Genomic DNA, 144,179 nt, shown 5'->3' with positions numbered 1-144,179 from the left:
TAAATGACACAGCTGTTATGGTGGCTGAAGGAAGTTACTTTATTAAGCTCTGTTTGTACAGAGTCTTGTAGTCCAACTCCCCACCCTTGATGAAGAAGTAAAGGGTACTTTCCTTTGGTGTGAGGGGATGTCTTTTGTCTAAGAGTGTTAGCTCTAGTTCCTAGGCAGGCAGAGAGGAGGGACAGACCATGCTGCTTCAATCTGGTGTGTAAATTCCATCAGCTCAAAATAATTCTTAGACCCAAGTGGCACATTCTGGAGCAACATCTTCTACCCTGCAGTGTTTATGTGGGTAATTCCTGGAGGAGCATCTTTCCCTGAGTTCAAAGAATAAACTCCTGAGTAAATGATACATTTCCTAACAGAGACAAGTAGATGTAGACACTGGCCATGTGTCCTAGTCACTGCTCCCAGGGGTGGGTTTGCTGACATCCAGGGATGCAAACACAAGCTCTTGTCCCCATATGAGAAGCTACTTATTCTCAGACATTTTACGGAAACAACACGGCACAGCACGGTTGTAATAGGGACAACAGACATTTGCTCCGAAGGAGCCCAGATAACCTTGGAATAAACGGATGTGTATATTGATGAAGCAATTTGAGCATGTATCGATCCCTAGTCTCCAGTATCTGATCTGGATTCTTAGCTCAGAATGGGTGATGGGGGTAACTTGTAAATAAAGCAAGAAAATGCTGCCGCCGCCCCCCCCCCCAGCAACCCTCTCGGGAGCCTGCTCATCTTTGTTTACAAGTCATGGCTGGCAAATAATACACTCTGGCTTATTGCTTTGTGGTTATTGATTTCAGGCATGACTAACAGAGTTCAGAACCTCTGCACGACCACAGAGACAAGCCTGAGCCGGGGACAAGCATGATTTCCCATTGGGGAATAATAATATAAAACAAATTCTCAGGGTACAAAGGATGCCTGTTTGAGAGGAACTACATTGACATTTTTTTAAGTGGAAGGAGGGGGCTGTAGTTTGGGTGTTTTGACTTCACTATATACTCCATCGAATGCAGAAACCAAAGGCAGGAATGCCTACGGTGTTTCTCAGACTGTGGCTATTCAGCCATCAACAGTTGTACAACACAGTATGTTTTCAAAACAGTCTTCCAGAGTCTTCTCTTTCTTCTCCATCACTGTCATGTCACGAGGAGAGCAAAGTCACAATACAGACCGTGCATGAGAACAGAATGAGCCTGCACCACCATTGGTAGATCCTAGGAAAAATGGATACTTAGCAACGTGATAGCGTGTACACATATATCACAGCATGCAGCATGTGCAAGCCCACATGCACAGGCAAACACTCACATATATGAATGTCCACGCCCACATATGTACACTGCACCCACATACGCACTCATTAAGAAGAAGATCATGGCTTCAGTGACGCCACTGTGCCTAAGGCTATTCATCACGCACACACTGCACTTCTCTAGCTTGAGAAGGTGTCACGCCAGGCTCGGTGAAGCTCGGTGAAGCCCGGTGAAGCCATGGCATGAGCAATACTTTAAGTTTCCGACTGAGTTTTCTCACGAGTTGAAAGTGATCTGGAGAGGCTTGCCCGGCTAAGCTGTGTCTGGTCTATGTTTGCTTCTCTCAGTAAGCTTCATCACTTCTGACCCATGGGCTTTCCAAGGTTGGCCACGGTCACCCGTCTTCCCTGGTACGTACTGGTAGACATCTTCATTCTGGAATACCCACCCGAGAGTGATAACGAATGGTTCAAAACGACAGAAGGTGGAAACAGGATCCCTTTCGGAGAATGTCTGCCACCTGACGGTGGTGCATGGTTTCCTCTCATCTATATTTACATTTAACCTCAACATACCGATGTAATGTAATGGGTTACTGGCTGCGATGGGGACTACTGGGTTATGTTATTGCAGCCAATAGCTGTGTCCTCAGATAACAAGAGATAGCTGTGCTTTCAGGAGGGATGGATATTTGATGGAGGAGTTTCATGGAGGAGGAGGCAGATGCTATCTAAGGAAGGCTGTCACAGAAGGCTGCCCAGAGGGAATAGGAAACAGGGAAGAGTGATGGAATGCTAATTACCCAGACACAAAGGCAAAGAGAAAAACATGTCCAGATCAGAGAGACAATGGCTGGATCCAGGGAGCTGAGATGCAGAACGTAGAGGATGACACTAGAGAAAGGCATGAGTAGGAAGGGCTTCGCTTGGGCTTGTTTAATCATGAAGTGTGGAACACGGGAAGGCTTCTAAGAACGAGCAAGTTAGCATCACGTTGGAAGTTTAGAGAAAACATTCTAGTGACACAGCAGGGAAGGGGCCTGAGGACAAAGTGCAGCTGCTGGAGGTAACAGGAACAAGGGCAGTGATGGGGGCTCTGAGTCACAACTGAGGAGACTCAGGATGTCTGTGAGTGAGCAGTATTGTTTGTTTGTTTATTATTTGGGTATGTTTTCAAGACAGTGTTTCTCTGTGTAGCCCTGGCTGTCCTGGAATTAGCTCTCCCCCTGCCTCTGCCTCTTGAACTCTAGGATAAAAGGCGTGCGCCACCACTGCCCGACAAGGGAGCCGTGCTTTTGGTAGCACTGTCGTGGATTAAGAAATCAAAATCACGTTGTATCCTTTTCACGTATCATCTATCAAAGCCAACACAGTTCCAGGCAGAGGTCTAACACATAATGAGCGGATAGATCCCGTGGCTTAGCTAACACATTTTCATCTAGGGGTTGAGTTGAACAATGAATAGGCGAATGAAGTAATGAACCTCATACCTTGTTTCTGAGTAGCCCCTTGTGGTTATTGCACTAGTCCATCTTCCATGGTTACAGTGGAGTCCCAGAGTGTGGGTGATTTATGAAGATGACAAGTGAATTTTGGCCATGCTCTGGATTCTCAGAAAACAGAAAGCTGGCACCAGCATCCACTCATCTTCTGGTGAAGCTGCCCACTGCTGGGCAAGTGGTTGTGTGTAGAGGAGATCACTCAACGGTTGGCCTTAGTGGACAGTAACCTGCTCTCGTGGTTGCTGAGTCATCCTTTAAGAACGGCACTAATTCATCCTAACCACCGATTGCCCCTAAACACACCCTCCAACACTGCCACAACGACGCCATTTCAACATGAACATTGAAGGGGCTGTCATATTCAAATGTTAGCAGTCTCTAAGCATTAAGCCTTCTCTTAACTCTCTTTCCCATCCCTTTTACACAGACAGCAAACGTCCCACCTGAAATCTGCTGGTCTCCTCCTGGTTCTACAGGCTCCGTCGTCGTCGTCGTCGTCGTCGTCGTCGTCGTCGTTGAGCCTAACATTCCACCTAGAGCCAGACTTGACGTGGGCTCGTCTGTCCTGAGCCCAGCTGAGCCTCAACTACTCAACCTTCTTCAATCATTTCTCCCTCTGCCTGACGGAGATAATGAACCGTATTTATCCACCTCACACAGATGTTGGACAGATTGATTAGTTAATGCTCAAAAATTGCCTTGAAGATGAAAAGTACCGAGTCGTATTATTATGTTGTCTAAGAGAAATTCCCCGGCTATGAAAGGGAACCTGGCCACTGACGTTTAATTTGAATGCTCTGCCGCTCACAGGTGGAATATTTATTTACCAACAAGGAAAAACTTCTCCACATACAACAGCTCCTCGGATTCTGTTCATCTTTTTTTTAAAAGATGTGACCAAATTACTATGATGGGCTGGAAAGGGGACAACATGGTTACGGCTCATGTCTAGGTTAGACGCCAGTCTCCTTTTGTCATTCAAATGACACCTCACGTGTTGCCAACGCCAATCTGAATAGTGCACGGAGGACAGGGTAATGAGCATGTAATTATTTTTCCCAGAAGACTTTGGACTTATAACCTTTAACCTTATCTGAGGGTGAATAGGGTTTCTCAAGGACAATATTTTAAAAAAATTGTGTATCTAGACAAAGGTGCCAGGTCAGAAAGTTCAGTGTTGAAAACAAAGAAAAACAGACGACAAAACCCAAGCAAACGTTTTTGAACTTTCTTCACTTCTAAGCACGGAGTTTGATGTACCTGATAGGGAAAGCTTCTAGAAAAGTCTAAACTACACTTCAACATGGTGGAAAAAGTCCTTCCTTTGACGTGGGTCCGGTCAGTGAACAAGTGATGCTGTAGCTTGGCATTCCAAGCTTGATTTATGGCTGGCTTCCTTCAGAAACTTGGGCTTTTAGCATGATTTATGCCCGAACTTTTAGAGTGAAATTTATGAACTGCATTAAGTGCTGGAGAAGAAGCATAAAATAAGCAATTTGAGGGTCTGGAGCAGCGGAGTGCTGTGTACAAATGGGATAAATGGGAGTAACAGACTAATAGATGCATCGGAGGAAAACAAATGGGTTTCTGACATCGAGAAACAGCAGCTTTGGGGGATCCTGTAATTACCTCCTAATTGGCTGGATGAGACAGCGTTGCTGAAGATGTATGAAGTCAGAGACAAAGTATCATTTTAAAGCGAGGCAAGTTTGGCAGAGATGTGGTGCGATGAACAAGACAATGAAGGTGGGGTTGGACCAAAGTTCAGAGAAGTTGCACCTTAGGGCTCTGCCCAGCAGATGGCAGGCTCGTTGCTTAGAGCCTCTGCATAGAGGCCGCCCTTCTAAAGTCGCCTGTAAATTACTGGATAGATGGATCTGACCCAGTAGGCTCTCCATGGCCCTCTTTCAGAGGTGACGAATGACCTGTGTGTGGTGAGACTAGTCCCTGATAAGCCATCAGGTCCCCAAAATTTGTTTCTCTTTCTCTCCCTGTTTCTCAAATCTCTTTTGCAGGGTACAGGGTTCCTGAGGAGAGCATATCATTGTCCCCTCCCACCACCACTCCTGTGTGTTTCCCCTTTACCAGGGAACAGTTGCTCTGTAGCTCAAAACTCTGTTTCTCTTTCTGTCCAGAAGCACTTAATAACCTGAGCAAGGGAAAGAGAAGGTGCCTGACTAGAATTTTAAAGTTTAGCCTTCTCCGAAATCCTAATTAACAGGTGTATTCGATAGAGTACATCTAGTCTACATTTAAATGCAGGGCCTGAGGCTCTCGAAGCACTCTTGGTAGATTTGCAGCATCATGGCAGGCATCTATGTCCACAGGACCCTGGGTTCCGGCCATGTGCATGAATTCATGCACCCCTTGACTTCCTGGTCATCACACAGATTCATGGCATCAGGAAAGACTTGCTACCAGAACTGTAAAGAAGGCTCAGTGGAGCAGAACCTAGGGGCTCCAGGTCAGTTCTGCTAGGCTAGAAAGATTTCCTGAGCTGGGTGGGAATAGCTAGAAGAACTGAAGTAAGGAGAGGTATGATGGTTCCCAGAGAAAGGGAGGCCCTTGAAAACAGGGATTCTATAAGTGGGTCACAACCCCTTTGGGGTCTTATACCAGATCCTGCACAATAAACAGTCACATTACAATTCATAACAGTAGTGAAATTACAGCTATGAAGTAGCAATAAAGTAACTTCATGGTTGGGGTCACCCCAACACGAGGAACTGTATCAAAGGGTCGAGGCATCAGGAAGGTTGCAGACCAATGTTCTAAAGGCTCCTCTTCCTTGAGGGCTGAAGGCAAGGAGCCAGATAATTTTGGGTGTTAATGGGAGAGCGAGTTCAAATGCAGAGCTTCTGGAGATTGCCCTTCCAAGTGGGGAGAGAGCCCGAGGACTGTGATTCTGCCTGGGCTGAGCCAGACGCAGCACGTTTGGCCGTGGGGGAACACGGAGTGGAAGGAGTCACCAGCGGATGACTATCACTAAGTAGATGACACAGTTGAAGACAGATGTAAACGTGAGTTCTTAATGGCCACTGCGAGCTCAGAGGTAAACGGCAGACTGCTAGCTGCCACTCCTGGTCCCATCTATCCTTGCAGAAACCTGACTGCGGTCATGTTTGCACCCCCTAGTAGAACAGGGGCTCACTACATGGATTAAATTAGGAGAAGTAAAGTTTGCCTGTGTTTGTGATAGATCTAAAGGAAATCTGTTCCGCCAAATCGCGTTGAGTGTTGCTCTTGCCCGGACCCCAGCGTTGCTCACCGCAACGCCAGGAATATATGTAGCATTGTCCGATCTATTATCTAGATTCCCCATATAATTCTAAAAAGCCCACCGTTCAGACTCACCTGATTTAAGGCTTGTTACACTTTCACCTCATTTCCATTCAACTTCATGAGATTTTATCAGTGCTGTTTTAAGATCAGTTAGAACCTCCCTTTAAATATCTCAGTATGTTTTTAAAAGGCACTATTAAGTAAAAATATTTTTAAACGAAGACATGATGGCGTCCCGATAAAGGTTTACCACACATTGAACCACTGAACACTAGAACTCCTTTCTTTCTTTCTTTTTTCTTTTTGGTGGTGCTGGGCCTTCCTCACGCAAGGCAAACACAGGACATCCCTCATCCATCTGGGGTGAAGCTGACACCAACTCTTCAGTGCCACATTCAGCACCAAATACAAATTTAAGTTGTGTTTATTTGCAGGGCTGGGGACGGAAGTCTGAACTAAGCACACGAGAAGTCTAGCCCTGAGTGGTGCTCTCAGCACAAAGGACACTGACATCCAAATTTTTCAGGCTGCCCCTCACTGCACAAACTAACGATGCAAAAAATATTTTCTCGCCCTTCACTTAAGAAGTCACAGGACTCAGGCTGGAGAGATGGCCCAGTGGTTAGGAGGACTGACCCTGGTTCAATTCCCAGCACCCGCATGGCAGTTCACAACTGTCTGTAACTCCTGTTCTGGGGGGTGGTCTTCTTCTTCTTCTTCTTCTTCTTCTTCTTCTTCTTCTTCTTCTTCTTCTTCTTCTTCTTCTTCTTCTTCTTCTTCTTCTTCTTCTTCTTCTTCTCCTTCTTCTTCTTCTCCTCCTCCCCTTCCTCCTCCTCCTCCTCCCCCTCCCCCTCCCCCTCCTCCTCCTCCTCCTCCTCCTCCTCCTCCTAGAAATCATAGAACTCCGTGCAGCCTGAATTTCTGGAGCCCTGAGAAGAATAGTTGGGCCTTTGGCTGTGGTCAGACAGCTTCATTGTAAGGGCAACAAGGCCATTTTATGGAAATCTATTCATCTTCCCAGCAAAAATGCTTTCCCCCCCCAAACAACAGGTGAATTTTATTTATTCACTTTAATTCAAATATCAAGTTCCTGGAGCTCAGAAAGGTGGTTTATTTGGGTATAAAACTATTTTGTAGTCAGAATCAGAATGTTTACTTGGTTTTTTAAATTAGATATATTTCTTTACTTACATTTCAAACGTTATTCCCCTTCCCAGTTTCCTGTCCATAAGCCCCCATCCCCTCCCCTGCCCCTCCCCCATACAGGTATTTCCCCTATACTTCACCCTTATTGCCCCTCATATTCTCCTGCATTGGGGGTCCAACCTTGGCAGGACCAATTGATGCCCCAACAAGGTTATTCTCTGCTACATATGCAGTTGGAGCCCTGGGTCAGTCCATGTATAGTCTTTTTGTAGTGGTTTAGTCCCTGGAAGCTCTGGTTGGTTGCCATTGTTGTTTTTATGGGGTTGCAAGCTCCTTCAACTCTTTCAATCCTTCCTCTAATTCCCCCCAAGGGGGTCCTGTTCTCAGTTTGGTGGTTTGCTGCTAGCATTGACCTCTGCGTTGGACATGCTCTGGATGTTTCTCTCAGGAGACATCTATATCCGATCCCTTTCTGCATGCATTTTCTAGCTTCATCCATCTAATCTAGTTTTGGTGACTGTTTATATATGGGCCACATGTGGGGCAGGCTCTGAATGGTCATTCCTTGAGTCGCTGCTCTAAACTTTGCTTCCATATCCCCTCCTATGGATATTTTTCCCCTTTTAAGAAGGAGTGGGAGCATCTGCATTTTGGTCATTCTTCTTCTTGAGCTTCATGTGGTTTGTGGATTGCACCTTGGGTAATTCGAGCTTTTTTGCTAATATCCACCTATCAATGAATGCATACCAAGTGTGTTTTTCTGTGATTGTGTAGCCTCACTCAGGATGTTATTTTCTAGTTCATTCCATTTGCCTATGAATTTCATGAAGTCATTGTTTTTGATAGCTGAGTAGTATTCCATTGTGTAGATGTACCACATTTTCTGTATCCATTCCTCTGTTGAAGGGCATCTGGGTTCTTTCAAGCTTCTGGCTATTATAAATAAGGCTGTTATGAACATAGTGGAACACATGTCTTTGTTATATGTTGGAGCATCTTTTGGGTATATGCCCAGGAGAGGTATAGCTGGGTCCTCAGGTAGTGAAATGTCCAATTTTCTGAGGATCCTCCAGACTGATTTCCAGAATGGTTGTACCAGTTTGCAATCCCACCAACAATGGAGGAGTGTTCCTCTTTCTCTGCATTCTCACCAGCATCTGCTGTCACCTGAGTTTTTTTTTTCTTAGTCATTCTAACTGGTGTGAGGTGGAATCTCAGGGTTGTTTTGATTTGCATTTCCCTGATGACTAAGGATGCTGAACATTTCTTTAGGTGTCTTTTGGCCATTCGATAATCCTCTGCTGAGAATGTTTTGTTTAGCTCTGTACCCCATTTCTTAATAGGGTTATTTGTCTCCCTGCAGTCTAACTTCTTGAGTTCTTTGTTTATTTTGGATATGAGCCCTCTATCAGATATAGCATTGGTAAAGATCTTTTCCCAATTTGTTGGTTGCCCTTTTGTCCTAATGACAGTGTCGTTTGGTTTACAAAAGCTTTGCAGTTTTATGAGGTTCCATTTGTCGATTCTTGATCTTAGAGCATGAACCATTGGTATTTTGTTTATGAAATTTTCCCCAGTGCCCATGTGTTTGAGACTCTTCCCCAGTTTTTCTTCTATTAGTTTGAGTGTATCTGGTTTGATGTGGAGGTCCTTGATCCACTTGGACTTAAGCTTTGTACATGGTGATAGGAATGGATTGATTTGTATTCTTCTACATGCTGACCTCCAGTTGAACCAGCACCATTTGTGGAAAGTGCTAGATTTCTTCCATTGGATGGTTTTAGCTCCTTTGTCAAAGATCAAGTGACCATAGGTGTGTGGGTTCATTTCTGGGTCTTCAATTCTATTCCATTGATCTGCCTGCCTGTCTCTGTACCAATATCATACAATTTTTATGACTACTGTTCTGTAATACTGCTTGAAGTCAGGGATGGTGATTTCCCCCAGGAGTTCTTTTATTGTTGAGTATAGTTTTCGCTATCCTGGGTTTTTGCAAAAATGCTTCTTACCATTATGGACCTGAGGCACTTTCCTGGCTAAATTTCAAGCATTTTCTCAACGGCTAATACTGTTCCTAACCCTCAGCCTGACGTTCTCTTCGTTTTATCGGCATCTCTGGCTTTCAATTTGAATTATAAGCCACATGTATAAAAAGTGAACTGAAAAGGATTCAAAGCCTTGCACGGTGTACAGAGAAGCCTGGCTCACCGGTACGCAGGCGCAACACTGGCAAAGTTCCGCTAGAGGGCGGCCTCAGACTGCATGATATCCTGCAGTTCTCCAGATCCAGACTGTATAAGGAGCAAACCTCAGCGGACAGAGCAGCATGAATGTGGATGCGTGCTCCCCCATACACATTAGCAAATAATAACTTTGTTGTTGTTTTGTGCCCCCTTCCGGATTGGCTTCAGTGAAAATCTTGCACATGTGGTAAAGAGAAATATGGAAGATTTCCTTTCGTTTCCTTTGCGAGTGAGCAGTGAACCCTCACTTACCTCTAAGGGAATTTGCTGTGTTGTATTTATAATTATCAAGAGAGGGAGGGAAATTAAAAACGTCGACTGCTTAGCTCTTCCGCAGTTGGTCTGTGGGCCCGAGGGACACTTCAGGAACTCCGTGTTCTGGCTTAGCTCTGTGGAAACCCTCAGGAATGGCCATTTGACCTCTCGCTGGGCCACCGGAGGAAATCAGCTTTGGTTAGATCAGATGCCATAATTGGCTTTGGACTCGTTAGCGCAAACTCCGGGCGAACATTCCTTGGTGTTTTGAAAGGTCCGTGTTTTACTTGGATCGGCTCAGTGTACAGGAGAGTCAGTCACAGCTTGGGTGGCTGGGTGGATTAGCATTTTGTTTCCCAAGATCTGCTCTGCTTCTGGATCTCCCCAATTGACATGGTGCCGGCTCAACCCCCAACTCCCCAGTCTGAGGTCAGAGAGAGGGATATATCTGTTGGCCTGCAAGAGTGGTTTGCAGAGAAAATGGGGTCTGGGTGAGTTGAGAGGTTTTCCGGCCTTAGGTTCTGGGATCACGAATTTGCGTTCGCTGGAGTGAGAAGAATGCAAAAGTGAATAGATTTCAACTTCGGAAGCGGTGAAACTTTGTCCTCTGCCTCCGAGTCATGACTCTGCCCAATTACTTTCCAATAACCAGCACGATCCTTTTAAAAGGAGACCTCAGCTACAAAGTGTGAAGAGAGCTGGGGGTGGGGTGGGGTATGGGAGAAGCTCGAGAGAGATAGGAGTGTGTGGGAGAAGTTGGAGAGGGAAGGGTGGGGGGATATGATCAAAATACTCTGTATCAGTTTATGAAATTTGAGGTTCTTTGGTGCCAGGTAGCAAACCGATACCTGACCTAACATGTAGACAAAGGGGAAACCTAGTTTGAGAGTGGATTTTGTATTAAGTAGCCTGATGTCAATCAATCACGGCAGCTGGACCTCTGCCAATCACAGTCTGCCAACTGATCAGACCACGTCCAGAGGGGGAGGGAGCAGAAGCCCGCTTATAGCTTCACACGCTGCTTCAACACCTCCCTCTGATGTTCTTAGCTGTATTTCCCGCCCATTTTACAAAGGGGTGCTCTCTGAAAGTCCTCTGATTTGTGCAATTTGTGCAGATTTAGTTCCTCTCTGTGGCTGGAGAGGTAGTTCCGCTGTTACGGTGCTTGCTCTGCAATGACGAGGACTAGAGGCTGGTTCCCAGAACACAAGTTAGAACCAAATCAAACTAAACTGGGAATGGCAGCACACACTCACAATTGCATCACTAGGGAGGCAGAGAGAGGCGAGCCCCAAGACTCACCAGCCAGCCTAGCCTACAGTAAGAAAATCTCTCTCTTGCTTTTTAAGTGGATAATGCCCAAGGAACAACACCCGTGGTTGTCTTCTTCTTCTACATGCATTGCACACAGTTGTGCATGTATACCACACACATCAGCATGCATGCATTCATCCATCCATCATCTACCTATCCAGCATCTATCCATCCAGCATTCATCCATCTATCTATCTATCTATCTATCTATCTATCTATCTATCTATCTATCTATCTATCTATCTACCTATCTATCATCTATCCATCTATCTATCTACCTATGTATCTATCATCTATCATCTATCTATCATCTTTTCCCAACATCTCAGTTAGGAATCAATCATTGGTAAAAGAGCTTATATCTTTTTTTTTCTTTTCTTTTTTTCGGAGCTAGGGACCGAACCCAGGGCCTTGCGCTTGCTAGGCAAGCAAGAGCTTTTACCTTAATCAGTTATGAAGAGATGCGATGCCTCCAGAGACCTGCAGGGGGAGCTATTCAGCAGTCTCACTCCCTAGGAGCACGGTGCTTTGGGGGTTATTTTCTGCAGCTGTTTCTTTTCTCTCCAATTCCTCTGCTCTCTGGGTAATTAGCCTTCTCTCACCGTGATGCCGATGTGACCTGTGACTTCTACTTACTTGATGGCATCATCATCGGCCACGGCCTGGCTCTGCCCTCTAACGTTTGTTGGATTGCATTAATGAAAATGTCTGATTAGTTGCTGACCCTCAGGAAAGACCGTTTAGGGATCTGGCCCCACAATACCCCAAAAGTGCTTAGGCGTACACTTTCCCCCTCTCAGAAAGGTGGCATAAGGAAGCAGACAGTGACATGCTATGGCTCGGACAGCCAAATTGGCGGACTTTGTAGCGATTTCCACCTTTCAGAATGCATGAGTGTTTTTTTTTTTGTTTGTTTGTTTTTTGTTTTGTTTTTTTTGTTTTTTGTTTTTTGTTTTTTTTTTGTTTTTTTGTTTTTTTTGTCTCCTCCTTGCTGCTAGAACAGGGTCTTCCCCAGATTAAGACAGACACATCCCAGCAGAATTCCAAACAGGCTTTGTAGAGAGAAATTGGGGCTTTGTGAATGATAAAAGGCACCTTTCCATTTCAAGAGCAGAGGGATGTGCTTGAATTTGCTCTCTGGACAGAGAATTTGGTTGCAAACCTCAGGGGTAGAAGCTTGGGATGTGCTGAATGGCTTCCTGTAGCTCCTGGGAGCAGGGGCAGAGATGAGGCGGAAGAAGAATGAGGAAAGTTGCTGAGCTGCAGATCCTGATTCCCCTCCTAGATGCCGGGAGAGAAAGACAACGCCCACGTAGGTGCATGTACTCCGGTGTAGGCATGGCTTTTTGCTTCTCTCTCGAGGACTGCTAGAAAAACTGCAGCCCCTTGGAGAAGCCCTTGGTTTAACACAGAGCTAGAGATTCACGGGGCCAGCCAGGGTACTTGGAACATACAAGATGCTCACAATAATCCTGTGCGGTCGGCTATTAAACAATAAAATCACCCATAAGGACTGGGAATGTCCCTTCACTTCTGAGTTGGGGTAGGGACTTTTGGAGAAGAGAAATCGCCTTAGGAACAAAGCGGTTGTTCTTCTGAGCCATTTTGGACTGTCCGTGGCAACGCTTCTCCCTACACTGAGCTCTCCACAGTGTTCTATGTGAGTTCTTCACACTGGAGCATAGTGTTCTGAACTACTTGTCTGTCTTTTCCAGAAGCCAGGGAAGGCCAAGAACGATTGCTAGCCCCTGTATTTCTAGACTGTGACATCAGTCTTACACAACACATGAGCTTAATACTTAATTTTTAAAATTCGGGTTTAATTTCTTAAAAATGGGCAGTCGAGCTAATTGTATGTAGGACTCCTTCACCACAGGTATCTGCCAGTCTGACGAAAATATCATTGCTTTTATTTTGTTTTTGTTTTTTTTTTTGTTGTTGTTATTATTATTATTATTATTATTATTACTATCATGGTGTTTTGTTTTGTTTTTGAGACAGAGTTTCTCTGTGTAGCCCTGGCTGTCCTGGAACATACTCTGTAGACCAGGCTGTCCTTGAACTCAGAAATTTGCCCACCTTTGCCTCCAAGTGCTGGGATTAAAGGTTGGTGCCACCATACCCGGCTTAATGTAATCACCAGTAAACTCTCTTTCAATCTCATAATCTAAAGGATGATTTATATAAGCATTCCGAGGGGTGCTCATCGGACCAAGGGAGGATCCCAAGTACATCCATAATGTCCCATAGAGCTTGGAGTTGCTTCTGCATGAAGAAGAAAGTTGAAGTTTTCTATCAGAAACTTTAAAAACTTACTGTTCTTATCCCTTTTGCCATTATATTTTGATTACATGCTCTATAATTAGATGTTGAAAAAGCTAATGCATATTAATCTTCAATGGATTTGATTACCTGTCCTAATTATACTTTGATCACTTTTGATAAATATATTGACTCATATTTTATTTACTTCACTATGCTCTTTGTGTAACTATGCTTCGATAATATCTGATTGCATCTTAATATTTGATTGCTTTGAATAGTTCTTATTCTAACCATCGCAAAGTGGTATCATATTCACTCTGAGGTACCTGACTTGTGGCAACGAACGTAGATTTTGCAATGAAACATGGTGGAGTTGGCTGTTCCTCAGTAGTTAGCACCTTGTGACAGTGAAGCACATTTCATGACGTCTCTGCCTTTAGTTTCCTTACGTCTAAAGCAGAGATAATGATAAAAGCTAAAATGATAAAAGTGGGAGCCAGGTGGGTTAAATGAGATATTATGTAGGCTCGCCTGGCTGGTCTTATTTACCATTTCAGATAATTCTAATGTGTAGATGGCATTGCCTGCTCCAACCTCAAATCTATTTGCATGAGCTGATAAATGGTCTTTGTTTCAGAGTGGGGGTCCAGAGAAAATAGAGTTTTGGGGTAGGATGCTAAAGACAGGGAGAAAAAAGAAGAGAAAGATGTAGGCACAGTCTACGGTAGACACCGCCGCCCCAGTCAGGCCACGAGCTCTAGTTGGTGTTCTCTGTGAAGAAGGACCTGACTAACTACACAGAAGCCCACCCACGGGCACAGGGCTTCAGTGTCATGGTGTGAGAGTGTCAGAGAAAGCACCTTGTGCACACTGCCTTCTGATCCAGCAGAAGCAGAGGCACGAGAGAATCTCCAGTATATGTGTGAAGGACACACATACAAGACTCTAGGCACAAGAGCAGAAGTCGTAGGAGCCAGGATGTCCCTGGCATTTCAGCGCCGTGTGGAAGATGTCTGATCAGCATTCTAATGCAGTTTTGAGACACTGGTGCGCATGTGACCATGATGGGATGTGGAAAGGGCTTAACTATTATCATATCTGGAAATTATGGAACACTTAGTTCCAGGTACTTTGTGCAATGCTTTTCATATATTGCCACTGCAGTCACTGGCATAACCCTAGAACTTTTATTGTCTCTATATTAGAGGCATAGAAAGAGTAAGTAAGATATTGCTCCTGGCATGATATCAAGTGGTTCATGCTAGATTAGGATTTGAATCCAGAGGGCTGGTGTCGGAACTGTTGCCTGAGCCTGCTATCCCAGAACCCACTGAAATGGCTAATCAATACCTTCAATATCAATTATCAATACCCCTCCCCTCTGACTAGACCCTAGGCAATGGTTCTCAACCCGTTGCTTGTAAACCCTTGGGGGATGCAAATTGGATATTTACATTATGATTCACAACAGCAGCAAAATTACAGTTATGAAGTAGCAGTGAAAATAATTTTATAGTTGGGGGTCAGCATTACACGAGGAACTGTATTAAAGGGTCATGGCCTCAGGAAGGCTGAGGACCACTGATAAAGGACTCTATATTTGGGATATATGCCCATTGGCTCAGGCCACCGTTGTGGTTTGCCCTGGAGTTATCTGTATTTTGATGCTAATTCCACTGCCCCAAGGACAGCTGCTTAGTCATTACTGAGGAATCAGGTGGCTTCACCAGAACCTTCTCCCAATTGAATATGTAAAATACAGATGCGGGGCAGATACAAGATAGAAGGAGGCCTGTCATTGGAGGAAAGGGAAGGATGGGTGGAGAGAAGTTTGAAGGAAGAGGAGGAGACGAGAACAGGAGGGAGAGAGATGGGGAGAAGCATGGCAGGACAATGGAGGCTGATGTAAAGATCTCGCTCTGTGTATTTACAGGTTATTATCAATGTTCTTAAGGGATAGATGGTACTGAGCTTTGTATGTTTTTTTGGGGGGGGGGTACAGCGAACTTTATTGATGATATTCAAGAGAGAAGGGAGGGCTCCCCAGGCCCCTCCTGTTATGGGGTCTGGGATGGAATTGTGAGGGAGACGCTCAGTGTTGGGGGCCGAGTTGGGATGGGGACTCCTCAGCAACTGAGGGCCTCTCTCTTGCTCTCAGTATCCTTGCTGGGCTGGGTGGTCCAGGGTTTCTTACTCCTTGGAGGCCATGTAGGCCATGAGGTCCACCACCCTGTTGCTGTAGCCGTATTCATTGTCATACCAGGAAATGAGCTTTACGAAGTTGTCATTGAGAGCAATGCCAGCCCCGGCATCAAAGGTGGAAGAGTGGGAGTTGCTGTTGAAGTCGCAGGAGACAATCTGGTCCTCAATGTAGCCCAGGATGCTCTTTAGTGGGCCCTCGGACACCTGCTTCACCACCTTCTTGATACCATCATACTTGGCAGGTTTCTCCAGGCGGCAGGTCAGATCCACAACGGATACATTGGGGGTAGGAACACAGAAGGCCATGCCAGGGAGCTTCCCGTTCAGCTCTGAGATGACCTTGCCCACAGCCTTGGCAGCACCAGTGGATGCAGGGTGATGTTCTGGGCTGCCCCACGGCCATCACGCCACAGCTTTCCAGAGGGGCCATCCACAGTCTTCTGAGTGGCAGTGATAGCATGGACTGTGGTCATGAGCCCTTCCACGATGCCAAAGTTGTCATGGATGACCTTGGCCAGGGGGGCTAAGCAGTTGGTGATGCAGGATGCATTGCTGACAATCTTGAGGGAGTTGTCATATTTCTCATGGTTCACACCCACCACAAACATGGGGGGCATCGGCTGAAGGGGCGGAGATGATGATCCTTTCGGCCCCACCCTTCAGGTGAGCCCCAGCCTTCTCCATGGTGGTAAAGACACCAGTAGACTCCATGACATACTCAGCACCAGCGTCACCCCATTTGATGTTAGCGGGATCTCGCTCCTGGAAGACGGTGATGGGCTTCCCGTTGATGACAAGTTTCCCATTCTCAGCCTTGACTGTGCCGTTGAACTTGCCATGGGAAGAGTCATACGGGAACATAGACCATGTAGTTGAGGTTAATAAAGGGGTCATTGATGGCAACAATGTCCACTTTGCCAGATGCAGAGCACAAGGCAGCCCTGGTAATCAGGCGCCCAATACGGCCAAATCCATTCACACCGACCTTCACCATCTTGTCTATGAGACGAGGCTGGCACTGCACGAGAAGATGCGGCTGTCTCTGGAACAGGGAGGAGCAGAGAGCCCAGGCTTTGTATGTTTAAGTGGGCAATTATATCTTATCAGTTAGATTTAAGATTATTGTGTTGTGTGTTCTTTTATGTGAGGGTTTGAGTGTAGGATAGTATGTGGCGGCTGGAGACACTGGGCCGCTGCGGCAAAGTTGGGATGTTTTTCCGCCAAGATATCTAGCAGAGTATCTTGGGGCACCGCGGTACTGGAGCTCTCGAGGTAAAAGACAACTATACTTTTTTTGTTTTTTATATTTTTACAACAACAGGCCACTGCCTGGCTTGGGATCCCAATGAAGCTATTTTTCATGTTCCAGGTGACTGGCCTAGCAGCTCTCTTCTTTAATCAGAGTTTTAGAGATGAAGACATGGAAACCTTCTCAATCAGAACAGTGCTCTCTGGGGCTCCTGTAAGAGTCTCTGACCCAGCCACATTCACAGTCTACACAGCAGTAGAGGGGCCTGCCTTCTCTCCATGGGTGTGGGGGAGACCCAGGAGTGTTAATGGGATGCTGGCCTTGGGCCACTGGAGAAGCTGTGCAGCCAATGGCCTTGTTGGTCACTCTCCAGATGACCCCCGAGTCCTGGGAACATGCAAAGCAATAACCAGATACAAAGAGGACATTAGGGTGACCCTGATTCGAAGAGGGCTGTTCTCCATCACCACGGGCACAGTCACATCGCAGCCAACCTCTTTCTTCCAAACTCATCCAGTCATCCTCAGCTCCATCACTGAGAGCCACTGTCCTGTTCTAGCCCGTGACTCTATTTGTCAGTGCCTTAAGTACAGTGATGCAATTTCTAATTATGTAATTTATATGTTTGGATTCTTCACACTTAAAACGTTCATTTTCCCTTTATGTCTGAAGTTAAGATTGTTTAGTCACGTGTGGATTTTTTTTAATAGGGTAATAAATAGGGTAAGGTGTTAACAAGACTGCGGGCGATGCGATTATGGGTTAGTTGAACTTTTCTCCACTTCTCAGAAAGTGTTGCGCTTACAATAAAATAAAGGAAGTGTATTCGGGCCGAGTCTCCCCTTCGGCCTAGTGTTCTCTTTCAGTTTTATTCCATTAGTGCACATCTAGTGTAACCTTTATTCTACGAAGTGCGTGCTAGCTGAGCCTTCCATGTGATCTAGCGCGCTCTGTTCCTAGAATCATCTTCTGGTTTTGCTCCCAACTTTCTTCATGACAGATTAACTCTGCCGCGGAGACAGATGAGGCTCAGTACAGGCCTAGGCAACTTCTCATCTGAGACTTGGTGGTGATGAACTTGGGCCAGGAATCTGTGGGCAAGCGCTACCAAACCCAGCGTCAGTCTTCTCATCAGCAAAGCTTGGGCTTAGGCTCTGTGGCGCCAAGGGCTCTTCCCCGTCGTGGGTCTGTGAATCCTCAGTGTCTTAGGGAGCTACTCAGCAACCGAGCTCTCAGGTCCACTGTGACAATTTACCGACTTGAAGATCATGGTGGCTCCATGGAAGTGTGAGAACAGCCATTCCTGATGCTTGAGCCCAAAGAAAGAACTCAGGTGCCCTAACCCTGGCGGGGCTTTCCCAGAACATGTGACAGACATGTGACATGCTCTGAAGGTAGTATATGGTGGGATACAGAGGAGAGAGGACGGCCTAGGATTTATGGGCAAATGTGTGGAGGGGGAAACAAGTCCACTACACGAGGATGATGGATGGGAGACAAAAAAATCAAAAGCCACAGAGGAAACCTGAAATGCCTCTCCAGCTGCTGGAGTGCATCTCGAGCGGCCATTTCTCACTCCCCGTGCCCTGCAGTAGCAATTCAATAGCGGCTGCCATATATTCAGTGACAGTTAACCCAGACATCTTGTTTTTCTTTAATTTCACTGGAAGTTTAAAGTAAATATTGATATTTTCTAAGATGTGAAACCAGTCACTCAACCACAATGCATTTCCACAAAAGCCAAACAGTTTGGTGCCCGGGCCTTGCAGAGATCTCTCTAATTGGATAAAAGGAGGAGGCCTGTGCTTTTTCATGCGCCTGATTAATTATTGCTCTGAACCCCTGGAAAACAGACACGGTCTGTGAGTGGTATCTGTTGTTTAATCGAGGACAGATGTTTCGGGGGAGACTTTTAAATAGGCTGAGAGAGTTACCAACTCTCGAGAGAAGTGAATCATTGCACTGTACGATTTAAGAGTAGCAAGCCAGCAAAAAGCAATTTTTATTAATGCTCAAAGTAGAGACACCAGAGCTGTGGTTTATCCTAAATCTCCCAGAACAGAGAAACAGAATCAAGATCACGGGGCTGAATGGCACCGACACCTACAAAGTGGTCCAGGCTAAACACCCAACATTACCCACAATGCCCTTCTGCCTTCACTTCTGTCCTGGCCAATGGCCTAAAGCTTAGTAGAGCAAAATGACAAGCCATACATTCCTTATATAGCAGAAGAAAATAAACAAAAGGGAAGTTTCCTTTTGAGATGCCTCTAATGCACCCTCACACCACTGACTCACACCACTGCCCGGGTGAAGTCACATGGTCACAGGAGGGAAGAAGAATTGGAGACAGTACTCTGGTAAGAACAGAAATGGAAGGAAGTATGGCTGTTTTAGAAAACAACTCGTGAGTGCTCACAGTGTTCAGATCTCATAGCCTCCCACGCCCATCACCTGTCTTTAGATTATAAATGCTCACTGTAGCATCAGTTCCTGCAAAGGTCCGAAGCCACTGTCTAACAAACTGTTACAAGACTAGAGGTTTAGAACGATAATTACGAGTCGTTGCTCGTACCGGACCGAGAAGCTGGCGGCTATGCCGCAGGATGCAGTGGCCATGACCATGATGCCCAGTCCAGGCCTTTGGGTTTGGTAGTGTGACTCCCCTCCATGGGGCCCACATCTTCCTCATCTGGTAGGCTGTCTCGGCCATCTTCTCATGACCCCAGTGAAGGAGCAAGCTAGGAAGTGGACATATGTGGAGTACCTTTCATCCTGGCTCAGAACTGGCCTCCTTCCTCTTCTCTTTATGTGCTGCTAGGCAAAGCAAGTCACATGACTAGTCCTAAGGCCAAGGTCCCTGTGATGAAGCCATGTGTTATGACTTAAATGTGCAGTGTCCTCCAAGGCTCACATTTTCAGTGCTTGGTTCCCAGCCAGTAATGCTATTTCTGGGAGACGTTGGGAGGTGAAGCCTAGTTGGAGAAAGTACATCACTGGGTGGTGTCTCTGAATGTTGTCTTGGCCCTCAATCCTCTTCTTTCTCTGTCTCCTGTTTGTCAAGAAGGAAAGGGCATATCCCATGGTCCTGCTGCCCTGGTGTGACCAGGGACTGAACTCTAAAAATGTGAGCCTAGATAAATAACCTTCCCGTAAGTCGTTTGTCTTGGGTCCTTGTCACAGCACTGCAAAATCAGACTGGTCACCACAGCAAAGTTGTGGGTGTAGGGAGGAATGATCGATTGGGGAATCAACTGGGAATCTTACCCCACCTAGAAATAGAAGCCTCTCCTATGCTCTGCCATAATGTTAACAACTCAAAACTGGTCCAAACTGAACCATATCTTCCCAGACCATTTCTGACATTGTCTTTCTGTTCCTTTAGATAACCAACTAGAACAAGAGCAGAAGTTGTATCATCGTTGTGCATTCAGAGCCCAGATGTGCCTGACACCTAGGCTCAATACATACCTGTTGAACAACCAGACACTTGGTAAACAAAGGAAGCAGCAGCTTGCCAGAGTGGTCTGTAGAGACCTGGAGTTAAGTGTTGATTTGATACTGTGACTGGCCATTTTCATCCTTGTGTCTCCGTAAGAAAAATAAAAGCTTACCTATTGTTTTTGCATTCCCCGATAGCAAAGCATCACTTCCCATTTGCAAGATATCATGAGTCAAAAAAAAAAAGCAATAAAAGAAAAATGATGGAGGCAAAGGGAGAATGTTGAGGGAAGAGCGGGTGAGAGAGATGCTGGGGGGGGTGGATTCTCAGGCTACCCTATTCATCACAGACTCTTCCTTTAAAGGGGATGACTGAGGGAGTTTTAAGTGGCTGTCCCCAGAGCACCCCGCCTGTCACTGACTATGTTGTAGAATGAGAGCCAAGTCTCATCTGGGGGGAGGCAGTGGGATAGGCCAGTTGCCTGGTGCAGTCTTGTCAGCTGGCTGTGTGACAGCCCTGGTGAGCCACATGGGACGGTGTGAACCCATTTGCACCTCCCTTCTGTCTGTGTTCAGTCTGGCTGCTGATAAAAGAGGCCATCTCTCTCTCTCTCTCTCTCTCTCTCTCTCTCTCTCTCTCTCTCTCTCTCTTTCTCATTCAGAGCCTGCCTCTCTGTTCCACTGTCTCAGGACTGCACTTGATTTTTGGATTCTTAAAAATTGGATGGCTCCCTCAATCTGGACATTCCTGGTTTGTAAACCCTCCTGCATCTTCCTCTTCCCTCCTGTACCCTCCTCTCCCACCCACACTCTCCCCTTCCCTCCTGCACACTCCCCTCCCACATATACCCTCCCATCCCACCCATGACCTCCCCTTCCCTTCTGACCCTCCCCTTCCCTCCTGTGCTCCTCCCTTCTCCACCCACCCTCTCCTCCTCCCCGTTTCCCTTCTCTTTCCTTACAATGGACTAGTAAATGTCATCACTTTTATATGTCTAAGCTTTAAACCCAAAGGTGATGGTGTTTGGAGGTGGGTCTTTTGGGAGCTGATTAATTCACGATTTTGGAAGGGAGAAGATAACCCTAACCCTAACCCTAACCCTAACCCTAACCCTAACCCTAACCCTAACCCTAACTCTAACCGTAACCTCAATCCTGTTCCTTCTACCATGTTGATTATGCAACAAGAAGAAAAAGTGAGCCCTTGTCAGAGTCAACTGGCGACTTTGGTTTTGGACTTTTCAGTGTCTAAGATTATGAGAAGAAAGTATTGACTGTTTAGAGGTTGTGTGCTTCTGAGTTTCTGTTACAAAGGCTTGAGTGAGTGAAGACAGTCTTCTGCAGGTGCCATACTGTTTCTTCCGTGGTAGTCTACTAACCTCTGAAACTCCAAAGGGGAAAAGGCCATTCCTTTTTGTTTCTATAGAATATTTTGTTGCAGGGATGAAAAAGGATATATATCATATATATAATATATATATATATCTTAGAACTGTCTTCATTTTTTAAATGAAGTAGCCCAGTGTGTTAAAATGCCTTCTGTCTCCAACCTTATAGACGACAGCTTCATCCAACAATTAGCAGCCACAATATCAGCCTCCTAGGGTTTATAGCAGAAAAACATGAATCTGAGTGCCCATCAAATCTTTTGATGCCATGTCTTTTAGCCATAAATCTATTCACAGTTGCAGAAGGGAGGGAGAGAACCACAACCAAATCTCTTGAGTTGCCCAACCATGCATGAGGGGATCCTTCCTCTACCTCCACCTCCTCCTCCTCCTCCTCCTCCTCCTCCTCCTCCTCCTCCTCCTCCTCCTCCTCCTCCTCCTCCTCCTCCTCCTCCTCTTCTTCTTCTTCTTCTTCTTCTTCTTCTTCTTCTTCTTCTTCTTCTTCTTCTTCTTCTTCTTCTTCTTCTATTCAAAGTGAGCATCATGCCATCATCCTGTATGGCATCTACTTAGGCGCTGCTTTTAGGATAGAGTTTGGTCCACAGAAGTCTGACTCCCTGTATGCCCCATCTTTCTCTCCATGGAGTCACTTCTTGACAACATCTTCATTTCTATCTATCAACAGCATTTTCTGTTCCAAGAATATAGAGATCTCTGTGGTCCATTGGTGTGGGGCTTAAATTGTGGTCTGAGCCCCTGGAGCTGTTTTCCATTTTGTTAGTTAGAAGATCTCCCTGTTCTGAGCCCCTCACCTCCCCCTGGCCTTTCCTTCTCCTCTCTTATTACGAAACACCATTCTGAAAGAAGATAGATGCAGAAACACTTCTCCATTTGCGACCTAAAAACAACTTATTTCAGCAAAAGGATAGGAGGGAGATTTCATTGGAATGTTTCCCATTTTCTTTAACAGAAGTCGTAGCAATAAAAAAAGTTCTAGAATGCTTAGGGCCATTTCTTTTCTTCAAGTGTTTGTATTTGCTCTTGAGGGAGGAAGTCCTACGTCTTAGGCCCAGTGGACCCCATCTCTGGACCAGCCCATAGAGCAGGTAAACTTGTCTTTGGTAGAAGACCTTTGCCCTTGAAAACCTTGATTTGGTGATGGATGTTGTCATTAAAAGTCCACAGCTGTGCAGAGGCCCTCCTGACTGAATTATTGAGGGTCTATGCTCTGGGATATGTTGCTAGTTAGGTGGCTTTGAGTGACCCTGTGTGACCTTCCCTTACTCCTACAAACAACCTTGCCCAATGTGCACAAGCTCCACATGCTAGAAATCTAGACATGCTATTTAGAGACTTCCTTTTTTTTCAGCTTCTAGAGGGTTTTAATTTGTGGCTTTTAAAATAATTTGGCCCCCAAGCAAGCATTATAGACTGGTCAAATCTCTTGGGCATTTGCTTCCTATAAATCCAGCTGTGCTTAGGTGAGTTTCAACATGGATGGGAGAGAGGATTTGTTTAGTTATGCTGGGCTGTAGGTACTAAATTGGGCCGTATTGTCACTTGTTTCTGGTAACATAAACAAGCCCACGGACTGCTCAGCCCTTGTCAGTGGTTGTAATCAGTCAAGTCTGCTTGCAGAGCCGTAACTCAGAAAGAAAAAGTCTGATAACTTAGTCTGAGTTCTACCTTTCAGGAGCCGTCAGTTCATACATCACCCATGACACAAAAAGGGCTTCATTCCCACAGAGCTGGCCCCAGAAGGTCTGTCCTGGTGTTAAGTTCTTAAAGACAGTATCTGTGCTGAGGACATCAGTCTCCGAAATTTTACACAGTGCCAGTGACGCTCTTAAATCAGCTTTGCAGGATAATTCCCAGGGTTCCTTCTGTTTATTTAGTCCAGAATGAATATCCAGGAAAGAAATATTTTTCAGGTCAATCTTTTATTGCCAGATCCCAGATATAGTATGATCCAGGATACACCTTGAACACAAGTCAACAGGGCTCTGAGGATACAGGTCTCCCTGCCTGCCATTTCGGATATAAACTGTTGCAGACAGACTCAGTGAGCACCTATTTGGTATGAAGACCAAGCAGGAAAGAGTGTGGTCGTGTTCTTCGTCCTCTGAAGCTTGCACTGTATGGAGATGATGAGTCAAACAAATGCACAGATAGAAAACTGGAAGAAATGGCTGGGATTCTGGGATGAAAAGTCACCAAGACAGTGGTAGTTTGTGCATTTCTAAAAGTGAATGTGAATGATAAGAAGTAGATAACTGGACCAGAAGAAACCCAGCTATCCTAGCGTTGTTGAAGGCCGTTTGCTCTTATAGTCTCCACCCACTGGCTTAGTAGAAACCTGAATGCTTATCTTACATAAAATCACGCTTGAAACCGGAGGGCAGTGCTTGCTTTAAGATCCCAAGAACTATCCTAGGGGAGTGGAGCAGCTTTATTTTAGAAGACCCGCACCCCCTTCCTAGGACTTGAGGGGTGTGTGCCTATGGGAAGAGTGACCCCAGATTACCCTCTGCCTGGAGTGGGGTACACAGAGTGAACTTTGTGGAGATGTAGGCTCCCAGTGGGGAATTTACTTCCTGGTGGTGAATGAGTCACCAGGGAGAGTTGGTTTTCCTCGAAGAGGCCAGACGTGTTGTTTAGCGCTGATCCCCAACTTAGGGGGACCCAGGGCACCCTCATGTCATTTGTTAGATGTCAGGATGACCTCATCCCTCCAAGTGTTGAGGTATGTGAGCTGGTTTCAAATGTTTAACTGTGCATAAAATTAATTTCACTTTAAGGAGTTTTGAGAAATTGATGAAGTCTCAGATGTTGTAAAATTGTTATTAGGTGTTGAATATTATAAGGGTCCATTTAGAACTGCTGTAATGTGAAAGGGTCTAAGTAGTTTCTTTTCGGTTGCGAGCCAACTCTTTAACGACTGAGTCATCTCTGCAGCTCTTCATAGTTTCTTAAGATATCCAAGTTGTTCAGGAAGGAAAGCAATCATCTCAGAGGAGGAAAAGTCTAAAAGCAAGTGAGATCTGAAGCTCACATCTGTACATCTGCTTTGGGGTTGTCATTTTTGAGAAATCTGGTTCCTTTGTTTACCCTCTGTGTGTGTGTGTGGTGGGGTGAATGAGAAACAGCTCACACAGGCTCAGGTGTTTGAACCCTTGGTCCCAGTTGAAGGCGCTATTTGGGAAGGTGTAGGATGTGCAGCCTTGCTGGACATAGCCTTTGAGAGTATGCAGCCTTGTCCCATTCCAGTTCTCTCTGAGTGTTTCATGCTGTGGTGGAAGAGGTGGTCCCTCACATCTTCCTGGTCTGGTTCCCCACCACCATGCTACCCTCGCCATGAAGGACTCTCATCCCCCGGAACCATAAGCCATAATAAACATCTGTAAGTTGATTTTGTCCTTGGTGTACTATCACAACAACAGAAAAGGAGTAAGGCATCACTACTGCGTGCAAAGGTAATGCCCAGACAAGTTACAGTATGCTGGAGGGACAGGCTACGCAGGCGCACCCACTTCTTCTCTGGATCTGAAGATGCTGAGAGTCCCTCATCTTCTCTGCCCTGAAGTCTGGCCCAACCCAGCCGTAAAATGCTCAATGACTAGTTCACGTATTCACTGTCACGTGCTTATTCCCTAATCCCTTGCAGTTGGGGTGTTATCTAGGGTAATAAGGAGGTTCTGTCCTAATCTAACATGACGGGGTCTTTATAAAAAGGGGGGCTGGACAAGAAGCAGACACAAAGGGAAGACGATATGATGACAAGGGAGAGCACCAGCTGTATACTCTTCTAGAGATGCCAGAAGATGACAAGGGAGAGCACCAGCTGTATACTCTTCTAGAGATGCCAGAAGATGACAAGGGAGAGCACCAGCTGTATACTCTTCTAGAGATGCCAGAAGATGACAAGGGAGAGCACCAGCTGTATACTCTTCTAGAGATGCCGGAAGATGACAAGGGAGAGCACCAGCTGTACACTCTTCTAGAGATGCCGGAAGATGACAAGGGAGAGCACCAGCTGTATACTCTTCTAGAGATGCCAGAAGATGACAAGGGAGAGCACCAGCTGTATACTGTTGTAGAGATGCCGGAAGTCTTCAGGGTTCTAGCTAGCATCACAGAACAGACTATTTCTCTCAGCCCTCAGAAGGAACCAACCCTACCCACACCTTGATGCTGAACTTCTAACCTCCGGAGAAATGAGATAATACACGGCTGTTTTACCTCACTCAGTACTTCATCATGGCAGCTATAGGAAACTCACACATTCACTACACGTTGTCTCAATTAATAGATCACAGACATGAACCTGACACCAGACAGCTTCCCTCCTTTATCTTTGGCCCCCAGGGGCCTAGAGCTCAAAGTCTTCGTAATTTCTACCTCGATCTATCACAATCATAATCACTATTTCTCTTGGGAAAAACCTTTTCTTAAATGCATTTATTCTATCATTTTGTTTATTCTTCAAAAGGTTAGGTATTAATATGTCCATCGTAAAGTAGACTAAACTGAAATTGCCCATATGATTAGTGATGTGACCTGGGTCTTAAGTACTATTCCAGAAGGTTCAGGATGCTGCACTGGGAAACTGAAGGATTGGACGCTATGTCATGCTAAAATAGAGAATTCCCTCCTGGGAAGCAATCCTAGGAGGTTGCCGTAGGGGTCTGTGGATCCTGGCTGAGGGACTTACCCAGAATGGGATGCTAAGTATATTAAAGTATAGGTTATGTGGAAGGAATATTAAGGGTCTGGTCTAGGAATCTGTGCCAAGAATAAAACCATGTGTTTGGGACAATGTATTCTGAGTTTCACATAACTGACTTTCTACCAAATCTCTGAAACATATTTATCGTAGAACTGTTCAATGTACAGGTTTCCTGGGTCATTTTGCTACTTATAGCTGTTATTCAGTTTAAACTTGTGTGGTAGTGTGCTGTGTTTCTCATGTCAACAAGAGTCTGCTTTAAAATCACTTCCCATCCCAGGGAAGTGATGTATTAGCGAAGCTACTTAGTCCAGATTGGCAAGAGGAGACACTGAGGGAAAATGGGTAAGTAAGAAGGGTTAAAACCTCAGGATAGACAGGGACTTTTACAAATCAAAAAGGGGGGGAGTGAGAAATGACTCCATCGAAACAAAGAAGCCAATTTCTTCGCTGAGTCCTCTTACTAAGCCCTCTCAACCCCACTCTCCATAAGCACTCAAGGCATAGAGTTGTGTAAGTGAATACACAGTGTAAGAGCTTTTTTTAAATTAAAAACCTGGTAACCAAGATTCTTGGGGAAAATTATAATCATAAAGTTGGTGATGCGGTGATTAGTCACAGAAGCTACTTAATTGAGAATCAAAAGAGACCAATTTTTAAATTTTCTTGGTTTACAGATTTTCCTGAGATATTCTGCTAATCAGATTTCAATAGGATGCAAGTTCCAAAGAAGCTTAACGTGGCCTGAGTGCGATGTGAGGGAGACTTGTGAGGTCACTACATTGAAAAGCCCACTGTAAGCTCAGCTTCCCAATAAAGATAAACATACACTAGACTGCACTCAGTCTCTCGTGCTCAGGTTAAAAACGTGTGCGGGTATAAATACAAGTTCCAGCCTTCCCTCTCTTCATTATCATTGGGTTATATGACACTGGAAACCTTCCAATCTCAGTGGATGAATGGCAGCTTAAAGAACGTCAATTTGTGTATTCTTAAGTTACTGTAAGTGTGGCGATTTCCTTGGACTGTCTGGAGAGATGTTTCTCAATTTGAAAACTTTTAAATTGGCTCATGAAGAATAGTCTATCCTTAATTTGCTCTAAAGAGCGGGGGAATGGATAGAAAGTTAACTGAGTAACTGTCTAGCATTTCCAACCGAAGATGCCCATGATAACTTTAGATAGTATTTGACCCTGGCCTTGTGTTTGAAAACGATGGTTCCAAAGACATTCTGCCGACACGCTGCTTTCTCTCTGCCTTGTCCCAGGCTTAATGAATGTCTTACTGAGTTTGCTGAACTTTGTGTTTCAATGTGCTGGGAGACGAACTTAGTTCTGGGTTACCGATTAAAAGGTAAGGAGCTGGGAGCTAGTGGGTAGTTCTTGCTATTTGTCTGAGGGAGAAAAAAAACTTTTCTCAAATAATTTTTTAAAAAAAAAATCATTGAATTGAAAGTTCTAAATTCTAGAAACTTCATTTTAAATGTTTTGCTGAGGGCAGGTACAAACCTTCCCAGTTAGTGGGAAACAGCGGGTGACCTGAAAGAGAGTTGGAGTCAGGATGCAGAACAGCCTGGGGTCTGTGCTGTAGGAGGAGCAGAGGTCCTCAAGTTCACAGATAAGCCCTAGGGAAATCTGGAACGCTAACACACAGGGTTGTTCCTTCAAGGGAAGGAATGCTGTACCAGTTTTCTGCTCAGAAGGTTGGGAGTGGGTGTGTATCCTCTGTTGGTGACCTTTGTGCTGTGCGGCTGAATATCACACTGGATCCTCCCTAAGAACCTTACTGTAAGTTTATTTTTCTAAGTCAATCTATAGAATGTATCTTTATGGAAGGTGTTCCATGTACTTTACAAAGAATTTCAATGAGGTTACCTCTGATCTTTAGGTAGCTTACTTTGTTTCTCCAAGAGGTTTGTTGCACACATAGGATTGAAGGGATTAGCACCAGAAACTTTTTCACCAAATCGTACTGGGCGTCAATATGTCTAAAACACATTACTTGGGGTCAGATGTCCAAAGTTTGAACCAACACCAGCTACTTAGTTGTGTTGAACTGAACAGTCTTCTTGTCTCTTGAGGAGCATCAATTTGCTGGCCATGATGCTCTCATCTTAAAGGGTTTCCTGGGAAGTTGTTGATGGTGCCATTTACCCAGAAAGAGGTGTTGGTGTTGGTGTTGGTGTTGGTGTTGGTGTTGGTGTTGGTGTTGGTGTTGGTGTTGGTGTTGTTGTTGGTGGTGGTGGTGGAGGAGGAGGAGGAGGAGGAGGAGGAGGAGGAAGAGGAGGAGAAATAATCTTGAAATATCACATCTAATATCTATCTCATTTCTACTTGAGGGTAAGTTGGACCTCCTTCTTCCTTGAGCATCGTAGCAATAAGAGTTCATGAGTTCCTTTCAAAGAAGTAGTCATGAGACTGTCTTGTCCTTTGCTCAGTGAAGTCGTGCTCAGAGCAAAGGAACCATGGGCTCTACAGTGATCCCACATCCTCTAATAGTAATTAACCCACCATCCATTTTCAGGCACATGCTTGTTTTAGATAGCTGTAGTGGGGTTCACTGTTGGCTCACCTGTGGTCTTTTAGGTTTTGGTGGAGAGTAGAATTGTGATGGTGACCTTCCAAGCATAAACCATGTAGCAAGCAGGACACTCTCAGGCAAGATCAAGACCAAACAGCTATTTGGTATCTTCTTGATAACTAGGACAGGGACAGGGGAGAGGGAGGGCCAAATACCTTTCCCCAGGATGTGCGTTTGTGTTTAGGAAATCTGCACAGGTCTATCAACAGGGGTTAAAAATTGCTGCTCATCTTTCCTCACCATTGAATCCCCAATTACACAGTGAAAATGATCAAATATAACAGATAATACTAACATCCATCATTAGGACCATCTTTGTCCAAATTTCATTTAAAATGTCTTATTACACTTCTTTTCAGCCTCAAAAATCCCCCATATGTGTGAGGCAATAAAGAAATGGTAGACTCGGACTGGAGCGATGGCTCAGTGGTTAAGAGCACTGACTGCTCTTCCAGAGGTCCTGAGTTCAATTCCCAGCAACCACATGGTGGCTCACAACTCTCTGTAATGGGATCTGATGCCCTCTTCTGGTGTGTCTGAAGACAGTGTATTCATAAATAAAATAAACAAGTCTTAAAAAAAAAAGAAATGGTAGAGTCTTCTCGAAGTAACACCGATTCCTTATGTCTCCGATCTCTTGCAGTTTCCTTCTGGGATTCTACAACTTAGGGAGCCTATAGCACTCTACTCGGCTTACAGTGTTTGTCGTTCCATAAAAGCCCAGACTGCATAGACCAAGTGAAAAAGGAAACATCGGAAATCAAATAATGTGATGGGCTGATCATGATGAGATAAATACTCAGATGGCACTGGCGCACAAATTCATTGGAAAGGTCACACCAAGATTGTCGTTTTCTCTCTACTGACCATCAAGTAAGAGGATGGCCTGGGCTGCACCCTGTACTTCTTAACTTCTTTCTTCTAGCCTTGACTCTGTGACATCTGTAAGAAGCATCAAGTCAAGAAAACACCAGCGTGGTAAGGTGGAGTTGGAATCAATTACCGGGCAGAAGTCAGGAGCTTGCACACTGAAGCACTAGCTCTACACTTAGAGAGAGGGGCTGACTCATCTCTACAAGGTGGGGTGATGAGAGTACACTCCCCTGTAGTTGAGGACCAAGTGAGGTTTGCGGTGAGAAAATGTTTGCCAGTGGAAAGTGTTGAACAAAAGCCACTTGCTATTCAGGTCCAACTTGCAAAACGTAAAATGCTCTATAAACGTAAAATCCACAGACTTTCTCCACTTCTCCTGTGGGATTACTAACTTCTGGTAGCTACTGCAAAGCGTGCCCAAGCAACGAAATAATCTCATCATGACCTATCACGGAAACAGTGGGAGGGCACCCAGGCACTTAAGGACACGTTTGTCCTGACTTTTCTGGGCTTCACGTTAAGATGAAGCTTGCTGTCAGAAGGCCTGTGCTCGCCCTAACTGTTTTTCCTCACTCTCCTCAATACCTAAAAAGGATCATATAGTCCTAATTAGGCCTAGAGAGGCCTACAAAAAAAGCTTGCTTCCAAGAGCTTTGGATTTATGGACTGCAAACTGTAGGCTACTGTGTGTTTTAATATATGCAGAGAGACAATTAAGATAACTTCAGTTATGGTTTTAGGAAAGAGTCCGGGCAGCATTCAACTGCACATATAGCCTTACTCTGTCAAAAACAGAAAGTGAAATGACATTTTTTTTTGAGTCAACTTGCTCTGTTAAAAGCAACCAACCATCTGAAAACACTCAATGGCTTGAACTAAAGTCGTATGAAGTTTTGTGATCCTCAGGAGAGGAACAAAAGTTTGGAAGAGAAGTTTAGCTGCCAAACTGCAGAAGCAGACGGTCCCTAAGGACGGGAGTTCAGTGGCCTACAATGTGTGAAGAAAATGGCCCAACTTCACTGAACAAAAAATGTCAGTTACAATCACAAGGAGATGCCACTGATAAATGGAAGTGCGTGCCAACACTGTGTGGCGTCCGGGTTCTGTGAAAACAGACACTCTCTGCTCTGTGGTGGGGATTGCAATTGGAACAATCTTTCGGAACAGCAATTTGGCCAGATCTAAAGTGAAACTTCTAACACCATCGTTCTGCTTCTAAAAACTCATTCCAGGAAATTTATCCTAGCTTAAAAAAATATGAACAGTAGTGCTGGAGTGATAGCTCAGCAGGTAAAGGCCCTGCCAGCAACCTAATGACCTGAATTTGATTCCTGGAACCCAAGTTGCAGAAGGAGAGAACTGACTCTGTAAAGCTCTCCTCTGACCTCTGCATGGAAATGAGCCATGTATCCCCACACCTCAACACACAAAATAAGTAAATGAATAAATGTAATAATTTTAATGTATGAGTGGAAATATTTATCATGATATTATTTGTTATAAGGATTTTTTTAAAGCTTCCAAATGTTCAGCAACAGGGGAATAGTTCAATAAAATAGACTTAAACTGTTGATGAGTAATATATATGCATGAAGTCTTTAAATTTTATTCTTTTGAAATTTACTTAATGCTTATTTAGAATTCTGTTGTTGTGATAAACACTGGAGCCAAAAGCTATTTGGGGAGGAAAGGGTTTAGTTAATTCTACAACTCTTGGGTAGTACTCTGTCACTGAGAGTAGCCAGGGAAGGAACTCAGTGCAGAAACCTGAAGACAGGAACTCAAACAGAAGCCATGGAGGTATACTACTCACTGGCTTGCTCCATATGACTTGCTCTGCCTACTTTCTTATATAACCCACAAACACCTGCTTAGGGCTTGTACCACTCAAAGTGGGCTCTACTCTGCCCCACTAGTCATTAATTAAGAAAATACATTAACAGATGTGCCTATAGGCCATTCTTATGGAGGTGTTTTCTCAATTGAGTCACTCTTTTCCAATGACTCTATCTTTTGTCACAATGACATAAAATTAACCAACACCTTTGCTCTCTTGTCAATGTGACACACAAGTGTATCACTCAGCCATAACCTTTCCTTTTTTGTTTGTCCCCAAGATTTCATATTAACAAGCATAAAATGTCCCAACTGTTAAAAGTCCTGGTCTTTAAAAACTCAGACATTCCAAAACCTCAGTGTTTTTAAAACGTAGTGTCGCTTTCATAGTTCAAAGTGTCTCCGAAATACCCAACCTCTTGACAGTATCCAAAATCTTTCTAAAATTCTAAAGTCTCTCTAAAAGTTCAAAGTCTCTCAACTGTGCACTCCCATGAACTCAAAATAGGTAAGTACTTTTTTACTCCAAGAGGGAAGAATTAGGGAGTCATCAACAATACAGTTAACAATTTGGATAATTCTGTTGTTAATTATAATAAAAGACTATGTAAAACAGCACATAGTGTGGAATTCCTATCTGGGAAATGTGTTGATATATAGAGATTGAGAGGGAATACCAGAAAATGTCTCCAGTTTCTACTTCATGTTGAGGATATTCATTACTTGTATGCATCCTCTTTAAATACTTGTGTGCTTTCCAAATTATATATAACTAACATGTAAACTATGTAAACCATTATCATCAACCATTTTGCTTTCTAGGGTTTTAGTTATCCAAGGTCCGCTGTACTCCAAAAATTATTAGGAAAATTCCAGAAATAAAAAAAATACATAAGTTTTAAGTAATTTTATTACAATATATTGTTTTAAGTGTTTTTATAGTTACCCTCTTACTATGTCTAATTTAGAAAAGTATCATAGATATGTATATACAGTGAAAAAGGTATAGATAAGGTTCAATACTATTTGTGGTTCCCATAGGAACCTTTGAATGTAAGTCTCATAGATAAGAAAGAACTCACATATATATATATATATATATATATATATATATATATATTACCTTAACAATCAACAAAAATGTAATATAAAAGGAGTAAATACCTGATGGTGTATTATTTTTTTTGTTGCTATGATAAAATTCACTGACAAAAAGCAAGCTAGGAAAGGAATGGGGTCTTTGGCTTACAGTTCCAGAATGGATATAGTCCTATTGCGGAGAAGGTCTGGTGTAGCAGGACCATGAGATGGGTTTGGATCTGACAGATCACATTTCAGATACACAGAAGAAACAGAGAAAGAAAGAGACCAAGAAATGGGACCAGTATGTAAAACCTGGAAACCAGCCCTCAGTGATGGACCTACTTCAGCCAAGCTCTACCTCCTACAAATTCCATAACCTCCCTGAATAGCACAGCAGCTGGGTACCAAGTGTTCCAAAACACAAGCCTATGGGGAACATAGGCCACAAAAGGTGTCTTCTCTAAACTTCCAGCTGAGCAAATCATTGAAAATGGAGCCCCCATCAGCCCAACAAGGAGGGGAAACTCATGCAAAGCTTTACTCACTCCCTTGAGAGAAATCCTATCTGGAGCAGGACACATGTATATGGGCTCTTCATTTCTATCATCTGTCAAAATCTTGAATAAACACAAGAAGAAATAAAAGAAGTATGGAGAGTCTCTGAATGCCTCTGGTCTCTATTGAGTCCATCTTTGACTCTATTGACTTTATCTTTACATTCTGCTCAACCGTTAGTTTGAAAATAAAGACATGAATGCTGAGATTCCTAGAAATTTGCCATGAAAGTGAATTAAAATGACCTGGGGAAGGCATGGGTGAGGTCTGGGCTCACAGGGAAACTGTGAGTAGGGCACAGGGGTGGAATTCCTAAATATCCTAGCATTGGGAGATATTAGGCAGGTGTATATTGAGTTTGATGCCATCTTGAGCTACACAGAGAATTCCAGGTCAGTCTAGGGTATCTAGAGAGAGTCTGCCTCAAACAAATGAGTTATGGATTTCCAGATTTACTTGCAAATACAGAAGACTAGATGTTTCTATTTTCTCTGATAAGAAGTACTCTTTTCCCTTTAGACCAAGTAGAACATTACTCAGATTTGATACATTAAGAACAAGAAAACTGCCACCACCACCACCACCACCACCACCACCACCACCACCACCACCACCACCACCACCACCACCAAGGCTGTAACTCAGAATGTGAGATCAAGAAGAAAAGAGTTAGCCGGAGATGGGAATGTAGTTCAATCTGCAGAGTGCTTGTCTAGGATGTACAAAGCCCTGGGTTTGATTCCCCAGCACCCCACAAGCTCAGTGGAGGTGGAGGACTCTAATTCCAGTTTTGAGTTCTGCAGGGCCCTGCAAGAGATGGTGTGACTTGGTTCCCACCCCGGGAGTTGAGCCAGCAGGGTGTAGGACCCCAGGAGCATTGATGGTTGCGGTGGGTGTAAGGCTTGTTTGTATAATAATGTACATAATTTACTTCATGTTGCTCCTTTGGGGAATGCTCTCCCAGTTAAGCTTAATGACTCCATGACAATTAGAAACAGCAAGAGTCCAGGAGTCGAGGATGTATCTATATTCCTCAGCAAAATGGCAAGTGCTATGATCTTCAGGACAGCCCTTGAAGCTGTGGGAAAAAACTCTGAAAACATGGATTCAAGCATATATAATTTCTCAACTGTGCAAATTATAAATATACAATATAAATTATATGAGGGGCATCACAGACCTAAAAGAACAAAGGCAGCTGCACTAATAATTCAGCTTGTCAGAAAGCTACAAAGGCAAGCAGATTCCTGAGTTCAAGTGTAGTGGGAATGGTGATCTCAGAATTGGATCCCACCCAGCTAGCTTATTATCTGTGCTTGCAAAGTTAGGTCAATCTCTGAATTCATTCACAGTGTTAAAAAGCAAACAAACAACAACAACAAAACTGTGCTTTCTGTCTTCTCCTGGGAGTCAAAGGGCTAAGGTCATAAAATGCTGATTGATATGTAAATAATCAATATGTAATTGAATTGATATGTAAATAAAAGACTTGGGCTTTGGTCTGCAAGAGCTGAGCTATCTGGATGAGCTGTCTGGTGATCTTCAGAAAGCTGCCGAGAGTCATTCCTTTTGCTGCTCCCGAATACCCCTTCTTTAGAACCTCTGTCCTTGGCATTCCAGCACTCAGGAGCTACAGGCAGAAAAATGAGAAGTTCAATATCATCTCTAGCGTCTCAGCTTACATGGCTAGTCTGAGGACATCCTGGGCTTCCTGAGACCTGTCCAGACCCTCCCCCAAAGAAAGAAAGAAAGAAAGAAAGAAAGAAAGAAAGAAAGAAAGAAAGAAAGGAAGGAAGGAAGAAAAGAGCTAGAGCTAATTGACAACTCTTGTGCAGGGTAGGATTAAAGTACCATTGGAAGACAGGTATTAGCACAGAAGGCATCTGGTTGGCCTGAAGTAAAATCCAAAGACTGACCTGGGTCTCTGCAGGACTAAGCAATAACCACCCGAGAAAACCAGCAAAGGCTCTAAGTCTGAAACTGGATTGGAATGTGCACTCTGAGATGTGTATCACAATTGCCTTGGACCTGGTTTGCACATAGCCATGGTGATGACAACCTACGAGAGATTCCTGTGTCCTTGTGCAGTTTGGTTGTGAAAGTATTAGAGAAATATTAGGGAGGAGAGTTTATTGTAGGGATCTAGGAATACCGTTCCTCACCGGCCACTGTGTCATATCAGACCAAATGGAGGACGGAGAATTTAGAAGATTGTCTAAGATGTCACAAAGATGGAGAAAAGCAAAGCAGTTAAAGCCAATCTCAGGTTTTAAAATAAGAGTTTTGTAATTTCTTTTCTTTTGGCCCCCGACATATGTGAGTACTTTCTAGCTGAGACCCAAAGACCTTATTCAACATTGTCTTATGTCATTCTGTTTTGAACCTGAGAGACCCACTGTTTGCTAGCTCTCTCTCGCTCTCTCTCGCTCTCTCTCTCTCTCCTCTTCCAGTAGGTCAGTGGTGATGCTCTCAAATGCAGACCAAGAGATGAGTGAGCCTGCCAAAGGGGGAACAAGATACAGGGGGAAATCACGTTACTCCTTATTCAGAAGTAGAAATTAAGTACCAAGGTAAACTTGGCTTCAAAGATCACCAGAGGCAGCACCAGGAAAGATGTGATTGCTAGAGAGGATGGCTTCAGGATGCATGTTCGTGTTTCATGTGGGAAAAACTCAAAGCACTTCTGAAAGATATAAAAGTAAACTTGGATACATGGAAAGATGTCTGTTCTCGTGGATAGGACGACAATTTTCTGATAGTAGCGGTCACATAGAAAAATAAAGCAAAAAAAATATATAAATAAGATTAGAAAATAGCTGAGTAGTTGAAATGAGCCAACTGTAAAGCTTCTTGAATATAATATTTGTAATTAAGAAAGTCCTGGAGGGGCACAGGGAATAGACAGACAAGTAGAATCAAACAGAAAGTCCAGGAATAAATGCTTGTGGGTATATAGTCCATGGTCAAGGTGCTTTCTCCAAGGTAATATTGGCTGGGGCAAAAATGAACCAGCTTTCTTTCAATTCTATTCACTGCTTTTGTGTACATTTGTGAATGGTGTGTGTGTGTGTGTGTGTGTGTGTGTGTGTGTGTGTGTGTGTGCGAGCGCGCGTGAGCGCTCGGGAGCATGGAGATATCAGAGATAACTTTACAGAAATGGTTTTTCCTTCTGTCATGGATACTGGGCATTAAATTCAGGTTGTCATGTCTGCTATAAGCAGAGCCATCCCTCTGCCTCCCTCTTTTGTTTTTGTGACAGGGTCTCAAATTTACTATTTTCTTCCTAAGTGATGGCATTATAGTTGAAACATGAACTTCTATACAAACAGCTTGGGGACCACTAGGTATCCATACGTGAGGATAAAATCTAGATGGGTCAAAGAATGAAACCTGCCGATGTCTGCTGATGTCTACAATGCCAATGTTAGACGAAATGTAGACAGTATTCCGATGTTAGACGAAAAGGGGAAACCTCCTAAATAAAATTCAAAATCTGGATGCAACATAAAGACTGATATTGAGCTAAAAATCAGAACATATTCACATAGAAAATAACAACAACAAAATCAGGGCAAATTCATGAAGCAACTGGCCACTGAGCAAACCTGAAGAACCTTCATAGCATCCATCGCTGCAGAGGACCAACACTCACGTGTAAGACGCTGTGGGGTGCCGGGGGGGACTACTTTGTTGCTGTTCTGACTTACCACTCTGCCTTTGTTCCAGAGAGATCACTGCAGTTGCCTGCAGTTGGGTCACTGTGATTTAACATTTCTCGGTATCATTGTTGTTAGCTTTTCAGCTAGTCCGTTCTTCCACTCCCCAGCTGGGCTTGATTTATAAATGTTTTCCCAGTTCTCATTCTGAGCCTGGCTGTGCACCTGGTGTTTTCCTGGGGCCAGCAGTGAGACTGGCTTGCTGGACGCTTTTCACTGGGGCTTCCTAGTGAGGCCTGCCCCAGTGTGGGCGGTCAGAGGCTGAGGGAAACCGGTTGTCCAAGGGGAGCAGTTAGCAGAAACGAATACACCCAGGATACCCTGAATAGATTAGTCTCGGAGATCCAGGTGTTACAGACACACAGGGTGCTTACGGCATCCCAACAAGAAGGGATAGGTTTTCAAAGTAGGGGGTAAAATAAATATATTTTTGTTCTAGAGAGCTAAATCAAACCCCCCACCCTCACTTCCCTCCATCTTGGTTGTTGGAGGAACCACAGATCAGGGGACACAGGGTTAGTTACACTGTCTTCACTTTCATTCATGAGAATGGGGAGCAGGAAAGTAAGGATGTATTGGAGGTAGGAAAGGTGCCAGGAAATTAGGGGAGTGGGCTTGCAACCACACCCAGCTGCTTGCTGTCCTGAGCACCCCTGTCCACCCCACCGTTGGTGGAAGGCACTTTCCCCTCACTGCTTCCTGGAAGGGCATTTTGTAGATCTTGAGTCTGCATTCTGAACTACGCTGACTTGCAGTTGACTTGTGAGTTGAAAGCACCCTAGTGGCAGAGGGCACCCTGCTTTTTGAAAGTAATTCCCTGTCATTTACTATGTTTAATCGTCACAGGGTAGCTGGTACCCAATACCATTGTCCCCATTTTGTAGGTTAGAGCAAGACTGAGGAAGGTGGTGAGAGCGCAGTTGGGGACTGTGGGTAAGAAGGGAGGGCACGTGGATGTTAACTGGATTAGCTATCTTGAGTAGGTCCATTCTAGACGTTCCCAGGTCTCCATCAGCTTTGTTTAAGTGAGCCGTTTGCAGAGGTGGCCCTTAAGGGCTTTCCCAGTGTTACTATTATAGGATTTTACCACTGGCCAGTATCACAGGGAATTAGTCAGCTAGTGAGAGACGCTGTTATGCAGAATCCTACCCTTCTTCTACCCCACACAGTGCGGAACCAAGGATTCACTTGGGATGGGACGGGATCCCGTCTGTACTCACAGAGGGCAGGCCTGGACCAGCATTCCTGTTTGATTGCAAGACATTTTTAAAGTTCATTTTATGTCTCGTAAATTTCAATTCCTCCCATGTATTTCCTCATTAACATTTTCAAGTTTATTCAAACACGATTTACACAATTTTGCTTATTCTGATCCTACAATTTACTGCTGTTAGAAAAATCTATAGAATTTCAGTCATCAGCACACTGTAACTTTTGCTTCAAAAAGTTCCTTTAGGATTTGGGTGTGGTTCTGTTCGCAGAGTGCTTGTTCAGAATGCAGGAAGCCCCTACTTCTGTACCAGTACCAAATTAATGGGGTGTGGTGGAATACAGCTGTAAGCCCCGGTAGAAAAATGGTGACTGTAATTTTCTTCTCCCTGTATAACCCCTGACAGTGTCTGGAACAAAGTAAGCAGTGCTTTGATTAAAAATGACAGCTCAAGCTAGGTGTGTACAGAGGCAGACGAATCTTTTTGAGAGAGAAACCACTCTGGCCTACATAGAGAGTTTCAGGACAGACAATTACACGGTGAGACTCTGAATACACACACGCACACACACACACACACACACACACACACACACACACACACACACACACACACACGAAACTCAAGCTACCAAAACACGAAGGAAGTTCCAGAATTTTGTGAGGATTATTCATTATAGGTAAAGAAGAAAGCATCAAAAGGGCATGGCTACTAGTGGAGGCGTGGCCAAGCACGGCTGTTGGAAGTCAGCTGTTAGTGGCTGCCAAGTCATTTCTGACTTCAAAGCTCAGTTTCCACTCCTGGCTCTTGCAAGGAGGGGCTGACGCAGGGAAGGACAGCCATTGATCTGGAGCCTCCCCTTCTCTACATTGTGCTGAGTCCTGCAGGATTCAGAGACTCACTGCTTTTGTGAGGCTCCCTACCAATGTGGCAGTCAGAAGAGGAAGTGCCAGGTTAGAATTCTGCTGTAATTACAATTCTTTAAAAAGCTGAATTTGTCCCTAAATATACAGTGCCTGTTGGAGTACAAAATCCTATGTAGAAAAAGATAGGAAAGAACTTAACTCACCCTCTATTGGACAATGAGCAATTTCAAAGAATTATGGGCACATGCACATACAAGCACACACACACACACACACACACACACACACACACACAGAGAGAGAGAGAGAGAGAGAGAGAGAGAGAGAGAGAGAGAGAGAGAGAATTGGGAAACAAAGCATCACTTTCAAATCAGACCCCACCAGGAGAATGGTTTGTGTGGGAAATATACCATAAAATCAAACCTAAAATTCCCCAGGTAACAAGAAAAAAAGTGTGTGGGGGGGCTCGTGTGTTAAACAGACCCAAGAGGGGCGAGTCCTTCTGTGAGAGTAGCCTCTCACTCTTTTGGCCCAAGTGTTCAGTCCCCCACTTGGGGTTCATTAACTTTGCACTCTCTCTACCACATTTACTCTCAGAGGATTTGTAGATCTTTGTTTCTTTAAGCTGAAGTGGAGACAAAAATTCTTTTCTTTTCCTTCATTCACTCAGCAAAATTTTGTAAAACAGACCCCCTCAAACCAGGAGGAAAGCAGGGGAGAAATGGGGGAGGGGTATCAGGAGGCTCTGTGCTCAGTGTACAGGATTCTGATTTCAAGGTTGGTTGACGAATCCTGACCCACTTGCCCTGATGCTGTGGGCAAGTTTTGGAGTCCAGCTCCACTCCTGCATTCCTGTGCTCTGTAGCCTTACACGTCACCTCTCTACCTTCTGATTGGTCCTCCTCATTGTCTTGCTCCATCAGTAATGGACCAAAAGCAGTCATGAGGCTTTTAGAATCCCCAATTCTATGGAACCTTCAGCCAAATGTCATTTAGCACCCAGTTATTTACAGCTTGCATGGAGAATTGACGCTACTAAAACTGGCAGCTTGCTGTCTGTGTTTATGCCTCATGCGGAGATGGTCTAACTCACCAATGGTGGGCGAGAGCACATTTGGAGCCGTGATGGTTACACACAGAATGAGATTTCCTTTCTCCATTACATGGCCTCTCTTTTGACTCCTTCCTGTCTCTAAAGATAAATGTCTCTTTGAGAGATTAAAAAGCTTAGTGCTTTTCTTACTGAAGTGATACATTGAAATGATTTAAAGTAAATGATTGTCAATGTTAAAATGCTAAGAACAAAAACGTCTTACCTTGCCTAGAAGAAAATACTAGTGGTTCTCCAAATGATACACAAATGATTTTCAGACTCCAGTGTCACCTAAAACCTTATTAGAAATGCAGATGTTCTGCGGGGCGTGGGGATGCAAACTTTAACCCTGGCACTTTGCGCTTGAGAGGCCAGTGCAGGCAGGTCTCTGAGTTCGAGGACAGCCTGGTCTACACAGTGATCTCCAGGCCATCTAGATCTACATGGTGAGACCCTGTTTCCAAAATGCAAAACAAACAAAGGAAAAAGAAGTGAGGGTTCTTGAGATCCTTTATGAACTACTAAACCTGAAACCCGAGGGTCACAACATTGCATTTTAAGAAGCACCCCTAGGCTCCATGCTCTGTGCTCCTGAGTTAGGTGTTGTACATGTTCTTCTCCTGTTTGTTTGTTTGTTTGACACAGTCATACTGTGGAACCCTGGCTGGCCTGGGGGAATGGGAGGTGGGGAGACAGAGAGACAGAGAGATCCAGAGCCAGAGAGAGACACAGAGAGACAGAGAGACAGAGAAACAGAGAAAGAGAGGGGAGAGACAGAGACTGACAGAGAGATAGGGAGACAGAGAGACAGAGAGACAGAGAAAGAGACAGAGACACAGAGAGACAGACAGAGAAAGAGAGACAGAAGAGAGAAAGAGGAGAGAGTATTTATCCTTTACTTGGAGCCCACTTCCTAAGCTAAGGACACTAATCAATCATGAGGGCTTTGCTCTCATGCTCTAATCACCCCTTAAAGATCCCACCTCTCTACGCCATTGGCTTGGCAATTAGGTTTTCAGTGTGAACACCAGGGGCACATTTGAACCATAGCAATAATGGAAGCGATGAACCAAGGGTGTTGGAACCAAGAGTGTGAAGAAGCCGTAAGACATCACCCTGGACCTCCTTCAGCATTTTTAGAAGGTAGGAAATAAATGACCCTCTTTCAGACACTGTGAAAGCTCATATTGTAGACAGCCGAATCCTGTCCCGATGCCTTTGCACACATAATGTAGTCTGAAAAATCAAGGAAGCTAAAAGCCTATACCTGCAGCATATGGCAAAGACGGTGTGTTGACGTCTAGAAGGAAGGTGACCCCGAAAGGGGGGCTGGAAATGGAAAAAGAGGAAGAATATTCAGACAAGAGGTGCCAGGGTACCTGATGAGTGGCCAGGGTAAGTTTTCTGTGGACTGATAGGCTGGCTTCAAAAAGAAGAGTGTTGTTTTGTAGTCCTCTGGGCTTTGTACATGTTGCCTACCAATAAGACTTTCCTCCCAGTAACAGAGCACACGTGTGCATTACTAAGGGGCCACACGTCTTTTATATCTGGATTTGCGTGCAAATATTCCTGTGCTTGGGATTGTGGGAGATGCAAAGACGATGGTGTAAAGTCTCTGCCTTTGGAGAGCTTAAGACTTAAGGGAAGCACATGCTCAGATGGGAGTCATTGTCATTGCAGTTGCTCAGTGATTTGGCCTCAAGAATACAGAGCATTGCTTTCCTCTTTATGGAACAAGGTCAGGGCTGCGTGTTACTAAGGGTGGCATGATACCTCCAAGGCTTCCTGATGTGAGGTATGAGAGCTGTCAATAAAAATGGCAAGCTTCGAGTTCTGTGTATTGGACACCTGATTTATTCTGAGATCACGCCAATTCCCTTAACTGAAGAAATTATCCAGGGGCTACTTCACTCTGTCCTTGTAAAGTCTCCTTGAGCAGCTTCCTCTGGACGTGAACTTGGAAGCAGACTTCCTTAGAGCGCCCCATGAGCAGACTTTGGCATCTAGCAGAGAGGACTTTCCAGAACATCCTGGAGCACCAAACCCCTCTGGAGAGGACGTTTATTTATTTGCCAGGTGTTTACTGCGCTCTGGGTATGATTCCAGGAACTGTAGCCAATCTGCGCAAGAGTTGGTCCCAACCCTCAGTGCTCGCCATAGTGACTGGGGATGGATTGAAAGAGTCGAGGAGGTAGAAAATAAAGCCAGGGAACTGGAAACAAAGGGGAGTAGGATAGGAAATGGTAAAGTGGGCCGACAAGGAGGTTCCGTTGGTAAAGTGCTTACCTTGCAAACATGAGAAGCTCAGTTTTTCATCCGTCAGAAGCTCATATAAAAAAGTTGGCTGTGGTGGTGGGTGCTTGAAATCTGAGCACTGGAGATGTGGACGTGGCAGGTCCTTGGGTCACAACTGGCCAGCCAGCCTCTTTGAATCACTAGCCTCAGAGCAGCTAGTAAGAGACCTTGTCTCAAAAAGTGAGGCAGCTAATTGAAGGCTGGGACATGAAAGAAGTGGAGGAAAGGGACTTGGGGGGAGGGGTGGCTGGAGGGAGGAAAGGGACAAGGAATAGTGATAATATTATATGTTAGTTAAAAACATACCCAAAAAGCCATTAAAAAGCTCCTGCAAAGTAGATAGCAACCAGGGAACAAAAAACCCAGAGGTTGACTCTCTTCTCCACATGCAGACACCCCCCCCCCCACACACACACCCAGTTGTGATATGAGCCATGAAGGAAGAAAGAAAACAAGGCTGGGAGGCCTGGGCCTTCTCTGGCTGTCAGGAAAATCTCTCAGGAAAGATGCCAACAAGCTGGGCCAGCAGAGGTTTCTTGTGGGGTGGACAATGTACTTCAGGGCTGGGAAGCACTTGGAGAGTCTGAGGAAATGTGTGGAGGACAACAAGGGACAGTGATGAGAGTGTGCTTCTACCTCGGAGTGGTTTCACCTTCAAGGCCTGAAGTGTTCGTGTGGTGGTTTGAATACGCTTGGCCCAGGGAGTGGTACTTTGAGGAGGTATGGCCTTGTTGGAGGATGTGTATCATTGTGAGTGTGGGATTTAAGACCTCCTCCTAGCTGCCTGGAAGCCAGTCTTCTATTGGTCTTCAGATGAAGATGTAGAACTCTCAACTCCTCCTGCACTCTGCCTGCCTGGGTGCCACCATGCTCCCACTTTGATGATAATGGACTGAACCTCTGAAAATGTAAGCCAACCCCAATTAAATGTTGTCCTTATAAGAGTTACCTTGGTCATGGTGTCTGTTCACAGCAGTAAAACCTTAACCAAGACAGTTAGCCACTGGCTTCTCTTGGAGTAGGGCCCCTACCTTAATCCTTAAATACCCAAGGATTGGAAGTTGGAAAGACTCCTCTCTCACTCTCTGTATCCCTTGCCTAGGTTGCACTAATTAAGAGTTACTAATGCATCATCAAGGACACACACAGGATGAGAAAGAGATGTAAGAGAGGATGTGGGCAAGAATAACTGGAAACAGAGAAAACGTGTCTTCCCTACCTTAGAGACATCAGAAGGCACAGCCCTTAGAAGGCAGAAGCAAAGTTGTAAATCTTACTTTATTATTTTACTCTTTTAAAGGTCTATTTGTAAAGTAAGCAATTAAAATGTTCAAATTAAAAAAGCCAAAGTAAATCACAATTATGAGCCAGCTCTTAATTTATTTAGAGTTTTTTTCTTCCTCCCTCGGGGGGAAAAAAGAATTACATTTCATGTCAATTCCATTGCAGTTTCAGCAATGAGACTTTACCCCAGATGGGAGGCTGAAGAGATCTCACCACATGACTGTCTCCTCAGTTTGTGTCCTGAAAAGATTATGTGGGGGACAATCCAACTATTTCTGTGGGCCTCCATTTACAGAGGAAGTTTCACATTAATTACAACAGTAGAAGTGTAGGTTGATGTCATTATGCAGGTGAAGGCAGACAAGATAAAATGAGGCCTGTCATTGGACAAGAAGGAAGGGAGGCCGGGAACAGAGGTTTTAGAAGGAGAGGGAGGAGTCGGAGAGAGGGGCTGGAGTGGGAAGAAGCTGGGAGAACATGGTGGTCAATGTTAAGATTCTTTTCTGAGCATAGATACAGATTATTATGAATATTTTTAAGAGATGGGTGTGTAAAGAATTTTGTCTTGTCTAGATGAGCAAATTACATCTTATCAATTGGATCAGAGGTTATTGTGTGTGTTCTTTCATGTGGTGACTTAAGTGAGTTAAAGAGAAGGTTTGATGGCAGGATGCAACAACCCCACCACAGAATTGGAATGTGTGGGGAACTGTGAGTAAGCAAAGGCTCACGGATCGCCAAGGTTAGAGAGTACCGTGGGGGCCAGTGTGGAACTGCTGAGATAAATTAGCGCTAGTTCCTATGGCCTGCTGGAGCCGGAACTAGTGAGAGACCGCTCATAGAAGAAAGGAGACACATCAGGAAAAGGCATCTTCACTTGAACATGGGAAACATGTTAACCATGTGATCTGGAGTGCTTGTAAATAAGCAGTTCAGGTCCTGGCTGAAGGTTATGGTGGGTGATCTCAGGGTTCTCAGGCAGTTGTGCAGCCCAGGTGGAGAAGAAGTTTCACCCGAGGTCCAGAAGGGAAGAGAGGTGGAACTTTCTTCCCTCGTCTAATCTTCTCCAGCTATGCACCAACCAGAGGCACACACAGGAAGGGAATGACAAGCTCTCCCATTCCATACTCAACCTCCCCAGTGGTCGCTGCCGTCGGATGGCTGGACTCACAGGGAGAATGTGATCAATGGGAATCAAGACTCCCTCAGACTTCCCAAGTCCACCTGCACTGAGAGCTTCTCCACCCGTGTTCCAGTTCCCGAAAAAACAACTTGGAGGTTTATCGTTTATTAAATGCCTAGGCTATAAGTTAGGCTTATTCCCACTAGCTTATAGCTTAAACTTGTTTCTACCATTCTATGTCTGCCACATAGCTAGTTACCGCTCCTTAGTTTCCCCTGAGTCCTAGTGGGGAATCTTCCTGTGCTTGATTCTTTCCTAGAGTCTCTGTCTCTGTCTCTGTCTCTCTCTCTCTCTCTCTCTCTCTCTCTCTGACAGATATCCCCCTTATAGGCTGTAGACTTTTTATTGACAGATGATGCTTTCACACAAGAGATTACCCTACATCCATCTTTATATGTCACTAACCAGCACCAAGCTAGAGCCCGGCTCCCTCCAGAACACTGTTACTTAGGGCATTTCAAGATTACTCCAACTTAATTTCCAAGTGACCTTTAATCAAGGCAGATTCTCAAAAGCTGCTGCCTTTCTCTCCACTGTCCTAATTAGACCACTTTAATTAAATTTCTTGCCATCTTATTGTATGTGCTCTGGGGGGCCAGGTTTAATTTGATTCATAAAAACAGTGTGACACTGAGCGAAATTCTGTTTCATTATGACTGTCTTATTAGATAGTTTACTCTGAAGCGTGAGCAGAGTGGGGCTGTCTCCTTCATTCTTTCCTTTCAAGCATGGCTTGTGTTGTGTTTTATAAAAAGCCAAGGATATGCTTTGTAGAGTGCAGTGGGGTGAGGTGGGAGGGGTGCCTCTTCAGGCCCATATTGAGGCATCCCTTCCCCCTGAGGTACTGGCCATAGACAGGGAGTTGAGATGAAGAGAGAGATAGGGGGGGAGGAAGAGGAGGAGGAGGAGGAGGAGGAGGAGGAGGAGGAGAGAGGAGAGAGGAGGAGGAGGAGGAGGAGGAGGAAGAGGAGGAAGAGGAGGAGGAGGAAGAGGAGGAAGAGGAGGAAGAGGAGGAGGAGGAGGAGGAGGAGGAGGAGGAGGGAAAGAGGAAGAGAGACTGACCAGGAACATGTGGAAGGAGTGGGGAGAGAGAGAAAGGGTCAGGAAGAGCAAAGGGGGTCAGAGGATGAGAGAGAGAGAGAGAGAGAGAGAGAGAGAGAGAGAGAGAGAGAGAGAGAGAGAGAGAGAGAGAGAAACAAAGAGAGTGAAGAGAGGCCAAATAGTCCCCTTTATAGTATAAGCCTTTATATGAAGCCTTTATATGAAAGGCCGAGGGACCTTCAGAGGGTGAGGCTTACTTGGTGTAGGTAGGCCAGTGGGGGAAACTTCTGGACAGTTATAGCTTAGTTACCTCCTGGTCTAGTGCCATGTGAATAGTCATTTGCACAGCGCAACTTCCACAGACTACATCATTCCACCATTCTCCCTGTTGTGGTGGGCTGTGGTCTTCCGAAGCCTTCCATAAATTGTTCCTGAAGACAAAAAAGTAAATATGATATAAAAAGAAAATAAGGGAGGAAGGAGGAAGAATGAATGAATGTAAGTCTCACTTTATACCAAAAGTTGGTTCCAAATGGATAATAAACTTAAGTGTAAACCTTGAAATTATAAAACTTTCAAAGGAAAGGGTAAGAAAAAAACCTTAGTGACCGCATGTCACACAGAGCTCTTAGGTATGATGCCTAACAAGAGCCATAAGAGGGAGAAAGGATTGGCAGGCGATCTTTGCCCTCCCTCCTGCCCTCTACTTCCGGTTCCCCAGTCTCATCCCTAGCTCTGTTGCAGACCGTTTATAGGACTCGTCCTTCCTCTTTACCTCCTTTCCCTGGAGACTCGGAAGATCCCCTCAAGGAATTGGCCTAATTCCTTCACACCATCCCTTTGTGTCAGCTGCCGGTACCTAAGGACACTCACTACCCAGAACCCGGCAGGCCATGCCAGCCTGGGAATCAGACCGGTATCTTGCTTGGGATCATCAGAGAAGTTTCCGTTTGCGGTAGATGGGAACGGATGCAGACACAACAAGAACATGCGCAGATAGTGAGCAATCTTAGCACTCCGTCTTAAATGGGGTGTCTCCACCAAATCCCTCTCCTTAGGGCGCAGGGAACTCTGTGGAAGAGGAAGCAGAAAGAGTGTAAGAGCCAGTAGTGATGGGAAGATATTAAGGAAATCAGACTTTCGAGACACAACAGGACTGATGGGCAGATGAGCTCACAGAGCCTGAGGTAGCATGCACAGGTCTAAGACAGATGGGGTCCCAGCACTGAGAGGGAAAGTGGACACAGCCCCCATCCCTAACGTAGAAGCTACCTCCGATTGAGAACTGCTTACAGAGGAAAAATGAGTTTTCTTCAACAGAGTGTCACTGGGTATTCGAACCACACTTCAGGGAAGTCTCCATGCCCAGCAGTGGATGGACACAAATGAACTCAAGGGTATTTTGCTTTTGTTTTCGTTTTTAACATCATAGGGCTTTGTCTGGGTTTTTTGGTTTAAATTGTGTTTTTTGCTTACATATTATAGTTTCCCGTTTTGTATTTTATGGTATTTCTGTGTGTATATTCATGTCTATTTGTGTATCCTATGCTTTTTGCCTTGGTTCTTTTTTTTTTTTGTCATATTCTGGTTTGTTTGTTTTTATTTTATTGCCTTTTCTAGACGTCTCTTTATTTTAGGGAGAGAAAGAGAGAGAAGGGAGGGGTGGATTTGGGTGGGTGGGGAGTTAGGGAACATCTGGGAGGAGTTGGGAGAAGGGAAACCATAACTAGAATAGAACATATGAAAAAAAAAGCTATTTTCAGCTAAAAAAAGAGAGAAAAAATTGATAAATTGGACCCTGTCAAAATAGAAAAATATGGTTTCTTCTGTGCAAAACACATGGCTACGAGGACAAAAGGACAACCCACAGATCTTCAGGAAGCATTCGAGGAGGACGGATATGACAAAGAACTGGTATTCATGAGATTCAAAGTTCTCAAAACTCGGTAATAAAAAGGGCAACTTGTTTTAAAGATGTGTAACAAGTTGTAACACTTCATCAAAGGAGATCTTTGTATAGTAGATAACGGATAAGAAAATATGCTCATGGCCATTCATCACTAGAGGGAGGGAAGCTAAAACCAGAATAAAATATTGTGATTCTTTCCTTGGAATGACAGGAAGAAAGAGAAAAAGAGAAGGAAGGAAGGAGGGAGTGGGGAGGGGAGAGAGGGAGAGAGGGAGAGGGAGAGGGAGGGAGAGAGAAAGCATGCATGAGAGACCATAAGAGGCACCATCATCAGACCATGCCACTGTTGGTGAAGTTAAACTTCTGGAGCTCCCACATATTTCTGAAGGATTTTAAAAGGATATCCTCTGGAGAAAGTTTGACAGCAGCTATTACGGAAAGAGACATGTTGTTAGGACCCATTCTAAACTGCATAGTCACTGACTGGCAGAGGAAGCGAGGTAGGTCCCACGTAAAACCTTGACAGACTTATTGACTGGTTGGCTCTTCATTTAAGAAAAGGGATATGGGTTTACCGGAAGTCCCACACCCTCGGATCCCGGCCCGCAGCAGCTCTCTGCTCCCAGACCCGGTGAGAGAGAGACCTCACCGCCTGATCAGGTGGGCACTCCTGAGGCTGCAGAGTGGAGGAGACCACCAACACTGCCCACCCCTGCCCACATCCCTGGCCCAAGAGGCAACTGTATAAGGCCTCTGGGCTCCCGTAGGGGAGGGCCCAGGGGTGGCAGGACCCCTGCGCCTGAGACACTGCCGGAACCTGAAGGAAACAGACCGGATAAACAGTTCTCTGCACCCAAATCCCGTGGGAGGGAGAGCTAAACCTTCAGAGAGGCGGACACGCCTGGGAAACCAGAAGAGACTGCACTCTGTGCACATCCAGACACCAGAGGAAAGCACCAGACGCCATCTGGAACCCTGGTGCACGGAGGCTCCCGGAAAGAGCGGCGCAGATCTTCCCGGTTGCTGCCGCCGCGGAGAGGACTTAGGCAGTACCTCATGAGCAAACTTGAGCCTTGGAACCACAGGTAGGACCAACTTTTCCCCTGCAAGAAACCTGCCTGGTGAACTCAAGACACAGGCCCACAGGAACAGCTGAAGACCTGTAGAGAGGAAAAACTACACGCCCGAAAGCAGAACACTCTGTCCCCATAACTGGCTGAAAGAAAACAGGAAAACAGGTCTACAGCACTCCTGACACACAGGCTTATAGGACAGTCTAGCCACTGTCAGAAATAGCAGAACAAAGTAACACTAGAGATAATCTGATGGCGAGAGGCAAGCGCAGGAACCCAAGCAACAGAAACCAAGACTACATGGCATCATCGGAGCCCAATTCTCCCACCAAAGCAAACACGGAATATCCAAACACACCAGAAAAGCAAGATCTAGTTTCAAAATCATATTTGATCATGATGCTGGAGGACTTCAAGAAAGACATAAAGAACTCCCTTAGAGAACAAGTAGAAGCCTACAGAGAGGAATCGCAAAAATCCCTGAAAGAATTCCAGGAAAACACAATCAAACAGTTGAAGGAATTAAAAATGGAAATAGAAGCAATCAAGAAAGAACACATGGAAACAACCCTGGACATAGAAAATCAAAAGAAAAGACAAGGAGCTGTAGATACAAGCTTCACCAACAGAATACAAGAGATGGAAGAGAGAATCTCAGGAGCAGAAGATTCCATAGAAATCATTGACTCAACTGTCAAAGATAATGTAAAGCGGAAAAAGCTACTGGTCCAAAACATACAGGAAATCCAGGACTCAATGAGAAGATCAAGGATACCTAAGGATAATAGGTATAGAAGAGAGTGAAGACTCCCAGCTCAAAGGACCAGTAAATATCTTCAACAAAATCATAGAAGAAAACTTCCCTAACCTAAAAAAAGAGATACCCATAGGCATACAAGAAGCCTACAGAACTCCAAATAGATTGGACCAGAAAAGAAACACCTCCCATCACATAATTGTCAAAACACCAAACGCACAAAATAAAGAAAGAATATTAAAAGCAGTAAGGGAAAAAGGTCAAGTAACATATAAAGGCAGACCTATCAGAATCACACCAGACTTTTCGCCAGAAACTATGAAGGCCAGAAGATCCTGGACAGATGTCATACAGACCCTAAGAGACCACAAATGCCAGCCCAGGTTACTGTATCCTGCAAAACTCTCAATTAACATACATGGAGAAACCAAGATATTCCATGACAAAACCAAATTTACACAATATCTTTCTACAAATCCAGCACTACAAAGGATAATAAAGGGTAAAGCCCAACATAAGGAGGCAAGCTATACCCTAGAAGAAGCAAGAAACTAATCGTCTTTGCAACAAAACAAAGAGAATGAAAGCACACAAACATAACCTCACATCCAAATATGAATATAACAGGAAGCAATAATCACTATTCCTTAATATCTCTCAACATCAATGGCCTCAACTCCCCAATAAAAAGACATAGATTAACAAACTGGATACGCAACGAGGACCCTGCATTCTGCTGCCTACAGGAAACACACCTCAGAGACAAAGACAGACACTACCTCAGAGTGAAAGGCTGGAAAACAACTTTCCAAGCAAATGGTCAGAAGAAGCAAGCTGGAGTAGCCATTCTAATATCAAATAAAATCAATTTTCAATTAAAAGTCATCAAAAAAGATAAGGAAGGACACTTCATATTCATCAAAGGAAAAATCCACCAAGATGAACTCTCAATCCTCATCTTCGATTGGTTTATATACAAGTGTGCAATTTCTAGGCTTGAAAGTAAAATGATGCTATCTGGTGCTGGATAGAGGAGCCTTATTTTTTATTATGGCAGCTTGCTATTTTTGTAACATGGTGATTTGGTTGAACACAATAAAGTACAGTAGTAACTGATCTCCCCCTCTTCCTGGATGAGTGAGGAGATGATTAAATGTTGATGTCAGCATCCATGAGCATATTCAGATGAGCTTCTGCTTCTGTTGAAAAGGATGCTGTGTTTGATTGTGGTCCGAAGCTTTGAAGCACTACTTGGCATCTCCTTCCTTGGAGGTCTCACTGTTTAAACATAACAGATTTGATAGCTTGTTGGTAAGGTGAGGTCCAGCTTGTCTCCACTAGGTCATCTTCATGTGAATCCGGTGGTTATACGGTTTTGTTCTAGGGATATTTCATTTTTTTAATAACGGTTTTAGCTGACATTCATGGAGAGAATGAATCCTTAGAACTGTGCCACTAGTGAAAGGAAATCCTGTCTAAAGTATGTTTCTTTACAAAGCTGTGTCACACCATCCTTTGGGCCCTCTGCTGGAAAAGTAGAATCAAATCTCAAATAATGCCTTTTAAATTGTATCCTCTAGTATTATAGATGTAGGACAGTACTGTATCATACCTCTGTGGATGTAAAATAGCTTGTACCTGCTTTATGATACGTAGTAGTGACCGTGCTTTATCAGAGCTGTTTTTAATGATGTTGCTCAGAATGTTTTCTTTCCAGATGATGATTGAGAAGCTAATTTTAAAAAAAAATGGTGCCAGGTACCACAAGAGTAACAGAACTGTGCTGTTTTTCTCGGGTTTTGTTTTTTTTTTTACTTTTTTTTTTTAATGGAGTGTGCTGGATGTCTCTACAGTTTTGTTCAGATGACTGCAGAACCTGGAAAAGCTGTTGCTGCTGTTGATGCATAACACACTGCTATTATTGGTCTTTTTATATAAATATAAATATATATATATACAGATATATAATTTGAATTTTTTGAAACTTTACCTGTGCTGTCAACTTTCGAAAAAAGTATCCCCGTTTACTGTGTTGAGTTGGCACTGTACAGAAATTAACAGCCATATTGGTCTAGAAATGTTGAACTTAAGTTTTTTCCATTTGTACAGGGGTAACACACTGTATTAAATATGTAAGGTCTTATATACGTGGGTTTGATTACAAAAACTAATAAAGTATTCTCTAAATTAAAAAAAAAAAAGAAAAGGGATATGGACTGGAGTAAGTGATGCTCGGCAGATGATGGGAGGAAACCAGACTTAACTGGTTAGGCTTGGTCGTGAGATGGCTCCAAATGGAGTCAGTTGGAGGCAGTACACTGTTGGGGCTTGTACCTGCTGCTGTAAGAAGAGCTTGCTCCCAGTGCCTTCTGTGGTCATTGTGGGACACTATGGGTCACTGTGGGTGCGAGAACCAAGATTTATAGAGCTGACCCTGAAGTCCAGCCTGACACAGCTCTTCCCAGAAAAGACTTGCTGAACTGCAAATCCATGGGACACCTAGAATTATGAGTGCGTTGTTTGGAGCTGCTGAAATATTGGCAGGTTTGTTCTGTAAATCATTACTTAATGATAATTTAAGAATGAGAGCTAAGAGGACAAGATGATCAGCAAGGCAATAAAGAGCTGGGAGAGGGGCGGGGCAAACTCACAAGGCCTTTATTTTGACTGGTTAGATGAACCAGCAAGTCTTTCCTTTAAAGTTCTGTTGAGCTGTCAGAGCTTTGGGGTTGAAATGGTCTGTGACTTGGATCATCACTGCATCTTCGGAGCCTGGCATAGAACTTGACACGCCATAGACATGTATGGAATAAACAGGGATATGTGAGGTGCTGGTGGGCTAGTAGGAGGACAGTGTCAAAAGCAAGAATGTCAATCCCAACCCTGGGGAGACAACTGTGTAAGAGACAAGGAGCAACCAATCCTTATGTGGTGATGCTTAAAGGACGGGGGGCTCTGCGTGGCAAAGGATCAGAGGGTGAGGGCAACTAAGAGGACTTAAAGGCAAAGGCTGACGAAGACAAGAGAGAAGTGAGGAAAGGCAGGGAAGGAGAAGGTTCCTGGGAAGCAAACCTACACCTTCTCCTGAGGGGAGGTCGGGGTGGGGTGGGGGTGGGGCATATCGAGAGACGCTTCTACCACGTGAGAAATCTCCATTGCTGTCAAACGGAAATGCAGAGCGCTATTTGAAGTGGAATATGGAAACTAATGAACTGTAGGCACAGGTCTCTGGTGATTTAAGAAACAAATAAAACGGGGAGCAAACTAGCTTCTAGCATCATTGCCAAGAAAATGTTGTATGACTCTGGAATGAGCAAACATCATCTTAGAAATAGAAGAAAGGAAAAAGCTTTACAGTGTTGCTCCCCCAAAACACTGTTTTATTTTTGTTTTTGCTTTTTTCATTTTCCTTTGGAAACAAGAAAAGCAGATATAGGGAGAGGAGAGGTCGCCTATCATAGCTTAGCAAGGCATAGATTCACACCACCACCACCAGTCTTTGCAAACACTGGTGGGGTACCCAGAACCCCCACAGGAACTAGAACTTAGATAACAAGTTGATAAGCGGAAATAAGAATAAAAATATTGGGCTGTATTTTGAATAAAGACAGCTTACTTGGCCAAATGAAATAATTAACCATAGGGCGATTACAGAGTCCGGAGGATTCATTTATTTGATAGGGCGCAAGGAGACAAGACTCACTAGGTTCTGTGATAGTTGCTAGAGAAACGTTTGCAAGGAACTGATACGAACTGTCTCTGTGAGCTGCTGGCTGGAGATATACAACCAGAAGACTCTGGGAAAGACTGTTGAAATAACAGTGAGGAATTCTGCAGGGTAATAAATACTGCGGGGAGTTAGAAATAGCTATAGTTTAAAGTTCAATTGTAATGCAATTATTAGTAACTTAATAGAAATAGGGAAGGAAACAAAACAGTCGCTCCTTAGAAACGATGGATCGAGGGGCCCCAGAGAGTAATAGAAAACGCCGTTTGTTTTTTTGTTTCTTATCATTATAAATGATGGACTATCAAAGCAACAGCAAGCCCATTAATCAAGACTGTAAACAATTAAAATCTTTTTGCAGATCCGGGAAAGCATCAGAATTATCAGGACAGTGCCAGAAAGAGGAACATAAATTTCAGCCAGCCCTTTGGATCTGGGAAGTGTTTAGGCTGCCCAGCCAAAAAGTCAGAGAGCAAAAAGTCTAAACTAAGCTGATAACGACTGGTCATTAATTAGAACTGAAGCCAACTATCTCAGTCTAGAGAAATATCTCGGCTACTCAGCTAAGAGCCAGAAAGCCAAAGGTGCAAGCTGGGTTCATGATAATGAATCATAAACAAAGCCACTGCCCAGAAAAGCCCCTGTTAGTGAAGGGGCGCCTTTGAGATGAAGCAGCCCAGAAACAGCTGGAGGGACACTTTTGGGCAAAATGAACGGAAGATGGAGATTCATTTCAGCTTTGTTTAGATGTCCAAACCTGGAGTCAATCACGTACAAGGCCTGACATTGGAAGACACGCTGAGCATCTCGTGTTCTGAGTCGAATGCAAGGATTTGTGTTTAATGAGAATACAGTTATTGGACAGCATTTGAACAGAAGGAATAGGTTGAGGGAGAGTAAGGGAACAGAAATGTAGATCATTTAAATAAAATGTGCCCAGAGGGGAGTGGGATTCAGACCGTCTCTGAAGTCATTCTCCATCAGGTGGATATATGAAAAATGACAGTGAGTGGCTACGGGGAGGGACCGCACATGGGTAATTTAGAGAATTCAAGGACTGGATGGCATTTATAACTCATGCATACTGATGCCCAAAGTCATTTCTGTATCTGTAAGGAAGCATTTCCCCGTCTGATCAGAGAAGGAAATAAACGCCTTTTTATGCACACATCCACTTTCCTTTTCACAATGCCCTAGTTCATGAATTCCAGACCGTATACTATTTTCACATTTCAATATTTTTTGAAGTCTGAATAGATCATGGAACCATTAGAAGCAGATTCCTCCCCCTCCTTTCTTCTCTCTGCCCCACCTCCCTTTTGAGAACAAAGTCTTGCTGCCGAAGCTGACCCCAAACTTCTGGGTTCAAGTGATTTCCCTGCCTCAGACTCCCACGCATCTGAAGGTAGAGAGTGCATGACTATACGTTGTGGAAGCGTTTGCATGCATTTGCATCATCGCTCCCAGAGTAGCATCTCACACGCTGTGCTCACACGTTGGATAGTTACTGTATATTGCACCAAGAGCTCAGACCATGCTGCAGCGTAGGTCATAGCATGATGGAGTCAATGTTAAAAGGCAAGTTAGCACTATGCAGGGAAGGGACTGGGGGATGATTTGGGTAGCTGAGAATGAATGCAGTTGTCAGGCTCGGTTGCACTCATGTTTCTGTGTAGGAAAGAGAGAGGCTGAGCAGGAAACTCAGCATCCTGCAAGGACTCTGATCCCTCCCAGCCAGCAGATCTGTTCCACAGCAGGCTTCAACCTACGAAGGATGCTGACCTTTATCTCATGATGTTTGAAGTGCAGAAAGCGGAGGGGTAACCCCGGGGGCTACCGAGACACACATACAGCTAAGCAGCTCCAACAAAGGTTAGCATGAGTCCATACAGAAGAAACAGACTCTCTCCGGGCAGTACTCTGAGCTCTGTGCATATAATGGGATTTGTGAACTTGTCAACACATCAAGCATGGAGCAATCTGCTTTCGAGGAACTGAGTATCCAGTTCAGTTGGCTCCTTTCCCTTGGGCTCCAAGCCTAATTGGTGCTAATGACTTATTAAGCATTACAGCAATGTAGAGTAAAGGTCCTCTATATTTCAAACATCCCAGATAAAATGTTGAGCCTTGGGCTTGTGAAAGGGCCGGAGGGTAAAGGTGCTTGCCTTATAAACCTGGTATCCTGGGATTGATTCACAGAACTCACATAAACATGAAGGCGAGAACCAACTTTGTAAAGTCATTCTCTGACCTCCGAACACTCATGTGGGTCTAAAGGCCCATCACGTGTACACACACACAAAAATAAGATTATAGCACAGCGAGTATCCTACCAAAGTCCAAAATGCTAGCAAGAACATAAGCGAGTCTTGCATGACGTCCAGGTGGCTTCGGGGTTCATAGACTTAACTAGACTCCATGCTGCCATGTTGCCTCGTCCAGGAGGTCAGTCTTCAGAGAGGAACAAATATTGGCAATTCATTCAGAGTAGGAAGAGGGGAGATCGAAGATAACGGAGAACACTGATTGTAAGCAATAGGAGCGCGGTAGATAAGAATGACTCTGCCTTGAACTCGATGCCACTGTGACTGAAGGAAGGGTGCTCCTTCCAGGAATCGACTTTGTGAATGACCGGAATGGTTTCCAAGCCTACTCCCTCTAAGTTCTGCATGTAAGCCTCAGGCATCTGAAAAAAAAGCAATCTACTCAGTTCCTGGAGTTCAGATGGTGGAAAGTAGAATCTGTACCAACGTTGCCAACACCAAAATTTGCTTGTTTTATTTCTGGAAAATTAATTAAAATCCCCAGTGTCTTAACTGTCCAAATAAGGAATCATGCAAACACTATAGATTCAAATCTGAACTCTGAATTTCTGTAGTGTGTGTTTGTGTGTGTGTGTGTGTGTGTGTGTGTGTTTATGTGTATGTGTTTAGAGAGTCATATAATTTAAAAGCTGTACATCATAATCGCCAGGGTAAACTTTGAACATGTGTGATATTTCACAAATACCACTCTGATGTATTTAGGGCATGTTTACATATTTTAAAACACATTAGGGTGATTTCCACTGGAAAAAAATGTGGTTTTTGTCCAAAGCCATGTGAATGATAATTTTGAATGCATAAGTACATTTTTGGTTAAATAGAACATCACCATCACTTAATATGTTACTGAAGATATACACAGATGTTGTTGATGCTTGTGTGTTTTGGGTAAATTGCCTTTTAGTTGAGAAGAAATGTATACATGAAATTTAAACTTGCTATTTTTTAACATATTTCAGTTTATATGGTTTGTTTGTATTTCATAGAGGGTAAATATGGAAACTCATTAAAAACTAGCATGTTGTATCCAGCTTTCTGATAATTAGAGTTAAAGTCACTGGTCTTGCTAATATTTAGAAACTCTGAGAGTATTTAGGTAGAGGGAATATCTCTCTCTCCCTGAGCACCATGTTCAGCTGTGAACTTTGTCTGTCCAGTGTTCCCTGAGTACTGTCACTACTGACTCATTTCTTGGATCGTGACACCTCTCAGCTTGTGGCCTCATCCAGTCCTGCCTGCATTTGTTTCTTGTGGTTTCTGTGACAGTTTACTGTGAACTGGAGGTTTAAACCAACAGAAATGTTAGGTTATAGTTCTCAAGGTCAGAAATCTGAAGTCAGTTTTACTGGTTGAATCCATGGTCCCCTTTCTGGAAGCTCAAGGGATGTCTTAGTGTCCTATTGCCACAGAGAGACACAAAGACCATGGCAACTCTTATAAAAGAAAGCATTTAAGTGGGGGCTTGCTCACAGTGTCAGATGAATCCATTATCATCATGGTAGGAAGTGGACAGACAGGCACTGGAGCAGTAGCTTAGAGATTTCCATCTAGGTACAGAAAGGAGAAGGGAGGGAAAGAGGGAGGAGGGAGGAGGGAAAGAGGGAGGAGGGAGGAGGGAAAGAGGGAGGAGGGAGGAGGGAGGGCTATGCACTGGATGTTTGTGTCATCCTAGCTTCGTAGGTTCTGACTCACCTCTGTGAAGGTATTTGGAAGTGAGGGATTTGGGAAATAATCAGGGTTAGGTAAGGCCATGAAAGTGGCCTTCTGGGGGTAGTTGAGGTTTGGTCTTTTGCTATGTGTCATACTGGTCCCAAAGGCCTGATTGCCCTCAGGGATGAAAGAATCCTCATGCAGACCCAAGTGCTGTTGTGCAATCTCCCTCCTCCAAGTTATCCCTGATTGGTGGAGAATGACGCCTACAGCCTATAGCTGGGCAGAAGTGAGATAGGCGGGGTTTTGGTTCCTGGGCTTGGGGTTGGAGGAGGATCATGAGGACAGAAGATGGAGAGAGGAGAAGGCACCAGGGGGTAGGAATCTTGAAAACATGGCCAGGAGGGCTGGCCAATTAGAGTTAAGAACAGCCCAGATGAAACATGGCAAGTTATGACTCGGAGTTCTTTTTTTTTTTTTTTCTTTTTCTTTTTTTTTTCCGGAGCTGGGGACCGAACCCAGGGCCTTGCGCTTGCTAGGCAAGCGCTCTACCACTGAGCTAAATCCCCAGCCCCATGACTCGGAGTTCTTAATAGGAAAGTAGAAATTAATAGCTTAGAGCATAGATATCTGCCCAGATCTCATGCTAATTAAGGCTTATTATAAATATAAAACTTATGTGCCTTTTGTATGGGAACTGAATGATCAAAGGTGGGGTAGACTTAAGTATTTACTACAACATGGGGGAATGGAGTCCTTAATACAAAAAGAAAGAACAGGACTTTCTTTCAATTATTTGAAGATACATCAAGTAGGGATCATCTACAAACCAGAAAAAGAGATTTCACCAGGCACTGTGATTTCTAGTGGCACCATCTTGAACTTCCTGACTCCCAGACTGTGAGAAATAAATATTGCTATATAATCTACCCAGTCTAAGGTATTTTGTAACAGTAGTTCAAACGGACTAACACAATCCCTAATCACATCTACAAAATCTGTATCCATATGCGCTGTTCCAATTTGTTTCAATTGTCAATCTGACTCAGCCTAGACTCATCTGAGAGGACAATCTCTTGCCTGGCAGGCTGATATTGTTATGCTGGGCAAGGCCCTTATAACTTCTCTTCCCCAGTAGACACATGGCACCTTCTGGAACTACAGGTGCTGAAGCAAGAGGAAGCCCCCAGCTCTGAGATGATTTTTACATGAAATAGTATTTTATATGGATCACTGACATAAAATATCGCAGGTCAAGCCATTTCTACCCACCTATTATTTTTTTAATGAATGCCTGGGGGCAGAGACTAGGAAAAAAATAATTTGAATGAAAATAAATTACATGTCGGAAGTAGATGAGTATTATCTTAAGCACTTCTCATGTAAACACATCTTCTCCCTCTTCTATTCGGAAAGTGAAAATATCGACAGCATTTGTGCAATCACAGAGAATTTCACCTGGCCCTGCACCGTTTCCTTTCTTTGTTCTTTTTCCTCTTTTTTGTTTTTGCTTTTCTAGTCAGGGTTTCTCTGTTTAGTCCTAGATGTCCTGGAACTTGCTCTGTACTGGCCTTGAACTCACAGAGATTCACCTGCGTCTGCCTCCAGAGTCTGGAATTAAAGGTGTGCACCCCCACCCCCCACTTGGGCTGGACTACATTCATTTGTGAAAGTGAAAAGGGGACCCAGAGACGGTGTTCGTGGACAGGGAGCTGCCTTACTTTCAGGGCTACGGAAGCAGGTCTGCCTGGATGACAGGGGTGGTGGCCTAAGCATTCAGCTCTCTTTACACTGCAGTGGTTCGTTCTAAATTTAATTTAGCTAGTTAAACAAGATGAGCCGAAAGAAGATTCTGTTGTTTGTACTGAGAACCTTCCCTCAGAAACAGATACATTTTTAATTGCTTTTTGTACATGGCCTCCTATGTGTTTGTTTAATTCTGGGTGCTCTTTTCAACTCCCTCTTTGAAGCATGCAAGTGGCATGTATATGTGTGCATACACATTCACATGCACATGTGTGTATCACATGAACATAGCATGTCTGTATTTGTACTGAGTGCTCACCACCTTGCCTATTGAGACAGGGTCTGCCTCTTGAACTTAGAGCTTCCTGAATAGTCTAGTTAGCCAATGTGACCTAGGGACTTCCTTTCTTCCTCTTGAGCTCTGGGGTTACAGACAGACCCCGTGTCTGACCAGCATTTACGTAACTGCTGAGGCTTGACATTCAGTTCCTCTGGCTTGCCCTCTGTCAGCTGGGCATGGTGGTACAATCTGTAGTCCTACCATTCTGGAGGGGTTGGCCAGAGGATCGGGAGATCAAGGTCACCTTCAGCTAGAGAGCTAGTTCAAGGCCATCCTCGCTTACATGACATGCTTGCTGTCTCTAAGTGAACAACTGTGTTAGTGGATGAACATGAGACTGGAGTGATGGCCCAGTGGATAAGAGCATTTATTAGGCAAGCCTGGGGACTTAAGTTCGGATCCCAGGTCCACATGCTGGGTATGACCATGTGCATTTGTAACCCCAGCCCCATGGGTGGGGGTGAGGTAGAAACAGGAGGATGGCTGGGGTTTGTGGGTGGCCCACTTCGCTTCCGGTTTGCTGAGAGACCCTGTCTTAAATGAATAAGGTTGTGACAGAGCAGGACATCAGACATCCTCTGTTGGTCAGCTCACAAGCTTGGATACCCACCCAAGTGTTCAAATACTATGCATATCATACACATACACACACATGCTCAGACACTCACACACACAAACACACATGCTCAGATACTCACACACACACACATGCTCAGATATTCACACACACATACACACACATATACACATACACACACATACACAGACACACACACACATGCACACATGCTCAGACACTTGTGTGCACACACACACACATGCTCAGACACTCGTGCACACACATGCTCAGACACTCGTTAATAATTATTGATGGATAATTATTAATTCAATAATTCATGTGTGATTTCACATGCTAGGTCTTGGTTTCTGTGCAGGAGAGGGCACGCTGAGTGAATAAACCTTACATTACTCCCTAGAGCAGAAGCCAGATGAGCCAAGCATAAAGCAGACTCCCAGACACTGCCTGGGGAAAGCCCTTGGTTAACTAGGGGAGCATGTATGTAGGAAAGGGCATACCGAAGGTGTGTTCAGCGAGGACTCGGCAGTAGGGATGGCGCTGCAATGCATCCAAATCGATGGCTTTGTGGGGAGGCAACCAGGAGAGTGAAGTGGCAATCATGTCAAAAACAAAACAAAACAAAAACAAAACACCTCCCTCAGCCAGAGGGAGTTGGCCTGCAGAAGGGAAGGGGGAGGGTCCTAGTGACAGGAAATGGTAGATTTAATACTCTGGAGGCTATGGGTGGCTTGTTGGTTTTAGTGTGTATTTGGGCTGGAGTCAGAGACACAGAAAGGAATTCAAGTAAGGTTTAGAACACCAATTATAGACAAGAAACATTGCCTTGGACAGGAGCAGAGTGGAGCTGTTAGGGAATGGGGCGCACAGGAAGGATTTGTTTTAATTCAACGGGAAAAGTATTTTGTTTCTATTTTTTGTTCTTTATTGAACTTTTGACCTAAATAAATCATCTTGCTGATATCTAATGAGTCTAAAGTAGTTCTTGTGTTTGTTTTAGCCAGCAGTATCTTTGTGACTAGATTTACAAATATGTTTATTGAAATAAGTAACAGGAAGTACACAGATCTCTAAAATAAAGAATTATAAGCAATCAAAGCGATTTCGGTAAAATGCTGAAGCATGGGGATAAAGCATAAACGTCAGTCTTCCTGCATCAAATCTTGATTGGCCTTCACCACCATCTTCTAATCATGACCACACTACAGTAATCTCTCTAAAGGAAGTGAGTTTCTAATACAATGGGATGAAAGAAAATCTCACACCAGCCTTGAAAGAGACTAGCAGTAAACATGAACTCACCAACAGATGGCGCCATGCTGTTTCCAGATGAGCGCATGCAGAGACATTGGCAATGTGACTTCCAACTCCTACTTTCAAGTGCTGGTGGCAGATAAATAGAGATCCTCCAGGAATATACTTTGCTACTTCAAAATTTAGAGTTGGTTTGTTAAATTTTGTACTTGAGTTTTAAAGTTATGTTTCTCTGTATTTATTTACACTGAAATCCTTAAGTGAGCGAAGGGAGAAATAGCCACAGGTTCTTGTTACTGAAATGTTTGTGGGTGGGAGGAGAGGTGAACCTAGGAGGGGCTGGGGATGCTAATGATCAGGAAACACTGTATGGAATTCTCTATATATTTATATCTCTATATCATATATTATCTATATCATCTGTATTGCTAATTCTTTATCATCTATATCTCTGTATCAATATCAGTATCATCTCTCTGTTTATCTAATCATCTATATTTATCTAATCATATATTTATCTATCTCACCTCTCTTTCTATATCATCTATATCTATCTCAATATTTCTATCTGTCTGTCTATCTGTCTGTCTGTCTATCTGTCTATCTATCCATTCATCCATCCATCCATCCACTGGGAAGTCAGGTCTCTCATTCCTCCTGTCTGAGAATCACTTCCCAGCACTGTTGTTTTACATGCCCTGGAACTGGAGCATGGTGTTTGAGTGGGCAAGTGTGTCACTCTGCAGTTTCAGGGTGCTCAGATGTCAGGGACAAGGGCTGCCCTAAGCACACCGTGTATTAGAACAGCAGAGGAAGGAGCATGCAGTGTGGGCAGTCACATGCCAAGGGTGGGATACTCCCTGGGGTGTCAAAGGTAAACCGCGTTCTCGCTATCATCTTGTGACAACGGTTTTCTGGACAGTTGGTGGTTATTTTCAGAATTCTCTGTCTCCATTATTTCACTGCAGGTCAGAGATGTGGACGTGTGAGAACATCGCCGTGAGAGGGTTCACAGCCTAGCAGCTTCTGTGGGCACCAAGAGTCTCTGACAGCAGCATGCAAAATTCAGTGTTTCATCTGGAGGACAGCGGCTGCAGTTGTGTTTGTTTATTTTTTCCTGATCATGAAAAATTCGAATTTTTACCATGAATCTCTAGCGTGTGGATACACTCTGGGGTAAATACAGTTGAGTAAATGTGTGCTTGTGCATAAACCGAGCTTTGCTGTGAAAGCGACGACACCTAAGGTTCCCTGGAGCTGGATGGCTGAGGTTCCAGGAGGAGACCACAGGGCTAGCCTGGACCTCTTCAGCTAGTTGGTAAGAGTCCAAGACTCTGATGTGTCTGATATATTCCTTGTCCGTGGGGTTAGTGGTGAATGCCTCAAAGCTAATATTGCTATGAGCTTCAAAATGTGTACCTGGAAAGCAACGGGTGGTTAAATGGCACATTTGACAGTCTCTCAGGTTCATGCTTTCTTTCTTTCTCTTTTTCTGTGACAGCCCCGCCTTCGGTTCTGGAGAGCTGGAATTATAGGCTCTCATCCTTCTATCATATCTACCGAGTGAGTGCCCTCCCTGATTGCCTTAAAGGTTTCTTCTGCTTTTGTTGTTGCTCATTTTGTGATGCCGGGGATCAAAGCCAAGGCCAGTCATTTATCGGGTAAGCTTTCTGTCAGTGCAGTGTGCCCTGAGCCTGTTTTCTCCTTTAATTAATAGTCCAGTCCAGGGCTTGGTCAGGAGCCTGTGCTCTGTGTCTGTGTCACACACTCACTCACTCACTGACTCGGTTGCCAAGTAGAGGATGACACCCCCGGGGCTTCTTTCCTGCACGGATGACTTCTCTGTCTGCTGTATCTCTCTTCTGGAATGTTCCACTGCACTCTCTGAACCCAAGTATACTGGCACGTGGCTGTGATCTCAGTATCAGGAGGCTGAGGCATGAGAGTAATAAAGTTCAGGTCCAGACTGGACTACACAGTGACACCCTTCTCCACAAACAAACAAACAAACAAACAAACAAACAACCTCACAACAATCAAATGTGATATATGGGGAAGCCATACCTCATTATTCTCTCTCCAAACCCGATGCCTTTCTATATGTGCCCTTTGTGTGCATGCATATGAAAAATTTCTGTACGCTTGCCACTTATGAAACACGATTTTTGTACGTTAAAAAGCACGACCGTAAAGCTGACATTCAAAGAAAGGCCATCCCACTTAGGAAGGAGCATGGCAGGCAGCATAGTTGCCCCTGTAAGGAGCCTTAGTCTCCCACACTTATGTCTCCCCCTCACCGCATGTGCTTTTCCTGGTGCTGCTGTCACATGTCACCAGGAAGTCAGTAGCTTAAAGAACAGTACAAGAAAGAGAGGACAGGAGCATTTAAAGTTCAATGCCAACCTGGGCCACATAGCAAGATGGTGTCTCAAAGAGTCGAAACTTGAACTAAACTGAACAAAATTTAAAAAACATTAAGATAAACTCATTGGCCCCCACCACACTCTATTATTTTGTAGTCTGGAGAAGTGTGAAATGGGACACCATCCACATTCCTTTTGGGGGTTCTAGGATAGAAGTCAGTGTTGTGCTTTTCCTCTCTTTCATGCAGAATCTGTCCGTTGCTCACTGTTCCTCCATCTTCAAAGCCAGCAGCAGAGCACTGCCAATTTCTCTGACCTCTGTTGCTAACATCATCTATATCCATGACAACATTGTCCCCTCCCATAAGGACCCCTGTGGCTGCGGTGGGCTGACCCATGTAGTCTAGGGTAGCCACCCTTCCCTCAAGATCCTTGATTGGATCTGCAAATCCATTTGTCATGCAAAGAAACATGTGCACAGGTTCTGGGGTTTGGACATGATTATCTTTGGAGGCCTCTTAGTCTACATAGCACATGTTGATAACTAGAGTCCTGGATCGTGTTATGACTTCCCCACTTTTTAGGATGTATTCACCAAATACGCATGTAGCTATAAAATCTTACTCAATTTTGCTTAGTTTACAACTTCTTGAAATTGAAAAATAGAATACATGGTCTTCAGTTTCTGGGTCTGTATCTGCATGTGTGTGCACGCAAGTGTGTGTATGGGTGGGTGGAGGCATGTGGGTGTTCATGTGTGTGGAGGCTAAAGTTGGTGTGGGAAGTCTTCACAGATTGCTCTTCACTGTTTCATGAGGCAGGAACTCTCGGTGAACCGGAAGCTCACTGATTCCAACTCATCCAGGCGGCCAGCCCGCTCTGGGGAGCCCCTGTATCTGCCTCCTAAGCCCTGGGATGATTGGCAGCTGCCAAGCCTACATGGCTTTTATGTGGGTTCTGGGGATCTGAACAGACACACTATAAATAAGTGGATCAGTAAATAAATGTAAATAAAACTTTATTATTGTTATTATTGTTGTTGTTGTGTTGTGTTGTATGCATGTGTCACAGTGCCCTTGTTGGAGGTCACAGGACAGGGGGTCTTTAAGGGGGTTTTTCAGTTCTCTTCCTCCACCTTTGTGTGAGTCTCAGAGATTCAGCTCATGGCGCCAGGCAAGTATTTTTACCTGCTGAGCCATCTTGCTGGCCCTCATTCAATTTTTTTAAAAAAGATTTATTTATGTATTATATATAAGTACACTGTAGCTGTTTTTAGACACACAGAAGAGGGCATCAGATCTCATTACAGATGGTTGTGAGCCACCATGTGGTTGCTGGGATTTGAACTCAGGACTTCTGGAAGAGCAGTCAGTGCTCTTAACCAGAGAGCCATCTCTCCAGCCCCATCCTCACTCAAATTTTGATTTGAATTTTTCTAATTCCTTTTAAGAGTGAGCACAATTTTTGTTTTGTTTTGTTATAGCTTTTGTCCCATTATGAATTCTCTTTTGGTATTTTCCAAAACTCGAAGGACATTATGTATTCAGCAGGTTAAGGATCCTCCATTGGCTAATTACATTGTGAAAATTTTTCTGTTTTAACTTTCCTTGTAGTGTCTGAGTAAAGACAAGGGATCAGATGCTTGAAACACACACACACACACACACACACACACAGAGACAGACAGACAGACAGACAGACAGGCAGACACACATACACATGCACAAATTACAGGTCTTACCCAGTATTAACATCTACCAGTAACTTAAAGGATAATGTAATTTTGAGGTGGAGACCCTATTTTGCCGTGTTTGCTGTGCTGTGGACCACAGTTTGATAGAGGCACTTGAAGCATGGTGTGTGAGATTCATGTTTGTTTCTTCATCTATACACCCCAAGTCCATAACCTTATTTGTCTACTGTGATGGATTTCAACAGACCAAATATATCCTGCTAAGATCATTCCGTAGACAAGGACGATTCCATTCATAAGCCGCATGCATTTGTGGCCAACAAGCCTGTCAGCAGCGTGCTCGCCGGCCTGGGCTGGGGCATCCTCGCCAGCTTGGGCCGCCTTCTTTTCTTTACTGCTCTCTTTCTTCAGGCAGGAGAAAATGAATTACAGATCCGCTTTTCAACTATGTATTTTTTAGTGTTTTTGATTCATATATGTGGTAGAAGGCACCGGTCCAGTGCAGTTTTCTACGTGGTAACCATTACCCACAGCCAAGTAACATTCATTGAATTTTATGAAAACTTTCTTATGTGTAGGCTGTGATTTATTTGGTAGTATTAGAAATATGTAATATTTTAAGGCTTATTTTATGAACTAGTATGTGGTCAGGGTTTAAAATATTTAATCTGTTTTAGGGAAGTTTGGAATACATTTAAAAATAACCCATCATTTCTTTTTAACTGGAAAGTAAAATTTTGCTCAGTGACAGTGTACGACATGGTGTTTTGAAATATATACACATTAGAAACTCGGTCAAGCCAACAGGAACATTTCTTACTGTCTTTGGTGTTTTGGTGATAATGCTCAGAATGTGTCCTTTAAACAATTACGAGCACACATAACTGTTATTAACCAGCACCGTCAGATTATTCAATAGACCTCCTGGAGACTGAGGGGTTTTTTTAATTGTTAGAGGCAAGATGTTTTCTTTTTAAGAACCTGTCCGGTGTGTGTGGTATGTGTGTGTATGTGTGTGTGGTGTGTGTGTGTGTGTGTGGTGTGTGTGTGGTGTGTGTGTGTGTGTGTGTGTGTGTGTGTGTGCATGTGGACATGCACAGATGAATGCCGGTGCTCAGGAAGCCAGGGGAAGGGCAGCCCCTGGAGCTGCAGTTACAGGATGCGGTGAAGCACTGGGCAGGGGAGCCAGGATGGGGACTAGGGTCTTCTGCAAGAGCAGCCTGCACTTGCGGGGGGGGGGGGAGAGAGAGAGAGAGAGAGAGAGAGAGAGAGAGAGAACACAAAAAGTACTCTAGGCACCAACCAACATTTTGGGGTAGAGATGCTGGAGGCCGCCAGCCCTGGAGCAATTCCCACAGCCGGGAAGCTCCGAGGGAGTGAAGCCAGCGCTCCTCATTTCTTTTGGGGTTGTGAAGGTCAATTTCTTCACGACCCATACATATCAAGGTTCCCACAATAGAAAATGGCTGATGGGAGGTCAGATCACTCAAAACTGCGGAAGGCTTCATGCTAAAGCCAAGGGTCACTAGTTTTACCAGACCCCAGCCTGCCTCAGTTAACTAGGCTATCACTAGCATGGAGGAGTCCAGTTCAGCCACCTTCAGCCATGATCGATCGCACGCTTCCAGCCAGACTTTGAGTAGGCACTGGCGGGGAAGGAGAACTACATCAGTGTATACTTCTTGGTCTGCTCAAACTGACCAGTTCTGAGGGGTGAGGTCAGCAGGTAGCTTGTTCTCTGAACATTTGGTCTCTTGGAGGCACAAAGTATCTGGGGCTTTCTGCTTTACCTAATCTAAACCTTTCTTCTTAATCCAGGCTCAAAGTTCATTCCCACTGCAGGAGCGTATCTTGAGAGGGGCAGATTTGCCACTGGGTGAGGCTTTCTGACCTGGAGGCTCCCCGTGCAGGACACAGCTCTCTCTTTCTCATTTTCATTTGCTCCCGTCTCACTCTCCTTGGTCTCTGGCTCCAACGTGGGCTCTTCTCGATCCGCTGTTGCGCCCTTCTCCCCAGACTTGGGCATTCCTGCAATGAAAGCTCCTTGGCACCTGGAAAACCGAAGTACCTGTGTTCCCGGACTCAATGCAGACAGGCAGCTCCGTACAGACACAGAGAATTGAGCCCACCTGTCCCACCGTGGGTGACGGGTGTGGTCCTTATCCGTATCCTTAAGTAATAAGCCCTAATGGTTCCATCACTTTACGTCGCAGGTTCCTTTCCCTCAGCGTCCTGGAGGGCCCCCCCACTACTCTCCTTGGATTTCTGTGTTGGAAGGAGTGGGTCATTTTTGGTTGGCTAGCAGATTTTTCCACTCTTGCCACTTTTGAGTTCCTTCTAAACTCTTTCCTTGGTGTTCTGCATAGTGAACTAGCAGGTATACAGGTATGGCTTTCTGTATGGCTCCTTTGTTTGATACACATGCTTTTTATACATGTAGGCTAACGTCCTCCACCATTTCCCCCAGAACCTTCAGACTTCATGTCTTTAAATACGGCCTCTCCATTATTTATGATTTTCCTTTCTGAAACTTAAAATAGGTTCATGTTAATAATGTGGTCTGTGCATCCTCAATATCTCTGAAACCTGCTCATGCCTCATATCTCTGTGCCATATTTTAACGTTTATTTTAAAACCTAGTTTCCAGTTCACTGTTTCTCTCTCCATTTGGCCTAATCTGCTTAACATTTAAAAAATATTTTACATTTCAATAATTATGATTTTGACAGATCTATTTCATTGTTCTTGCCTGGAAATTTGAAAGGATTTCCTCTTCTTGCTTACTCTTTTTCATCCTTTTAGAAACGAAAGCTGCTTGGGCTTTGTGTCCGCTCTTTAGTACTCTGTGCTATACAGTTTCATAGTCAGAAGTCTTTAGTGCTAGCAGGATAGCTGACATTACATTTGTTTCTGACAACCACTTTGGCCTTTTAAAAAGTCTCTAGTGACTTCATGTTTTCTTGTAAGCTCACACTTAACAGCATTTCTGAGAGGATCTGAGCTTAAACGTTTCCCATTTACCAGGGCCTTCATAGCCTCCTGCTAGCTTCCTGGTCCACTGTGAGTTCATGTCCATGATTCTCTACTTGCAGCTGACCCCAGGACCGGCGTCACCCAGATGGCACTCACCATGTGTACATGATGATGATTAGGATTTCTTTCCTTCCTTTGAGAGTGTCCACAGTTCTGGTGTCTTAGTCACACACACACGGAGTTCTGTTTCCGTGGGTATCATTTTTATACATGGTCTGCCAGCTCAAGACAAAGACCTTACAGTTGCAGTACGGTACATAAGATGAAGACTTGCACTTTCCTTTTTTATGAAATGATCACCACTCTCTCGTTCTCTGACACAGTTCCTTTTGATGTATTCTTCTCAGCACTACACTTAGGAATACTATAACCTTTATAAAAATGTCAACCTTATTATGGAATTTCCCAATGAATGCCATCCAGTGGCTTCCCATGACCTTCCGGATGGCATGAAAGCCTCCAGCATGGCACACATGAGCAATGTCTCCATGTTGCCCCTGCGCTCCTGACACCATGGCCGCCACATAGTGTTTGCTGTCCTCTTCAAGGAAAAGAGTAAAGGTCTCTTTAGCTGAGTGTGTCCCTTACTCTCGTGCCATGGCTCTGCCAGTCAGTTTTCAGGCTACAGCATTTAGAGAGATTTGAGAGTCACACACGTGAGGCTATGGGACTGAAGTGAGCCATCCTCCAAGCTGACTCAAATACACTCCATAGCTAATCTGTTTCTGAGGAAGTCATTTTTAATTGCAGGAATAACCAGCCAAGGAAGAAATTTTAATTAAGTTGCGATCCTTGAAATCTGAGATTTTTAATTAAAAAGTGAAACTACGTAATGCCATTTTCCCCATCACCTAAACATTTAGACTGTAAGCCAGGCTGGGGCAACAGTCAGCCTACAGGGATGCCTAAATCTCTCAGGGATGTTGAAAGACTCATGAGCTGTGGGGACACTTGGGCTGGCCGAGGAGATTTTAATCAGTATATTAAATTGGAAAATATTTTGGGTCCACTGTACAACATCAAGAAACCAAACAAAACAAATCGTTTGCTGAAAAAAGTCTGTGGACTTGAACTTTTACATTTCATAAATAAAGCAGTCACGTGTGGAAGTAATTGTCCATTATTCTCACTGTACAGCAGTTTTCTCCTGAACAGACAGCTGTATGGTGGATGGGTGGATTTAGAATCTGAAGTCTGCGGGAGAGCATGATTGATGAGTTTCTAGGTGTGGCTGTGTGATATTGGATAGGTTCACCTAGATTCAGAGTCTTCCAATAGTGACAGAGAATCGACTAAACAGGTCAACACAAAACCAACACACACAACAGCATCCAGCACAGAGTAACATCTTTAAAATAATTTGAAGGGTTTTTCCCAATAAATAAAATAACTATCATTTTGTGAACAGAAACATCTTAAAATATATTCTTAAATTTATCTATTCGTCTATTTATTTATTTATAAATTATTTTCATTTATTTAGTGTGTGTGTGTGTGTGTGTGTGTGTGTGTGTGTGTGTAGGCCCATTTGTGTCATGATGCATGTGCAGAGGTCAGAGGAAAACTTGTGGGGATTCGCTCTTTCCTTCTACCATGTGGGATCATGGATCAAACTCAAATTGTCAGGCTTGGTGGCCTTTGCCTCCTGAGCCATCTCACCTGTGAAGGGACATCTTACTTTATTACTTAAAGTGTTGGCCAGTCTTCTGACAACTTGACACACAAGCTAGAGTTATACGAAAGAAGGGAATCCTTGAGAAAATTCTCCCCTGAGATCCTGCTGTAAAGTATTTTCTTGATTAGTGATTGATGGCGGGTGGTGTCCAGCTCATTGTAGGTGGTGTCATCCTTGGGCTGATAGCTGTGGGGTCTACAAGAAAGCAGGCTGAGCAAGCTATGGTGAGCAGCCAGTAAGAAGCACCCACCCCTCCATGGCCTCTGCATTAGCTCCTGTGTCCAGAATCCCGCCCTGTTTTAGGTCCTGTTCTGACTCCCTTATGCACCGTGGAAGTGTAAGTTGAGTACTCCCTACCACACCCAAATTTGATATCTGGCCCTGGTGTTCCATCACTGCAATAGAAACCCTAACTAGACACTTAAACAAATTTTTAATTTAGGCATGGTATTGCCGTGTCACCCAAGCAGGCTTTGAACTCAAGATCATTTTACCTGTACCTCCCAAGTGCTAGGATCACACCGTGTGCCACCACAGGCAACTATGTTTTCCCTTAAAATCCCTGGAAGAGAATTCAACGGGAGACAATTAAAAAGTGATCACAGCATCACTCGTAGTGAATCAGAACCCCCAGTGCTCACTAATTGCAGCCATTTTATATGAAGTTCTTTAAAAAAAAAAGTATTGCTTGCGAAGAGCTTATTTTTCTTTCGTGTAATGAAATCTCTGAGGCCTAACTCTACCTAAAAGTTAGAGCATTTTTGTTCCATTAACTTAAATTATGTAATGTGAAAATGAATGACGGCTGGATGTTTGATGGTGGGTCTAATACTGCTGAGAAATTATATTTCACACATTGGTTTATTTAGTTAGAATTTTTCTTGGAGCAATAAAAATAGTGTTAGATAGGAATCAGCTCGATCTAACGCCACACATGCTGCCATAAATGACTCTTGCAAATCCCACAGTCTGAGTGGTGGTGACAAATCCCACAGAAGGAGATTTTACTAGCAAAGCCAGGTTATCCCAGACCCACTGAGAGAGAGAGAGGGGAGGGAGGGAGGGAGGGAGGGAGGGAGAGAGAGAGAGAGAGAGAGAGAGAGAGAGAGAGAGAGAGAGAGAGAGAGTTGCTTGGCATAAGCTGTAGATTCCAGATAGCAGATTTAAAATAGCCAACAGTGAATGTCTTTTGCTGTTTGGCTTGGAACGTTTTCTAATTGCATCGTAACCTTCTTTTTCCTAAAGCAGGTCATATATGCATCACGGCCAAGCTCACGGGTGACTCATGGTACATACCTCTGTGGCCTAATGCTAAAGAATCAGATCTAGACCTACGTGTTGGAAGCACTCCCTCAATGTAGCACTTTTTCCCTTAGGGGATTACTAAAGAATATTATATGGTAGTTATATTTTAATTCCAACATTTTGTTGCAGATCAGCAAGGACGCAGGTGTCAGTAGACTGATCAGACTCTCTTAGGTCTGGTCCTGTGCCCAGAGGCTTTCCAAAGTCTGTCTTCTGTCACCTAGCAATTATCAAGGAAAGGAGGCCAGAGGATTTGTGAGGGAACAGCAGAAAACTGGGATTTCTTTGTGTCACTGGAATGTGTTTTGCAAATCAGGAAGAATGTTGTTCAAAACGCCCAGGTTACACATTTAGTGTTGTTGGGATGTGTGGCACCATTTCTCCTGTTAACATCACCAAGCAGTGGTGCCGTATGTGAGGCAGGGCATCGGTAGCTCAGCCTGCTGCTGATGCTCCCTTGGTTTCCAACACACATGGGCATGGAGGAGAGAGAGGCTAAAGTTTCTAAATGCTGGAAAGTGATCTATGGCTGGTGAGATGGTTCAGATTGTATGCGCCTGATGCCCCGAGTTTGATTCCTGGAACCTACATGGAGGAAGGAGACAGCTGATTTGGAATATTGCCTCTGCCCTCCACATGCACACTGTGACACACTTGCATGCATAAGCATGCATACACACAGTAAGGACATGCAAAAACAAATAGAGATTTACCAAGTCCACCCCGACGCCTGTCTTGTGGTTCTCTCATGCTAAGAAAGGGTTTTACATTTTTAAACGTTTGGGAAAAAGACTAGTATTTCGTGACAAGTGATATTCACATGAAATTCCTATGTGAGCATCATGAATGGAGGTTCATTGGAAGGCAGCCATGAGCACGTGTGTATCACAGCGGCTCCCATGCTACGTCAGAACAGAGAGGTCAGAACAGAGACTGTGGCCCGAGGAGCTTGGGATTGTTTCCCATCTGGCCTCAACACAGAAAATCTTTGTTGACCGCTGGTTTAGGAGAATAATTCTTTTAAGCTTTAATTGGAAATTCATCGTTTGGGTTTAGAAATACAGGTCTTCCATACTTATAAAAAAACAACTCTTAAAAGCAACAATGTGTGGGGGGGGTCCCAGATTTTCATTATGGGAATAACAGACATGTATGTGCGTAAGCGAATTTGTATATAACGGCATTAAACGGGTTTTTTTTGTTTTTTTTTTTTTTTGGTTTTTTTTTTTTTTGGTTCTTTTTTTCGGAGCTGGGGACCGAACCCAGGGCCTTGCGCTTCCTAGGTAAGCGCTCTACCACTGAGCTAAATCCCCAGCCCCGCATTAAACGTTTTTAAGTACATCCTGCATGCTTTTCAAGTGCACCACCAATGCAATGATGCTTGTGAAGGCAGTTTATTCCTTTAAATGGTGACACTTGTTAACAGATGTGAAAGCCACGCTCCAGTACGTTTTAACGACTTATTTCAACTTTCACGTATGTGATGTGTATGTGTACACAGGTGTATCTGTAAGTGAGACTATGCATGCCACGTCCAGGGTGTGGAGTTGAGGGGACAACCTTGACTGCTGCTGCTCACCTGTCTTTTTCTGTTTGTTTTGTTTTTGTTTTTTAGTTTTATTTGTTTGTTTATTTATTTAACGTATGTGGGTACACTATAGCTGTCTTCAGACCCCAGAAGAGGGCATCAGATCTCATTACAGATGGTTGTGAGCCGCCATGTGGTTGCTGGGAATTGAGCTCAGGACCTCTGCAAGAACAGTCAGTGATCCTAACCACTGAGCCATCTCTCCAGCCCTCACCTTAGGGTATTTTTTTTTTACAGCTGCACATGCAAAGCTAATTGGCCTGGGGTTGCCTGAGAGTCTCCTCTTTCCACCCCTCCCCACCCCCCATCTTGCACAGAAGCAGTGAGATTACAGATGTGTACTCGTGTCAGGCTTTATGTGGGTATCGGAGAGTTGAAATCACATCTTTGTGATTGCTTGACACTTACTCTACCCATTGTTGGGAGCCTGGGGGAGGCAGCCTTAAGGTTTGGTCTCAAGGCAGTCAGAATGGTGGTAAGAGGCTGGCAGCCAAAAATATAGAATTAGCATTTTCGGAGGTTCTCTAGGTTCACACGTAGTGGGGAGGAGCTTTGGGGGTTCCTCACACCGTGAAGAACAAGGAGGTGGGCTGGAAGTGCTGCCTGTAGAGTTGCTATAACAATGGTGATTTACCCTTTGCCAGTAAACAGGAGCAACTGCCCCTTGTAAACTTCATGTGAGGTAGTGATGGGACCCATGATTGACAGCTGCTCTCGGGATCTGGAGAGGAAACATGTATTCCAGGCTCTCCTGCCAAGGCGAGCTAAACTACATTCTACCAGAAGATTCGAGGAGATGACCAGGGACTCAGACATCCTGCCAGAAGTGAACTTGGAGTCAGCAGAACAAACAGTTCTGAGGTAGCAGTCTCTCCAGGAGAAGAGTCTGTTAATTCTTAATGTGATCCTAAACCCTTCTCATCCACCCAGGCATGCTTACCAAGGGCAAGGAACAGTTGTGGGAACTGTGAAGTGCTGTGGGATGATGTCATCATATAGGTGAGGCAGGTACAGGATAGAATGAGGCCTGTCATTGGATGAGGAGGAAGGATGGACAGGAGAAAAGTTTGAAGGAAGAGGAGGAGAAGGGAACGGAAGAAAGGGAAGGTGGCAGAGAAGCCGAGGCAGAGAGAATATGGAGGCTGATGTTAAGATTCCCCTCTGTGTGTTTACAGGTTGTTATGAATGTTCTTGAGGGATGGATGTGTATAGGGCCTTGTATGTTTAGGTGGGCAATTATATCTTATCAATTGGATCAAAGGTTATTGGGTTCTGTGTTCTTTTATGTGTAGATTTAAATGTAAGAGAGTGGTTGGCGGCTAGTCTGGGCTGCCATGGAGTTGGGATGTGTGCTTCTGGCAAGATATCTAGCAGATATCTTAGGGCCTAGAGTGCTGGATCTAGAGGGGGTAAAGGATGGTCTTTTTATAATTTTATGACAATAGAGTGCTGACTTTGACTCCTTTGTTCAATATTGTGATGCAACTTTGCTTGAGTCTGTGATAGAAACATTTTGATCACATCCACGCCTTAAAAAGAGGTACTCCTGTCACTACTGAGAACACGCATGATTATACATACCCCTGACATAAAAATGCCAGGAACTCAAATTTACCTTTACTGTGTGGCAACATGGTAACCTAATCATTGTCTACCCTTTTACCAATGCTATTCATGTCTCATTCAAGTCGCACTGATTTCGTGACTTGCTGGATGCTCTGTGACCTATCGCATGAAGACAAAAGGTGAACAGAACCTCTGTCTCTTTCTGACATGGCTCAAGGCGGTGTTCTTCCCTATCTCTCTCTTTAGATAGCTCACTGGTCCCGAGTTGCAAGAGGGGGTCATGTGTGAATGCTCTCGCCATGACATTTGTTGTGTTAATCCAAGTGTTTTGTGTGTGGTAAAAATCCAACCCCAACTGGCTTATGCCAAAATAAAAGTGTTGTCTCCCGCATTGGAAGGAGCAGGGCTGTGCTACACTACCCATGAACACAGATGGAGACAGTTGTGGGCTTCTTCTCTCACTGCTGGGATTTGTCCTTACGCTTGGTTAGAACTCTCTTATTCTTGTTTTTGATAGCCCTAGGCATGCATCCCCATGCATCAAAGGTCAAAGACCTGCTCCCCTTGTTGTCCACACCTCTGATCTTACGAAAACATTCCGGGTGACCATGCCTGAGTCCTGTGCTCAACCTTGCCTGAGATGCTCACAAATATCAGGCAGCTAAGGGGTTCTGATGACTTCTGTGTAGTCCCAGGCCAATTGTCCAGGAGGGGGACACTGTGATCGATAGTCCCTACCTGGGATGGAAAAAGAGGGGACATATTTGTTCAGATCAGGAGAAAAAAAATCAAAAGTTATAGATTTAAGGTATAGCGGATAGGTATTATATGTATGTAAATAATTTTCTTTCAGTAAATTAGGTTTAATGTCAGACTTTTTGACACTTTACAGTGTCTTAGAAATCTAAGTGGAGGTACGTGGCAGATGAAGGATTACTGAATCATTGGGTTTTTGATATCCTCAACTGGAACAGCATTGCTGGCAACTCCAGCCTTTGTAGCTAGCTCAGTCCCGAATGAAGGAGAGGAACCACACTGGATGCCATGCGTGGCGTCTCTTTTGCCTTTGGGTATACTGACATCCAGGCACACTGAAGAAGTGTAACTGAAGAGTGACGAATGAATGGCTGGACAAAGTAGAGAGGAGAGCGTATAGAACAGAGAAAATCTGTGGAACGAGGGCTGGCACAAAACACTGCCCGGGTGGCTAATAAAAAGAGCATTATTGATCCATTTGCTGTTGGCGGGTTCCTTATTACATATCTGACTGCATGTCTGTTATGTGCAAGCTATTCGGCTAAGTCCCTCAAATACCTCACAGGAGTTGTACGCAGGCCAGGGTCAGGTGCAGAGGAAGCAGATGACATACAAGGGTGGAAGTCAGGAAGGACTTTTGCCTCATTGGCCTCTTACATTACCCCAGAGCTGAACAAACACAGACTAATTGAAAGGAAAGTTTTTTTAAAAAAATTGTGTTTTTGCTACCAATTGGATCACAGCTTCTAGAAGAATTCTACGTGATTTATAAACTTTAAGATGACTCGAAGGTTCTATGGAGGATGGTAAAGTTGAGGAGTGGACATAGCAGACAGAAATGAAAACCCTCTGTTTTCTCTCTCCTTCAGAAACATTTTTTTCAAAGAAAGAAAGAGCACATGGCCGCAGAGGAGCAACTTAGCACTTTTACAGGGCCGTTCACTTTTCCTGCTGCTCTCAATTCTGCTGAAAGCCAGCCAGCCCCTCCTGGAGCCTCCTGGAACTCGCTGGCCTCTCTTCAGTCTGCAAGCACTCAGAAGAATATGCCCCTTGCTGAGAAAGGGTGGCGCTGGGGGAGAATCCATCTACTGTCAAGGAAGTTTCAATTAAATATGGATGCCAATTAATTTAATTTATATTTCTTCAGGAAAAATGTCATTTTATTATACATGCCCTGGAAGGATGCCAGGAGACCAGGTTAATAAATTACATGTCTACTGACATAATATGGAATCACAGACTAATCAGATACTTATTAAGTGCCCACCTGTACATAGGCCTGTACCCTGCAGAAATCCAGTTGACATAAGGTCTGTCCATCAGGGTCTGTCCCTACGAGAGAGGAGGTCATCTGAACCCTGTTCTTACTCTTACCCACCTGTCTCCTAGCTTTGGGTATGTCTCTTGAGAATAATTCAAAATGTGAACAGTCAGTGGTTCTTCCCAGGGGTTATGAATGGGTCCATTTAAGAAAGAAGGGGATGAATGGTGGGAACTGTAAATAATCTATGCAAAGCAAGCATGGAATAGGCCTATTCTGGGCCATCAGGAAGCTCGCTATGGTGACTCCACTGCAGACTCGGCTCAGCAGGTGGTGGGGACAAGTGCCCACCATTTATAGAGGCCTAGCCCCATGCTAGGCTATGAGCTTTATTCTAAATCTTAGCAGCCCTTCTTCAAGGTAGGCTTTTTTTAAAATTTTTTCCTTAAAAACTTTATATGGCCAGTCCATCTGCCATAGTTCCCTCTCTTCCCCCTCCCCTCAACTCTTCCTCTGCTTCCCCATAAAGTCAAGGCCTCCTCTTTAATTGTTATTGTAACATGAATGGACGCGTGTATTTGACTGACTGGATGGACTTAGCTTTCGTTGTCTGTGCCTGTCTTGAGCTGACCACTTAGGATTAGGCAGCCTAAGTGGGGGGCTCATCTATGGGGGAGACTTCTTCTTTCAATGGCTGTTGATCACCCGTAGCTCTCCATCTCGGGGTGGGACCGCGTGGAATTTCCCTTGTCTGTATTGACACATTGGCTTGTGCTGTCATTATGCTGGTCTTGTTCGGGTCATTGTATGGTTGAGAGTTCATGAATTCATTTTCCACGTCATGTCTAGGGGACACCATCTCACAGCAGATGTTTGGAGCCTCTGCTCTCACCATCTTTGTGGCCTGTCTTCTGATAGAAGGTGGGGATTGTTTTAGAGAATGACCTTTAGAAGGTAAAGGGGAGAGATCTCTCTTGGGGCCAGGAGAGGCACACACCTAAGCTTAGCCTTGCCTAGCTTTGCCAGGTTCACAACGGTCTTGGACAAAGGCCATCACTGTCTCCCTGGAGGGTGAGCTGATGACTTTCCATTCCTGAAGGTGCTGTGACAATGGACAGTTCAATTAAACCATGAAGCATTGATGGTATTACCTCTACCGTGGAATCTCACTCTGTTCTTTTCTGGTTTCTTCATCGTCACAAAAACCTGACACTCAGTTGCAAAAGTTCTCAAGCAGTCATGTACTGGGTACATTCATTCATTCATTCATTCATTCATTCATTCAGCACTTACTAGACTCCTGCTGTGTGCTATCTACTCCCCTACATCCCAGCATTAGTAATGAAGACGTTACACTAATGTCCCTAACGTGAAATTACACTGTGGGGAAAGGGTAAGACAGGGTAAGACTAGACAATGGTGCCACTGGCTTTTCTTCCAATCCTTGAATCCATCTTACCCAACGGAGGCTGCTCCTGCTTGTGTTTGTACACTGTGGTCTGTGTGTGCACAATCGACCAGTTTCACCCGGAGTCTCCTATAGCCAGGAAGTGGTTTCTGTGGCCAACAATTGGAGAAAATGTTGGACTAAGATTCAGGGCCCAGAGAGTGGTCCAGAAAGGAGACAGGACTTAGGTGAACACGCAGTATGGGTTCTTCACTTTGCCCGAGTCTCAGTACAAGGACAGAGGACAGCAGGAGAGCTTTAGGAAACAGTCCTCAATGCGGCAGCTTCAGCCTCAACACGTCACCCACAAGCTCCTCAGACGTGCAGACTCTGGCCTGGACCCAAATCTGTGTTTTCACAAGGTCCCCAGGTACTTCACTCTCACTCTGCTTCCAGGGCATTGTGTCCAATCCCTTCTTTTTTATAAATGACAAGACTGAGGCTGCCAGATATTCTGGGCAGGTGGAAAAACATGTTTAATCAATCACAAGAAACTGATTGTGCAATACCTCCCTGGGGACCAGTTTCCTGGATTCGAGAATAGTAATACTTTCTATTTCATGGGACCTTTATATGCTTTAGTGTTAAGTATGAGACCCTGCAACTCTCAAAAAAGAAATGTCTCTCAGCTAACTCAGGGCTACAATGGCCTGGGATTGGATTTATAGCGAGTGACCCAAGAAAAGAATTTCATTAGGTCACCAGGAAAGGAGTTAATGGGATAACAAACCACTCCAGAAAAAAGACTTGAGGGCGAGTTCAGAAACCATTGGTTGTTGTTTTGCTAACACTTTTGTTATTTTTTAGTCATGATTTTAGGGAATGATGATTTAAAAGAAGAGAGAGAGAGAGAGAGAGAGAGAGAGAGAGAGAGAGAAGGTTCTGGATAACATGCATTCTGGGATTTAAGGGATTTAGCAATCTGGTTACAATATCGAACAAGTTCCAAGGTGGCATAGATCTTCCCACTTCCGAATCTTATTTGATTTTACAACTATGTTTCTTGGTGCAACGCATGGCTTACAAGAACTTCCTCAGTCCAAGCCTGATTTTAAAGGTGTCCCTTTGGAGTTTCTTTCTCTTTCTTTAGCATATTTTGCTTCTCAGCCCTTTCTGTGCTGTGCTCTTCTTCCTTCCCTCCTCCTCCTCCTCCTCCTCCTCCTCCTCCTCCTCCTCCTCCTCCTCCTCCTCTTCCTCCACCTCCTCCTTCTCCTCCACCTCCTCCTTCTCCTCCTCCTCCTCCTCCTCCTTCTCTCTCTCTCTCTCTCTCTCTCTCTCTCTCTCTCTCTCTCTCTCTCTCCTTACTATATCCAGAAGAATATAAAAGAGGGAGAAGCAAGCGGAGCAAGGCTTGATAAAGGAGGCTACAGCACTGATTTATGATTTATGGGGCTGGTGGTAGAACTTAAGGGCCTGTGTTCTATCGATAGTGACGTCAGAGAAAGCGTGTGATTTTTATTTTTGCATAAAACAGAATTGCAATTCTGCCATGCAAGGTCCCTTTACTCAGCTGAAATTGTCAGCCTGCTGCCATCTCCGCTCCTCTGGGTTTTTTCTTCTTTTCTTCTCCCTCCCCTCCCCCTTACCCCCTTTCTGGTGTTTATTAAAGAAAATCCCAGACATCATATCAAGTAGCTCATTTCCTACAGAAATTTCCTGGAGACCTCAAGAGAGAATAGGCTGGGAAAGTGATTTCTTAAGATTGTGATATTCACCAAAAATAGGGGCTTTTTGTTATCAAGACAGGGAGAAATGTAACATTTCTAAAACCCATACGTGATACCATGGGTATCGAGTTTTGATCATCTTTCTCCAGGACTTTCTCCCAAAGGTGTTGGGAAGGGAGTCTCTGGAGACTTTTAAATCTTTAATATGAAAATAAAAGCTGAGTCCTCGAAACTGCAGATATCTGTAAACCTACAAAGAGGCAAATATCTTTCTGAGAACATTGTGTCTGAAGTCAGAAGCTATCAATGTGTAAAGTTTTATCACAAGCACCGCTCACCTATCCATCCCCGTCCTAGCCCGAGGGGCTGCCTATTGTAGCCTGAAAGTGGTCTGGATCCAGGACTTCGTTTTAATGTTCACACTTATCAGATTTATGGAGTATCCACTTATTTAGAAGTTCGCTTGTTTTCCATTAGCAAATATCATCCTACTCGATGTGAGCAGAACGCCCTCTGAACAAGTCAAATAGACAAGGGCTCTAAATGAGGAAATTAATTATAGCCAGTGTCCTAGGGAAAAGAGCCCCACTGTGGCACAGAGAAATGTAATTAATGGGAGGGAAGTGCCAACAAATCACTCCTTAAAATATTAGCGCTATCAAAGAACAGCTGGATAAGGAGGAACTTGACCCTGGGGGCTGACTGATGGAGGGGCCGTGGCTGCTGTGCAGTTTCACACAGTTGTGATGTAATGAAATTCCTCAAACCGTAACTTTAAAAAAAAAGATATTAAGCAGTGTGACTCTGGAAAAGTTATTAAGCGTTAGTGTGTCTTTGAGTTTGATTATTTTATTATGACCCTTGCAGCTTGTATTTGCTGTGGTTTTAAATCTTTTCCTGAAAACAAAACGAAACCACCCTGCTGCCCACAAACTAGAGTTTAAAAAAAAAAAAAGCACCCTTAAAGTCCGGTGACAGCATTTTTTCCTTTATACATAAAAATCCATTGCGTATGAATTTTTTGCTAAAATACTTTCCTTCATATGCTTCAATTAAATTCTTAGTTAAGGAAAACACACCCGTTATTCTTTTGCCTAAATGTAATTTGGCTTTACTTAGCAGTTTGATAACTTATTATTGCCCTCCCCAACATCTATTGTAGAGCAATGCAGTTATAATTTTATACAGTGCTATTCAGCACGTGGAGTGTTGGGTATTTACTTTTATAATTAAATAATAATCTCGATATTTAGGATCTGAAGCTAGAAAGTGGTTCTTTACCCGGAATGGAATTTAATTTAGATACTTAAAAATAAACCGTTTTATTCAGCACTGAAGTTTTTCTAGAAGCCTCTGGGACCGTGGGCAAGCTGCGGGTGTAATAAATACTTCTGACCGCGTACACTTGTGTTGGCGGTGCTCTGACACGTTCTTCCATTTGTTTCATGAGACTTGCTAACATCTAAATCGCTGACAGGGTGTTCAAAGAGTTTGACAAACCGTGTGGCTAAGATGAACGTCCTCACACGGACTGAACCAATAAACCCGGAGAGGAAACGCAGGTTGCAATAAAAATAAAGCCTTGAGGTTTCTGGCTTCACAAGGCTCTACCTCGGCTGGAGGAGCCGTGCCCTGCAAACAGCCCACAGGGGACACATCATTTAAATAAATGTGTTTCTTTGCCGGAACAGAAGTTCAGATAGACTCGATTATCATTAATTCTGCTCTTTTATTTCCTTTGCGGGCGCGAACACCGAAATTCTGGCCTTTGAAGTGCGGCTGCCAGAGCTGACCCTGGTCCTCCCCGGCGCCCGCTCAGCGGTGCGGGAAGGAGGCGACTGAGCGTGAACTCCTGGACGCAGGGAAGGAGGGGTGAGGGGGTGGATGTGAGGTGCAAATGTTGGTGAGCCTAAAAATCAGGCTGTCGGAATCCAACGAATCCTCAGAATCGGCGGCCCAGAGACAAAGTGGGTCTGGGCAGAAGCCCACAGAACAGTTGGAAAACTCCAGCCTCCGCGCTGGTTTTTAAATGAAACTCGTGGAGCTCAAGCGCGGCAGCGAGTCCCCCTCGCGAGCTGGCGTCCGTGGACCGAGGCGGGACGGTAGCCTCCCTCATCCTTCTGCAGGTTTTCCCTGGCTATGTGACAGCTAGGTGGCGGGCGCGGGCTGGTCCCCTCGGGGTCACCGCCAAGGCCCTGGGGAGCGCCGTGGGTGGGGGCGAAGGGGAGACGCGCGTGAACCTGCGGGCGTCGGGGACCGCACCGCGGCGCGCCGGCTGTGATTAGCTCGCACGGCGACCCCGGAGGGCGGACTCTCCTCACCCCCGTGTCTCCTCCTCCCTCTGCCTTTTTAAGGGACGGCCTCCAGGCAGGGCTGTCAGCCACCCCCGGCCCTCTGCACTTGGCCGAGACTCCGCTGTCTCCGGCCTGCGTGACAGTCAGCGGCCGGAGCGGAATTAGCCGCTGGTCCCCGGGACCTGCACGTGGAGAGCCAAGCTGAACTCCCAGCTCTGCCCGGTACCCGGCGACAACCCACGATCCGGACACCGCCCGGCCTTGGGGTTGGTTGTCCTGGGGCTCGACGGCCCGCAAGGAAAGCTGGGTGGGAGGCGGCCCGGGCCCCGGTGCCCCTAGCGCGATGAGCCCCGCTAAGGGCGGCCGTTGCTTCTGTGGCAGCCTCCGTGGTGGCCTCCCGCGAGCCCTGGTCCCCTCTCCCTCGCGCACCATGCTGTCCTCCGGCCAGTGGAGCCCGCAGCGCAGCCCACGGCTCCTGCCCAGCCACTGCTAACCCAGGAGAGCGCGTTCTTGACCGGGAGGTCAACTGGCCGCGTGGTGCCTCGGGGAGGCGGAACCGTGGTCCCCGGAGCCCCGGCTCCGCCCTCCGACTCTCCAGCTGCCACTGGGCGCGGGGGCGGCGATGGGGGCGCTGCTGGCGCTCTGTCTGCTTGTGGGCTTGCTGCGCTGGGGCCCGGCGGGCGCACAGCAGCCTGGGGAATACTGCCACGGCTGGGTGGACGCGCAGGGCAACTATCACGAAGGGTTCCAGTGCCCCGAGGACTTCGACACGCAGGACGCCACCATCTGCTGCGGTTCTTGTGCGCTGCGCTACTGCTGCGCTGCAGCCGACGCCAGGTTGGAGCAGGGCGGCTGCACCAACGACCGGGGAGAGCTGGAGCATCCTGGCATCACCGCGCGTAAGTGCGGCATCCCTGGGCGGACGTGGCTCGCCCACCCAACAGAGCTCGGGCCTTATTAGCTCGGGCTGCAAAGTGGACCCCGTTGGGTCTGGGGATCCAGGAAAAAGTGGGTGATCGTATTTCAGGTCAGGGGTCCTATCGCTTTGCAGTTTGGATCCCAGCTGCACGTGGTCCCCACGGTTCCGCCCTAGGGAAAGTTTGCAATGGTTCGCAGGAACTTCAGGACTGGCGGGACACCCGGTGCTTCTGGGGAAGACAGCGGGAGCTAGGTTAGGTTTCCTGGGCGCTCTGGTCATATGGGGAGCTCCGGAAGTGCCGGTACCAGGGAACACGACTCTGATCAAGAGCCCAAGTACAGACCCGCAGGCTGATTTTTCACCCCTTTATTTTCTTTTGTCGAGTAGTAGCATTTCGTCACCCTTCCAAATTCCTTTCAATTCTCTGCATCCAATTACCCTCTCTAGCCCACCCCCTATTGTCACGCTTTTCAGAAACACCCAAGTCTTCGAGGTGAGGATTTAAAATTCAGGGTCATAGGGCTTCCTTGGGGCCCCTTTTTCTCACGTCGGAAAACACGGGTCAAATTTCCGCTCACTTGTCCACTTGCTCACTTAAGAGGGGAATAAATCAGAACCCCAGCTGAGGAAATTTACACCTTGAAAAAAAGTTTTCCACTTGAATTGGAACATCAGGGAAACCTTTTACAGCTCAAGGCGATGGTTTTACTGCCAGGAAACTTGAGAAGTGTGCGGAGCTGAGGGCCTGTGACTCCCCAGGACTGGGAAGCAGCTGCTTGGGGCCTGCACACTATGATCCTCAGAAAGGTGGGGAGAGAGAAGCAAGAGCAGTCATTTGAGTCTCATCCTTCAAATGACAACCCAGAGAAGAGGGGTCAGCATCCCTGTGTTTTCCTCTGGGGTTTAATTTTGGTGGGGAGGGGAGGGTGTTAGAAAGCCCAGCCCTGAGGATTCAGGAAGTAGTAGACTATGTAGTAGAAAGCAGGAACTCTGGGCTATCTTAGCCTGCTAGAAAACCAAACTTCTCTGCTCCTTTAGGCAGGGCTAAGCCTACCTCCTGGCTGGGGAGGAGGTTGTCATCCAAAAGGAAGACCAGAGGATTGGAGCACTCTTCCCACTTACTGAGTCTGAGATCAGGCCAAACCAGATGGATAGTGGCTTTGTCTCCTGCCAGCAGTTTAACCTCCAGTGACTTAACTATACTGGGGCACGTCTCGAATTTAAAATGGGCACACTGCCATCAAAGAGTCGGTTTATTGATGAAACTAACACACAACTGTTTGGCTCAGTGCACAGGGAGTGCAGGCCAACTTCACCTGGCCCTATACAACACTGATACTCACATGGGGGGCATGAGGAGTGCTGAAGAACTCATAGTTAGCAGCCCAGGGGTAGCTGCTTCCTGTCACTCCATGGCTGAGTCTTTGGGAAAGATATGTATTTATATCTGATAAGAGGGAGTTTCTATCTCACAAGGCCTCTATGATCAAAGTTGAATCTGATACAGAAAACCAGGCTTAAGGGCCTCAGTAAACCCAGGTGTCTTGTCTGCTGCCCATAAGTCAGAGACTACATCTCAGTGTGGCTCTTTTACACAGGGAAGAGACCAAGACAGCTGCCCAGATACCCGTGGAAAAGAAACTCTTATTTCTCTCTGCCTTTTAGAGTTGGAAGCAAACAAGTTTGCTCTGCCTTGGGGATGTGCTTAGAAAAAAGTCTGGGTCACTAATAGTGAGAACTACACGTTGCTTTTTCTGTGGGTGAGACTGTAGGCACAGGGGTATGACATCTGGAGTCAGGACTGGTGATTTGCGAGAGGGTAGGAGACACAGTAAATTGAGGCTCACTGCAGATTGCCTTCTCCTGCTCCTTCTAGAGCTGTAGAACACCCTGGGGTTTCATTCAACCAGCCTGGTTCTCATTGCTTACACTGGAAACGTGTGGACAGCAGATGGATCGTCAGTCTAGGAGATGGGTTAGGCCTTTAAGTGACTCACCGTGATCAAACTCCTAAAAGCCAGATTTCAATGCACATGCATGGTGACCCCCTAAACTCACCCTCTCCCTTCAGTCCACAAAGAGGACAACAGGCTTTCGGACTTCCAGATGTTCAGTGTGATGGCTAATTGCTAACAGAGCCTACAGCACCCGTTTGCTCCCTCCCTGCTAGGAACATCAAGAGCACCCCATCACCGTGGTTTGTACTTTGGAAGCTGCTAGTCACACGCTCCAAGAAGCAGAGCTGAGAGCTGTCACCGTAACATTCCCTCTGCCTCCCGTCTCTAAGATGCTGAAGCAGAGGCTGGGGTTTGAGTGACTCTTACCCAGTATCTGTATATGTCTGTTTTTGCCTTTTAGAGCCTGTCTACGTCCCCTTCCTGATCGTCGGCTCCATCTTCATTGCCTTCATCATTTTGGGCTCTTTAGTGGCGATCTATTGCTGCACCTGCTTGAGGCCCAAGGAGCCCTCCCAGCAACCCATCCGCTTCTCACTCCGAAGCTATCAGACAGAGACCTTGCCCATGATCCTCACCTCCACCAGCCTCAGAACCGCTTCCAGGCAGTCCAGCACGGCCACTAGTTCCAGCTCCACGGGGGGGTCTGTCCGAAGGTTCTCTTTCGCCAGGGCTGAGCCAAACTGCTTGGTACCCTCATCGCCCCCACCTTACACCACCGGCCACACCATACACCTAACCCAACCATCCGGTTTCCTGGTGTCACCCCAGTATTTTGCATACCCTCTCCAGCAGGAGCCCCCGTTACCTGGGAAGAGCTGTCCAGATTTCAGTTCTAGTTGATGGGCAGTGGCTGTGGCTAGGCCATGCAGCGAGCGGCAGCCAGGCGGAGCGTCGCTGTCTCAGCCAAGCCACTCTCACTTCTGAGGAAATTTGTGGTAACCCATCATGCTCATGAAAGGAAGGTCCAGGAAGATGAAGCACTTTCTGGTCTTGAGGTTCCTGGCTACGATTACAGGAGGTCTGACCTGGCAATCATGGCGAATGTGACAACATAGTCACCTCTTGTTAAAATATTCAGCAGCTTGATGCTCAGTTTGTAAGTTGAAAGAAAATATCAGCCGTCCTTCGTAGAAAAGCACCCTGTGTTCGTTTTCCTGTGTTGAAGTAGCACAAATATACGCAGAAATAAGGAAGGACATACACTTAACTGTAATTATAAAGGTTCACTTAAAAATTAACTGTTACGTAAACTCGAAGGGCCAGTGAACCACGTATTTAAAACGTTTGGAGCAATCTAACCATAAGTAATATTAGTATGATGAGAACATTTACTTCTTAAATTAATAACAAATTTTGTTTTAAGTACGAGTTTTCTCTTTCCAAAATACAAGGTTTCAGTAACCGCATGGGAAGCTTAAAGTTTTAAATATATACTCAGTCATTCGTTGTAACACAGATCTGGGTAAAAATCACCTCCCCCACCAACCTGAGGGAATATTTATTGCAGACTTTTTGTCCAGCAATATTAGTGTTTAAGTTGGACGATTGGGTCTTAAAACATTTATTTGTATAAAGAATTATATATAAACGTGAAGATTTGTAATTTAATTTACTTACCACATTGGCAGTACTAATTATTTAGAAGTCACACTGTAACTTTGCTCAAAGTCAAGGAGGGCCATTAGTGTTAAGCAGTCAGTATTCCACACTTTATGTGCCTCTGTGTTTGATGTCTGGTGACTACCGTAAGGACCAGGCAAGAAAAAATAAATAAATTTATCTGGTTTCCTGAACTCTATTTGAGGTTTTCAAATCAGAATTCTTTATTTTATACTCGTAGTGACATTTCTTTTGCTATCTAATAAAAGGATATATTTTTATCCCACACTCCATCTTTCGAAATTAAGGGGAACATTGGCTTCCTCAGGACTTTGGAAAGCAGCAGAGGTCAGTTTTTACAGAGTCCTTAGAAAACAGTCTCTCTGCGGTCCTCACATGTCACTTGACCCGTAGAGTTTGAGCATCCGGACATTTTTTTGTAGGACATTCTGGGTTTTTGTTATACATAGAAGATATGACATTGCTAGTCTTGCCCTACTGTGGGCTCAGTCTTGCCCTACTGTGGGCTCAGGCCAACCCTCCTCAGGCAATCCATTATCAATTCGTTTCCCGTTTCATTCACATGCCCCGTCCCTTTCACACTTACCCACCACCATTGGTGCACTTGGAGAGTCCAGTTACAGGAATTCGTTCTGTCATATATCACCGTCAGTAGCTCTGTCCCAAGTCCACAGAGGTAGAATTCTGCCCTAGGAGAGTTAATTGGCTTCCTTGTTTTCCAGTTGAGGAAAACCAGTGGGAGAGCATTACTCCTGTGCCAGGAAGCCAGAGCGATGCCAACTTCTAGTTGCCTCTTTCTCCCACATTTCTCTCAAGCATTCAAGATTACACCAAAACAACTAAAGAGACTGCTGGATGAAAAGAACCGATGTGTGAGGCTGTGCTCGAACCCACACAGCTGGATCCCCATCCTGGTTGTAGGAGCTCTGTACCGTTTCTTTGACACTTTGAAGTTAACTTCCTCCCAGATCTCTGTTCTAACACGAGCTAAGCACAGTGCTGAGCAGTCATGTGTTACCTTATCCGGTCTGCCAAGCAACTCAGAGGTACTATAATGGCCATCTCACAGATTGGGAATGAAGAGACTAAAGTGTTCAACTCTGTACAGCAAGTTAACACTGGAGTTGGTATGTACAGGATGACTTGAGTACCAGGATGACACCCGCTTTAAAATTTGTTTAGTTTCTTTTTGAGACAGGGTGTCTGTCCGTACATAGCAAGGCTGGTCTAGAACTCATGACCTTGCTGCTTCAGTATCTCTGCACCCCCATACTGGGGTTATGGCAGTGTGATGTCATACCCTGATTTAATGTGCCGATTCTTGGCCCTTCTGAGTGCAATGAATGAATGTTTCTTATTTTGTATTCTCTTTAACTGTCGAAAAATGGATTACGGGCAATATACCTGTAATTATAATAAACCCATCCATTGTGCTAATGAGGGGGAAAGAGAGGGAGAGAGCAAGAACAAGAGCCAGAGGGAGTGAGAGTGAGGGAGTGGGAGGGGAAGAGGGGAGAGAAAGAGAGAGAGAGAGAGAGAGAGAGAGAGAGAGAGAGAGAGAGGGAAAGAGAGAGAGAGGGAGGGAAAGAGAGAAAGAGAGAGAGAGAGAGAGAGGGAGGGAAAGAGAGAGAGGGAGGGAAAGAGAAAGAGAGAGAGAGAGAGAGAGAGAGAGAGAGAGAGAGAGAGAAAGAGAGAGAGAAGCTTCAGTAGACTATGAAGTACTCACAGAGAGGTGACTGTGCCAATGTCAGCCTGCCATGCCCAGTTCCACAGAGTACGGAATGCCCCTTGCCAAGCGAAGCAGGATTCGAGTTTGTCTGTAGCTGTGTTTTCTTTTTCCTGCTGCTGTGGAGGACAGGATGCATTCTTTAGGCACACTGATGACCAGTGATTCATGGAGTGTTCACCTCTAGATCTCCCTGCTGCTGTGGGATTCTCCAACCAGTCAGCTGGCCATACAGTATTGAAAACTAGGATGGCGCTGTGTACGTAATTTATTGTAATGTGGCACTCGGTGACATCGAATCAAATCATACACTCACGTACTTGGTGACACAGAATGTAAGTTTGTACAGGCCTTCTCTTTGGAAGCTAAGTGGCTGCTAATACTATTTATGACCATAACATAATAAAGCCATCTCATGGTAATTTTTAGACATGTCTCTTTCAACAAGCCTTTGAATCACATTCCTCACGTCTGGGTCTGGCCCTGTGTGGGGTTGAAAACTCCAAGTGGAATTAAATGCAATTCTGATCCCAGAGGTCCCTACTCACCATTTCTAGCTGGGATAAGGAAATTGGTGTCTGAGATGGGATGTTGCAGGTGCTTTAGAAGAAGCAGCACTGTTGGGGCCGGGAACGTAGCTGAGCGGATAACGTACTCATACAAGTCTGAGGGCTTGAGTTCGGATCCTTAGTACGCACATGAGTGCTGAATGAGTATGGCAGCCACTTTGTATTTCAAACTTCCCTATGAAGTCGAAGACAGGAGCTCTCTGGCAAGCCGGCTAGTGAGACTAACTAAATCAATGAGCTCTAGGTTCAACTGAGGAACCCTGCCTCAGTGAAATCAGTGAGCTCTAGGTTCAACTGAGGAACCCTGCCTCAATGAATAAGGTAGAGAGCAATCAAGGAGACTCCTGATAATAAGCTTCAGGCTTCCGTGTACAGCGTCCACACACAAATGTGGCACCCCCTACAAACACACATACACATATGTATAAATATCACACATATACATGCAAAAAGAAAAACACGGAGACTTGATATCCTTCCTTCTCCCAGGGAGCTCCCAGTCAGGTAGAAGAAGATGAGTCCATAACCTAGTCCTCAGGGCACTTCCTAACTGTGGCCATGACGGTCATATAGGATGCATGGAGTCACACAGAGAGCCTGCTGTGGGGCATGAGCTAGGAAAACCACGTGGACGGTTTGAGTGAGGAAGACTCGTGGCGGGGGGCAGTATAGGAGAGTAATTAGAGGTCTATGAAGATAAGAGCCAGGGACGGAGTGTGAGTCTTTTTTTTTTTTTCCAGAGCTGGGGACCGAACACAGGGCCTCGCGCTTGCTAGGCAAGCGCTCTACCACTGAGCTAAATCCCCAACCCCTCAGAGTGTGAGTCTTGAACATCATCAACACTGCAAGTTAAGATATTAAGAAAGGCAAAGTGTTAATATATATGAAATACCTGGTTATTTAAAATTTGCAATTAGACATTCATTATTAGCTAAACTATTCTGACAAGAAAATTTTCCTTTCAATTGCCAGCTACCCAGTTTGTACCTGGAGGCAAAGACCAATTGTTCTGAGGTATTTCATATTTTCCAAATATATTAAACGCCAGTGGCAGCCTTGGAATATTTTATAAGGGACTGTGGACTGACCATATCTTCATTCTTGGACAACTAAACATGGGGGATGACATCATTTGAAATCTCTGAGGACATGCTCACCATGTGCCACCACCACAGGACACAGTAGCAAGTTCTCTGGCTGAGCATTTCACTGTCTTCACAAAGAACTGGAGTCTCAGCATCCTCGAGTCAGGATGATTGTCACAACTGGAACTCTGTATCTCTGAAGTGTGGTCATCCTCATGATTAGATTTATTAAACGTCATGCATTTCTCAAGACCTTTCCACACTATGCTGCTGAGTTTTCAGGCGGTCCTTCCTCTGACATAGGGCTGTCCCATGCTTGTCTTACAGATGGAGAAGTCGAGGTAGGTTAAACAGCATGTTCCGGGACAGCAGACAGGATAGGAGAGAGGTTTGGGTCCTAGGAGGTCAGCTTTGCAACTCTATGTTCTTTATATTAGCCTAGAAGGCCCAAGTTTCTTAGGAAAACAACCCAACATATTTCTCAGAAAATCCAGTGGGGGGAAAGTAACTAGTTACATTGTGTCTTACATACCCTATAGCATCAGGGGTCCTAACAAATATGAAGCTCGTGCCAAATTATGAGAACACACAAAGAAACATTGTATGATGCACATTCCCCCGTTACATATGAGAGGTGGAAGACACCAGAGGGGAGCTGGCTTCTGAGAGTTTGTGACTGTTTTTTTTTTTTTTCTGGCTCTTGCTTAGAAGAGTCTCTTGGCCATTTGCTTCTTGCTCTTTTCTTTTTTTAAGATGGGAGCGGTAACAGTAGCTTGTTGCTTTGGATTGTCCTCTTAAGAAGAACCACCCTCCCAGATCAGCTGCACTCGAGTTGGGAGGGATCCAGGTAGAAACTAATGGTATGTATAGAGGGCAGGAGAAAACCCTAGAGCGAAAATGAAAGGCCAATTGCTGTGGGACAGCATGTATCACTGACGGGGGATGGAGAAGTGAAAATGATGCTTTGATGACTCATGATAAGTGGCCAAATTCCTGTCACTGCCCATTATTGCTCCAACCTGTGGGGTGCTAAGGTGGCCATTAGTCAGTTTTCCAGCACTGTCACAAAATAGGTGAGGCTGAACATCATAATATATAAAAAAGGTTCATTTAGGTTCACAGTTTTGGAAGCTGTTTGCTTGGGGCTCATGATAAGTCAGCGTATCAGAGCAGGACTGTGGAGGAAGCAAAGCTTCATTGTTATGAGCACAGGGGAAAAGCAGGATTGAGGAAGGGCCAGGGTTCCACTCTTTGAGGGCCTGTCTCCAAACATCTTCCCCTAGGTCCTACCTCCCAGTACTGCCAACCTGTGGACTGAGTCTTTAACACATGGACCCAAACCACTGCCTGGGCTCTGCAGTCATTTTATCATATGCATAAGGAAACAAATCTAACAGAGTAATTTTGCTCTAAAATTTATTATCCATCCAAAGCCTACCGATTATAGTCTGAATTGTCCAAATGGATAGATTGTTTCCTCTATTTTTTTTCCACCTGCTTATTCCTTTTTTTTTTTTTAAGTGAGAGGAACTGTATATTACATTATCAGATTGATTTGAACCCACAGAGGGGGGCCGGGAAGGGATTCCCTAAACTGTAATAACTAAAAGGCTTCCTAAAATATATACAGTTTCAACCAGGAATCTGATACATTACATTTAGCTGGTATCAATTTACTTTTTAAATCTCATATATGTTTAGAAAACTTCAAATTTACAGGTATGTTAAGTTTTTTGAGGGAGCAAAGTGTTAACATATATTTACATACCTGGTGACTTAGAAATTGCAATTAGATATTCATTATTAGTGAAATTATCCTGACAGTTTTTTGAATTGCATTTAGTTTGCATTTAGAGGTAATAAAGACCAAGTGCTACAAAGTATTTCATATTTTCCAACATTTTTTATGAGCTTACTTGTAAAATTATCCAGAGTGGTAAGAGTTTTCTTCTTTCTTATGACAGTAGTAGCTTTAGGATAGAGATGCTGTGAGCATGAGAAAACAGACTTCAAATGGGGATGACTGAGGCTATACTTCAAGTTTGCTGTTGCCTATAGCAACAGTAGAAGGCATCCTAAGTCAGGGTGTCAGTATTAACACACATGCACCCCCCACCACCTTTTTAAGGGGAATGACAGTTCAGTGAGTAAATTGTAATAGAACTCATAGGTTAACTTTTCCATAAACTTTTTTACTGGGGCTTTGCAAGAAGACCCACCACCAGGTGCCTCAGGAAGTCTGTGGGAAGGAGGACAGGGGCTCCCAAAAGCTAAACAGATAGGTCATCGCGTTATCAAGTTAGATCCTTCTCAGAATGTCATGTCTAGTAAGCTCTGTATCAAGAACTTCGATACTAGCAGTTTGCCAATGCGTCTCCATTGGATGCACTTTTATTAAAAGATGCTTGTTTCTGAAAGAAAACGACACTCACTGCATGTTTTGATGTACTTTGGCCCATTTGATTACTTTATGTTCCTTCTTCAAGTTATTGGCTAAACTTGGCCACTTCTCCTTCCCTCTCTCTTTAAAGTGGCTTTAGAAAACCTATGAAAATTCATCCAACACAAAAGGACAGAGGCTTTTTGGTGAACTGTTTACTGACAAGCCGAATTAAAATGCAGAGATAACTGGGAGACAGTTCTAGGCAATAAAATTGAAATACAGCAACTTTCCAAAACAATATTTGTGTTAATTACACAAACTACTCTCCTATCAAATTAGGAGTAATTTTCTATTTCATTTAGCTGAACTAAATCGATTCAAACACAGCTGTAAACAAAATGTTAAGATGCTATCAGATGGATAGGGCACCTTAGACTATGGTTACCCCTGTGGATTTGAACCTTTTATAAAGCAACGTAATTTCTAAAAGTAGCAGTCAAAACTTCAGCCAGTTCCTTTATGTAATGGTAAAGTTTATTTTCTCTTTTTAGTAACAATTAGAGGACAAAATGTTTAAAATTTGCAGTTTAAAACATGCACATTCACAAAAGGCTGATGACAGGGAACAGTGCATAGAAATGGATTTTACTCAACATTTGTAACTATGTAGAAAACACAGTGCATCAAACATCAGGATACACAGACCTGAGAGAACCACTCATGCAGTGCCACAATCTTTACAGCAGTTTTGGCAGGAATGGCTTTTCCACGGAGCTGAATGTCGATTTTATTTTTAAAGCAAACTGCGGCTTTTCACAGCTGCCTTCCAAGGCTGCCTTCTTACTCTAACGTCATACACTTGAGAAGGTGAGAAGTGAGCCCGAAGAGGCTACAGAGGGCACTGGCTACATTTATGGCTTCTAGTCTATGACTGGGAATCTCATCTCCACTGGAGCATACTTACCAAAGGAAAGTCGCTGTTAATTCAAAGTGAGCACACAGGCCAGTCCACCTTTCTTCCTACTTAAGGAAGATTTATTTGCTGAGAAGTTTTGTGAACTTTCTAAAGAGTTCTTGGAGGCAAGCTAAACAGAAGATTCAATTAAATACAAAGGATTCAGCTAAATTTGTTGAAACTTGTAAAACAACCCATTTATTTAAAAGAAAAAAAGTTGTGTGGAGGACCGATTAATGTGTCCACTGACGCTTCAATTCTACTTAGGCCGTGGCGAAGTTTCACAAGACAGAAATAAATATGAGGATTTACACAAAAGCCATGCATTTACCTGAATCATCTTAAATATTAATTCATGCAAACCATAAATCTATAAAAAAAAAAAACCTCACACACAGACACACACACACCAAAAAACTCAAACAGTTGTTCTCCTACAGAAAATAAATCAGTATGAAACACGAAGGGCATTTATTTCCTTTTCTTAAAATTTAACTTACATTCCACTTTAATAACTGTTGAAGGTTAATTAAAACACAGCAAAGTATAACTAAGTTTCACAAGTGTTTTATTTTAATGTGAGAAAAATCAGACTATGATATGTTTATGAAATAGTCCAGAAATACTCATTATTACAAAGCATTTAAGAGGCACAGAAGCCACAAGGTGTTATTGTAAGCCACGGACAGAGGAATCCTACACACTTGCTCACCATGGGGTGAATGAGTGGGGCATTTCTTTGATAAATTTTGTAGTTTAATTATAAGACCAGGAACCATCAACAACCAAACGTCTGATGAACAGGTAGCTTTCTAATAGTTACACACTGATTTAAAATGATGCCATCCGTGGCTTTCTGACTAGCATTTGTTTTCCGAAAGGGCATTTCTCAGTCACAGGTTATGAGTGTGGCGCTAAGTATAGAACAAATTAACCTGTGGACATCACACCAGCTATCTGGGACAGTGAACTGAAAAGTTAAAATATATCATTAAATGCTGAGACAACACGCAGGTTATTTCTAGAATCCAGTTTGCCTGTTGGAAAGGAAAAGGACTCCCTGACTCTTTAACGATAACACACTCCATGGCCCCCTTATTGACAGTCTCCCTTCACCGGCCGGGGTGAGAGAGAGAGCAATCCAGTAAGTTCTCCTGGCTGCGGATGCTGTTTCACAGGGAACACTGAGTGGGGTCCCAGCCAAGAGGCACATTTACTAGGTTAAGTGTCCTACGTTCCCCAGAACATTGCTTTCCTGCTAATACCTCCCCTAATAGAGCATCCTTCAGGTGTGAGACACCAGTGAATTGTGAGGTGTATATCTAACACACGGAGAAAGTCTGTGCTCTACGAGACTGTGCGATATCCCAACCCAGCGTGAATGATTCACCTCCCAGCTTTTCAATTCTAAAGTAAGGAGGTTTTCTGCTACAAATAGTATTTTCTGGATTGTATATGTTACAAAGCAGTCATGTCAGCATTTACCTGAGTCCCCTCCCTATTGGGGACTTTTAAATTGGAGTTATATGCTGTTTATTTCAGAAAACATAGGCTTAAAGTCACTTTGAGCGCAGCCATTCAAGTCCATGGTAAAACCATGTGCCTTTTCCCCAGCTGACAAAGTTTAGAAACTCGAGGATTAATGAACTTGCTGCAATAGCAAGACTCTATTTCAAGTTTTATCGAAATGGCCACTCCCTGTGCTCTCCCAAACTTAAGACCAGAGAGCCCAAGTTAATGCCTGTCATTCAAACACAGGATCCAGCGACAAAAGGCATAGAGAGTCTCATTTTCAGGGTATGATATATAACTGACTAACTGTGAGTGTCCTCATGAGGAAGAATTCCACCAAAATAATTCATGATTCAGGGTAAAAGGATGACTTTAGATTTCCATGCAGAGGTCAGAAAATCCCATTCTCATTTACGATGTTCTGATGTGAGGAATCTGGAGACAGATACCTCTGATAGCTGGAGCAGAGGGGAGCAAGCCTTTCTCGGATAACCTGCCATTTTGGGGGTTATGACCTCAATTGTCACCAGCAGGAGGCTGAGGAGAATCCATTCTCCAGATTCAGCTGGTAGACGGCTCAGTCTACAGCCTCACAATCTGGAAGATCAGCTTAGATTCTATGTGTGTGGTTCTGTTAGACATTTTGATTCTGTGTTGGCTGATCTAAGCTCTAATAAACAGGATAGTTTGAGATGTGAGTATGTCCACTCTGCTCCCTTTAGAATTATGTGAATTTTTAGAACCTCTTATTTCAGGGAATGCGGAGATGCATTGGTAACTAGCAACAGATTTAGAGAAGGAAGAGACACACAGTCTAATTTTAAATTCAGACCAAGAGAAAGGGAGGAAAACAATGAAATGATTTAGTGGGGTAACATGGAGAAACCCCCTTCTCAAGCTAGTCCTCGCACACATTTAAAGGTCTATTTTGCTGGTAATCCACATAAAGGCAAACAGGCGTTGGAGTAGAAGGCAGAAGAGTTTGTTTCAATCTCCGAAGTGTATCTGAAAACTAGATCTCCCCCCTTTATTTTTTATCTTTTAAGATGAAAAAAATACCATAAAAACTGTAGAAAACTGGGTGTGGTTTTTAAACAGCCCCTTCACCATTTACTGTTGGTAGCAAAATAGGCATTTTTTTTCCCAGGAGATTTCATGGAGATGCCAAACTAATCAGAGAGAACACATATTTGAAAATGTATCAGCGAACCCTACTCACGGTGAGAAGTATTCATTGACTGTAAGGTTTTAGGCTTGAGCAAATAGGTATGCCCTTAAAATGAGGGAAACGGGCTACGTATTTGTCTCGTGTCAATAAGCGGTATGCGACTTGCTTCGGGGGGTGTTGGCTGAGGGAACTGTGAAAGAATTTTCAGGTTTAAGCATGTGGGTAGTCACCATGAGACCGACTGTGCTACATATATCGTCTCCAGTGGGAGCGCACAGTGAGGAACAAACAGCACAGGACAAAAGCTGAGCCTATGTACATGACAAAAAGCCCATGCAAAGGTCTGTGGAAATCCCACATAAATATGTAAGGGCAATTTTCTTAGGAGGGGGAAAACTGAAGACCAAGCCACATCACTCAATACACAGCAGAAGCCAGATAGTTTTTAGGAACGTCTAAAGGAGTCTAAAGTTCATCAGAAATGACAGACAGTACAATTAGAAAAGAAAAAAATTAGTCAGTGTCAAAGCAACGGTTACACGGACACACGTCCCTCCGACTAGAACAAATGAAGAACACAAACGACAGGGAGACAGGGAAGCGGTTGTAAGGCCGAAGGTGCAACATCACAGATTTTAGTAGCAAACGCCTGGAAATGCTCAGATTTTTAAGTCGCACTCATGTTTGAAGAGTCAAGCATGCAGATCATACAGAGGTACTGTGAGGATACTTTCTTTTAAATTTCTGGGCAAATGACGACTGAATGAGAAACACAAACACTGGACGTCTTTGGCAAACATTTAGCAAGACACTCTTTGACACAAACATGTATTAATGCCTTGTTTAGAAGGGCTCAGTAGAGTGAACTGGCTTATTCCAGCATATCCTGTACTCTAAGTCTGGATATCGAGAGTCCTTCCCTTGACATCGTCTCTGAGCCGTTGTTGTTTCTTTTAAATGGTTGATTGACTGGTGGTTGATCCAATGAACAATAGTTACAGCCCCAGAGGGACGGCTTGTGAACACTGACCTGTCCCCATTTTGAGAAAGCACTCTGGCAAGAAACAAGGTAATTTCCAGTATTGGTTTACAAAGCCTCAGCAGGTACTTGAGGACATCCAAGGACGATGGTGTTACAGCAGTCACATAGCACTTATGTCCTTGAAATCCATCTGTGAGATGAGCTCAGATCCACCTTTTCTCTCCAGGGACCAGACTGGAATTGGTCAGCAGGTTGCAGTGATGACCTTAGACTGTGACAGCGCTCCTCAAAAAAAGAGACACAGCGGGGGGGGGGGGCGGTGGCTTAGGTCTGCCAATCACCACTCATCTGGCCTCTGTTTCGTGGTATCATAGGCTCTAATCACTTCAGACTGTGAGACGATGCCATTTTCATCTTGAGAGAAAGCATAGCCGTCTGTAAGCAATGAAAGAGCAGAAATCAGTTAATGAACTCACTGGAAATTACTGTCAGTTATAGTGTGCCACCATCTGCTGGGAGAGCTGATACATCCTTCCCACCCTCAGGAACAAGGAGCACTCATGTTTAACACCTGGAAAACACACAAGTTCAGCAGCAAAAAGGAAGAGTGGAAGGACCAGTGGCTGCCAGTGTGGATCCTCTAAATTCTACTTCCCATAACACGAGGCTGAAGCTGGAACATCTCCCTTGGGCCTCAGAACCACATAGCAAGTCCACTCCCTTAATGTTTGTTTCCTTGTGACTGGAAGGGCTCAGAATCTGATCACAGCATTGGATACGCTTTTTAGGCAGGTGCCAAGTGAGAAGTTTGGAATAGGTGAACAGAGGGATGTATTAATTAGCTTGGTTAAATTATTCTACCATGAGCACACACATGCAAACACCACCCTATTCTCCATAAATAGATACACGATCATTTGTTATTCTCTATAGATAGATACATGATCATAAGAGGAACACACAGAAATTGCCAGTGGTGGAAGAGAGGCCTGTTTTCTTTATGAGACATTCTCTTTGCCTCCCAGCGAGTGCACGCACGTGCACACACACGCATACACACACACACACGGCACTGATGTTTTATATGGTCAGAGAGAGTGTGGGGATAGGAGATGACCCTTAGGGGGATCACATCTTTGGAAAAGGCCCCTTGATATATAAAGTCCAAAAGCACTAAACATGGGCATATATAAAGGAAAGTAAATTACATGTGGAAACACAAAATAAAAGATATATTACTGACATCAATAAATTTACTCTAGGGCTGTATATATTATGTTCTCTTTCAGGTCCTTGAAATGTTAAGAGGGTGAGATACCTAATAACTTCTTCCAACTCTAAATATGCATAAATATTTTTGAAGGGGAAAATATACGCTTCTTTGCATTGCATGAAAGGACTCTGGCAGAGTTATGCAAGTCGAAAAGATAACAACACAGGCAGCTTTTAAGAGTTAAGATTTATCTTACTGTTTCTTTTTAAGATTTAAGGCTTCAAGGAATGAAAAGAGAGCAGCGTTTTAAAATTCATCATTAACTGGGAGATGGTGTAGCCCATGGGTTTGTTAACCAATCATTTGTTTTTTATATATCATGTTGCAAAATTTTAAAATCATGGATTTTAAATAGTTAGCTATATGGTACACATTGAACACACGGCTCTGCTGCGTGCTGGGATCCGCAGAGCACAGGGAGTTCATTTAGTCAAAAGTTTAGTACTTACGGAGCAGGTTCTGTTGTAAGGACTCAGAGCGGTACAGATTCACGTGGTTCTTCTTAAAGACATTTTTGAGCAGCTGTGCCCTCTCCGTGAGGCTGTGAAGTAGGCACAAAAGTGTGAGTGAGATACATTGTCAGCTCAGGGAGCCGCACTCTCAGGACGACCAGCAGAGCTAGACAGAACAAAAGCCGGAGAATCCGAGGTATGGACTTCTTTTTTTATTCTATTTCCCCAGACAGCAAATGAGATCGTAAGTGTTTAGACACTTTTGAAGCCTTTCCCTGCATGATAATCTAGGAAAAATAAGGTTTCTGTACCCAACACCGTTATACGTAAATCAAACGGATACAGAATCTGTTCACACAAGTAGTAACAAGTTATCAAATCACCTCTGGTCTTAAATTGCCTCCCTGTATGTATTGTAAATACAGAACTTTCAGGGTTTAAAAGCAGCTATCTTAGCCACACTGTATCTTGCTCACACTCTGACATATTCTGATATAAAATGAGAGTTTTAGTTAATACTAAAGAAATGAAAAAAAATACGAAAAATCTTAATCCTTTTTAATCAGAAAAATTCCATAATTCATAAATGCCTAGCCTGGCCTCCACAGAGCGGTCCACAGAATTAACCATCCTTTCCTCTGCTATGTGCAGTGCAGTGACTCACGACAGGAATCCAAACATTTGTTGGATGGAAGAATCTGAGCGAATCGGCCACATGCACACAGGCCTCCGCCTTCCCGATGATGCTGTCTCTCTAGCAGCTGATTTATACAATGCTTTTCCATTGCACAGAGCGGTCAGCATAGGTGCAGTGAAGGTGTCTGTGCTCTCAAGTGAGTAGCCCACGCAGGGGGCTTTTAACAACTGGAAGTGCATCAGCTGAAAACAATTCCCATCTTGTTCTTTCCCTCACTACACAAGCTCTAGTGAAGCTGCTGTAAATTATGCTAGTTCTGTGTTTTGCCATCTTATTTTGAAAGCCAGAAATGGAATTATCTTTATCATATACACAAACATAAAAAAGATCTTCCCCATTGTAGAAATGAATTACACGGACATTGAGGCAAAAACTGAAGGCAACTGTTTAGAAATGTTGACATTCGTATTAATCTCCCTCACATAGTTTTGAAGCCCAGGGACGCTAACTAGGACTTGCTAGACATATTTTATTGTCGCTGGGAATTAGCTTCATTAAAAAAAAAAGAAAACAAATTCATGGAAAAGTCCAGCATCAATCCAGTTAGTTGTAAACCATTTCTGCCACACACAAAGGGAAAGGGTCATCTCTGACGAGGTACTCCCCCTTTCCTCCTTTTCCGATCTACACTACAGCTTCTAGATGCTAAGGGCACTAAAATGGGCAATTCCTTTGTGGAGTTTGGGAGTGCAGGCATGGAGCATGGGGCAATCTAAGGATCACAGGGTTTCTGGCTAAGATCCTTATAGAAGGCTGGAGGAGAGGGAAGGAATATTCTGGCAGCTTCTTCCCCAAATTCTATTTCTAGGTTTCAGGGTGGCCTTCCAATACTTGAAGATGTCTAGGGATGGACTTTATCCTCTATAATTCAGCAACTGAAATACAAAGCATGGTGCTTTTTTCTGCTGTCTGTCCATCTGTCCGTCCGTCTGTCTGTCTATCTATCTATCTATCTATCTATCTATCTATCTATCTATCTATCAGCACTGAGACCTTCTTGGGGAAGAAGCACATCCATCAGGAAAGAGCATCGACCTTGAAGTCTGTTTTTGACTCCATTCTGAGTCTGCTACTTGTTAGATGGGTCACAACAGACAAACCTTCCTTGGTCATCTCACTTATAGTGGGAGGACAATGCATAACTCCCTGGCAAAGTGACTGACACTTAAGAAGCAGTCAACAAGTGCTGGTCTCTCCTACCCCTGTCCCCCAGACCCCAAGGATTTTATTAGAAAAGGTACTTTGTAAGGATCGGCCTCAGTTTGTGCTTAACCTTGGCTTGGTGTGAAAGAGCTACTCCTGCACTTGGGCTTAACTCTTGACGGCCTCACATCACCTTACGCTGAGAAAGCAAGTATCTTTTTGTTGCTGCCTTCTTTCCTTGGTGACTGTTTTCTGCTTTCATTCTCCTGTAGCAGAGTCCCCTACTCTGGAATATAAATGCCATCTGCAGCAGGGTGCGTCATAAATTAGAAGTGATGGTAAGCTGGATTTCTGTTCCTTATTCTACCCTTAGGAAATAATTTATCCTTTCAAAATTGATGCACTTTTATATCATCCATGTTTATGGGGACCAAGTTTACTATTGGGTCCCATTATAATATTTGGATAACATATTAAATAAGTATAGTAAAAGTTTAGAGTTTTTGTTGACGGATAGCTTTACTCAGCGTGACAGAAGAGAGAAGAAGGAACAAGATGTAGCTGCACTCGAACCACATCTATTACAATTCCTAGGGAGCAGTTTCTCTCAGTCTAGTAGGGCCTTTCATTTACATACCAAGATATGCAAATTCCAAGTCTGTTTAATGCAACCACACAGTAACTATCATTTAAACATTGTTGCTTTATTTCTAACTCAGGACAGCCTTGTAACTTAGGTATTTGCTGGAAGTGAATGAAAAGATACTGTGTTTAAATATAGTATTTCTTCTAGAAACACTGAAATATGTTACTGTTGGTAAAAACTCATATACAGTCAAAGAATGTGTTATTTTAAAGGAATTTTGGTCACTTTTGAAGGGTAGTAAAGTGGCATTTATTGGTTTGGTGAGCTGGTAAGTTTTTATCAACTTGACATAAACCTAGACATATACAAGAAGAGGGAATCTCAACTGAGGAACTGCTTCCAGCAGGCTGGCCTCTGGGCAACTCTGTGAGGGCATTTTCTTGATTGCTAATTAATGTGGGAGCGCTCAGCCTACTGTGGGCTCTGGGCCAAGGCTCACCTGTGTCATGGCATCCTGAGCTAGTGGGCCTCGACTCTGTACAAAAGAAGCTGAGAACAGAAACCAGTAAGTAACATTCTTCCCTGGTTTCTGCCTTCAGTCCCAGGCCTGGCTTCCCCGGATGATGGTAACCTGTAAACGAAGATAAACCCTTTCCTCCACAAGTAAACACATGTCTAGTCATGAATGGGTTAATGTACAACATGGCGAGATAGCAGTGTGGCTGAAAGAATGGGTCAACACCCTGATGGCCTAATCTCTGCCCAGGAGGAAGCAATCCTCCACCCCCTTTCACTGTAACGATAGGTCGAATGTTATTCACTAGTGCAGCTGTGCACACATACGTGTGCATGAACGTGACGAGGGATGGACGGTGTCTATGTTTTTGATCATCCTCTGCCTTCAATTTTTGAGACGGGGTCTGTCAGTCAACCAGAAGCTCACTGATTGGCAAGTGTCTGTCTCCACAGATGAGTCTCTGGCCTCGCAGTGCTGACTTTACAGGCATGCTCGGCCATGCCTGGATTTCAATGTGGGTTCAATAGACCTGAACGCAGGTGCTAAAGATGTCATAGAACTATCCTGCCAATGGATCTTCTTGGCCCCAGAACACCTTTCCTCTACGCTTCTTCATGTCCCATAGAGTATGTCTGCCATACTGACATAAATACCAGAGCGAAAGCTGGAACATAGATTTCGTTAGTTCTAGGACTATGCCGAAACTGCTTTCCATTAAGAAACAATACCAAGGGGGCTGGGGATTTAGCTCAGTGGCAGAGCGCTTACCTAGGAAGCGCAAGGCCCTGGGTTCGTCCCCAGCTCCGAAAAAAAGAACCAAAAAAAAAAGAAACAATACCAAGAGGCTCATGAGCATCCTGCTCCTCCACGACCAAATCATCCACATTCCCCAGGCTCTTCTGTATGCTCAGACTACGGGACGAGCAGTGGGAAAGTTGGTGAAGCCTGACCCAAAGACCCTGAGCTCAGATCTGTTAAAAAACAGATTAGCACGCTCTGACGGCTAATGTCTACAGTTGAGAATCAAACTGCAAGTCTCCTTACCATTACACATCACATATACTCCAGTCATAGCCAAGACTTGCTCTGTCCCCAACAAGGCCACAGTCTCTCCATAATCCCTTATCATCCCCCATCCCCAATATCTTGTTTGAGTGTTGCCTATTTAAATACTGTGAAGGGCGTGAGGCCATCAGGGGTCCTGCTTTATCACTTCCCACCTTATTCTTTACAGGCAAGGTTTTCACTAAATTTGGAAATAGGCTGACTTTAGTAAGCCCCAGCAATCCTCCAGCCTCCACCCCTCCAAAGTGCAGGGGTTGCAGGCAAGGGTGAGCACACCCAGCTTTTACATGGTGCCGGAGACTTGACCCCAGTCTTATGCTTGCACAGCAAATGCTTTTTTCCCCTAGGCTGTCTTCCAGCTCTGGTCTCTGCTTTGCCCTTCCCTGAGCTGATTTTTGACAGGAAGTTACCATGTTTTCCTTGATCACCAGTGGGCAGCACGAATGCAGGTATGTGCTGGGCCAGCGCTTGGCTTGTTGTAGTTAGTCAATTTACCTAACTCATTCCCGGTGGAAGGCTGAATAGATATTTCAAAGGGCAAATGAGGTGGGAAAACTGAGGGGAGAATGCCTGAAGTCTTTTTGACAGAGTGGTTCTATGGGGGTATAATCCATTTCTTTCTGGTTTACCTCCACCCATTGATTTTTTCAAACTCTATTTTATGTGTCCTGTGTCTTGTCTGCATGTATGCATGTGCACAACATACATGCTTGGTGCTGGTGGAAGTCAAAAGGGGGTGTCAGAGCTCCTGGAATTGGGTTTATTGACAGCTGTGAGCTGCCATGTGGGTGCCAGGTAGGTCCTGTACAAGAGTAACAAGTGCTCTTAACCCCTAAGCCCTCTTCCAGGTCCCACTGATTTACTCCTTACTTAATGGAAGGAGCTACACACATTGCAGATGCATAGGATGATAGGATGTGGAGACCGCATTCCAGTCCTTGTGACCATGTCAGTAACAGGCACATTATAAGGCTAATGCAGGCCTTGCCAACATACGTGCAAATGAGAACATACTTGAAGGACAGAAGCAGTGTCATCAGTGGCCTTTCTCTCCTAACTCATACTACACAGCTTTATTCAGTTTTATGAGCTAGAATGTTTCCTTACCCTTTGTATCACTGAAACAAAGAGAGAGACCAAAGACAGAAGGAATGTGGTCCCAGGTCGCAGAACAGGTGCTTTTTCTGTGATGAACCCTGTGATGCTCAATCATTCTTTGGAGCAGGACCTCTCAAATCAACTGGCCTAGGCTCAAGGCTGACAGTTTTCGGGATCCAATCTCTCTGAGCTCCCGTGCTTTTAGCTGGAGAGGAAATGTTGGCATCGTGCTGCTTGCTGTCTGGGTTCAGTGGGTCCGTGTACACAGATCACAAAGGAGGAGCCTGGAGGACCTGACCAGGTGCACTCGAGCTATGCTGGGGCCATTACACCCAAAACAGCACTCCCCAGCAGTGTGTCAGGGGCCGCAGCTTCAGCTCCACTCAGACATCAATCCCAGTCTGTCAAACTGAATAAAAATGCCAAAGCAAGACTAGGTGACATAGTGCTTGATTAAAAAAAAAAAAAATCTCCTGTGGGCTTCGGACAAAACCTCTGGGCCGGTTAGTAGGATGGGAGAAAAATCAAGTGAATTCCCAGCGCTTTCTGCATAGTTTCGTTTTTATTTTACATCGAGTGTCGTTGATTTTCTTTTAACAGTGCTTTGTGTAGTTAATGGATTTATTTGCCATCTAGCCTTGTGTGTTTGGAGGATGTGGTGGCAAGGGAAAAAGCCTGGAGAGTGGCACTCACTCTTGGGATGACCTGGATCTAGACTGGTTCCCAGAACACACTGAGATGAAAATGCAAATCATAATTCCGACTGCAGACCTTTAAAAATTACTGATACTCTTTCGAAATAAAAAATTCCTTTCCTTTAAAAATTTGCCATAAAATAATAAACACTTGTCACTGTGCCGCATATTTATAGTCTTGCTTTCAGCTCGTTACTTTGCCTTTAGAGACGAGGTCTTAGTAGGTAACTGAGGTTGGCCTGAAATTTCTCATGTAGCCAAGGCTGGCCTCGAACTTACGATTACTTACCTCAGCCACCTAATTGCTGTGACTAAAGGTCGATGCCTCTCTGTTTCCATTGCGTCACTCAAGCCTTACAGCCACGTTAAAGTAGGCATATGAGTCCCACTTTATTGATGAGAAAAATTGAGGCTCATTTCATTAAGAACTTGTCTAAGACAACACACTAATTATGATAGACCTGTCTTGAGATTTTTGTCTGATTACAAAAATCAAATGTCGCCCATCCCAAGTCAGATGATAAATACCTGCTTTTGGATTATTTTTCACCACCTATAAGAACAAAATGTAAAACTGTCCTTTGAAAGAGCATATTCCATCGCCTTTTACCTTTTGCCAAGTACGACTGCGCCTGGGTCTTGAGATTTTGCTTCGAGCTCCTGAACTTCATCCACCAATGTTTTAAAGGCTGTCCTCTTGATGCTGTGGGGAGAAAAGAATTTGCATGGACACTGTCCTACAAAGGACATGGACGGGGACCTGTGACTTACTGTCACGCCATCGGCAAGCATGGCTTCAACGAGGGACAAGCAGAGCTTTCACAAGCCTTAAAAAGCTAGGACACTTTTGCTTAGCAATACAGGGACAATAGTCTTAACAAATAATTGAGATTTATGATTCTAAAACACTAAACGAACACATCATTAACTTTGATAACTATGCTACAAGACAGCATCATTTAAAACGTAACTATTAAGAAAAATCATAAAGTTTTTGTTGCCTTTATATTTTATATATGTTTAGAACCAGGGAAGCAAGGGATTTCTTTTCATAACAACTAAAAACATGTCTGGAGGTAAAAATCTTCTTTTCTTTTCTGTTTTGAGGCCTTGCAAGTGATTTCTAAAAAAAAAAACCCAGATATTTTCTGATGTAATTTTCTCCAATCCAACCAAGGCGCCTCTCTTTGACGTCACCTGAACGCATCCACTTTCTTTCTCATTTTGCTTGTTAAACTAATTTAGTTTTCTCATTCTTGAGTCATGCCTTCCGTCTTTAAAATTAGTAAACACTACTGGTACCTACTTTGCAAAGTTTACGTGTTTGAGAACCACAGACCCCCAAGGGTTGGTGTGCATGCATGTTTTTGCCTATTTAGCCAAATATCTCATACTCACACTTTGTACAGCACATCCAGGAGCAAGGACGCCACGGGGATAGAGAGCAGGCCCACCCAGAAGACTCCAGAGCTGAAGAGCATGGCTGCCTGTGGACATCATCACAGACAGCTGTCACTTCCCATAGCTACAACATATGCCACTCACGCTTAGCTTAATTTAAGGAAGGAAGCTTCAATACTGTCTTATAAGGGGGGAAGACAATGCTCTGAATTCAGTCTTAAAATATTTGTAATTTAAAGCCATATTTGTCATGAAATGCCTTTACACACCCTTTTCCTCTCAAGGAGCTGATGGAGAAGGTTTAATCACGCATCAAATCTTTTCATATATATATATATATATACACATGTATATACACATACAATATATGGATTTAAAAATTATTGTGCTTGATGGCATGAAATGTAAATTTTGACCTTTTCTAATAGAGTATCATTATCAATCTAGAAATCAAATACGCTCTTGATTTAAATGAAATCAAATGCATATAAGATAATTCATATTTAGAAACAAGATTTACCAATTCTGGCACATGAATATTGACTTTATACTTATCACATTGCAAGCCATTAAAAAAATCATCCAGATATATTATGACTATGGTGCAATCAAATTAAAATATCTATGAAAATAACAACTTGATTATTTTGGGCGAGTGGATAGACATAATCTCATTTTGGCTCAATGATTTACATAAATTTTATCAGTGCACATCTATTTTTGCTAAAGTCAACCCAAATGTCTAGTATGTGAAACTCAAATAAAGGTATACTAAAATCAACTTTAATTATCCCATCGTATTAAATCTTAAGTTGTGTATCGGAGCCTGTCAGATTATAAGCAAAAATAGTTCTGTGATTTAAAAAAAGTAATAAATTCTATTAGTTGTTTGGGATTAAAATAAAATATCATTGTTTAAAAAGAACTGGGTTGCACAATAAAAGATATACACAGCGCCCTTTTGTCTGTAAATATACTATTATACTACAGTGCAAAGCTGTCAGCTAACACACACTTACATCCTGCTACAAATCACACAGGCAGGGCTGGGGTTTTATTTGTTTTTTAAACTTGGATTCAGTAATAAAAATGATCTAGCATTTAATTCTAGCTACAGTAACAATTATTCTCAGTTGTAGTCAGTCGATCCTCATCATACAGGAAGATAATTACTTTTAAATTATGATTTGGGCCCCCTCTTCATTTTGACTCTCAAACAGGTACCAGGAAGTACTCCCATTTTACCCTGCAGGAACACAGGCTACTGATATGGACGTTTTTCTCCCTCCCCCCAGTACAGGGCTGACATCCCTTGTCCATTTAAAATAAAATCATGTCATCATTAAAAACAAACAAAACAAAACTCAGAAAATAAAATCTGCTGCATGGGTTCTGAAGAACTGCACCCATATTCTAGACATCAACTAGTGAAAAATATGCCCATAAAAGTCACTTTATTTAATAAGCAAAACATGATCTGGGACACGTTTGTTGACATCCTCAATAGTGAAAGCCAACCGTAACTATGTAACAGGAAATGTCTATCCGCTCCCAGGCCTTTGTTTCCATTCAAGGACGCTTTCTAGGAAGGTAACAGTTATTAGAAAACAAAGCAAAACAAAACAAAACAAAACAAAAAACCCTAAACAAAACCAAAACCCTTTCATATCTATTTCTTTCTGGGGAAAAGGGTAAGATGAGATGCTAAGTCATATAGACGAAAACACGTCTTCCTGGCTTACTTTTAATGTATTTTAATGTTGAGGGCAAGAGAAGAAAGACTTCTTCTTGCCTTTGGCCACCGCGTATTAACCTAGAGTTAAACGTCTAGGCAGACTAGAAAAACTTGGATCCCGCAGGCTGCTAATTCTGACCATTGTCATGCTAATGACGGAGGGGGTAACTACAGCCTACTATTCAGCCACTGGCCTTTGGCTTTACAAACGAACAACAGGAATTGAAGGGGGGGAAACTTTTTCTGAGTCATATCTGAAAGCCTGTCAGATTTTTTTCTTTTGCAGCGTTAATCCAAACCTAAAAAGATTTAAAGCCGACGTCCCATTTAAGACAGAGAGTCTCTTTGTATTTTTTTTTTTTTTTTTTGGATGAAGAGGAGGGGAAAAAAAATTAAATCCACAGAGGTATTTCCTTCCTTTCTGTACAAGAAAGCTCCTTTCCCTCTGTGGAAGCCAGTTTGTCTCTAACTTTTCACATTTCCCTACTTGCAGGCAGGTCAGCTGGGAAAAGGCCAGCCGTGCGCAGACAATGGCGCTTATGGGAGCTGCTGTTCAGGGTTGGTCTGGGGCTCCCCCTTAGAGGGGTTAGCAAATGGTCCTGAACGTGGGAGACTGGGGGGCAGTGCCAAGTGTCCCTTGTCCTCTTCCAGGTCTTGTGAAACCAAATGGAATTTGCCACAGAAGTGGAGGGGTTTCAGAAGGGGGTCTAAACGCTTAGGGCCTTGTGGTTGGTACACTGCAGGCCTGCTTGTGCCCTGCCTGGGGAACAAGTAACCATTTGTCTCTGCTGAGGCCCCAAGATCCAGGTGGGAGCTCTAGGGCTTCAAAATAAACCAGGGCTAACTCTAATGGAACATACAAGCCAGCCAGGGGAAACGCTCAGATTTTCACATAAACTTGCAGAAGAGTACTTGAAAAAAAGTCAGCTTATTGTGCAACTGGCCCAGAGGAGACACAAGACCAGGAACGCCAGCATTTCCACACAAGAGAGACGGTCTTCACAATCAGCCTGCCCAAGTTCAACCGGACAGAGGGAAGGGAACTCAAATTTGCTGCCTGCCGGTCAACCTTTGGCCGCAAGGTTCTTGTTGGTCTCAGACTTTGCCACTAGAAAGGTTGGGAAGGCACTCTTACTTGCTCTGACTCTCCATTACCTACAAATGGCTCTCAAAAGAAAAAAGAACCCCAGGCAGAGCAGGCCTGGTGCCCCGCAGCCTTTGACTTGGTCTGCCAGCACCCATGACAGCCACCAGGACTCCATGGAGAGTAACTTTTCAGTCTGACTCCTCAGCTACCAAGTGGGTTTAGGAACTAAACTCCATAGTGCAGCACGGCCGCATTCATAATTATTGATGTGTTCTCCTAGCTTTATCTTAAATTTTGGAATTCTTTAGTGGACTGTCATCTCCATGTGTCCCATGAGCTTTAAGGATGGGAGGTTTTCTCTTATCAAGTTAAGTACAAATCAGTCCATAAATTTTATGTGTTTGATCGCTTTATACATAGATATGCTTGTCTTAGGTGATATTTTCCGATGTCAACATACAGTATAGGTCAATGTAAACTGATCACTAATAAAGTCTCAGGCTTACAGATTTGCTAACAGGAGGGGGCTTTGTTAAGTATACCAGTCTTACATAAATTTGCTCACATGAAATGGAGAATATATATCAATCTTATAGTGGAGTTATTAAGAAAACAGTGCTTCAAAACTTGGTGACTTTCTTTTCTTTCTTCCTTCCTTTCTTTTTTTAAAGAAAAGGTTTTTGCTACGTAGCCCAGGCTAGCTTTAAACTTGAACATGAGCTATCTGCTTCTGCCTCCTGAGGGCGAGGGTTATAGGCACATGGCACCATGTCTGGCTTAAAGCTTAGGCAGACAGTTTCTTCTTTCTTTCCTTCTTCTCTTTCTTTGTTCTTCTGCCTCATTCCCTTTTGTGTAAGAGAAAGTGATACAAATTCAAAGGAGCTACAAGCTAATGTGAACAAAAACTGGCAATGTGAAAACTCTCAAGGAAGAGGCCTGGAGAATATTCTAAAGTGGATAGACCATTCGTGTACTGTGTGGGAGGCCACAGCACTCCAATAAAATCAAAAGAACAAACCCACAAAACCCAAGAAGTGATACTGTCTAGATAAGGCTTTATACAAGTGTTTCCATATTTAAAAATATCGAGGGGAGAAAAAAATCTCCAAAATTCGATATGCAGAACTTCCACATGTTCAAGGGAAATGAGTGAAAAGGGTAAGCACGCTTAGGGTGAGTCTCAAATGCATGTGATTCTGTGCTAGTCTCATAAAGAGAACCCACTTGTCTTCCCATGAGTAGACCACAATAGACAGGCAAGACCAGGCCTTTTGTTCTCAAAAGCTGTAGCAAGCTATCAATGACAACTATTCTCTACAGTTATAAAAACAAACAAACAAACAAACAAACAAACAATCAAACTACATTAAATCAAATTTTAAAACATGTACCATCACAGTTGTGGGGTGTGGAGAGCTGTGATCAACAGACACTTGTAAAAATTCATAGATTCCCCTTGGAATGCATTAGCCTTTGGGAGAGAGGTGGGGGACACAATCAGTCACTCCTATTAACTTGATCATTTAGTTTCGGTACTGTCAAATTCTACCCAGCTTCTGTGTGTCGTGAATATGCCTTGTGATCACCAGTCCTACAAGGCTCCAGGGTCCCAGGGATGGTGAAGTGACCACCGCCTCTCAGACAAGCGCGTGGCAGCTTAAGCAAGATGTGGAGAGGATGGAATAAAGAGCCCACCGAGCAGTTGGGTTTTAGTCAGTGTAATGATGAACCTTAGAATTCTTTTTCAGGGTAACGGAATATCGATATTTGCCGTAAATAGCAACAGTTAACCGGATAACCTGCAGTTGGTTGAATAAATGCCTGTGCATGGGTGGGAATATTATTTAAGTTCTTCAAGATCCTGTCCACAGAATGTCATGAGTAGAAAGCTGATTGTTTGGAGGCCCTGAGTAGAGAGGAAGGTAAGGGTGACTATTGTACTTTATGGACATCTTGTCATGGTGGTCATTGTTGTGGCTCTTGAGTGTCACAGCTAGGTGGGATACTGGCTACTTCCCTTCCTTGGCAGCTTATATAGTTCCTTCTGGTATTAAAAAAGCTAATCCTCGGGGAGGAAGCTTCCAGGTTGGATCCAGCTTGGATCCTTCTGTGTCTGAAGTATATGGTATCATCAGCAATAAGGATTTACCTTCAACAACTAGGAGGAAACCAAAGGAAAGACCAATAGCCTGTAATGTTTTGGTAGCTTCTTGGATTCCCCTGACCAACAACTCACAAGGGGGGGGGGTCAACTCAAGTGGCATAACGTCATTTAAACCACACACACACACACACACACACACACACACACACACACACACACACACACACACACACACACACTTACAGTAGGAGGCACAAAGGCTCTTGTGCTTACTGCTAACTTAGAACTAGGGAACCGGGACTAGTAACCACAAGAGGATGTTCCTTCAAGGAGAGGGATGCATAACTTGTTATCCAATGAGAAGGCTGGGAGCTGACATGGTTAACAGCCTGGTGATCTTTGTGCTATCGGTGTGGCCAGAGACCACATCTGATTCTCCCTCAGACCCTTCCAGTAAGCTTGTTTTCCTTGACAATATGTAGAGCCCATCTTTATGGGAGGTGTCACATCCACTATTTCCTTAGCCTACTTTGTGCTTTGTTGTGCACATGGGGTCGAGTTAATTACCACCAGGATAGTTTTCACCAAACTGTGCTATGCTTAAATATGTGCGAAATAAACTATGCAGGGCCAGATTCCCAAAGTTTGAAACAACACAGGCTCCTTAATCGTGTTGAAGCGAACTGTCTTTTGCTTCCCTGGGATGGTTACTCTGCTGGTGGCGATAGTCAGAGACCCCTGCAACTGGTAGCTGGTGGTGTTGGGTGGGCTCTATAGATCGACCCCATCCACAGACTTCTGTCAGTTCCACAGCACTGAGCACCCCGCAGGTGTTCTACCATGTTTTAAGCTTATTTAATCTCCTTTCCCCTCTAGATGATAAGCTTTGAGGCAAACCCTTTCTTCTCAGAGGAGTATCCCACTGGAACCAGAAGAGTGCTTTTCCCTGAATCTGTTAACTGAATAAACTGGAAAGCAAGTCACTGACTCTAAGCTTAAGTTATTAATAAGTTTTCACTAAGAATTTTCTATTTTTAAAGCAAAAGCCATCAGTTTTCACTGTTAGAAGTAGCACTCGAGATATAAATAGTGATTATTTTAATACTTTTGCCAAGTCTTTTGGGTTTGTTCTTTTTCCATACAGAGGGAAATTTTCTTAGGTTAGATTGCAATCTCAGAAAAGATGTGTTTTTCTTTCTTTGTTAAAAAATAGTTTTTTAAAAAATTATTTCTATTTATGTGTATATGTGTCTATGTAAGTACACGTCATGTGTGTACAGGTGCCTACAGAGGCTGGAAGAGGGCATCTGATCTATAGCTGGAGTTAAGCTGATGCTTGCGAACCATGTGGACACTGGGAACTAAGTCCAGGTTCTCTAGAAGAGCAATCATGGCTGCTTTCCTCCGCCCCTAACCTATAAACTAAAACAAAAGGTTTAACTGTGTTCATTCACAACTTCACTCTACACCCTCATCCTCATTGGCATGGTGAGTGGAGTCTTCTGGTTTTCTTGTATCTTTGAAGACTTGGGGCTTTTTGCAGGGAGGGAACACGTTAGAGAAGACCATCAGCAAGTTGATTCGGGTAATCCAGACCCAGGAGGTTAACTGCTTTCTGGCTAAGTTTAGCTTTCCACACTCAGAGGGGTTTGTTCTGTGAGGAGCAGTCGAACTCTCAGCGCCCCCCTCCTTTTAAGTTTATGTTGGGAGCCTGCTGTTCCTCTCCTCTCTTTCCCATGTGTCTGCTAATCTCGTCAGGAAGCACCATCCTCAGGAAATAATCATTAAAACAACAAAACCCCAAAACTATTTCAGTGGCTGGCTTCAAATTGCAGGTATTATGTCTTTTCGCATGAGACGACTTGGCTCTTCTTCCTATGTGGCTTCTCCTTTTCTGCCCATAGTAGCAGTTGCATATTTCTTTGGAAAAAATAGACTGTGTGTGTGGCCACATTCCAATTTCAATCCATCCCACCCAACCTCAGTCACCCATGGGGTCTTTCCTGCTGGAGATTCCTCTCTCGGCCACTCACCGCCAGTGGCCGGAAGGATCTGCTTCAACAAACCCGAGACAAAACTATTCTTTGCTACCCTGGGAGCTGAGATATACAACCGTAACATCCATATTGTGTTTTACAGTCTAACATAAATTCTGTATACGCAGGATGCTATCATGGCGGCTGCCTCAGATGCTGGGAAGCTTCTATCAGCATCCGACCATCAAGAGCTATCAGACAGCGAAGAGCTGGGCTTCGAATCTGCACCGTGATGACCGGCTGTGAAACACCATGGTGGGTCATGAGTCCCAGACAATGGCACTCAGTGGAGAGTGTGACACTTTGCACTTTAACTAGAAGTGAACGCCAAGCTACCATGAACCTCCACTTAGAGATGTGAAATTCACGGAGACTGCTGACTTGGGGAATCTGGCTGAAATCTTCCTTCTGAGAAAATCTAAAGATGGGAAGGAAAAGATGCCTCCTCTGTGCTCTGGCCCCTATCATCAAGCAATGTCTTCTGATGCTGTTTTATTTCTGCTGGAATGAATGCTCTCAAGTCTTTAATTACATTACAGGACATATAAAACAGGTTTTTCTGTGACTTAGGAACTACTAACATTTATTTCTCCATTCCTTTGATCCAAATCTGTTTTCTATGGCTTCTGGTACTCTCTGGCATACTGTGTAACCCATTGGCAGAGCCATTTGCCATGGTTTAAAGACATGAGTGCTAATGGTATTCAAGGAACTTCTGTGGCCTGGTTTGTCCTTCACCATCCAGTTTGGGCTTCACAGGGTCTCTCTACCTTAACAGCACGGAGCCCTGTATTTGCAGAGGTGTTCTATCCTAAGAGACCTCTTTCTTCTCTGTCCTGGGGATGCCCAGCATCTGGGCACTGAAGCTGACAGCGGAACTCAGCAGCCTTCTACAACAATAGCTGGGGACAAGCGCTCCCTCCTCTGCTCGTGCTATTAGCAGATGTATGGGGTTCTCTGCCCATTTATCCCACACACTAGAACGTACCTGTTGGTGAACTCTGGGTCTCGTATAGCCAGTCTAGGACCTGGCACGCAGGCACTCCATAAATCCTGGCGGAGCTGAGCTGAATTGGGCTCTTGTGTAAGATGAATTATTACTTCCCCATAAAAATAGACAGGGCTGAACATCCAGAAAATAAGGAGAAGGGTGTTTTGGATAAACCCCAATATGTTTGCAATTATTTCCAGCAGCTCTTGATGACTCAGAGGAGGGGAAAAACCTTTTGCTGCTAGGGTAACCACAAACAAACAAACAAACAAACAGACAGACAGACAAATATCGTAGAAAATATGTAGACATCAGCACACAGAATGTCCACTTCTATTCCGTGGACAATCCTAGAAGTGGTGAGGGGCTGGAAAGGGTAAGATTCCCGTGTGGAAGCTACAATGCCCTGAAGAAGCTCTCACGTCTCCTCTGTCTCAATAGAGCAGGTGACGTAAATAAACCAGAAAGGAGTCGTCCAGAGAAAAGGAGGTCCCAGCAGTGAAGCCTAGCGATGCAGCCCTGTACTCTGAAGGTGCCATGAAGGAGTGGTCTTCCGAGATGGCACAGAGAATGCTGGGAACTGTGTCACTCTGAAGGGCTGTTTTCTAGGACTACAGTTCCCAGCAGAGTAAAAATAATTAGGAACAGAGTCGTACTTTTATTTTGATTTTCCTTATTATGCTATTTTTAAAAATGTAAAAACAATATAAAATGGGAATGGAGTTGGTAACAAAATATTTTGATTATGAGAAAATACAGATTGAAGGTCTTATGCTGTTACTGGGTCAACTGTGTAAGAAAGGGCTCATTATCTCAAATCTCAATATTTTTACTCTCTAAACAGAAAGGCCTTAGACCAGAGATGTCCTCTCTTCCTTGATCCTGAGATGTTCTTTTTCATAGAAAAGGTACCCAGATTTCAGCCAACTGTCTCATGCTCTAAAACACCTCCCTGAGCATATATTCTATCCTGTCCTGACGCTCTTTTCTTCCCGTGACACGATGACCTACAGAGGTAACTGACACATTATGTCCCTTCCTAACCCCATTACAGAAGGGACACAGAGGACACTGCCCTAAAGAGAATCTATAGCTCAGCCACAGGCTGCACTTTCCACCCTTGCTCAGTTATCTGGCGGACCCCATCCGGCTCGCAGCTATGATGTCACGTCTTGTGTCACCAGCAAGGAGAACACCTATGGGCAAGGACCAGCTCTGTTCTCTGCTTCCCAAGACAGGGCCTGGGGTGAAACACTTGCTCTGCATTTGAGGGAAAGACGCCACAAATAGGAAAAAAACACCACCGCATCTGTTCATGGCTGTAAGGAGGGTGACCACTTTAAAGTACATGGTGAGGACCCGAATCGGGGTGATATTTGCTGCGCTTATGTCTCCCGCTTTAGCATGTCTAGACGTGTGCGCCTCTCTCAACAAGGGCTTCCAAGTGGCAACCTCCACTTGCCTCACTTACTGTCAGGGTCACGGGGACTGTGACCAACGGCATGTTTTTTTGGATGGGTTAGCGATTGTCTTTGGCTCACTGAGGAACATCTGATGAAGTTTAAACTAGTGGTTCCCTCCAGGATACTTGGCTTAACACGGTAATCTCAGATAAAACAAAACAAAAAACCAAAAACCCCTGCCCCTCCTTGGGAGCCCTAGCCTTACAGCCAATAAGTTATTATGTTGCTGTCTAGTAATTAAGAGCTGATAGGTGGATAAGGACTATTTTAAGCAGGAAATTCCTCATATGATGTGTGATTTATGGTGTTGGAAATAGGCAAGAGCACAGTTTAGGAAAAATCTTATCAATGCTGTAGTTCACGAATGTCTTTCCTCAGGGGTGACACCAAAGGGCCCAACAAAAATTTTTACTGTTTTTTCAGACGGACTTTACAAACCTCAATCAAGAGATCTGAAATTCTGTAAAACACATGCTCTTTCCTTAACTTCAATTTCCTTCGGTAGTTTTATAGACCCCCGAGGCCAGGGAGAGCAGAAACAGATGGCGCTGGGGGTTGGGGGCACTTTTCAGTGTGTGTGTCTGCAAAGCCGTAATAAATTTAAAAGGTTTTTTTTTTTTTTTTTTTTTTTTTTTTGTTACAACCCAGCTTCTGGTATTAATCCTGATGTGAAATGACCCTTGATAGAGTTCGATATAGTTGCTTTTCTTTTTCTTTTTTTTAAAATCTGGCTTACTAATCATTTTGGCAAAAAACATTTTCTTCTGGAAATTCCAAAAAAGTACCCGGTGCCATCATCTGGAAAGCAGGCTGGAAAGCAGGCTGGGCCTACGTTTGTGTGACACAGTTTTTTTCCCCAAGGTCCTCCTTACCCCATAAACTGGTGTACTGAAAAAAAAAATCACCGTCTTAAATCACAGCCAGAAAACATTTAAGGTTTCAGCCAAGCTTGTTGCTTTGCTTGTTTGCTTGTTTTTAAAAACTTTCCTCCAATTGGCCAACTTCCTAGAATCCACTCTCTTACCAATGTCATCATTCCTTCTAAAGTTGGTATTTTAGTAATTTGGGGCACTGAATTATTTGTTAGTCATTACCATTTGATCGTCGTTGTAGGCAGGCATTCAGAATGACTGTGTTGGAGACCCAGTGCAAGATTATGAAGGGATGCTTTCACGTGGGAACAGCCTATTACCAGTTCAGAACCAACAACTAGAAGTCAGGGAAGGCCGAGCTGTGCCCTGACTGTGGGGATGATCCTTCTGGCAAGTCCACAGGAAAAGAGGCTACAGTTGCTTGCATAAAGTAACCCTCCAAACAGTGACAAAGGCAGCTGAGGATGGCTGAGGATTCTAAGGCTACATGCAGACACCACAGGCCACTTCACCAAGCACGGAGACATCAATGTATGTGCTCTAATCTATGAGAGTAGCACCAAATGAGGCTCCACATTTGCTGTGGCTGAGAGACAAGCCATCAGGGACCGAGGGAAGAAAAGCAAATGGGACAGATATTTAGGACTGGTGGTTACGGGGGCAGGAAGAGGCTGCATTCCAAGTGCAGCTCCTCAGGACACTGAGGAGATGGCTAGACCACTCTGACTGTGAGGTGTATGCTAGGAACCATCTCAGAGTGATGCTGTGGTTCCTCAATGAGTGAACACCAATAAGGGTTTCAAAGAGTGTATGGGCATGGGGTCCCGCTAGACCAGTAGCAGCTATATGTTCTTTTACCATATGACATGCCATTTCATAGACTTTTCTTTCAAAAACATATGATGAGTATTATTAATAGTTAACTTTGCTATTAAAAAGAGGTCAAAGGATAAAGGTAGAATTTCTCGTGTGTGTGTGCGCAGTGTGCATACTATAACATCAGGTGTTATTCTTTGAGCACTGCCTATCTTGGTTTTTAAGACAGATCTGTCTTTGGCCTAGAGCTCATTAAGTAGGTTAGGCTAGCTGTCCAATGTGTGCCAGTGACCTGCTTTTGTTTTTTTCTTTTCTAGTGTTGGGTTTATAACTATGGAATTACATCACACTACAGGTGGCTCTTACAAAACCAACCAGCCCATCAACTAACCAGCCAACCAACCAACCAACCAGCCCACTAGCCAACCAACCAACCAGCCAACCAACCAGCCAACCAACCAACCAACCAACCAACCAGCCAACCAACCAGCTAACCAACCAGCCAACCAACCAACCAGCCCACCAACCAACTAGTCCACCAACCAACCAGCCAAACAACCAGCCCACCAACCAACCAACCAACCAGCCAACCAGCCAACCAATCAGCCCACCAACCAACAGCCCACCAGCCAACCAAGCAACCAGCCAACCAACAAGCCCACCAAGCAACCAGCCCACCAAGCAACCAACCAAGCAACCAGCCAACCAATCAGCCCACCAACCAACCAACCAGCCAACCAATCAGCCTACCAAGCAACCAGCCAACCAAGCAACCAGCCAACCAACCAGTCAACCAACCAGCCAACCAACCAACCGACTGACCAACCAACCAGCCAACCAACCAACCAACCAACCAACCAACCAACCAGCCCACCAACCAACCAACCAACCAGCCCACCAACCAACCAACCGACTGACCAACCAACCAGCCCACCAACCAACCAACCAACCAACCAACCAACCAACCAACCAACCAACCAGCCAGCCAACCAACCAACCAGCCAACCAACCAGCCCACCAACTGACCGACCGACCGACCGAACGACAGACCGACCGACCAACTAACCGAAAAAACCTCTGGGTTCTGGCACTGAACTTAGACCCCTGTGCTTGTTTGGCAAGTCCTTTGTTGGCTGGGCCATCTCCACTGCCATGGTGAAGTTAAAAGTATGATTCTGAGAGATGAGCTGAAGTGAGGTGGGTGCTGTACCATGTGACTAGAATCTGGGCACTTCTTCAAGAGACGGAAACAGTTTCATACTTGGTTAACTTAGGAAATGGGTCTGGGGCTCTGGGTAGGCTCTGAAATAACTAGATAAGTGAAAACAGGAAGATGGCTGCTGTAAGATGAAAGGAAAGAGCTGTAGAGAAAAAAAGCTTGTGTCTGTGTGGATGTGGTACCTGTCAATAACAAATTGGAAGGCCTATAGCTTAGGCAGGAAGCCGGAGGTGGGACATCCTGTGGGCAGAAAGGATTCTGGGATGGTGTCAAGCAAGGGAGATTTGCCTGGGAAGATATGATGAATACAGACGCATGGTGCTTGAGCACAGGTAACCAGCCACATGGTAGAGTGTAGTTTAGAATAAATAGGTTATTTTAAGTTATGATCTAGTCAGAGAAGAACCTAGCTTCGTGGCCAAGATATCTAAAATATATTTTGAGTCTGAGTCTTATTTCTGGGAGCATGAGGCTGGGAGGAAGAACCAGACCAAACTTCTACAAAAAGCCCTCCTGCCTAGAAGTAGAAGCAACAATCCAAGAGAAGACATAGAATTCCTCAGCATGTCTGAACAAACCATTGGGGTTTGAAAATAAAGTTGGGACTTCATTCTCTGGGTCACTAGCTAGTCATCGGTTATTTCTCTGCTCATGACAGTATGAATCTAACTAGCATGAATCATGCCTGCCGTGAACTGTGTTGCTGGGAGAACACACTGGGTATATGATAAGTACTGGATCTCTTTCTTCCCACTCTCTGTGAGCGAGGGTTTTCCCTTCCACATGCTGTGAAAGCAGCTGTGTCTGCACACACACACACACACACACACACACACACACACACACACACACACACCCACCCCAAAGGCTGCAAAGGTGAACCAAGACCACAAGGTAGAGAAGAGTACACGGTCCAGAACTATATGTGAGTGCCTATGGAGCTGACTTGGAAGCATGGACTGTGTCTGTAAGTTCCTCGAGTTGTATAATTCACACCCGAACCTGTGAGCTACAGCAGGAGTCTGAGCCCTTGTTTCACTTGAGAGGCCATAGAAGCCCTGGTGGTTGGGGGCAGGAGGAGAGGATGTGTAGGAACTAGACGGTACTAGAAGGGATGGATGACTTGTGGCCTCCGTGTTGACAGTGACATCACTGGAACATGACTTTGGCCAGCCCAGCATCCTGCTCTGTCTATGTCATATGGAAAGAGAGTTATCTGGGTTGAAATCTACCTCTTGTATCTTCTACCCTGGTTTTCTTCCATTTGCAGAGGGCACAGCAGAAGTTTAGATTGATGTCATTTAATGTCCATGAAGGGGCCCTAGGGCAACCCTGTCCAATATAAATGGATAAGCAAAGAAACAAAGATGACTGCAGCATTTGGTCCTTGCCATGGCCCTGCAATGAATGACCCTTGCAGCACCAATGCCTTGGAAAAGCAGCAGTGTAGGACAGCAGAAACAGATTCATGGTGTCCTAACTAAGCATCGAGGACCAGAGTAGCATTCCTGAAAGTCTCCTCTTTGCCGGGCCCTATTTGAGGTCAGACTTAACTCCTCAGTGCCTCAATTTAATTCGCCTTTAAATTGGTTACTAAAACAAGTTTGTGACGGGAACTGGAAGTTAATGTCCAACCGGTTCGTCCAATGGCTGCTTGTCTGACCACAACCAAACACCTTAGGGTTTCATGGGAGCTCCAGCTCATGGTACTCTTACCTGCTGCACTTCTCTCTGCCCATGCGCATGGCACCTATTTACCTCATTCCACTTACTTACTGTCTTTCTCCTCCTGCCCAAGAGGTCAGCTGCGGGAGGATGTGCTTCCCCTCATTCCTAGTGCCTAGAAAACTGGCTGTCACAGAAGAATCCCAGTAGGTGTTTGTCTGACCGACTGACCAGGCATTCAGTCCTTGGAAAAGTACTGGACAGGAAGTGAGTGTTCGACAGCACGGGGGTGACTGCATCACAGTGCTTCCCAGGCCTTGGCTGCCTTTTGGAACAGCTCCGCTACTCAGCCAATGCCCCTTTCAGGCTGCAGAGCACCCAGCCTCCAAAGCCTGCTTGTGCCATTTTTCGGCTCTATCACCTTGCAGACTGTCTATATTATACTTTATGGCAACTAAGGCCATTCCTATGCATATAATGCAGACTCAGAAGGGAGTGCTGAGACCGGGAAGGACCGGATTGTAGGCGTGTAGACGTCGAACAAACACTGGCGATCTTGCTATTGGTGGCGACAAAAAAGTTATTATCCACTGTGTCAGGAATTCTGTGAAGTGTCCCCACACGCTGGGCCTGTTCTGGGTGGCATTTCCCTGTGTGTGTTATACAGCACATGTCAAGCCGGCCAGGGTTGATTGCTGCTCTACAATAATGCGCTGTCATTCGTACGCTGCATTGACTCCGTTATGAAAGTCAGATGAATAAACAGACGGTAAGATGACCAGCCAGTTTTTGCCCAACCTTATAATAGATATAAATTATTGGCACAAAAGCGAAAACTTCATATATATGTATATATAGTCAGGAATGTCCAATCAGATATAGCATTTTAGGGTTTGTAAAATTTCTCTCTCTCTCTCACACACACACACACACACACACACACACACACACACACACACACACACGAGAAACCACTTCTTTCTGAAACGACTTGAGTTTTAATATGACCAGTGGCTGTGCTTATCATGAAATGTCACAAACTGAGCACAGGACATTCTATCACCTCACTGCTCAAGAAACAAGTGGACACCACCCATGTTTGACAACACGAATGACATTTCTGTCAAACCTCTGGCTGGGGATGAGGTTCATTTGAACGCACATACACTCACGCATGCACTCATCAAAAGACGTGACAAGCACTGATGCACAACAAAGTGTTAAAAAAATCCATCTTCTCCTAGGGTGAGTGAGACTGATGTGTTCTCCACAAGCTAGTAGAGCCCATGGATGAAGTAGTTCCATCCTTCTATTCTCAATGAAGCTCCAGCTATGTAAAGACTTTATCCAAAGCCGAGGTAGTCATAAAGCAGGAAGAAACAGAGCTCCGGTTAGCAGTTCCCACCGTCCGAGAAAGGGAACGGAACTGTGATGTAGCAGTTCCCGCCGTCCATGAAGGGAACGGAACTGTGATGGAGGACTGACATTCATTTCACTTTGAGTTAAACACAGCACTGCCTTGGGGTCTCAGGAGACGGTATTAAGTTCTGTGTTTGGGTAATACCAGGAATTCTACAGGCCGGGGCAGAATTATATTTGGTTGGCTTCTAGCCAAACGTACTTTGCACTTGTCCTAGAAGTAGGTGGTCAGAAACTCAGTTCTTATCATCAGACCCACTAGCCACAGCTGCTTAAATGATCGGGGTCTCACAATCTTCTGTGGTACTCACTTTGAAGATAAAATCAGCACAGAGATATCGGAACATGAAGGGGACTTAGTGCACAGTGAAAGCGGTTGGTTAGGACTGAGCTTGGGGAAAAGCAGGTTCAGGCAGGCATCACAACACGGGGATACAACAGCATGGGGTTTCCCACAGGGCATCATCAGAGACTGGAGACATACACTGTCACACACATGAACCATTTTCCTCTTCCAGAAAAAGAAAAGAAAAAGACTTAGAAACCAAGGCAAAGAGAGGCCTTCTCTCTGCTCTCTTTAAAACACATGCTGTACATTTTCTAGGCTTCACAGTGTGCGTTTCAAAAGATACCTTCACATTGGGTGGAGAGAAGAGCGGGCTTCTCGGTGCATCTGGTTTTCCTGTAATAGTATATAATGCCTCTCTCTAATAAATCTAACCACATTTTTTTAAAAAAGAAAAGTGTCTGCATTCTGTTAATTTATGAAAAGCAGGGTGCTGTCAGATCAAATTTCATGAAAATGATCTATAAACCAGACTGTCAAAAGTGAAGGGCACTCAGGCAGAGTTACGGGCAGGGAATACGTGCTTCGAAACAGCAGCCCACAACAGGGATCACATTACCTTGATTTGCAAGTTACTGTGCGGTCACAGGAAATCCCGAAATGTTTTCCACATTTTCTTTTATACATTTTATGTCAAATTTCCTGCAATTGAAATTATAAACCCTCCTACTGCTGGACCCTCTTCTGAAGGAAAGGGGATCTTTTGACACTCCCCCACAAACACCTAATAACTCAATTCCTCCCAGTGTAACGAGAAACTGAAAGACAGACCTGAAAATGGAGACTGATAAGGCCGCGATATCACGTGCCTCGAGTCCTTCAGAAGGAGAGTCATACTCATGTCATTAAGGCAGCCTGAAAAGTGCACTTAACCCAGTGACAGCTGACTTCTTTGTCGAATGAGAGACAACAGACGGAATGACAGATTGTCCCAAGGAAGGAGCCATACCATTTCCCTGTCTCTTACCCTACAGGCACTTGTGGATTTATGGTCTAATTTTTTAAAATGGCATCTTCTATACAGGTATCCGTGACAAGATTCAAGTTCCCCCACAACCGTATTTTATCGTTCTACTTTTGTTTATGAAAGGATAAGTCGGATTTAAGTTAAACGTTGAAGTTAAAATGCTGGTTGGAGATTTATCTCTCCTACTTGTGGTGTGTGAGGGTGGTCAAACACTGGTTGAACAGAGACCCACAAAATGGAAAGTCACGCTGAGTAGGATGCAGGCTCGTGAATGGATACCCATTTCTTAGGCACATGTTACCTCTCCAGACATGTCGGGGGCCATGGGAACGGCAGGCCACAGAGATGAGTAGATCCCAAAGAATACCACCCAGAGCGCGATGCTGCCCCAGATGGCGATGTGGCTGAACTGCGGGGAGGAAGAGGATCTGGGTCAAGACACTCCCAACCAGCCAAGCACATGGCCACTGAAACACTGAAACAGCCACAGATTCTCTTGTGCTCTGTATTAAATTCAGAAAACTACAACCTCCCAGAAGTGTGCCACAATTGCACGCATTTGTTCTCTAATCTCTGCCACCGTTCTCTACTCTAACGTTCATCTTTTTAATCCACAGCTATCTTTCACTCAGCTTTATCCGTGCTCTGTATGTTTTTTCTCAAAGATGTTAGATGCATGAGAGACCACTGTGTGTAGCTCAAGGGGTGTCAAATTTAAATTCCTTGTTCCGATTGCCACCCTCCACCCCAGTGTCAAATTTTAATTTTGTTTTCTTTATCGAGTCTCTCTTCCTGGAAGTGGACAGGCTGCAAAACTGATATGTTGGAAATGGAACTTGTTTAATACAGACTGTGCATCTGTGTCCAAGGACGGATCTCTCACTGATTTAATTGCTCTTCAGAGTTATTTCCTAATAGGTTTCTGTGGAATACCAGTCCCGTGAGACCCCTAAGCGAAGGCACGTAAGTCTGATGCCTCCTCACTTTGAGGTGTACAGTGTACAGTGCTGAGTTCAGAGCTGGAGGGGCCACAGTAATAAGCTCATGGAACTTGGTGCTTTCCATTCATAATCCCTAGTTCTCCCTCCATGCCCAATGCTTCACAGACAATAAGTACAGGCTTTGTAATAAAGAGACGTGCGATTGGAGATTACTTACCCATGTCCAATAGGAGGTTTCCAGCCCAGCTTTCAGGCACACAGTTATCACTACAAACTAGAAACAGAAAGGGGAAAACATTACTTTGTCTCTTACATATTGCTTTATAGGTACTATAGTCTGTCAAGTGACCGGGAGACTTCCATAGAAGAAACAGGTCTGAATTAAACCAGCTATGTGCTCAATGAGTGGGTGAATGGCCCTCGTTGGGGCATGGCAACAGCTTCCATTTGCATGGCTCTCCCACTGCTCACATCACAGCCTTGGAGTCTGTTAGGGAGGCTACACAGGGTGCTGCTATCTGTCTTCTGGACACTCCACAAACAGCAACAGCTTATGTTAATTTGGGGTTTCAAGCTCCTTTTAACTGATGTTTTTAACTGAATGTTTTTCACTAAAAGCTCACTTCCTGGATTTTAAAGAGAAATTATAGAAGTAAAAAAAACTAGATGTTTAGGAATCTAAGCCTCAGCTCTGGAACTTTAGGAAGAGATAATTCTGCAAATGCAGGCTAAGAGAGTCAGTCACTTCTAGAAACACCCACCACCTGTGACAGGTAACTATGTTGGTGTCCTGGATAGTAAATGTCAACTTGAAGTCAGCTTGAAGCTGAGGTCATCTGAGAGGGAGGAACCTCAACTGACAAAATGTCTCCATTGAATCAGCCTGTAGGGCGTCTTCTTAATAAGTGATGGTTGAGAGGCCCAGCCCACTGTGGGAGGGGCCACCACTGAGGGAGGGGCACTTGAGTTCTATAAGAAAGCGGGCTGAGCAAGCCAGGAATCATCACCCTCCATGGCCTCTGCATCATCAGCTCCTGCCTCCAGACCCTCCCCTGCTAGAGTTCCTGCCTCGTCCCCCTTCAATGATGAACAATGATATGGAAGAGTAGGTGAAATAAATCCTTTCTTTCTCCAAGATGCTTTTGGTCAAGGTGTATCAACATGGCAACAGAAACCCCAACAGTAGGGGAAATGAAAGCTACCTTGACAGCTCTGTGTCTCCCTTACAGTTGCCTGAGTGGTTAGAGAGAGGACTGAGAAACACCCAGGAGTCTAGTAAACCACACCGGGGTTGTCTGTGCCGGCATTTACTGAAAGCACTGTCTAAAGGAAAACTCACTCCGAGTGTGGGCAGTGCTGTTACGTAAGGTGAGGGCCCAGAAGGAACACGCAGAGGAAAGCAGAGGAAGCCTGTTAGAGCATGCATCCTCTTTCTGACTGCTTCACCGCTGCCACTGTGTTACTTTCTCCTTACCACCATTACCCCCTGGTTTAGTTTTTTGTGGTAGGCATCTGAGAGTCCTGGCATATACAATAATCTTAAGGATTCCACTATAACTGAAGCCATATTTTCACCAAGGTCTCTCTCAGTGCTAAGCCTCAGTTTCTCTCCAGGGCCCCTTCAGTCTGGGAGTCTCCCCTTCAACTGAGGCTGCATCTTCAACAGTGCCTTCTGCTGGTCTGTCCTCAGGGAGACTCTAGTCCTCTCACTCACTACCCGGCCTCAGCCACGCTCTGTGACCCATCCATGCCTTCCAAACCAGAAACAGGTGGGAGAGACCCTTCATGCTATTTGCCAAGTTCTATAGCCAGTTGCTGTACGGCACCGGCCCTGCACTGGGTACTGACCCTGAAGAAATACTTCTCAGAAGATTCCTCCCCACTGACACTGGTCTCTCACTCATCATGGCTACAGCGTTCCAGCCCCAGCTAACCAGCATCAGTCGTCCCATTGTCCTGCTAGGCAATTGCTTCAGTGGTGCTGGTTTCTTGTTAATCACAGCTGATTCTTCAGATCCAGCTGACCAGAAACTGCAGGTTTTAAATTCAAATTTTTATACTAATGACTCTGAGTGCCTTTGAGGGACTCTAGAGCTTCTCTGAAACTTCACGAGCCAGGTTTCATTGTCTGTATTTTTTTGTATTCCAAGCTCTCACAGAACAGCCCATTAATCTTTGAGCACTCACAGTCATATCAATGGCCGATTGGCCACACTTTCTCCATGCGGAGGCTGAAGACTGAGTGAGTGGGGCATATTAGGAATGGACAGAGTGCTGGTCACAGAATGTAGGATTCGGGTTGGAATGACCATGTATTGGATGCCAATTGTGTAACCATGGGCATTAGCAATCTGTAGTCTTCTTGATTTTTCAGAGAAAAATGGTCTGAATGATTTCTGGTGTCTTAGAGACAGAGAGAAGAACTTGGTGGATCCCTGGCAGCTGTGGAGAAAATGTTTCATAAGCCTGCAGATCACTCACACTAGAAAATAAATAAAAATAAAATAAAATTTTACCATATGCATTTGAATATTTGCTAGCATGTATGTATCTATGTAACTTGTGTGCCTGGTGTCTTCTGAGGCCAGAAGAGATTGTAAAAGCCTACTGGAGTTATGGATGGCTATGCACCAAGATGTGGGTGCCGGGAGTCAAACTCAGATCCTTGGGAGCAGCCAGTACTTTTAAGCACTGAGCCATTTCTCCAGCCCCAGATCACTGTAAAGTTAGCTGGAGCCTCTAGAGAAATCACTGGGTGTACACCCAAAAATACTTTGATGAAATTTGGGAACATTCAGGAAGGCCAAAAATAATTAGTTATGGCAGTAAGATAAATTTGAGGAGAAAGTTAAAAATAAAGGAAAAAAAAAACCCAAAAAACAACAGGGGAAACAGGTAGAAAGAAGCAATGATGAAAATCAAAGTAACAGGAACCTTGTAAAGTCAGTGAACCCAAATCATAGTTAGAAAGGTCAGATGTGGGGTACAGATATGACTGGTGATCATTCTTGGCGCCTGGGAGGCTAAGTCAGACAGCTCTGAGTTAAGGGCCAGCCTGGGCTACACAGTGAGGTCCTATACTCAACACAAAGCAAAAACAAAAATAAAAAACCCAAATACACAAAACAAACCCAAGGAAACCTAATGTAGAAAACTCTTGGTACTCCAAACGCCTTGTTTCATTTTTAAAGAGGTGACCCTTAAATCTCCCTCCCCACACACATATTTAAATCTGAAAGGAAAGGGGGCAGAGAGGAAAGGCGTGGCTTTAGACAAAAACCCACAAAGGGGCTGAACTCACAGTATAAACAAAGTTTCCCAGAAGCAGGTAATCTGAGGTTTTCCCATTTCCAAATACCGTGCCTGTGAGGAAAAAAGAAAGAGCCTTGTTAGAGAAGAAAACAGCGGTCCAGAAGAGAGGAAGCAACTTAGTCACTTTGAACATGAGAACAACCTAGAGGTACACTGTGGGGCCAGAAATGAGGTAGACATGCTGCTCTTCCTCACGAAGTTGCCACAGACTAAACAGCAGATTCCCAGAGCCCACAGAGTGGGAAAGCTGACTTGCTAACCAAGTCTTGGAATCCGCTGGGCGAAGATAAATATGTAAATACATAAAAGGGTTGAACTCTCAATTGTTTGGAAAGCTTAAAGCTCTGGGTATCGACAGGATGTGACGTTTGGAGTGCTGACATGGAAAGTTGCCAGCAGAATCAGTGAGAGCACCAGGGACCTTTTCAAGAAAGCCGTTATGGGGGAAACAAGAGTGATGCATGAGAAACCATGCTCGGACACAAAGGCGCACTGACCCCACGCCAGGCCAGGCGCATGAGTCTTTGGAGTAGAATGATCCTGGCTGGACTTCCCGGGAAATCTAAAGTCTTTTGTTTTTCTAGCGATGATTAACAAATACAATTGTAGATGAAGGAATAGCAGCCAATCAAGAGATGTTGTTATGGGTTGGAAATACTGATATCCAAGTCCCACGGAATCTGGCTCCCTTCTGAAAGGCAGCATGAAGCTCCTCGCTCTGGCTGGTTTGCAAGTTCACACAAGTTACATGTGCTGTCCGGGGTGAGGCAACAGTGACTGATAAATCACTGGCTTTCATTTCTGATCTTTGGATTCCCTCAGAAATTATTGAGGATTCCCAGAAGATTTCCTGAACATGCTTTACAGCTACCAGTATTTACCAAATTAGAAATTAAAACAGAACATTAAAAGAAATCTGCATTTTATCTAAAAATAACAGTAATAAACCCAGTGTAAAGTCATATAAACACATTTTATGAAAAATAACTATTTATCCTAAACAAAAATGAGCGAGAAAATTGGCATTGTTTTACACTAGTCTCCTTAATGTCCAGAATTTAACAGAATACAGCTGGGCTCTCAAATGCTGCTTTGGTTGAAACAGTTCAGAGAAATATGGCTTTGTAGCGATACACACATCTTGGTAATCTTTTCCAATAACTCTTTTATACTACATCAAACCTCGCTGCATATTCTTTTCCAGAGAGAGAGAGAGAGATGTTTTTTAAAAGTAATGTACTTATTTTTATTTTTGCATTGATGCTTTGCCTGTATGTATGCCTGTGTGAGGGTGTTGGATCCTGGAGTTACAGACAGTTGTGGGCTGCCGTGTGGGTGTTGGGAATTGAACCGAGGTCCTTTCGGAAGAGCAGTCAGTTCTCTTAATCTCTGAGCCCTCTTTTTCTTTTTTGGTTGCTGTTGTTGTTACATTAAAATCTACTGGTCCCATGGTCCCATGTAAGACTCTAACCTGTGGAAGCAGTGTCTCCACTCAGGGAGGGAAAGACCTTTTCCACAAAGCAAGCTATGAGGCCCTGGAACACAGCAGATGTGTTTTCAGCCTGCGCAGCCTGCCTCTTGGAGCATTACCCGGACATCCCAGTGTTTGAGAGATATCAGAGGCCGGCCTACAGTTTCTTCAAGGGCAACCTTAAGTGAGGCTGGTTATAAGCTGTGGAGCCTACATTGCTTTTATCAAAGCCCCACGTGTCTTATCCCCCACTGAACATGTATCATAACTGAAAAAGACAAAACTGACTTACTATTACAAACATTTATAAATACTCAAATTCTGAGTCCACAGACTCCCCAAAGCTCTCAAGTTTTATAAGACAACTACAGGCAACTCTTGGAATTACTCCACTAAAAATGGTTATTATGTTTTTATATTGTATACTTTTATAGACTTCTGTTATTCCACACTTTCAAAGCAAAACAAGTCTCTTAGTCTCCTTGCACTCACTTAGAAGTGGGGGAAAAAAAGGTAGAGAGATTACAGAGCCCTCAGCACCAAACGCTACTCCAAAGTCTGTGCTCCCTGTGGCTCGGCCTTTGAGGGAAAAGCCAAGGGCCCTCTAGACTGGGCTGAAGCATCTGATGTAGACTCTTCCCCAGGTAAACACAGCAAAAGATCTGGCATGGCTAAAGTGTGCTGGATGCTGTTTTGGTTTGACTTCTTTATTATTTTAAAGATTTATTTATTTTATGTGAGTACACTGTCGCTGTCTTCAGACACACCAGAAGAGGGCATCAGATCCCATTACAGATGGTTGTGAGCCACCATGTGGTTGCTGGGATTTGAACTCAGGACCTCTGGAAGAGCAGTCAGTGCTCTTAACCTCTAAGCCGTCTTTACAGCACAAGATTTGGCTTAATTTTCCTTCTAATAATTTAGAATGTTGAAGTAGTAGTTTCATGGATTGGTGATATCTTGCTTTATTTTATCTTATCTTAATATTATATCTTGAAAATTAATTGTACTTGGTCAATTTGTCTAAGATCAAGATATCTTGAATTGTACCTGGTTGCTCCAAAAATCAGAAACAGCATCCTGTCCACCAACTGACTATCGGGTGAAGTATGGGCTATGTATACAGCGGAATATTACTTAACCAGAAAGAGGATGAAGTGCTGACTCACACTGCCAAGCATACGCATGTAAATCCAGTTATAGGACACAATTCCAGTTCACAACAGGCAGATTCACAGAGAGAAAAATTAGTGGTTTCCAAGGGTTACGAGGAGGCTAGGAAGAATGAGAGAGTGACTGCGAATGGGCACAGGATTTCTTTCTGGGGTGATAAAATATTATGATATTATGTGGTGGTGACATTTTCATAGTTGAATGAAGATACTAAAAACCATTCAACTGTGCATTTTGAAATGTTGCAATAACTTAATTGAACCTTAAAAGAAAACAAACCTATTCCCATAGCCTTGAAATTAAACAGCGCTTACTGCTATAATTTCCTGAATAATTAGCAAAGAAGATTAAAATCTTGGCTAGGGCACGAGTCCACCACCTCCTCTGTAAGGTTTGTGCATTCCTGCTGTGAGCTGCTGACATCCATGGCAGTTGCCTGGGTACCTGTGAGAAGTGAGGCCCTGCTCTCAGCACAGCCAGCACTAGCAACAGTTCTCACTCCTCCGCCTGCCTGCCACATCTTCCGGGAGGAAGCCGATGCAGAGGGGCCTGGGGATGGCAAGGGAACTCGGTGCTGTAGCACAGGGACAAAGGTGATCTCAGATGGCTTCTCTGTGTAAAGCCTCTCTGGGGAGGAACACACTGGACACTGGAGGTGGGCGATTTTGTTGCAAGTATGGTAAGCTTTGAGGTCCTTGGCTTGGTTTATGTTATATCCAAGTCATTCTGGAAACCCACGTTAGAGGAGCCGTGAGGGAACAAGAGCAGGCAGTCTGGTGTTATATGCTAACAACCATGAGTTCACAGATAGTGACAGTGTCTATAGTTAGGAAGGACAGGCAGCTACCACGAATGAGCTGATGTTTTTCATCTGCAATCCTGGAGCACACAGCACAGAAGGGCCGGTAAGCACCCCAGGGAAGAGGTCTGCTTGGGGACTCAGAAGCATCAGGCTAGGCATGACAGACATCCTTCCTTCCTAGTGTGGCTACTTCATCATTTTTATGAACATAGGAAGTTATACCATGATCCTCTCTTTCAAAACTGATGGAATGAAATCACTCCCTTGAAACTAGTGGAGAAAAAGTACGTACTCCAAGGCGAAGGGGAAATACATTAAACAGTGTGAGGTCAAGTTCACCTGAAAATGCTTAGCACAACTGACCAGGCTCAGTTGTAGAAGCCTCGTAGCTACAATGAACAGACGACAAGACTTTAGCACTTATTGCCTTCACACGGCCATCTGCAAAGGGGGAAAATGTCCTGGAGTCTGAAAGTTTGGGAAGCATGAGAAATCAAGGAGAAGGGTTTCACACAGATTAAACGGCTTGACTACTGAAGGAATAATAAAAATCTCTACTTCGTGCATGACTTTTGCATGCATGCATTTCAGATTAAGGAAAACGCCACAGAAGGAAACTCAGCCATAACTTAGAGCGCGTAGCCTCGAGTTCCTTTCCCAAACAGTGGGACACCAGCTCTGCACCCTTTGTACTTACCATACTGAAGGGCTTTTAGTGGGAACCAAAACAGAATAACTGAGTGGAAGAGGCCGTTCAAACAATGAACCCAGAAAACCTGAGGGAAAACAAGAATCCATGAGAACCATTTGTGATAAACTCGTGCTGTGACCTCTGACCTTTCTTTTTATCTGCGAGCTAGATGCACAAAATGTGTTTCTGCCGGGGCCACCACTGCGAATTAATAGAACTGACAGACACTCTCTGCCTTAGACGTTCATGGGTCATTTATTTATTTTTATGTTTCTCAAGATGTTTTTTCAGCTTCACTTGAAATTTTTTTTTCTACTTAAAAAAAAAAAATCCACTATCAGAAGTTTAAACGTCTGCCTGCCAAAGAGGTCGGTGTGTGTGTGTGTGTGTGTGTGTGTGTGTGTGTGTGTGTGTGCGCGCGCCCAAATCTAATAACAAATGCAGATTCTGGAGTTTCTTACACTGGGATTCTTTTCATAATTCTAGAAGAATAGACCTTTAAAAGACAAGACTGGGGAATTCTCCCCCAATTTATTTCCTACCCTACTTTGCAGCAAATGTTCCAATAATACAAATTAGAAAGCTTTTCTCTCTTTCTTGTAATGGACATGCACAGGCATACACTGTAAAATAACCCCACAATGTCTACCTTGTGATTATATGTTCATTAAAGTAAAGTATCGTGACTATGTCTGAGTTTATCAAAGGCTTTTACACTTTTGCTTAATATCTGTCCACAGCGGGTTTCAGAGGCTCGGCACAGCCACTTAGCGGCCGTTACCTTCAACGTCTCTGGTATTACGGACAGGAGAGCAGGCATCGTTGGGAGTTTTCGCAGCGTGAATGTGAGAGATTAAGTTATAGGGAAACTGTTTAGAACCTTATGAGCCGCAGAACAGCTGTAGTCCCATCATTTAACATGGCTTTTTGCAAACGGAGCTTAATGTTAAATACGATTGGCGTGTATTAATAGTTTTAAGCTGTTCAAACAGCAGAAATTAAGCTGCCTGCCTCCCAAAATATTCCACTGTGAGCTCAGTCTCCTTTGTTGGCTCGCCCAGCCACGTGGAATTGTATGATCCAATTTACGCTCCAGTTCTTTACACGTTTCAACTTGTGCTGCTCATTAACCTTTGTCGCTTCTCCTGACTGTGTCACCGCCACAAGTTTTTATTTGACAGAAAGCACAGGTGGGTGCAAGAAAAATTAGTTCTACTTTTCCATTTCCCTGACTGATACTTATTGTCACATGCTAATCCTTTAACCCCTGTCATGACCTCAGGACCTCTGACCCCTTTTACCATAACAAATGTAAGCCCCATCATTCAAGGTCACAATGCACCACACTGGGGACCCTCGGCAACCGCTGTGTAGACAACTATGCATTTTGTAACCATTTGTTCCTGAATTTTAAAACATTTAGATGGGATTCAATCAAATGGTCTTAACGAAAATATTAGCTCCAAATCTCTAAGCCTTTGGAAAATAGATGGCAAGCTAAATACATATGTAAGAGATATGGGAACTGCGTAAGCTAATTGAGTTGGTCTGGAGACTTTCTAAATGTCTGGGCTCTAAGCTAATGAAGGACTTCTTCACCAATAAGAGACAGAAGGAAGAAGTTGCTTTTCCATCAACAGTGCATTCGAACTGTCACATATGCACAAAACTGTGGCCATGTTGTCCTGTGTGCAGGGCATGAGAGGAAGACTGGGTTGTCCTGGGAGGGTCAGTGGAAGGCGGACATGTCCCATTTGTGGCTGGGAAGCTAATGTGAGACAGCACCACAGAGTCCCCACTACGGGAAGGCTAGGAGCTCTAGCTGAGAGTGATAAAACCCACTCGGCTGGTAAGGGTCACTGCTGATGTACCCATCTCCCAGAACACTTTTGAGGAAAATGAGAGCTCATGACCACGACATCTGCCCTGACTATAGCTTTTTAACGTTTGAAAATGTCCCTCACAGAGAGCAAAAAGCATGGCAGCAGTGTGGGGAGAATTTGATACAAGTTGTTCAAATAAATAAATAAATACATACATACATAAATGCATAAATAACCAACCTAAAAAATAAAACATTAAAATATTAGACATTGTGTACTATAAGAGAAACAGTTTAAGACCATACCCCTAGAAATACACTATGTCAGAACCAGTAGTCTAAATTAAGCAAGCTTCTGGATATTTGATATTTTAATCAACTAGTTTCAGTTATTTAAGCTGAAGTCATTGAGTTATATGCATGTGTGCCACTGGCCATCCATGCACAGTGTGTGCAAGAAGATTGAGTCTCGGGAGAAAAGTGACTTCTTGGTTATAAACTCAACACTACCATTTACAGTGCATTGTACAAAGGCACGGAAATGCCTGCTTCCCTTTGTCTTGGTAAACTGAGGATAAACAGCACTAGAGAACTTTATGAATTAACAGGTATTAAAAATCCTCATGTTAAATGACTATAAATTCAAAACTCTGAATTGCAATTATAACCTAATTGTCACTAATTTACTGCTAAACATGCACTAAACTAAGTAGAAATAAATGATTCAGGAAAAGGGCATCATATTTGTCCATTTTCATATACATGATATTAGTGGTTCAGAGTGGCATCTCCCTTTGTCAGCATCTCAAACCCCGCCTCTCAGTTCCACCATGCAGAAACCTGAATTGTTGCATGGCATTAGTGTAGAAACATGTTAACAGATATCACTGCAGAAAGGTAAACTATGGGGAAACAGAGTCTTTTCTGCTGGAATGGCTAAATATCACAGAACAGAGAAGATGCTAGCCCGTGCTGTGTTAGGCAGTGTATGAACCCAAGTAGTGGAATCAGCTCAAATGTCCACCAGCCGATGAATGGACATTAAAAATGTGGTACATTTATGTGGTGTTATTTCATTCAGCCATTAAGGAAAATAAGCCCATGAACCTAAAAGGGAAATGGATGGAACTGGAAAATATTATAGTAACTGAGGTGGTCCGGGTGTAGAAGGACAAATAGCTCGTGTTCTCTTTTGTGTGGCTCTTAGCTCCTCATTTTTATCCATTTATGTTCATGTGAAAATGAGTGTAGACTGAGGGAAGGCACTAGGAGGAGGTTGGGGGGGGGGGCTGAAGTGGGAGGGCTGCAGGAGGGAGGGGGACGATGATGGATCACATGGATCTGGAAGTACCAGAGGGGACAAGGGAGGGGCATGGTGGGGGGAAGAGACAAAAGGGCATGGAAGGAAGGAAGGAGAGGAAAAGCCAGGAAGAGAGTAAACCAAAAGAACCCCACAGGAGAACACCAAAAGGAAACCTGTTGCTTTTTATGCTAATGAAACTTTTTATGCTAATAAAGAAAAGAAGAGGAAATACCTTTCTAGATTAAAACAAATAAGCAAACAAAAAACAAAAATGAAAACAGAAACCTGGGCAGAGGAAGGTTTTAGGTAAAATGTTGGATACTTTATATTGTGTTTTTAATTTTAAGTCTCAGAGTTACTGAGTAAATGAGAGGTTATTTCCTAGAGACTAGGAAGTTCTAATGCCCTACTCAGTCCCTCTCAAATTCTAATGAGAACACTCTTCCCCCACAGGATTAGGAAAGAACAAGATAAGACTCCTCAGACAAGTACGGCCATGTTAGTCCCAGGTGACTAGTCCATGAGAAGTAAGTTTTTCCTACACTGTCTGAAAGGACAGTCGAGTGGCCTCTACTCATTGCTGTCTAAGTACCCCAATGAAGAGCAGTTTTATTTTAATTTTGTAACACTCAAAAGAAAAAAAACCACAAAAGGAAACAAAGTAACAGACAACAACAACAACAAGAAAATCTCTCAAACAACGTAATCCAACCAACAAAACTCCTTCACATGACTCGCTACATTCTTACCCTGAAGTGCTTAGCTGAGGCAGGCTAGACACCCCAAGCTGCAGTAACAGAGAAAAACCCCTCTGAACAGAGGAGAGGGCACAAGCTCCTACCTTGGTATTGAAGTCCAGAGCATTCTGGGACGTTTTGTACAGCTCAGGATACTTTAACATGTTCTCCTTTCGGCATGATCTCTCAAATATTCCGAGCGTCAGGGGAGGCATTGCTGTAAACATCTAAAGTGACATACTTTTCATTACATCATACAGCCAGATACATGGGCGCTGCATTTACTTTTAGTATTAAATAAAATAGGAATTATCGGACGTGTGCAACTCACCACATTATAGAGCCCTATACACCACCTTTCAAAGAGGATCTGTCCAGAAAAGCCATTGACAAAGGCAAACCAGATCTAGGAAGAAAACAAGACCCCAGAATTAGGACACAGAACTTCAACACATCGCCCAGAAGCGGCTGCATGTGGCAGTCAGCAAAGCAGTGTGGGGGATCATCTGTGGATCTCTGGACAATTGACATTTCTTGTTTTCTTGTTTTACTTTTGATTTAAAGGGGGCATGTTCATTAAGTAGCTGCCATTTGAGCCTGAATTCGTTCTATTTGCCAAATCTAAATATCTATATGGGCAAGCAGTCACAGAGCTAAAAAAAGAAAAAAAAAGGTATCATCTTGTTTCTACATGTGAGTATGTTTACGCCATTAAATTCTGAAAGCTTTAATTCCCCTTTCAAAATCCCTTCAAGGATTCAGTTGCAGAGAATTTTTTTTTAAAATTATAGATGTTACACATTTGTTTAGGAAATAATTGCCATCATTTTCTTTGGTGTCACTTGTAGTTTATACAAATAATGTCACAGCTGTATATAGTGTCACAGCCTACTTCTTCCCCTGAACATTACAACATGAGCATTTGAGTTCTTACAACTCCTCACAACACTGCTAATGGATTCAGAACTTCGGCAGTGTGGAGAGTTAGCTGGCTTAACAGCTCTTGCTATCAGAAAAGATTCCTAACTGAAACCTTACTCCTCCTCTCTTTTCCTTAGGATAGATACTTAAAGTAGAATTAACCTACTAAAAATGTTTTTTATAGTTTTCTATAATTACTGCCATCAGAATGCTAAACTTGAATTTATATGTTGTCATATTTTAAACTTACAGATTTATTTTTGGTTATGTGTAGGTGTGTGCTTGCACATGTGGGTGTATGCATTTGAGTGCAGGCGCCTGAGGAGCAGAGACACGTCGGATCTCCTGGAGGTACAGTTACAGATGCTTGTGAGCTGAACTTAATTTTTAATGCTTGTATAAAAGTCAAATCTTTAATTAGTAGAACCTAATGTTTTCATATGTTTGTAATTCTCTTTGAAAGAGGAATCTTAGAAAACACAATTCAGGTAATTTTATTCAACATATTTGAAACACCTATAAAATTAAAATAATTACTGGCAATACCTTAGAAATGAATGCATTTTAAAAAGCTAACCTAAATATAATTCAAACTCAAGCGGGCTTAGGAAAGTACAATACACACATACACAGCACACAGAACCAGTACACAGCCGGAAAGAAGTTCCTGCCTCATGGTTCTAGAGAGTGCTTCAGAGACACAGGAACTTTAACACACTTCATTCATTACCGAAACTCGAACCACTCCAAATTCGCCATTCTTCAGTATGAACGCAGGCTGGCTTCCCCTGAAGAGTTTCTGTACTGGCCCACTTCGTTTTTACAGCAGAAGGGGATGACTGAGCATGTGTAAGAATGAGTGTCTGCACACTAGTCTAACGGACATGATCTGGCTCACAGGGAGTAATTAACTCTAAGTGCACTGTCAAAGCATCAATACTGCATACGTTTAATATTAGTAAATTGTGTATGATCAATAATGACAGGGGCGAGCGGCCCTTTGGTTTGTTTGGGTGAAACATTCTGTTAATTTAGGAACAAGATTAGACTTTAAGACTCTCCTTCGAGTCAGTGAATACAGGTGTTAAGTTTCACGTGCAAAGTAACTCACGGATAAACCAGCAAGTTTGTGTCCAAAGCAACTTTAAAATACATACGTTATATAGGAGCTTTTAAATGGGCATTAACACACTTTTACCGCCTCACTGTCTGAATGAAAGGTATGTGACATGTGCTTAGAAATGTGTCTTCTGTATTTCAAAAGGTTTGTCTTCTTGTTGCTTTTCTTTTTAAAAGAGAACGGGACTGGAAGGCCTACATAACAGAAGAGTCTTCAATACAGAACATCTTTATGTAAATATTTTGGTGTTCAAATTTTCTCTCTAAACTTTTTTTTTTTTTTTAGGAAAAGAGAAAGAGAAAGTTGGAAGTAGTCTACTAGGTTCAGTTCAGATTAGTCTGAGATCTGCAGCTCAAGCCATATCTTAGAAACACATCTCTAAGTGAGACAGAACCTGAATTAGCATAAGCACATAGATCTCCTCTCTTCATGCCACTACAGTCACTAATAAAGAAGGCAAGCGCCAGGCCTTTGGGGGGCAGTGCCCAGATTATTTAACTTCCTAAGGAGTTTACTTCCCAGTGTAGCTTCCTGGGAAAGCATCACCTTATTGACTTTAATGACTTTCTGGAAAGGAGAGCGCTACATTGTTTCGGGGGTCTAAGAAAACGTAGATGCCACCAATCATCTTGAAGAAAAGGCTCTTCTCTGTTAGCAAGGAATCAGGATTTAGAAGGGGCCAACGATTTAAGTGAACACCTACGTCCCTGCCAGGCAGCTACTCCAAGCAAGTTTTCTATGGCCACCTGCTGAACCTCTGTACGTGTGGTTGCAATTCCCAGCAGTGAAGGGGCCAGCCAGTGATACCCTCCACAATACGGACAGAAAAGCATTTTCCCCCTAACAATCCATTGCACCCTTTGGGTTTAAGACTGCTCTTTATGAATTCTTTTCCAAGAACCCCCCTCCCAACCCCCCATGTCCCTGCATGGCATTTCAGCTAAAGCCCCACAGACGTTTTCCTGATGGAGCACTTCTGCATACTAAGCAGCAGCTTGCAGAGTCAATGCCTTCCCTGCTCCCACGCCTGATCAGCACAAAAACAGAAAGGAGAGATCCGAGACTGGCAGTTGTCCTCGCTGGAGACAGTCAATGGTGTGTTTTCTGCCTATTCATTCTCAGTATTGACATGAACCATTAACATCTGCAGAACTTGTTTTAGCTGGCTGAAGTTGGGTGTGGGGGTGCTGATTTAAAAGTTCAATCCATTTCCAAGACAGCTGAATTATATTCAAAATACATTTCCAAAAAGTGCTAACAGAAAAATAAATATGAGGTTTCCAGTAAAGTTTCTCTCTCACTTCCCTTTTAACCCATTAAGAATGTGATCAGTGTTAAATAGCTCGTGAAGAGGCTTTAAATTCAAAGCCAAGCCAAATTTAAGGCTACATAACTACAAATCACATAGTTCTGGGTTAAAAACAGACTGTTTAGATTTCATTTTCACATAAGTTAAGACGCTTTTATTTTCTTCAATAGTACATAAGTTTACTGTTGTTGTTGATGTAGATTTAAAAAATTGTCAACTAGTCTATACTTAAAATATGAATTTATTTCATTAAAACTATACTTCATACACATCTTTGTTTAAAAGTCTTTTAAAAAGTCTATGTAAATAAAGCGTCACACTCTCAATATCGTCAGTGAAAATATATATTAAGAGAGTTAGATATATAGAGGGGATGGCACTGAAATTAATTCTTACAGGGTAGAACCACAAATTTATATAGAAAACAAACACTTTTCTGTTACTGTTGTCTGTTTTCTGAGATAGTCTCGCTAGGTACTCAGGCAATCCTCCTGCCTTAGTCTCCCAAGTGCTAGAATTACATTTTGTGTACCAAAAGCCAGACTTCAAAGATTAAAAAACAAAACAAAACTTATAAATTACTTTGAAATTAGGCTTAAGACACAGGTTTTCTAGACCAAATCTATCAGTTACCAATGAAACTATGTTTCCAAGTATTCGCTACTTTCACCAACAGCATGGTAACCTAACCATAGATGCCGAGGGACTAATAAGGTCACACATACCTCAAACTTTAGTTTTAACATCCCAATCTCACTCAGAATTAGAATCTGACAGAGGCAACTGAATCAGTTGCCTACAAGTTTCCGACTGCAGATGGGGAGAGAAATCCCCCTGGTGTGAGGTGTAGACCCATAAAGAAGTGGGTAGGCCATGCCCTTTGGATTGGTGCACAAGGAAGTCCTCAGAATAGAGGGGAAGTAGCAAAGACAGCCATCTGTAAGGGAGCACTCAGCAAATCTATGGGCAGGTCCTAGAAGGAGCGGAAGATGGCTCTCTTAACAGATTATGCACATCCCCCAGAGCTGCTCAGAGAAACATGAACGTCTTGACACCTAGAGGCTCGTTACTATGACACAGTTTCTGAGGACCCGGGATGAACCAGGCATTAAACAATATAAGACCGTATGGGGAGCAGAGGAAGCCCCGAGCATGCTGAGTGGATGTGTGCTGCTAGTGGTATGGGCGTGGTCACGTCACCACTGCATAGCCTGGGTGGGAGACACAGAGAAAATGGCAAAACCTTCCTCCTGGGGTGAGGCTCAGAGGAGCGTGCAAAGCCTCCCTCAAGGTACCGTGTTGAGTATTTTCAATGTAGGCTGAAAATGTCCACGATAGCTTCCCCTCCCCAGATGTTTGCAGCCTGAGGATTGTTCTCCCACAGAGACCGCTCTATGTAGAGTAGCTACCTTTATCCGGCTGTGCACCATAAACCCTGCCTCCCTGCTTATCTCTATGGATACCCCCACCTCCAGTTTTAGCTGTACGCTATCACCCTGCCTCTAGTTCACCTCTGGATAGAAAGCACACTGAACTTCTGAGTGCTATGGCTTCTCCAGCAGAGCCCAGACTACCCAGGCCCTGCTTTCTATGTATTTGTCTTCTTTTCATTACCTTGTCACCTCCAGTCAGGTCCAAGTCCCTGGAGCTCGGCAAGGCTTTGACAAAAAGAGCCTCTGAGATGACCCAGGAGGTAAAGGTGCTTGCTGCCAAGCCTGAAGATCCGAGTTCGATCCCCGGAACCCACCGTAGACCCGGAGAGAGTAGACTCTGGCAAGCTGTCCTCTGCTCTTTCCTCTCAAGTTTGTTCATGTTTGCTTGCATATCCACAGGATAACTAATGTCAGTAAGTAAACAAGCGGATGACCCTTTCTTGTTCACTTATCCACCAACACGGCGCTGTTAGCTGTGTTCTGCAGGCCACAGCGCATTAGAGAATTTGATATATCTTGGTTCAAAATTGAGATGTGTTGAAGGCAAAAAAAAAACCAGATTTCAAACACTGGGCATGGAGGAAAGAATGTAGAATGTACACACAAATGCAAAACAATTACATTTTTACGTGGTAAATATGGCAATATTTTTAATACATTGAGTTAAAATGTGATACTGAAATCAATCTGGGTTTTCGCTGTGGCGTTTGGCTAATGTAGTACCTAGGAAACTTAAAAGTTATAGACATGAACTCCATTGTACCCCCCTTCTGCCCAGCTCCCTGGGTTACCGACTGTGCTTGGCTTGCTTTGTAGTTACAGGGCAAGTTTTATTCTCTGGGTACATGTGTGTGCATGTGTGTGTGTATAGGTGCTCACATGTGTGCATGTGTATGGAGGCCAGAGGTCAACCTCAGCTGTCTTTTCTCAGGAGCTGTCCAGTGTTCATTGGAAACATTGTCCTGGAGCTCACGGAGCAGGCTGGGCAGCTTCAGGCATCTGGCTCTCCCGTGCAGAGATTAAAACGCATGCCGCCATGCCTGCCTAGGCTCTGGGATTCAAACTCAGGTCCTTATGCTTACGAGTCTACTCCTTTACCAAGCGAGACCCCCAGGGTTTCCTTTGAGAGATGATGCCATCTTTGATAGGTAGAAAGAACCTAGGAATAGAATATTTTAGAGAAATTCCTTATCCAAAATCTTATTGTTTGCCAAATCCAAACACAAAAGAGGTGTATAGCAAGGGGTGGACGTGTCTAATATAGAAGCTCTAATTAGGTCTCAGGTCTTGGAATCTCAAAATGCCCAGTATGTGGACTGAGAAATATGGTATTTTCTGCCAGAGAAGTGAACAAGCTTTCTAGTGGCAATGGGTTTTAGAGATATAAACCAGAAAGAAAGCCTAGGTCTCCCGGGTATGTAGAAGTTATGGCAAGGAAGCAATACCATTGCACCAATGAATGTAGGTCCAAGAGAGATAGCCAAGGCAATTTATTGCCATTGGAAACAAAATGGGAGGCCTGGCAGTTCAAGGCCCCACAGCAAAAAACAATCCCAACCCAGAGATCAATAGAGTATTAGACAGCGAAACCCAGTGTATTCCCATTACACTTCTGTATCTCCCTTGATCTAGAACCAAGCCTATCCTCTGCTTTGCTTCTGGGAATCCCTTGCTTTCCTCTGATATATATATATATATATATATATATATATATATATATATATTTTAATTTTGTATCACCAGATCATTATTTTTTAAAGCAGTTTTTCAAGTGCGTTCTACTCCTTCCCAGTGGGTTGAAGAAATTCTGTACACGTTCAAGCTTTATAGTCTTTAAAACTGAAAACAGGAGTCATTAGCAAGTCAACCTCAACCCTTCTACTGAAGTGACCTAACGTCTTCAGCGAGTGTCTACACGCTGATTACTCTCATGGCTGACATCCTCTTCCTGAACATGTTACCAAAGGGGAAGAGAGGGCTCAGCAGCTGAGGATACCATCTGTTCTTCTAGAGGATCTGGGTTTGGTAGCATGCAGGCTTCTCACCCATGCACCAGGTCCCTGAGATATCAACTCTGAGATGGAATTTTATATAATAAATGCTTAGGCCATAAGTCTGGGCCTGTTCCCCAACTAGCTCAAAACTCAATTACCTGTTTGTTTTATGAGTGATACATGGCTTGTTACCTCTCCTCAGGAGTTAAGGCGACTGACCGACCAATGGACCCTCTTAACCCATCCCCAACCCCACTGTCCCCATCCCCACCCCGCCACGCAACCTCCCTTTCTTTTTCTCTTTCTCTCTCTGCCACCTTTTAAACCTGCCTCAGCTCACTGGCCAAGGGCTTTCTATTGACAGGAATGCTTCCACACAGCCTAACAGGAGACTACCCCTCACGGTTTGATTCCCTGTACCCACAGGATGTCTAAGAGCCATCTGTAACTCCTGTTCCAGGAGATCCACCCTAGCCTCTGTGGACCCTGCTAGCCTATGGTGCCCAGACAGACATACACACAGGCATAACATCCATTCATGTAAAAATAAAATAAAACAAACCCTAAAATTTTTTTTTCTTAAAAAAAGGAATCGAGATGATAAAGTACTCATAGAAACACCGAGAACGATTCCATAGAAAGAACGGTTGGAACTATGACTGTCAGGGGCGGGACTAAGTAAGTTCACCACGCTGCTACCTCGATGATGTACAGCACGATGTTCTTGTAGAAGCAGTACAGGATACACTTGGAGACTCTATTGTAATTCCAGGCACCGTGAACCATCAACAAATTCTTCAAATATTTGAACTAGGGGAGGAAGGGGAAGACATGAGTATTTTGCCCCTCACTTCCGGCGGGCGCGAAGGGGCGGGGCTCTGTGAGGGGCGGGGCTCTGTGAGGGGCGGGGTTCTGTGAGGGGCGGGGTTCTGTGAGGGGCGGGGTTCTGTGAGGGGCGGGGTTCTGTGAGGGGCGGGGTTCTGTGAGGGGCGGGGTTCTGTGAGGGGCGGGGTTCTGTGAGGGGCGGGGTTCTGTGTGGCTGCAGGAGGCTTTACCTGAGCAATGGAATAATCTGAAGAGTTGGCTGCCTGCAAACCTTCATTGCCGCTAATCCCCACACCAACGTGGGCCGTCTGTATCATGCTGACGTCATTTGCCCCGTCTCCGATGGCAAGCGTGATGACTTTGACTTGTTTCTTAACCATCTCAACAACCTCAGACTTCTGAAGAGGAGAAACCCTGAAAAACACAAACCAACCAAACAAGAATGAACTCCTGCTTCCTGAAAAAAGAAATTGAAATGCCATCACCTTCTGACCGATAAGCGAAGCAAAACAACGGGGTAAATAGTTCTCTGCTAACCTGCCTGTCTTGTTAAGGGAAATGCAAAACAAGAAGAAGCAAATGTGTAGCTGACATTCAAGAGACAAATTGTTTAAGTACCAGCAAGGGGCATTGGAAATTCATCGCAAAGAGAAGGCATAAGAAGCTATTGAGGGGTAAGAGATTAAGTGCAGTGGTCAGTGGTTAAGAGCTGTGTTGAGGGTTGGGGATTTAGCTCAGTGGTAGAGCGCTTGCCTACCAAGCATAAGGCCCTGGGTTCGGTCCCCAGCTCCGAAAAAAAAGAAAAAAAAAAAAAGAGCTGTGTTGTGCTTGCAGATCAGAATTCAGTTCTCAGCACGTGTATCAGGTGGCTTACACCTATAACTCCAGCTCCAGGAGATCCCACACGTTCTTCTGGCCCCTGTGGGTACCCGCCTCTCACACGCATGGACTTTCCTATATACACATTACTAAAAAGCAAAACACATCTAAAACAAACAAACAAACAAACAAACAAACAAACAAGCAAGCAAGCAAAGACCAGAAAACAGTCCAAATACTAACTAGGTTTTATTCAGTGCCCTGGAAGAAAACATTTTGAACTTCTGAGAACTGGTCATATGTAATGTGCTATATGATTAAAACATCCTAAAACTACTGAAATTAATGGTGGGGAGGTGGGTAGACTTTCAACCTGTTCTCAGAGACCACTGTGAAATCACAAAGAATACAAAGGTAAGTATCCAAGGCTAGAACATAGTCCACATGCTTCGTTTTCTCCTGGAGGCACAGACTAACACGAATGCAGAAGTCAGACAGCCTTTTCTGCCGTCTCGGACCAGGAACAGAAGGCATCAGCATTTACACTCGCATCACATTTGCTATTAAACTTGGAGCATTTTTTTCATGCGTCTTAAAAAGTCATTTGAGAACTAAACGCCGAGCAAATGATGGAAATGCTCCACGACAGAGCGCTCCAGCGACACAATTAACTTAATCTATTGTTCATACGGTGCTGGAAATAGACAGGAAGACTAAACAGTGAATGAATCCAGACGACTATTATATTAAGACAGTAATTAGAGCTGGGTGTGGTGGTGCATATTGGTAATCCCAGGACTTAGTGGCTGACACAGGAAGTAGGGTCATAAGTTCTAGGCCAGCTACATAGCAAAGTCCTGACATAAACACAGATAATAAGAAGCAACCAGTGTATAAAATGCTAGTGTATAGAAATGTTTCAGAGCTCTAACATCATTGTGGCCATCGTCATCATCATCATCATTTTGAGACTTTTGAGGCAGTGTCAGCCCAAGCTGTCCTTGAATTAGTTATGTAGTGGGGCTCTGGCATAGAACTCCCTTGACTGCGATTTTCCCAATGCCAGATTACAGCATATGCAGTG

At 44.1% G+C, this 144,179-nt stretch overlaps 2 protein-coding genes, 3 long non-coding RNA genes and 1 pseudogene across 13 annotated transcripts in view; 3 read left to right on the top strand and 3 right to left on the bottom strand.

The window, feature by feature from the left end:
- Positions 1-15,332: 15,332 nt before the first annotated feature.
- On the bottom strand, positions 15,333-16,467 carry LOC108352744 (glyceraldehyde-3-phosphate dehydrogenase pseudogene; annotated as a pseudogene).
- An 11,076-nt stretch (positions 16,468-27,543) lies between these two features.
- On the top strand, positions 27,544-31,196 carry LOC102547499 (uncharacterized). The gene is made up of 2 exons (XR_359525.5): positions 27,544-27,630; positions 29,501-31,196. It is a non-coding gene; the product is annotated as an uncharacterized LOC102547499 (long non-coding RNA).
- Positions 31,197-41,921: 10,725 nt separating this feature from the next.
- On the bottom strand, positions 41,922-47,022 carry LOC120096535 (uncharacterized). Its single transcript, XR_005493046.2, has 4 exons — positions 46,669-47,022; positions 46,204-46,324; positions 42,377-42,632; positions 41,922-42,210 (listed from the first exon to the last, which is right to left on the bottom strand). It is a non-coding gene; the product is annotated as an uncharacterized LOC120096535 (long non-coding RNA).
- Positions 47,023-62,218: 15,196 nt separating this feature from the next.
- Positions 62,219-63,221, top strand: LOC134481745 (uncharacterized). Its single transcript, XR_010057510.1, has 2 exons — positions 62,219-62,568; positions 62,752-63,221. It is a non-coding gene; the product is annotated as an uncharacterized LOC134481745 (long non-coding RNA).
- Positions 63,222-82,000: 18,779 nt separating this feature from the next.
- On the top strand, positions 82,001-86,573 carry Shisa3 (shisa family member 3). Its single transcript, NM_001109087.2, has 2 exons — positions 82,001-82,797; positions 85,176-86,573. Exons 1-2 carry the CDS (start codon positions 82,521-82,523, stop codon positions 85,613-85,615), a joined length of 717 nt encoding a protein of 238 aa, NP_001102557.1. The 5' UTR covers positions 82,001-82,520; the 3' UTR covers positions 85,616-86,573.
- Positions 86,574-92,670: 6,097 nt separating this feature from the next.
- Positions 92,671-144,179, bottom strand: part of Atp8a1 (ATPase phospholipid transporting 8A1) — a 242,534-nt gene continuing 191,025 nt past the window's right edge. For all 9 annotated transcript variants that reach the window (XM_039092730.2, XM_063272922.1, XM_063272923.1 and 6 more), the window contains 12 exon segments: positions 142,507-142,690; positions 142,151-142,261; positions 135,006-135,080; positions 134,779-134,901; positions 130,819-130,897; positions 126,665-126,726; positions 123,581-123,637; positions 122,724-122,831; positions 105,700-105,788; positions 104,912-105,004; positions 98,498-98,589; positions 92,671-97,210 (listed from right to left, as the gene is read on the bottom strand). In XM_039092730.2, coding sequence (XP_038948658.1) covers positions 97,113-97,210; positions 98,498-98,589; positions 104,912-105,004; positions 105,700-105,788; positions 122,724-122,831; positions 123,581-123,637; positions 126,665-126,726; positions 130,819-130,897; positions 134,779-134,901; positions 135,006-135,080; positions 142,151-142,261; positions 142,507-142,690 — 1,171 coding nt within the window. In that variant the 3' untranslated portion in view covers positions 92,671-97,112.

This window comes from Rattus norvegicus, chromosome 14 (assembly GCF_036323735.1).
Source record: "Rattus norvegicus strain BN/NHsdMcwi chromosome 14, GRCr8, whole genome shotgun sequence".
Lineage (NCBI taxonomy): Eukaryota > Metazoa > Chordata > Mammalia > Rodentia > Muridae > Rattus > Rattus norvegicus.
The sequence above is the reverse complement of the archived record's forward strand: the minus strand, read 5'-3'. Positions and strand labels throughout refer to the sequence as shown.

Excerpts from the sequence above, each read along its gene's own strand:
- Shisa3 (NM_001109087.2), top strand. The coding sequence starts at position 82,521 with ATGGGGGCGCTGCTGGCGCTCTGTCTGCTTGTGGGCTTGCTGCGCTGG. Across the intron at positions 82,798-85,175 it reads GCATCCTGGCATCACCGCGC|AGCCTGTCTACGTCCCCTTC; the intron begins GTAAGTGCGGCA and ends TTTGCCTTTTAG.